At 35.1% G+C, this 112,936-nt stretch overlaps 2 protein-coding genes and 1 long non-coding RNA gene across 3 annotated transcripts; 1 reads left to right on the plus strand and 2 right to left on the minus strand.

The window, feature by feature from the left end:
• Positions 1-13,754: 13,754 nt before the first annotated feature.
• Positions 13,755-20,689, minus strand: VCPKMT (valosin containing protein lysine methyltransferase). Its single transcript, XM_006193260.3, has 6 exons — positions 19,747-20,689; positions 19,540-19,650; positions 19,296-19,368; positions 18,010-18,129; positions 17,025-17,129; positions 13,755-14,879 (listed from the first exon to the last, which is right to left on the minus strand). The coding sequence occupies exons 1-6, from the start codon at positions 20,130-20,132 to the stop codon at positions 14,865-14,867; spliced, it is 810 nt and encodes a 269-aa protein (XP_006193322.2). The 5' UTR covers positions 20,133-20,689; the 3' UTR covers positions 13,755-14,864.
• Positions 20,690-20,846: 157 nt separating this feature from the next.
• Positions 20,847-108,489, minus strand: SOS2 (SOS Ras/Rho guanine nucleotide exchange factor 2). Its single transcript, XM_032481979.1, has 23 exons — positions 107,803-108,489; positions 85,865-85,990; positions 79,775-79,906; positions 78,718-78,882; positions 70,824-71,027; positions 67,887-68,030; positions 65,154-65,264; positions 61,740-61,838; positions 53,082-53,209; positions 51,904-52,559; positions 51,423-51,504; positions 49,859-49,981; positions 45,952-46,055; positions 44,140-44,362; positions 40,700-40,819; positions 40,209-40,371; positions 36,543-36,660; positions 35,418-35,590; positions 32,978-33,094; positions 31,481-31,742; positions 30,913-30,954; positions 23,252-23,361; positions 20,847-22,361 (listed from the first exon to the last, which is right to left on the minus strand). Exons 1-23 carry the CDS (start codon positions 107,887-107,889, stop codon positions 21,852-21,854), a joined length of 3,999 nt encoding a protein of 1,332 aa, XP_032337870.1. The 5' UTR covers positions 107,890-108,489; the 3' UTR covers positions 20,847-21,851.
• LOC116664270 lies at positions 51,252-73,479 on the plus strand. The gene is made up of 3 exons (XR_004320695.1): positions 51,252-51,263; positions 55,132-55,134; positions 72,452-73,479. It is a non-coding gene; the product is annotated as an uncharacterized LOC116664270 (long non-coding RNA).
• Positions 108,490-112,936: the final 4,447 nt, after the last annotated feature.

Raw genomic sequence — 112,936 nt, forward strand, 5'->3', positions numbered from 1 at the left:
CTTACTGACCTTAGCAAGCTAGCCTCATAATAATAATAATCTGAACACTGCCACAAAGCTGTTGCCTTACGGTTTCTGTTTTATAGTTTTAACCCTTAAGAGGCTGATTTTTGCCCCTGCACTTTAGACTGGTCTCCAAGCTGTGTCCTTTCCTCGATACTCAAGATGGCGATCCTTTAGTTTATGAAGTATTTAGCTTTTCACTTTTTTACCATCTCTCCATAAATACAGAGTGTTTAAAAATCTATTTTTGAAGCCATCGGTAAATAAAATTGATTTCACCTCTATTTCTTAAGTCATTACCGCAATAAAATAGATTTTTTAAAAAATAAGCAATGCTTAAGCAAACCTTAAACAAGTAGTATAATTAAAGAGGAGATTATAAACACATTTTCCCCCTGGTTCATTAAGTTGCATGCAAGCTTACAGTTAATATATAATTAAAATATTACAACCATATCAAAAGAAATGGCAAAAAAAAAAAAAAAGTTCACCCACAACGCTACCAGCCTGATACAAGTGAATACACTGAAAATGAAACTAAGTTCATTGTTTCACTAGAGCATTTTTCCTCTGAAGGAGACAGGATGGGAGAGTAGGGCTCAAAGACTCAACCTTATCCAGGACATCTGGGGAGTAGAAGTTTGGGTAAGTGCCACACATAGGCTCTCTCAGGATATCCTTAATTCTTCTGGGCAAAGACACTGTGCAGGTTAATTTTATGTGTCAACTTGGCTGGGCCACGGTGCCCAGATATTTGGCCAAACATTATTCTGGATGTTTCTGTGAGGGGTTTGGGGTTGAGATTTAAGTTGGTGGATTTTCAGTAAAAACGGATTCCCCTCCCTAGTATGGATGGGCTTCACCAATCAGTTGAAGGTCTAAATAGAACAAAAAATTTGAGGGCCCCAACTGAGTCCTTTTCTCAGCCTTGATTTCTTCATTTAAAAAACTGAAAGCAGTTTGCAAACATTGCTGTATAATGTCTGGTGTTATATTTACTCATCATATTTCCTAAATTCATAGTAGTGGCTAACACTTGAGGACTTTGTATGTGCCAGGTTCTGTCACATATATTATTTCATTTACTCCATCCAACAATCCCATGTGGTGAATAGCAATATCGATCACATTTTACAAATGAAGAAACCGAGGTATAGAGAAGGTAAGCCTTAGGTCACACAGGTGGGACACAGCAGAGCTGGGACTTATACCTAGATCTATCACAACTAGACAATGTTCTCCCTAATGATTCTCTCTGTGACCTTGAGGAGTTATTGAACCACTTTAAGTTCTGATGTTCTCGTATGTACCATGGGATACCTATCTATCTCCCAATCCTGCTGTGCAGGGAATCACGTTTGGGGAGGCATCCAGCACAGTGCCTGGCGTGCACTCAGCGTGCAACGAGAATTTCCACTACGGACCCCCAGGTCCTGCACTGCCAGCCTCTTTGCACAGAGGACAGTTTGATCACACCCACACACAGGGGAAGCAGCCAGAGTTGCTAGAGGTCAATGACCCATCTGCTACATTTATCAAAATCTTGTTTTAAGAAATGTTCTTCCTGAAAAGTCGATGAATTTGAACACATTTTTTTATGTTAAGACTTTTAATATGTTACAGGAATACCTTCTGCTTGACTGTATTTATGAGAAGTCTAATCTACTCTAACTCAAGCCTTCTGGAAAACTGAAGATTCCTTAAAATGGTAATGAAATACACCTACAAGATTACTGTTAGCTTGCTAGGGCTGCCATAACAAAGTTGCATAGACTGGATGGCCTAAACAATAGCTTTGTTTTCTCACATCCTGAGGCTAGAAGTCCAAGATCAACGTGTTGACAGGTTTGGTTTCCTGAGCCTACCTCCTTGGCTTGCAGACGGCCGCCTTCTCTGTGTCTTCATATCATCTTCCCCCTGCCTGTGTCCAGACCTCCTCTTCTTCTAAGGGCACCAGTCATATTATGAGTTAGGGCCCATCCTAAAGACCTCATTTTAACTTAATTACCTCTTTAAAGACCCTTTCTCCAAATACAGTCACATTCTGAGGTACTAGGGGTCAGAACGTCAACATGAGAATTTTAGGGGCACACAATTCAGCCCATAAAAAATACGTATTTATTAACTGTGTTCACATTAAAAATAGATTCCAATTTATTGGACATCTTCATAATCATTGACTCTGCATGAAGAATATATTTATATTCACTGACTATATTTTAGAAAAATATATGCATGAATATATTCATATAGAGAGACTCCTTGAAATAAGCTTCCAGTAAAGTGGTTATTTTGGTAAATTTGACAAGTTGGCCATATGGGAAATGATACTTTGTTGAATCCTCTGAGAATTCACTATTGGGCATATAGATTAAGAGCTGATGTAAAGCCTGTGTGAACCAAAATTTAATGGGATTAAGACTATCAAACTGTTAGCTGAGACAGAAAAGCACCCAATGCCATGATCACCTACTGAAACAAGAGCAGCAGTTGGTTGACAGGGGGCCAGCAAGGGACATGCTGCAGGAGGAAAGCGTGGGGGGACTTCCGAACCTGGGGAGGATCAGTGCTCCTCTGTGGGTGGGCAGAACAAAGGTTGTTGTCACCACCACCACCACCCACGTCTGACAGATGAACAAACACACTCAGACGAGGGACCCACGCGAGCACTCGCTGCTCGTCAACAGCAGAGATAGGAGTTTGGCCTTCACCCTCTGGCTTCCATCCAGCCCAGGATGCCTCCACCGAACAGTGCTAAAGCAAATCTTTAATCAGGAGAGGGACAGGGTGACCTGAGGGGGGCCAGTGTCCTAATCACAGTCAACACTTGTCATTGATTGTTTGGAAAGATGGTAGCAGAACACTGTGGGAACTCACAGGTGAGTCCAGAGTTGTGGGAACTCTCCTGTGTTTGGAGAAGTGTTTCTGGGGAGATTCGCAAGCTGGAGCCACTCCATCCTCATCCCTACCAGACGAGGCTGAGGAGGCTAAAGTACTGGGCTTTCTCTTTACAGAAGCCCATTCTCCTTGCTAGGGTCCCCGTGGAAGGACAGCAAACAATGTTATTCTTTTTGCTACAGAATAACGATGACATTTTTCAAGGTATCTGGCAAGTTATACCTGTACTCCAGAGTCACTGGTAAGAAAAATAAAGCTGTGGCATTCCTCTAGACTTTTATCAGTTAATTATGAACCTACTCTCAGCCTTTACCCTTTCTTACACACACATACCCCATCATACTCTCTGCTCACATTTCATGGGTCTGGGTACAGATCTTTATCTAAAGTAAAGCTCTGAATTGCTAAGTGGCAATATTAGCTACTAGCTTGGGTCTTACGTTAGCCCTGATCACATTAAGCATGATAAAGGAAGGTAAAATTTACACTAAATTTGACAGTCCCAAGCCCATCTGTATGCAACCTAACATTTAATCTGGTTTCCTATTGGTTGGTAATTTAATTCTCCTACAGCTGCAGCCAATCATCTGTCAATCATCAAAGCTGCCTTCAAAATTAATCCAGATCTCTATTGTGGGAACAGTAAGTGAATGGTTGACTTATGTCTTCCATAAATTAGCCCTTGTGAGAGTCAGAGATCATTCTGGAAACCCTCTCTAGCCCAGCTCTGCCCTGTCCATCTCTTGAGCTTGGCCAGGCCCTTCCAGACCTGTTCCTAAGCTACTCTTCCTGTGGGCACCCCCACAGGGTGAAGGCGGGGCAAGTATGTTTCTTACACTGGCCTCTTCACTTTCTGCCACCACACAGAGGCTGCCCAGGTGTCAGACTCTCCTGAAAGTCACATATCTAAAGGGAATTACAATAAAAGAGGTAAAAAATAAAAACTCTGCACTAAATGTAGGCTTTCCCTTTAACCCAAGGAAAGCAACAAGTAAATTTTTAACCTAGTCCTGCTCTCCGGATCTCAGACCTGTCCTAATACATGCTGTAACTCTCCCTCTACTTTTCAGGCAGCCCCCTAACCACAGGGGTTAGTCCTGCCCCAGAATCTACCTGCTCTCCTAAGCAATTCATTTTTCTCAACAATTCATTTTCTCAACTCTAAATAATAACCCCATGATGGGGACAGAGAGCAGGAGGCTTGAATATTTTCCGGGTGCAAAGGTGGTGAGTTTGCTCTTTTGTAACACTGCTAAACCACTCCCATGGTGGTTTTTTATTTCTTCACTTGCTTTCTGAGTAGTTTTACATTTACTTCTGTAGTTTGATATAAGATTTCCACAGTATGATCAGCAACCGATACTATTCTAGGAAGCTTGTAAATCAACTGCCAAGATGACTTGGCTGGTTTTCTGGACAAAATAGAGTTAAAAAGCAGATTACTTCTTGGGAAAAGTAATGGTTGAGAAGAATAATAAGATAGGAGTAGGGTTTGAAAGACACAAAAATTTGAAGGCTCTGTCAGTTAGGACTTGCTCCACTGCAGGGAAGAAAGACCCAAACCCAAACCAGCAGAACATAGTTAACTAGGTTATACAACTGGGAGCCCCGGGGGTGCAGCTGGCTTCAGGTATGGCTGCTTTCAGAGGCTCAAACACGTTTTCTTTCTTTGCATCTAGATTCTGTTTTCGTCTGTGTTGATTTTTATTTTGGGGTTTTTATTTTATTCTTAGCATAAGCTACCCCAGGAAAGAGGAAGTACCTCTTTTCCAGGAGGGCTCTGTGGGTTTAGCATGGGTCATGAGACACCCACCTCTGAACAGTGCCTGGGGATGTGAGGCGATTCGGCTGGGCTTGGTCATGGGGCAGGCAGAGGGGTCAGTGTGGCGAGTTCTCGGACAGAAATCTGGTCTTTATCAGTGGGCTGGGAGAAGGTCTGATGGAGGACGTAAGTCATAGCTACAGTTATCCACTATGTGAAAAGATCATGAGCAAAGACAGAAGCAGTGAAGCACATTGTATGTATCCAGAAAAGTCCATTTTGGTCAAAGAGCAAGAATGAAGTAAAAGGAGATACCCTGAAGAGGTTACTGAATACCAGCGTTTCTACTTAACCTGGTGGGCTCTGGCGAGGTTTTTCAGCAGGACATTGAACAGTTTGGAACTCCAGGTCAGGAGAATGCTCTGCCACCATTGTTTGCACAGATGTGCATGGAGAGATACTGGAAGTGGGACACATTACAGGAGCCTAAATTAGAGGGAACGAGGCCTGGCCTGAGGCGACGGCAGTAAAAGCAGGAAGGGGGGAAAGGCTGGACTTAGTGCTGGTTGGGTGAGCAGAGAAGTTATCAGGCAGGCAACTGAAGAGGCAAGGCCAGAGCTTACGGTAGAGGTCAGAGCCAGAGGGCCAGAGAGGAAGCTACAATCAGCTTGTGGATGGAATCAGGAGACCTGCAAGATTTGTGGAGAGGACAGAGGTGAGCCGTCAAAGGACTGAATTCTGCAGCGCTGGGAGGCAGGCAACAGAGAAGGAAAAGGAACTAAGCATGATGACTGACAAGGAGCAGCCAGACCCTGGGCGGAGGGGAGAAAGTTGAACCTACTTAAGTCAAACAGGAGGGGTGTTCCATCCCCAGAGGAAGTGAATTAGACTCCCATGTTCAGCGTCGCTGTTCCCAGTGTTGGGCCGGTATTCCTCCCAAGTGGACTCACAATCAAACTGAGTCCAATGAGCAGCCACTGATTTAAGGCTTTCTGAGCCCCTGTTATTTCCATTCTGGTGTAACCTGTATTCATTTGAGGACAGAGTTTCTTATCATTAGTAACAACATATTCTTTTTTTGGTCTTCTCTAAGTCTTCCGGAATAAGGAGCCAATTTTAAAATAACTGTCCAAGAGCTGCTGAACCACGGACAACTAAACTGTTGACTGGCAGGTGGCATCACTGTGTTGATCTAAGGACAAATGTACAAAATTTGAATTTGGCACATGAAAGGCAGGTTGGAGGTCTCAGTGTACAAAGTACACAAATGGGAGTTATACAACCAGCAACATATGTGAGAACTGCTTGTCCCTGAAGCCAAGGGAGAAGATATTTTCAAGATTTTTTTCATTAGTTCCTTTTTTCCAGTTATTCCTTGAATTTCCCAGGGTCTTATCTTGAATGTTTTTTTCAATCTATACATTCACGGTGATCTGTAAGACCTCATCTTTCGCTCTCCTCTCTCTCCTCTGTCCTCAAACCTATATATTTAGCTACCTGTTAAATTATATCTAACCAGGGCTACAGTGTGTGGTGGTTCAGGCTGTGTACTGAGAAGAGCAACACTGAAAGGTAACACCATCTACACTGTAGATATTATTGTTGTGAAATTAAAGCAAAAAATTAACTGTTGATTCCAAAGTTGTACAATTTGTATACACAAGTTTCTGACAAATGGCAGTAAATTCTAGAATTCTAATAGTATATTACATTGCTTTTCCAACAGAAAGTATTTTAAAGAAAAGGGACCCACATAGCACAAGGGTACTATGTGGATGGGGCAGACCTTGACTCCAGGATGCTCCATGAACACCTACATGACTATTTCTTGTTTAGTCTAGGTCCACAATGGATCTTGAATCCATCCTTTCCTCTCCATTCTCACTGCTACTGCATGAGTTCACCCCACCCCCATCTCTGCCAATACCTCTTGCCTGGACCATTGTTAACGCTTCCTTCCTGATCTCTTTGCTTCATGCTTCATACCGCACCCCCACGCCCCAGATTGCTGTCAGAATGATCTTTCTAAAATGATTTGACCAAGTGATTTCCCAGTCTAATAGCCTCTCATTGCCTATAGAACCCAATTTGACTGGTGGATACAGCATCCAAGACTCTCCACGTCCCTCTCCTGCCCTCCTGCGTACCAACCACTTGCTACAACCACCCTATGTTTCAACAACACTGAAACCACCACATTTGAGGCAGCTGCAGGTGTTTGTTTAGAATACCCGGCAAGTTGTCCAACAGATTCCAGTTCATCCTTCAAATATCAATTGTATGGTCCTCTTGTGAAATATTCCCTGATCAACCCCAGCAGAGTTAACCATATCTCCTTTATACTGCCACTGTGGCTAATTTATACCTTTATTATTTTACTTCTCCCAGAGTGGCAATTATTTTTGCATGTCTATCATATTATGGGTGAGTGAGCAGCTTAAGCATATGGATTGCATATTATTGATTTATCTGCCCCTCACACCTAACAGAGTACCAACGTGTATCCAGGACACCTATCACAGTATCTGTTAGCTGACTGAATTACGAGTGAATAAATGTGCCAAATGTTTTAGACAAGTCAGGGAGGGTGGATTTGATGAGAAGGGAAGAGAATTTAAATGTACTGAGGCTCTTTTACACTGGGTATTGTTCTAGACACTTTACACGTGGGACTTCAACTTCAGGTTAAATGTGGAAGAACTTCGGCAGTGACAAGCTCTGTTTTTACTTGCTGCCCCCTTTATCGGATTCCGAGGAGTCTTCAGGAAATTCCCTGCCAAGTTCTGCTCCTGCCCTCTGCAGCCTCTGCTGGTCTGCTGCACTAGGACCTTCGTGGCTTCAAAGGGGGCTCTGTCCCTGGTTTTTCACTGTTGTTTCGTTTTGGTATTACATTCTGCTGGGAAGTACCAAATCAGTAGTGCCTTATAGCTGACTAATACAGGACATCCAGTAAGAGCAACCTTGGAGTCTTCTCCGCTGTGACTCCTTACTCCCCTCCTGTGATGAAGGCGGACTCTAAAATGGTGAAGAAGTCGGGGTGGGGGCAAAAGTACATGAAAGGCATGCTGCTACACTTGGAATCCCTCCTTTCCGACAATCGAGGCTTTTGCTTTTTCTGGACCACATTGTGTGTTGTTCACTTGGGATGACTTTTTTTTCGCATCTCTAGTGTGTAGTTTACCAGTCTGAATACCCAGAGTGAAAAAGCTGAGGCTTATGCTGGGGAGATGACTTCTTCCCTACGCTTGTCTACATATATTGTCTAGTTTAACCATCACCACAGTGCTATCCAGGAGACAGCATTCTCATTTTACAGAGAGGGACATTAACTTTCAGAAAATATAACTTGCCCAAGGACATACAGCTAGATTAGGTATTGTCAAGGGAGCCATTTTCTCCTTCAGAGAAAAACAGAATGTTCAAGCTTGGGTGCATAAAGGGAAGGCAAGTGGATTTAGAACAGATCTGGGGCTGTCTTCCAGAGCTAATTTGGAATTTCGTTCCTAAGAGCCACACTATGCCTCTACTGTTCTCTCTTCCTTGGAATCTCAGGTTGACAACCAGACACTCATTTCAGACAGAAAGTAACAGACTGAATGTGGGTGTCAGAGATACCCTTGAGAGTGAAGAGAGTTCTGAACGACAGAATCCTTGCGACAAGATTTTGAAAGAAGATAGCCACTTTAAAAGTACACTGTACTTACATTCATAAAGGTCACTGAAATCTGAAGGCATTCTCTGGTTAAACATTTACTATTCGTGGGAGTGTGAAACTAGTTTTTCCTGTTTTTAAGTTTCAAGAAACCAGGCCCACGTTCAACGTGAGTTACACGCCAAGAGATAGCTCTTTACACTCGTTTGGAATGTAAACAGAAAGCTGCTCATCTAAGTTTTGGATAAAACATGCTATTTATATTTGGTGCACGCTAATACACAGTGGTACTGTACATGCAGTACAAGCAGTTTCAGGACACATTCCTAAAAGAACAAGGTCAGATGCTGACTAGATACATGGGTTTGTTTGCACTGAATACACGTAACTCTGGCAATGATTTATCAAGGCATTGATGAGCCAACACATGGACCTGGAACTCAGACTGTTAATACCTGGACTTCAGGAGATTAACAACTTAGAATAAAAGCTCACCTTTAAAAAATTACTCAAGAGTATTTAAAAGCACTGACCTATCGAGAGTTTAACAGACTGCCAGTGGTCTATCATTAGAGCCCATGACTTAAAATAACTAAATGCACTCAACATTTAACTCTGTAGGAACTGAATCTAGAACAGCTCTTTTTCAAAGGCCTTAATTTTGTTTTGCAAAGAAGAAATATCACTGTTTTCTGCCCTGTGAACATCAAAAAGTGTGAACTTTTTCTTTATCAAAGTAAGTTAGTGAATTATAGGTAAGTAATAAACTTTTCTAAAAAGTAAGACCAGCTATTTAGTGTTCATGACAATCTTTTCCATCAGCTGTAAAAGGCCTTGAAGGTTTAATATGATGCAGTTAAGCACCTATTTTACACTGGTTGATGGAGAAGCAGATACAATTCCTGGCTCTGACTCTCCTTCTTGTCTGTTTTCAGACACAGCCTGGGGGATGAGCGAGGCTAAGCTCCCGCTTCCCACCATACACACTGATCACATGGTAAAAGATCGCTTACCTAGGAGGCAACTGCTACACAAGTATTTTACAGTCACCTTGCTCTTTTAGGATTAATACATGAAAACTCTGGAAATAGTTATGCAGATGTATCAAGCCCCAGACTTCAGAAAAATGACCAGCTGCCATACTTTACCTGCTCCTTAACTGGTCTCAGTTTAGCAGAGATAAGAAGCACAGAAAAAAGAACTGGCCAAAGGTCCAGAGTGGTGGAATCACGGAGCTGCAGCCAGCAAGACCAGGATCCCCTATTTGCAAATGAGAGTTTCCTCTGTTTCTGTTGACCTCTGAATGCTCATGGCATTTGCTTTAGAACCATAAAAGTGAACAGCAAACAAAAGTTTTCCTTCCATCATATTTTCTTCTTCTTTCTAAAATTGCTTACTTGTTCAACTAACAGTACTGTGTCACAGTGCTCTCAGCTTTCTCTCACTCCAGGTGCCATTCCCACCACGATGGGGCAGTGATGTTCACATGGGCCCTAAACTTTCAAAAAGATGCCCAGATTTCGCACTACAACAGATAAAAAATCAACGTGCATTATACACATTTTCCCAGTACCCACATGTAAACTAATTCCATCCCTACTACACTACAATCACATTTACTGAAGGCTGTGTGCCAGGTACCTAAGTATACTGCTTATGGTAAATTGATTTAATCTCCATGGCAAACTATGAGACAAATTATTATGATCTTCACCTCACATGTGAAGAAACTGAGGCACACAGAGTCACATAGCTAAGCAAATGGCAGAATTGGGATTTAAATCCAGAGAATCTGGTCTCAAAGCCTGCAATCTGATACAGTTTTCAGAATGCTGACAAAAACATTATTATAGAGATAATTTACTCTAACATATTTAAAAAACTATTATTTGAAAACTATCTTGTTATTCATAATAAATTACATAAAATGTATCTCACAATTGATTGACTCACTGGATCTTTACTAGAACTTCAACTACACGTAAGAACCTAAAACAATGTCCCAAGTGACTCCAAATTACCTAACAGTTTTAACCTAACTGGCGAAAATGGTTTCAGAATTTATGCTTTCCTACCCAAAATCATTTAAAGTGAAAACTTTGTTTTTCCATTACTTGATTAATTTTCAGTAAAATTTTGTTGCCACAAACTTTCTGTGTTTGAATTAGCCTGAAGTTCTCTATGGTATGAAAACTCAGTACTCTACTTTTAAAATGTTTATTATCAAGGAATAAGACTCTTTGAAATCCTGGTGTTCCTTAAGGAAAAGTTAAAACTGAAAGTAAAAAAGGTGGCCTAAGCTTACAGAATTGTGATATAGCCGGACAGAACTTCAGTCTTTTGATGTGAAAGCTATTTACTACTCTAATGAGGAAGATATACTGGTTTGAAAAGCTAATTAAATTAATTAGAAGTTTCAGGTACTTGAGGTGTAAGATCATGCATTATATAAAAGGTACTCTCAAGGTGAATTTAATTTTCAGAAATTGACTTGAATGAAAATTTAGCCTTTGAAGTGTCTCTTACAGAAGATATAAATAACAAAGAAATGGTTTACAAATTGCATGTTATGTAGCTTTATGAATGACATTCAGAAATTCAAAAAGCGTATCAGAATGCAATAAACAGAAAGATAAATACAGTTTTATAGGGGAAAAAAAATCCAGTTTCACTTACAATACTGTTATGGTCTGAATGTTTGCACCTCTTCTGCACTAATCCCCAACTCGTATGTTGAAACCTATTCCCTCAGTGTGACGGTATTGGAGCTGGGGCATCTGGGAGATGAGTAGCTCATGAGGGTGAAGCTCTCATAAATGGGATTAGTGCCCTATAAAAGAGACCCCAGGGAAATGTCTTGTCCCTTCCACCACGTGAGATGACAATAACCTAAGTTGCCTGTGAGGAAGCGGGTGCCTTGATCCTGGACGGCCCCTCCTCCCAGAACTGTTATTTATAAGCTGCCTGGTCTGTGGCATTTTGTCAGAGCAGCCCCAGTGAACTAAGACAACCACATTGTACTCTGAAAGCGACTCGTGATAGGTAGGTTTGTTCTTTAAAATCGAATTTAGTTCACCTCAAGGGTGATTCCATTTCAAAATATTCTATTTTAACAACTTCCTGCCTCTATACTGTTTAATTACAAAGTCAAGCAATGCCATCTACAGGAGACCTTTAGAATAACAGTCATATTTCTATGACCACACTCTTTAAATGAATACAGTATCTGTAGTCTGAGTTAATATTGTATTTGGCATCATTTAACAAGGAAGCTTTCCAGGAAAGGGGTAAGGAAAAGTTAAAAAGGTACGCTGTGTAAAAAAAAACCCCACTAACAATCATCCTAGATTATTAAGACTTCTCAAAATAATTTAAAATAATGTAACTTCACTCCCGAACTCACCAAACATGATCCGTGGACTTTGGTTATGAACTGTAGCAGGTTAAGATTTAAAGCTGTGTAACCTTAGAGACCTTGAAAATTACAACTAATATACAGAGGAGACTCAAGTCATTAGCGGCTACACCAGTAACAGTTTCTTTTCCCAGCTCTTGAATTCCACTTTCCTCTTCAGTAGCATCACCCTTACTTTCTTGGCCAGAATCTCTAAATTTTCAGATATTTAGTTTCTAAAGCCCTGCTTATTTTAAAACCCCCTATTTCATAGAAAATTCCATATTAGATTCAAAGCTCTTTCCCTCCCTTTACAGTACAGACCCACTCTAATAACAGATAGTTTGCTTTTATATTTCTTCCCCTTTCTTTGCTCTCTTCTTTGGAAGTAGATGCTAGAAGATATTTCCTTTTTGCAATAGTTCTCAATTTAGGCTGAACGTTAAAACTATCTGGAGCACTTTAACAAAAATATCATGCCTCTTATTTAATTGGACTGAGATGGGGCCTAAACATGGTTTTTGTTTGCTTTTAATTCTCCACGTTAGATTTAATTCTCCAAGTTTGAGGAATACTGCCTTACTGGAGGTGGGGGATGGCTCTCCAGTTGGCTATCACTGCATTGTGATAAGTGGCCTATGGGTTTCATTGTGCACAGCGGCAACCCCCACTCCCCTGGAGGACCAGAGGCTTATTCCTGAGTAGTTTCTCCTGGCAATGGCGTCCCCTGGGATTTGAGAGCTGTGTAGCTGGGCTGACCCCCAGCTAGTGGCACCACACCTCACTCATCTGCTGCACCTGTCTGTTTTTAACCTCCCCATGTTGCTGCAGGAGTCCTGTAGCCTCCAACTCACATATCAAATTCATCTTTAATACCTCTCTACTACCATTCCCATGCTCTGGAGTTAAACAACGGATGTGTTCATCTACTGGGTAAGCACAAATCCAATCAAGTGGAAAAAATGCTGGTCTCCCCTCCTTGGAGGCATCCTGGATCTTGAATTATTCCCTCAGGCCTCCCTCCTGTGGTTTGTGAGTATAGAGGCATCTTGTTTCCTCCTCAAGAGAGAGCCGAAAGGACTAAATCCCCTTCCCCAACACTACACCTCTCCGAAAGACCTCTCCTAGGCCTCCCCAGCTGTCTGTGGGATGGTGAAGGTGATAGGGTGGTGTCATATGATCTGGCACCCCTTAGTAAGCCCTACAGTGCTCACTGGTTCTAATCACCATAGCTCTCTGATCTTAGAATGTGGGGATTGGTATCTTTTAACCACGACTTTGGCCTTATTCCAGAATAAGAAAAAAATCCCACTTGACTTTGTTACAAATCAGTCAGTACAACAGGTCCGTTCCCCAGGAACAGATGGCGAAGGATGTATGCAAGTGACTTATTAAGGAGGAGATAAGTCAAGTAAGAAAGTGAGAACAGGACAGGAAAGGGGAGGAAGCACACACAAGCAAGGGTGTGATTCTGGCAAAGTTGCATAGAGCCTGACCCCAGGCCCACCCCTCCAGGAAGTTTTGGAGTATAAGGTGCGCCTGTCCGGGGTAAAGGAGCTAGGTTTTCATTACAGGAATGTCAAGGGGCACTTCAGGCTGAAGACCCTTAGGTACTGTATTTTCGAAGTACAGTGAAAAGGGGAGGAGGGTGAAAGGGATCTGAGGAATCTGGATGGACTACCATAGCTGGTCAACATCAAACTAATTTCTACAAGTTCTATGTTATGAAATAAGCTAGAAAGTGGTCCTTTGTTCTAAGACTTCACTAATAATACCTGGTATTATCTGTAACTAACAAAGTATCATACAGTTAGGTTACACTAACTACTTAGTGCGCTGAGTAATAAAATGCTAAGGACAGTATGAATAAAGTAATTTTGAAACAAACAGAACAAACTTTAAAGACTGAAGTAAGCCTGACGGGAAGAACTGTTCTCTTGATGTTAATCTTTAATTTCTCTAAATACAGCTGCTTTTGCTCTTTCTGGAAAGCAGTCACCTGTTTTAAATTCTCCAAAGCTATTTCTGAAACATTCACAAAGTCACAGGATCTCAAAAACAATGTTTATTTTAACACATAAAATGTGCCACCTAGCACCAATGCCTGTAAGTACCAGAATTTTATCTGGTTACTATTATGCTTTGGAACCAGTGTGACTGAAGTCCTTGACAGATCAGTCTGTGAACAGATGATTATCATGAGAACATAAAACAGAGAATACAGAGAACCAAAATCACTTAGTAAATGTATACACAACTACATTTGTAGTTGTTTAAAAACCTTTCTCTGCTTCCTATAAACTAGGGATTTTAGCCACATTTTCGTGGAAGACAGACATGAGGAAACGTGCATAAGCCACATAAGTGCATGAGCCTGAAGCTGGGCTTTTTATTCTCACTCCATTCCCAAATAAAAATTTTTGTAAAGATATCTTTCCTTCCCTCCCAATCTTCTGATTCCTAGCTTTCATCCTTACCAAATGACTACAGTATAATTTACTACCTAATTCATGTAGACATGTATGGTGGAGAAAAAGAATAGAACTTTGGCCAACATAAGTACACAAAAAATTTTTTCATTTTTGTAAGTAAAAAACACTTAAGTATTAAAACTATCTTAAAAACAATGAGATGGAAGATATATATGATAAAGACCAGTGCACAATTATATTAAAATGAAAATCTTCCTTTAAATTTATCTTGAAGACAAACTAAAATTTACTGGTTTGAATTTAAACATTAGTTAATAGTAAGAGATCTCTCTCTTTAGAAAATGGATTAATTTATCTCTAGTTTCCTGAAAATATGCCAAGTCAACCATGCTACTTCACTGTTTATTTTTGGCAGACTTTAGGCTAACTTCAGTACCTATTCTTATTTGAGGAGTGACTGATAACACAATGTTTCTTTTAAGCGTAAGTTGATTCTGAACTAGAAGTAAACTAAGTCAGATTTCAGGCCCGTTGGCAGGGATGCAGGCAGTCAGTCATTTTTCATATTGCAGGTAGCCCATGGTGATTGTCTATATATCAGACCCCTAAGGACATGCTGGAAAAATCTGTGAACACAATCTTCCCATGCTGTATTCACATGCTCCATTCACATTGTTAGCTTACCCACATTGTTAGAGGCTTGGGTAAGATGACTTAAAGATCTCACGATGGAAATTTCTATAAGAAAAAAATGGAAACTTTAAAAGATTGAGTCCTTAACACAAATTAAATATTTACTGGGTACTTAATGCTAAGTCAGATGCCTGGTAATGGCTAAATGCAATTCAAATGAACAACCATGCATAATATTTAGAGGTGGTTCTTTGTTGATGCCTAAAGTACAAACAACCAAAGGAAAAACAAAAACAAAAAACAGATGCATCGGGCATCAAAATTAAAAACCTCAGTGCTTCAAATGACATACTATCAAGAAAACATAAGGACAACCCACAGAATGGGAGAAAGTATTTGGAAGTCATGTACCTGGTACATGGGTCTGGTATCAAAACACATAAAGAATGTTTACAACTCAACAGTGCAAAGACAAACAACACAATTTAAAAATAGGCAAAGGATTTCTGTAAAGATGTACAAATGGCCAATAAATATATGAAAAGATACTCAAAGTCATTAGGGAAGTAAAAACTATAATGAGATTACCACTTTGTATCTACTAAGATGACTACAATAAAAAAGATGGACAACAACTATCAATAAAAAAGATGAGGCTATGGAGAAACTGGAATCCTTAGACATTGCTGGTGGGAATGGAAAATGGTAATAGCAGCTTTGGAATACAGTTTGGCAATTCTTCAAAAAGTTAAATTATGAGTGAGCAATTCTACTCTAGGTATACATACACTCAAGAAATTTGAAAACATGCGTCATACAAAAATTTTTACATGAATATTCATAGGAACATTATTCATTAGAGCCAAAAAGTTGAAATAACAGAAATGCCCATTAACTGATGAATGGATGGATAAGATGTGGTATATCCATACAAAAGAATATTACTCAACTATAAAAAGAAGTGACTTGCTGATGCGTGCTATAACATGGAAGTATCTCGGAAACACTGCTGAATGAAAGAAGCCAGACATAGGAAGCCACACAGTGTGTGATTCCATTTGAATGAAATGTAGAGAACCAGAAAATCCAGAGATATAAATTGGTGGTTACCAGGGGTTAGGGGAGGTAGGAATAGGAAGTAACTGCTAACAGGTATGTGGTTTCTTTTTGGATGATGATAATGTTTAAAATTAAAAAGTGGTAATAGTGGTCCAATTCTGTGAATATACTAAAAACCATTGAATTGTAAACTTTAATCTATGTAAATTATATCTAGTTAAAAAAATGATTCTTTGCAGAAAAAAGTCTTTATATTTAGGAAATACAAAATCTTCATGCCTCAAAAAAATTTCTACTTTTAAAACCATACAACAGCTTCAGCTAAAACTGGATCTCTTAAGGCATAAAACATTTTTAAGTTCTCTTTTTATCTCCAGCACCATGCCACATAATAGCTGATCTGAATTACTAATCCCCACTGCTCTTCTTTCCTTTTGTCCCAATACCTAGTCTTGATTCCAAAAATCACACATTATTTGCTTTTGGCTAGAATTCACATGATCAGAAAACTTCATCAAAAACAAATTCAATCAAAGGCAAGATACTAGAGGCAGGTGGAACTTATTAAATTTAGCATCCTCATTTCATAAAATTAATCTTGCTCTTGTCTTACACAAGTCACATACGGAAGGTGCTGGGGTAGAAAAATGGATGAGATACAATTCTTCCTTTCTACAGATCAAACTCTCAGCATTGGAGAGGCAATGTGCATAAAATGTAATTGTAACAGGTAAAAGAAGCAACAAAAAAGGGGAATATATATAAATTCTATCTAACTGAGTACATTCTTCTTTATTGGATAGATCTCCCTTCTTACAGTTTACTTTGACTATTAAAAAAATTTGAATGGTTGGAGGAAGTTCACATAGGTCAGAACTGGCATTTTAAGATCTCTAAGGGATAACAGAGACTTATAAATAGTGAAGTTATTGTCTGAGGTGATGCCCAGTTATAGAGCCAAATAACTTATAGCTGGAAAGAACCTTGGTAAGAGGCCTGCCTTATTTTAGAGGAAGAACCCGAGGCCAGGTAAGTTAGGCAATCTTAACAGTAAGAGTTAGTGCCTGAGTCGTGAATCATCGTAGCTGTTTCCCCGCATGAAAATTAACATCTATGCTACACATAAGCTCAGAGACAGCGTCCAGATAATGTTACTTCAGCAAGAGGATGAAGAACTGAAAATGTAATTACCGATTTTTTCTTTCTGATGTATAAAATGTGAATATCTTCGCTTCGATATTCTTCATCATGTTTTTCCAAAGGAATTTTTTCAAAGTCAAAGTCTAGTTGAAGGAGCTATAAATTTAAAAGAGATATACTTCAAATTCAATTAATACGAACTATCCTGTGGTGACAGAAAATCAGAATGGTAGTTACCTTTAGAGTACTGACTAGGAAGGAGCACGTGAAAAATTGAGGTAAGCATTTATGTGCTTTTTACATATGTGCATTTTACATATTCTTCATATTCAAGAAAAACATGAAAATAAAAAACTCACCATATACCTGAGGCAGTCATGAATAGTCACTTTACCCAAAGTAACCCTTTCAGAAGGTGAAACTGCAAGGTTATAAAGATGTGTCCTTAAGAGGAGTCACTTGTGATGGATTTTTGCCTATAACAAGGGTTTGGTGACCAATGGAGGAAGATGGGTAAAAGATACTTGGGACTCTATCTGTGAATTCTGCAACTTCCTGTGGGCCTTCAATTCTTTCAAAAGAAAAAAAAAAAGAAAAAAAAACTCAAAAAAGGTAGGGTATCTTGGTCAAAGCTATCATAAAAATATAGTGGAAAACACTGAAATAAAAATGTACCACACATCATTCTCCAAAAAATAACATAAACATCATTAATATGTCCCAGAAAGCCAGTATCATGTTTAAAAAAGAAACACTGAAAACTTTCTCAGGAAAGACAAGGGTGTCATATTACTATTTTACATTGTTTTACAGATACTAGAACAACAAATTAGAAAAAAAAATAAAGGATCAGAAAAGATTAAAAATGGGGAGGGGGACAATTATTAGAATAGTGTGCTGTGAAGGATCCTCTCCTTGGGTGCATATAAGCAGAATGTTTTCCCCACTCAAAATTACCATAATACACCTGAACACAAAATCACACATAGCCTCCCTGAAGGGTAATCACTACAAAGAGACCTAGTAGAGTACTCACCTCAAAATATCTTTTCTCAATTTCTGGATTTTTCCCCATTGTTCGTTGTTCATAACAACATATAATACAAGTCTCAGATCCACTGAGATCTTTCAGGGTTTTCAACAGTGGCTCCAAAGACTGTTCAAAAAGGAATATAATTTTTGTTTACAACTTATAAAAATTTGTATCGATAAAAAAATTTATATGGGAGCAGGGGAGGAAGAGTGGATAATTATAACTCTCCTACAACTTATCCATCTTTGAAAACAATCCAACAAAGTACAATAGTTAAAGCTCTGTAACTGATGATTGGTAAACTTTTCTGTTTAGAATTTTTTTTTAATTAAAGTATAGTTGGTTTACAATGTTGTGTTAATTTCAGGTGTATAGCACAGTGATTCAGTTTATATGTATATTTTTTCATATTCTTTTTCATTATAGGCCCTTACAAGGTATTGAATATAGTTCCCTGTGCTCTACAGTGGGACCTTGCTATTTATCTATTTTATATACAGTAGCTAGTATCTGCAAATCCCCAACTCCCAATTTATTCTCTTTTATGGCTGAGTAGTATTCCATTGTCTGTATATATCACAACTTCTTTATCCAACTGATGACTGGTAAACTATTCTTAACTAACCATTGTATTGATTTCAGTTTCCAGAGAAAGGATTCAAGTGACTGCATTCTGGAGTTCCCATGGGTAAACAAATGGAATTGACTGCACTCTTAAAATTTTATTTGATTTAACTTGGGATTTAAACAACCAACAATCTACCTACAAAAGCAAGTCTAACTCTAATCTGAACAAATGATGGTTCAATGCTCACTATTTAAAAAATGAGTGATGCCCACAACACTATATAAACTGATACTTAAAAAAAATCATTCTATAAATATAGTAAATCTTGCCACAATGAATCCTTTATGATGCAACTTAATTATTAATGTCATGTTTAACATGTTAACTAAGACTAGCTAAGCAAAAAACAAACAAAAGACACACAAAAAACCCTTAAGTTTTTCATAGGAGATCCAAATGGCAAAATCCTTCAAAAATTTTACAGAAGCCTCTAGTAAAACGCACTTGGCACTTTTCTCAAAGTGCTTCAATGGCCTCTATGTTAATCATGAGGGTATATATGTAGTCCTTGGTGACCTTTACTTTCTCTTTACTGTGTCATCTACTATAGAACAAACATCCTGTATTAAGAGATGTTAAAATGCGAGGAAATGCATACTTTAGAATCCACGAAATACAGTACATCTTCTAAAGGAAGAGACTTCACTCATTAAATACTCACCTCTTCATAGTATATGCAGTCAGCCATCAGTATGTAGTCTGGCGGAGAAGGAAAGTCTTCTATTTCTTCCCCCCTTAAAAATGTCAACCAAATATTTTAACTGTTGCTTTAATAATTTAAAATGTTCTTGTTTAATAAACAAGACCCAGAAAGTCCCCTTTGTATTAATCATGCTTTTAGTGAAACATAGTTTAAAGCAAACTACAAATCGTTCTCTTAAAACAAGCTGAAAGGCCATACAAACCATTTCAGTACCTTGGCTTGAATAGAACCAGTGACAAGATGCTTGTTCATATTAATATTCATCTTCAGCAAGTCTTGCAGTTCTTCAAGATCAGTAACTACGACATTTGCCCTATAAAATAATGTCGATAGAAGTGTAGGCACAAGGGTGGGAAGCAAGTAATCGGGTTTCCCGAACAAAGTGGCGTCCCTTCCCTCCAGCTCTTACCCTAGGGTAGCAGCCATGAGCCCCACGGCCCCGGTGCCGGAGCCCAGCTCTAGCACCGACCGCCGGGTCAGTGCGTGGGCCCCATCGCCGGAAAACCAGGGCGTTTCCAGGTATTTAGAAAGCACAATGGCAGCGTCCCACACAACGCAACCCACACCGCCAGAGCCATACTGCTGCAGTCGTAACACCGTGCCATCTCGCTTCTCCAAAACTCTCACAAAGTTCCGCAATGTGTCCTCCCCAGAGGACTCCAGAGTAGCCGCCATCGCTGCCCAGCAACAAGATGTGGCGCACACAGTGACGTCATATTCGAGCGCACCACACCGCGGCCCCGCCTTGCAAGGGGTCAGACGCCTCCTGGTGGCCAGGCTGGAGCCAGAGCGCATGCGCGAAAGCACAAAGCCCGGAAAGCAGCGTGGCTTTCCCTTGGCGCGGAATCACGTCGTTCTCCCCTTAATTACAAGTCTAGCTTAAAGAACAGGCACTTTAAACCACTTTCCCAGACAAAGCTAGTATCTTTAAAAAAAAAAAAAAAAAAAGGCAATCAATGTTTTCACTTGGTTGGAGAGTGATTTACACAGTAGTTACTTGCCTTAAATCCAGGCAGTTTCCAAGATCCCATCAAGGATGGTTTATAATCCTGTTTATGAAGAGTTTCCTAACATGCTCCTAATTTTTCATCTGAATGTATGAAAATAGTTGCAGGAAGCTTGTCGATTGCGTTTAACAATGAAGACAAAGTTACCCCTCTAAAGTATACATCACTTAAATTCTTTGGGACTATGAAATTTAAATTGCACAAAATATTGAAAGTAATGTGTGTATACATTATTTCTACAGTACTCAACAATCTTACCTCCTTGTTCCTTATAGTGAAAACACATATTTAAAAAGTCTTCTAAAAATTAAGACTGGGGTGATTTATTAATCTTGTTAGGAACTCTGATACAAAGCACAGTAGAAGGCCAGAGACCAGTAATAACGTGGCTTTTGGCTAATTTACAATTGCTGCTACTGCTCTAGGAGCAAAACACGCTTTTTCATCACTTTGAAGGAAGGAGTCCAAATGGCAAATAAAAGTTTTACTCACTTCTCTGATTAAAAAGTTTAATAAAGCTTTAATTATTTGCTGGTTTAAATATTACCAATCTAAAAAAATACTTTAAAAATTCTTAGTTAACATGAGATTTATAGAGAAAGTTACTAGGTTTTGAAGACAATGCAGTTGGTTCCTATGCCATAAGAAACTTACCCTCCAAATTTATGAATTAGTAAAGTAGCAGACTATTATAGGCCTTGAGTCACATAAATTTATATAGGTTATTAGCATTATCTTTAAATATACAATATAAACAAAACTGTACATATATGTCATATTAACTTTGTTTTCAAAACAATAGGCAACTCGTTAGCTAAAGACACCATAGTCTGCAAAAACCTAAAGGCACATCTGTATAAGATATATGCCCTTTTTTCCTCTATGATTGGGTTAGGTAGTCTGTTTACATTTTGACAAAATAATAAACACAGTGCATTCTATTATTTTCATTCTATTTTTCATTTTTATCTCCAGCAGCAAATTCTGGCTTTTAAGACATGGCATTAAAGAGTTTAAGTACAGTGGGTGTTATTCACGATTTTCCTAAATGTAAAAACTAGACATAAAAACTAGAAGATGGTCAAAGAGGCTTTAAAATCAGTATCACCACACACCCCCTATATGTGTGTAAATTCACTGCCTTAAAAAGTCATCTATTATTCAAATTTGAAAAATTCCACAGATGCACTATCACCTTTCAGTGCAATCAATGTCACTTGAAACCATATTTTAGCAGAGTCTACAGTGCAAATATAAATTCTTTATACTGGCCTTTTGGCAGCACTGAGGATCCAAGAGAAGGCAATGCTACTGATCACCTGAGGATAATGGTAAAGGACTTCTGTATTTTTATTTTTCCAATTTTTATAAGCTTATTTGATCAGTAGCATTTTTGTAAGAGCATTATTTTTAAAAAGTACTAAAATACTATGCCTTTTTTGAATAAATTAAAAAAAACAACTTTACAAATACCATTCCAGTGTCAATGACTACATATGGCTAAAGGTCATTGAGGAGTTTCTGCATTTTCTAGCAAAGGCAGTCTATACAACGGGGGGTGCGAGAGCTCCCGTTTGTAAGTCTTTGGTGGCAGTTTTGGTAGGTGAGGGCTTGAATTCTGCCTTGGTGGAACAGGGGGAGCCTGAGGATGAGCAAGATTATTTTGACTAGAACTGAGCACGTAGCATCGACGTGGTACCCTTGGAGAGGGTGTGCTAGGAGGAGTGTTTGGAGAGTTTGGACACGTACTAACATCTCTGAACCAGTCTGGATCTCTGTGAAGATGTCCCAGTGGAGGTGGCTGAAGAGTAAATGGACAGTTTATAAAGTGTTCTGGAGGCCGAAGGGGAACCGGTGGAGGGGTATCAGGAAGAGGATCTCTCGGCGGCGGTGGAGGTGGACTATGCAGAGGCCCGTCCAATGCACCAGTAGGAGCAGGAACTCTGGGTTTTACCTTTGGAGGAGGAGGTTGTCTTGGTGGAATAGCAGGGGGGTCATCATCAGATTTCGTATTTCCCTCAAAAAAAACAAAAACAAAAACAAAAACTAAATCATACCTCTGTTCTCCTGAAAAAAATCTGTAAGAAAAAGTTTTCAAAAGACTGAAAAATTCTCATGTGTTAAAACTTAAACCCAAAGGCCCAAAATAGGTTAATCTGGTTTAATGATCAGATTTATGAGTAAATTACTCCCAGTTTCACTCAGGGCTCAGTTTAATGTTTTTATATATGAGATGTTTCAATTGAAATCTTAGAACATAAAGACTCAGATTATCTTGCTTTGTATATACAGTTTATAAATTTATGCATTTTAAATATAATAATGAGCAAGTGAGTGAAAAGAATATATAGCTTTATAGACATAAAAGGACATGATGTCAAGAGGACTTAATATCCAGCTTCTTCTTTTTGTCCATTTACTTCTACTATCCTCGGTGAGGCTGAGAGCAGCAGTTCTCAAGGCAAGACCCAGGGATCAACACCATCAGCGCTAGCAGGGAACTTGTTAGACATGCAAATTCTTCGGCCCCACCCCAGACCTACTCAATCAGAAACTCTAGCCATCTGGTTTTAACAAGCCTTCCAGGTGCTTCTGATTCAGTCTAAAGTTTGAGAAGCACCTGCTGAAAGTCTGGAGAATGCTTAGAACACTAAAGTTCTTTCCATCTCTACCAGAAATAAAATGTACTACTTCTGAGTATCTGTGAATCTGCTCAGCTTCTTTTTTAGAAAAAGCATTATGAGGATTAAACAATTATTTAAAGTGTTTCCCAAATAAAACAAACCAAATGTTTAAAACCATAAATGGTGAGCCAAATTATAATTCAGACTCTTTATAAAAGAAAGCATTATTTTGAAGATTCGCAACTTTGAGTAAGTTGAAGCAAACCTAAGTTCTGTTGACTACCTTGGAATTTGAAGCATCGTGATCAAACTTTTTTCGAGGCGGAAGTGGAGGAGGAATCAGTGGCTCTTCACTTAGTTTATGTAAACTACCACACGAACTGAAGAAAGACTCTGGGGGTTAAAAAAGATTAGTTTAAACCACAACTCACAGTGCAATCATAAGACAAAAATTTATTTCAATCTGTGATCACCTTTGCTATGGGATCTGTCAGACTGTACTGTAGCTGGCTGTTGGTTTAGCTATCCTCTCCATTAAGGCGTATGCTTTTTGAGGGCAGGGTGTATTTATTTTCACATCCACAGCACCTAACAACAGTGGTAGTGCCTGGCACATGTTAGATGTTACTGCTAAATGAGGATATACTATTTAATGAAGATTAAGAATGAGATTCTGCTCCCTGAAAAGCCTTTTTAAAATCTAAAACAGATAAAACAAATATATTTGTTTGTATAAACTACAGTAAATTCCAGAGAGTGATCATCCATAAATAGAAACCAGGCATTTTTAAAGTGGCTATTATTGGATACATTTCTACACAGGTAATTATCCCCATATAGGAGATCACAGGGTAGGGCTGTATCACAGAACCCTTTTCTTTGCAAGTCTCTCATTGATAATCAACACGCTATATAACCACAGTAAAGGAAATTTACAAAATAATAAAGTATTAGAGGAAAAATTATCCCTAAACATGCCAACCAGACATAGAATAAGAACTATTTTCATTTCTTTTGGTTAAAAAAATACCTGTAACTATGGACCAACTCCCCATTTGATATCTCTTTCCACACTCAACTATTCTAAAGGCTGACCATGTCATGCTTGTCATTACACTGAGACTGGGTTATAGGAGCTAGTTGGGAAAGAAGTTGGTGAGTTTAATTTCAAACACACTGTGCGTAAACTGCTTATGGGACATCCAGTAAAGATGTCACTCATTACTCCATGTCAAAAATTGCTGTTCTTATGAAAAGGAATGTATGTATGACTGAAACATTATGCTGTACACCAGAAATTGATGCAACATTGTAAACTGACTACACTTCACTTTAAAAAAAGAAAAGAAAAAAACTGCTGTCCTGACTATATGACTCTGCAGTCACCTCAACGGGTCTTGTTGGCTCAAAGTGCCAATAGCAGAAACAAAAAGTATGCCTATGGGGTGTTGGCAGGTGGTGTGAGGAGGTTAGATGGATTACTATCTGCTGTGAATATGTTCCTTTTGCTTATGCAGCAAACTCTGCCTTGTCTTTGAGAGAACTCCCCTTGGTGATGGTGAATCCATCCCATATGGTTTAGCCAGCCAATTCCACCCAAGGCACCCTAATTCCAGTAAAGGAGTAGACAAGGGACTCATTCTCTCACTTTCTCTTAACATGATCAGATTTTTATTTACCTCTCTTTCAGGCATGTTAGCCATGGGCTTCAGTGAAAGCCCTTAACTTCAGTGACATACCCCTTAGCTCCTAAGATGGGGCCTGATTAGACCATTCCCTCAGCCAGAGTAATTGGTTTAGCTGTTGGCACAGGACTTAATTCAACTACTGAAATTTGAAAGGAAGTTTGCTAGAGGCTACCGAAAAGGAAGTTCCTTGCTCTTTTGGAAAAGCAATCTATCTTTCTCTGTACCTCTCTCTCTTCCTCATTTGACTGAACAAAGAAGCACACAACCTTTATTGCTCCTGCCACCACTCTTATGGTCTTGAGGGGAAACAGTCTTAGATAAAGCTGATAATCTGGACAAAACAATGAGTCAAAATGAAACCTGGTCTTTAATAACATCATTGAGCCACTAAATCAACTAGTCTTAAAGCAGCCTTCCTCCAGACTTCAATCATGTGAATCAGATGTTTTCTTATTGTTTAAGGGAGACATAGTTGAGTCTTCTCTTCCTTACAGAAACACATAACACTCATGGAAGCAGAAAATATCTTAATGATAGTGGGACAGCTGTGAAAGATTCTGTATCTGAGTCAGGCCACTTAACCACTATGTATGTTTCTCCACATCAGGCACTCAATAACCCTTGTTGAAGTGTGAACTTCAATTTTATTTTCTATTAAGAGTATTTCTCCACAAGATTATACAGTTTTTGTGAGCATTTTAAATAACTTCAGTATTCCAAAGTAGGATTATTTACTGAATGATTTCTGTAATGTTAGTTAAGTTACTTCCAATTTTTTACCATTCATTCATCCATCCATTCAACAAACGTTTACTGGGTATCTGCTATAGTGCCAGACACTCTTCTAGGCACTAGTGATGTAACAGTGAACAAGAGGCAAAAATTCATGTCCTTATGGAACTTATATTCTAGGTTGATAAGAGAGAATAAACATGATAATTAAGTAAAAGTACAATGGATGATTTAAAAGAAGAAATGTTAGGTAGGGAAAAGGGAGTAATTGTAAACAGGGTGATTGGGGAAGGCTTCACTCAGGTAACACTGAGCAAAAGCCTGAAGGAGGCGAGGGAGCTTGCCAGTAGGCTAGACAGATGAAGAACACTCTAAGCAGAGGGAACAGCAAGAGCAAAAGTTCTGATGTGGGCATGTGTCTATTTCGTTCAGGAGGCAGAGTAGCTGGAGCAGAGTGAGAGATGGGAGAGATAGTAGATGATGAAGTCGGACAGATCAAAGGAGGCCAAATTGCTTAGGACCTAATGGGTCCTTCTGGAAGGAGCTTTGGCTTTTACTCTGAGATGGAAAGCCACTGGCTTTAAGTATAGGTGAGACAAGTCTAACTTACATTCTAAAAAGGCCAAGCTGCCATACAGAAAACAGACTAAAGTGTGGACGGTGGGAAGTTAGTATGCTACTATAATAAAGCAGGTAAGTGATTATGGTTGCCTAGACCAGGGTGGCAGCAGTAGAGATGGCAAGAAATGGTTAGATTCTGGATATATTTTGAAGGTAAATAAGACTTATTGATGGATCACATTTGGGGGTATCAGAAAAAGAAAGAAGCAAACAAAAACTCTAATATTTTTGTCTTAAGCAATTAAATAGATGCAGTTGTAACTGAGAAGAGGAGACAATGGGAAGAACAGCTCCAGAGGGGATGATATCCAAATAGAGATGAACATGTCACTGAATATATGAGAGTCTAAAGGTCAAGAGAGAGGTTCTGGGTAGAGAAAAAAATTGGGACAATTATCATCATATAGATGATATGACTGAATGAAACATTAAATGGGTGAGAAGAAAAAAGTTTCAGTTTAGGCCCTTCCAATGTTAATAGATCGGGAAAATGAAGAGAAACCAGCAAGAGAGACTAAAAATAAAGTAAAAAAAACTAAGGGAGTGGGATGAACAACGTGATCTTCATGTGTGTGACTTCCTCACAAAATTTTTTTGGTATCTGGTATTAATGAAAGCAGAGACTATGCCACTGAATCCTTAGTACCTATTAGCAGAGTAGCTGAACAAAGTACTCAATTTTCTGTTGAATGAATAAGACCAAAGGGTGTGAACATTTTTTTGATATGTTGTTTACAAATTTCTTTCCAAAAGGGTCGTACTGATATACCAATTTACAAGGGGTAAGTAATGTTTGAGAGTACCTTTCAGCATAGGCTTGGCTTATACTTTGATGTGAACTATCTATTCATATCCAGGGTTAATGGAGTCTTACTGTTTTTCTCACTGTGAGCATTTTTCATACTTATTATAAAATATTTATTTCTTTCAGGATTTTAAGATATTCAGAATTTTATGCAGTTTTCCCAATATTCTCTATTAAAATTCAAAACAAAATTTTCTTTATCATATGGAAAACGTACTTTACTACCATCCAAAATAGTGTCTAGAATTCCTGGTTCTAAATTGGCATAGTGTTTGGGTTGAATTGTGTCTCCCCCCCCAAAGTATGTTGAAGTCCTAACTCAGGTATCTAAAAATGTGACCTTATTTGGAAATAGTCTTTATAGATATGTAATCAAGTTAGGATGAAAGTGAGCCCTAATTCTGTATGCCTGGTGTCTTTATAAAAACAGGAGAAGAAACAACAAGATACAAGGAGAAGATGACCATGTGACAACAGATGCAGAGATTAAAGTGATAGATCTACAAACTAAAGGATGCTAAGGACTGCCAGCAAATGCCAGAAGTCATTAGAGGCAAGGAAAGATTCTCCCTTATGGGTTTCAAGGGGAACATGGCTCTGCCAACACCCTGATTTTTGGACTTCTAGCCTCCAGAACTGGACTTTAAGCCACTCAGTTTGTGGTACTTGTCACGGCAGCACTAGAAACTAATATACATGGTAAAAACATTTCCACTGCTGAAAAACAAGGAAAATAACAAACATATACAAACTTTTATGAAGCCAGGGAACATCTGAATGCTGAAGCTTCAGTGCCTGAAGGTGGACTACAATGTATATGAAGATGACAAATGCAGGAAGATGAAACCCAAATGTCTATTGTCAGCGGTACTGACAAACAGCAGCAAATTTGCCCCCACAGAACCAAAAGAGGGATCAGGAATTAAAGGCACTTGGTACAATGGAAGGCATTGGCATATAAACAGAAAACTTCATTAAGTCTGTATAAGGGACAGTTAGAACCCCAAACCTCTAATTCTCCACTTAGTGAGGCCAGGCAACCACCACTGTAGGAGATTGTGGGTTTTATTCTCTGGAGAATCTAAACTTCAGACCAGTCTGTGCTGAAAACAGATTTTCATACTAAACGCAGAGAACTCCCAGGCAGAAGATTCAAAGATCTTTCTAAGGAGAAACTAAACATTCCCAGAGAAAAGGCCTCAAAGATTCTGACATTTGGGGATTTCCTAAGTAAAGGAATTCTCATCAGTCTATCACTCTACAGTGAGACCCAGAAATCAACAAGTTCCGTCCATGGATATAGCACTTCCCATTAGTTTATACTGCTTCACTCTAAAATATGAACAGAAAGCTAAGAATAGCAGACAAAAAAGGAAACCCTCCAATATGAGAGACCACAGACCACAACTAATAGAAGAAACTCAGAAAACAAACAACACTAGAAACAAAATTTTTTCAGAAATCGGAAAACGAAACCAGAATAGGATATAAAAATGGCATGATCAGAGGGAATTAGAAAGAATTCTTGGAAATTCAAAATCATGATAGATGGAAAAAAAATAGAAAAGATGGAAGATACAGTGAGGAAATCTTGCAGAAAACAGAGTAAGAAAACAAAGAGATGGAAAATCGCAGACAGAAGACAAGAAAATCCGAGGATCAATCTAGGATGCACATTACGGAGAACCAGCTACAAAAAGGGAATCAGAGAACATGGGAGGGAAGAATTATTAACAAAGCAATACAAGGAACATTTTCTAGAAATCAAAGACATGAATCTCTAAATTTAAAGAGCTCATTAAAAAGACAGCAAAATATAAAGGAAAAAAAGACCCACATCAAATTAGATCACTGTGAATGTATAGATCATTAGGAATAAAGAGAAGACCCTAAAAGTTTCATGAATATATTGTGGCAGAGACCACTAATCGTCCCCCACTGCACCTTACGCTTTCTTCCTTTTAGTAACAGGATCCCACGAATTTCAGCAAGACAAAAGCTTGCCTAGTTAGAGACAACGCTTCTTAGCCTTCTTTATAGCTAAGTCCATGTGACTAAGTTGTAGCCAATGGGATAAGAGCAAGAGTGATGTGTGCAACTCCCAGATGATGCTTTTATAACAAAGCTCCTTGCCCACAATGTTCCTGCTGGCAGAGAATGGTTAATAACTGAATCATTTGCTCAAGACTCAGAGCTGGAAGCCACATTTTGAGAATCCTGGATTGCTGTGCTAGCTTAAAAACCTTATAAAGCAGAGAGGTCTACTTGCTTTCACTATTGTGAGAAATAAACTTCCATTTCACTTAAAGCACTATATTTTTGGGTCCCTTTGCTATAGCAAGCAAACTCTAGTTTTCAAAAAAAAAAAAAGATTAAGAATGTAGGGTCACGGACAGAGGGATTTTTATCTATTTTGTTCAACAGTGCCATTTCTCTCACACCAACAATAGTGCCTGCACATAACAGGCATTTAAAACTTATGCATGAATAATTTATAAGCGAATGATATTAGACTTTAAAACAGCAAGTAAGAAAGCAAGAAGACAGTGGGAAAATGTCTTCAAGATTCTGAGTGAAAATGATTTAAAACTTTATACCCAGCCAAACTATTAACAATTAAACATATAAATACATTTTCAGAAATGTAAGAACTTAAAAACCTGTATCCTAAGTATCTTTTCTCAGGTATCTACTGGAGGATGCTACCAAAATAAGGGAGTATATCAAGAAAGAAGACAAGAAATCCAAAAAACAAGGATCCAACACGAGAGGAAAAGGGAATTTCTAGGATGACAACAAAGAAAGTTCTAGGATTTCAGCTGGGTCAGAGGCTGAGGTAGTAACCAGTCCCAACTGGAGCAGGAGGAAAAAGAGCATAAGGAAGTTTCCAAGTTAAAAAGAAAGAAAAAAAAAATCCTGGTAACCTCCCTGAATGGTCTGACTTTATGAAAAACTGTGCTGTAGAAGGGTGTGGGAAGACTTTGCAATAGATGTTTAAAAAACTAACAAACAAACATCCTAAGCATTAATAAGGCTGCTATTAACTTTAGGAAACACAGCTGTACAAGAAAGGAAGCATAATCATAATATATGCTCCTTGACTTAGCAGTGGATAATATTTTCCCTAAATGTGGTAAATATATTAGGTAAAGGGTGAAATCCTCATCTTCCATAATAGGAAATCAGTAAACACTGTCTAAAATGAATGATTCAAGGGAAAGAAAAATATAAAAGCATCATTTTAAAATGTGGAAGTGTCACTGGAGAACAAGATAACAGGTGGGGAGACATAGGGTAGAAAACTGCTACTAATTTCATTTTAAGTGTTTTACCACTATTTATCTTTTAAAACTCTACGCATATATCACCTTGATAAAAATTTAAAAATTAAAATGAAGTATAGAATTAAACATTTAAAAGAATAAACCTACTTTTCTCATAAGACAGGGACTCTCTTGCTATGATCTAAACAATATACATTTTACTATGATAGGAGCAGACATCCTCCAGATTGGGAAAATTATTCCTGAAGCTGCTGTGTCCCTTTGGGTTGTTTTGTTTTAAACAAATGACCATAGAAGCAAAGGTGACAGTATTTATATCATATTATGAAATAATTAAAAATGGAAGAATAGTGTTTTCTTAAGATGATGCTTTAATTTAAAAAGCTCATGAGAAGAAAAAGTGATCAAGGACTAGCCTGAACCTGATAAACACTAAGTATTATTCCTGTGGGAAAATAAATTGGAAGGGGTGGGCAACTGATATGAAATCACTGCTCATTCTGTGCCAAGCAATGCGCTAGGTGCTCTACAAAGTTACCTCATTTGATCCATAACAAGTTGGAGCTACTAAGTAATTTATTCAACCTTATACACCCCCTAGAACATAGGTAAGATTGTAAAATGATGAAGACTATAGTAAAGTTTAAATAGTACCCAGCTGTAAGCAAATAATTCAGTTTATTTATAAGAACTTCATTCATTTCTTAAATTTTTTAAATGTTGTTAAAATCCAAAATATTCAAATTCAAATTCAATCAACTCAATTATTATCTGTGTAGTCATTTCATTAGAATCAACTCAAATTCTTACTTACTTGAATGTGGCAAGAGAACTGGAGCAAAGATGCTATTGCTTCCTATTGGAATGAGAAAAATTAATTTGAAAAAGAAGGTAATATGTATGTTTTATTTTAAAAATAAGTTTGCATAAAGTAACATATGCAGTAACACAGAGTCCAGAATTTTATCATCATTTTTTGCCATGTTAGTTTTTAAAGAATGAACTTGGAATTCTTTGTACATGGAATGTTTTTCCTTTCTTAGCATAAGCAGTTCCCTATCAGTCCCTTAAAAATTTCCTTCACAGAACTTATCTGCTTTGTTTTCTTTTTCATTGTCTATTGCTCCCTTTAGAGTAGTAGTGGGGCCTGAAAGGTTCTAAATAAATCTTCATTGAATGAAAAAGTTAGAAAATAATATGCATAAACAAGGCACAAATAATGCTCTACTCTCCTTTGTTAATCACTATTTTCACACTTAGAAGTCACTTTTCACACTAACATAGTTTGCGAAGGATTCTTTCCAGTTTCCTAATTAATATGAAAAGAATTATCTGAAATGCAAGATTCCTTCTTTACCAAATAGTCTACATCAGATACATACCACAGGAGCTGTTGAGATCCACATCTAAAAACACACTAAGGTCTGAAGAAGCAGATACTGGTGGAGTAGACGGTGTATTGGGGGAGGTTGGTGCTGACACTGTTGATTCCAGCTCTGTTTCAGCAATCCGACTAAAGCTTATTTTGCATGGTTCTCTTTCTAATGGTGTTGGATGACCTCGTAAAGTACCTGAGGTAGAGCCATGTCGGCCTGTATTAGGCCTTATTCCAGGAGATTTTAAAGAGAAAGTCGATTTTCTAGGCTAGGAAAAGCAAACATAATTACCATTACTAACTTGCATGACTTTATTTTTTATGACTTAGCACGGCCTTATTAATTCTTAGCATACAGTTAAGAGAGTATAATAAATCTCAATCTGCAAAGACAGATCTTTGAATCTGTAACATTCTAGTAGAACACTTTGGGATTTGATTGGCTAAATTTTAAGATGGGCTTGAATATAAGGGAATCTCTTTTCATATTGCAGAAATTCCTGAAAATCTGTATGAAAACAACTTTTTGCTCCCAAAACTCTTGAACCTAAACTTCTTCTAATCATCGATATCAATATTACAGATATTTACTGTGCAACATATTATGCTAGTGCTTTAGGAAAAAAAGACTTTTTTTTCTCTTCTTAATAATAAATGACCAAACTCAATGATATTTTAAAGTCTTTGGAAAAAACTGCTATCAGTGTCTCCCACCCTCAACCTCTACTTCCTTTTAAAAAATTCTCAGTGGTAACCTAAAGAAAAAAAACATGAACTCAGATTCAGATAACTTCAGTTAAAACCTCAACTGTGCCCGTATCTAACGCAGCCTTGAAAAAGTTATCTATCCCTTTTGAGTCTCAGTTTTTGTTTGTAAAATGAGAATAAGGTCAATGTCATACAATTATTGTGGACATGAGATAACATGAAACTACCTGCCCTAAGTTGGTGTATTATAAATGTTTTTACTTCCTCACGCCTTGTTTCACACTTTTAGCTACATAGACTTGGTCTTTCACTACTTCTGCTGTCACTACAAACCCCAGAAATAACAAGAAACTATAGTAGTAAGTTTTACTGGGAAAGGTGGGCTCCAGTGGCAACCATGAACAATGGTGCTCTTGTGGCAGGAGTCATGGTCAAGCCAGAAGAACCATAATATATCTGCTTACTCCTTCCCAGGTCTTTTAGTTTCCTGTTCCATCAGCTGCCTGTCATTTAGGTTCTTACTTTCTCATAGTTTTTCCCCTTATACTGGTAAGGATCAAAAATGGACAGATAAATAAGTGGTACTAAGATAAAGGATAAACCAGATTTTATCAAAATGTTGACATCTTCCCCCATAGTATATTTAATTTTAGAAATAGTATATAATACTGCAAAAAAAAAACCCACTTAAAAACAGCTATTTGAGTAAATTACAATTTTAATGGAAATAGTTTGTTGAACATTAAAGACAACACTATTTTAAGAAACAATTTTTCCACAACTATAGTGGACTTACAAATCGAGGTGGCTGTTTGCAGTTTCGGGGTTCAATTTCTAGGGACTTGTTGAACAAATAATCTGTAAACTCTTTTTCAGAAGCACTTCCCATTGGATTAAGGTTTTCAAAGAACCTCTGAAATTAAACAAAAATCCGTAAGTATATATTTTTGATTTCATTAAAATGTTTACTTCATCAGTTTAACACAAAAAAATTATCAACATGTTAACGGATCCTAATGGTTGAAAAGCAATCAAGGATGGCTGATTCCAATCTCTCTACTTTCTGATTAAACTGTGTAATTTCTATGGAAGTATATTCTAGTCCTAAAATTCTATTCAGAAGATGAACAAGTCTCATTTATTACCATCTTAATGGCTAAGTATCCCTTTGTTAACATTCCTACTCATTTTAACAACAAAATGATAATCACTAATAAGCTATCAGAAGTGTTTAGAACAGAATTACAGTTATAATCCACAATGAAAATGATAAGAATAAAGTAGCCTCAAGCAAAGTAACTGTTTTTATTAAAATTTTTTTTCGAAGCTTAAATTTAAGTTTTTAAGTAGAAAATTTAGATGATTTAAGAAAGTACAGGAATAAAAATAGTAATCTCTCTAACCAGAGATCTCACTGTTAACTGGAGATATCCTTCTGGAAATCCTTCCAATGTTTTAACTATGTGATTGAATATATCATGTATACATAAACTGCATTTTCTCCCACAAAATTGGGATCATAACATGGCTATTTTCAGCCTTTAAACAATATTCAATTAATTTTTTTCTGCATCATTTATTTAAAATACAAATTGTAACTCTATAGTATTTCATCAGATAGCTGTTTCAGAATTTATTTCACCCATCTTCTTATAGGTAGTTACCCACATAGGTGCTTTCTGACTCTGCTATTATAGTAATTATTATTATCAACTCCTTGTGCATAAATTTTTCTGTGCATTTCTGATGATTTCCTTCGAAAATTTCCTTAGAACTTAGCTTTATTTAATTTTGAAGTGGTTTAGGAACATATATAAAAGTAAGTTCTATTATTTTAGCTTTAGCAAAATGAGCTTTAAAATTTCTAGCATAAAATTCTTCCATTTTTTAGGCATTCTGTCAACCTCAAGAAAATTATATTACTCCTTTAACAGTGTTGAAACAATTTGTTCTTACATTCAGGTTAGTTAAATTAAATCCTATGAACCAAGAGTAATTTAAAAACTTTAATAAAGTTATTTGGTTTTCTCATCATGTGCTGTATTTAATACTATTTAGCTTGGTTAACTATGATTTGAAAGTGAATAGCTACTTTACCTACGTTTTAAACTTACTTTGATTCAATCATAAAGAAAGCATTCTCTGCCCCCTCACCTCCAAAAGAATGCTTTAAATGATAGTGGGAAGTCTAGACCAGATCACAGAAACCTACTGGGAGTTACTGAGATATGAATGCCAAAAAGTACTACTTCAATTATACCCAGCTACTACGTAACATTATTTCCGTGGGGAAATATACCGTGAATTCTCATCTGGGCTTCAAGAACATTTCTTTAGCCCCATGAAGCAGCACATCATCACAAAGGGTTGGCTAAACGGTGAGGGAAGGGGATGAAATATTTTCTTTAGAGCAGGTATCTATCTATATTTTCATAATGGGGTACTTTGGGTCATTCTTTCTTAGATCTTTAGGGTACTTCGTTTTGATCTGGGAACAAAGATCAGTTACCATCTTACAATTAGGAGGATGGAAGTGATAGTGGCCGTTTTCACCCAATATGTCCCAACCTGTAGGCTACATCTAAAAGTGCAGCACAAGTTTTAATGTGAAAGGTGAACTTACTCTGATAGTTATCATATGCTCTGAATTTCAAATAAGTATTACAATAAAATTCACTTACCATAAACATAATACCAGAATTTACTCCAATTTAGAAGATATTCAACATCTTATAGTATCACAGAATCAATATTATGGATTATTGCTCAAAACAGAACATCAAGTGACGGAATGTTAAAAAAAGTAATTTTTCACTATGCATATACATACATCACCCTCCCAACCTCTTCCCCTATTTAAACCCAATGTTCTTATAAGGGCTTAATTACTTAATGTTATATTGGTGCATGTAAAACATCTAAAATGTCTATCAATCAATGATAGTACTAGAAGTAGATTTTCTTTTTACTGCATAGACATCAGAAAGTTTCTTTAATTTTGTCACTCATTTTTTGAAAGTGTTACTTACACTAGTTGCACAAAGAAGCAATAATGTCAAGAGAAAGTGCCTAATAATATTAATAACTGTAGACTGTTCAGAATATCTATTAGTCACGACTTCCAGATTATATTATTCTCATAGCAAAATAAATAGCAAAATGTGTGATTATATTTCTTAGAGAGGGCAGAGGATTTAACATGTTTTCTTTCAAAGATAAGCAACAAAAATATTTACCCTCATTTCTGGTTCTATCCGTAAACAGTAAGGTTGATTCTGATATTGCTGAATTTCTCCAGTAATTTCAGCTACTTTCCTCCTCTTACTGAAATTGATTAAATCTTTCCCTTTCTTTTTTAAAAAATCATTATTCCCTTCTTCGGTCTTCAGAATATTTGTTAAATATATTCCTAGTAAAAAAAGTATTTGAAGAAAAGTTTTAATGAACCATTTGGGAAAACAATTGATCTACTAAACCTGAAAGATATCCCATAATCCAGCAACTCTACAACTAAAATCTCTGATATACTTAATAAATTAGTTCCACATTAAGATTTTTTTTACATGGAAACAATTTAAAGTTGAAGGGAAAATTAGGATTTATAAAGGGCTTAATTAGCTATTTCTTAGACTGATAGCTTAAAATAAAAGAGAAGATACATTCATAAAATCTAATTTGTAAGTGTTAAGTCTATTCTAACCATTTAAATACTTGCTTATAAATATTTAATGCCAATGATCTTAAATGATTACTGATCAATACATTAATTTTAAGACAATTCTGGTTAATAAGACTATAGATTTATAAACTAATTCTGCCTCCCCAAAGCCTACAATTTAGATAGAAAAAGCTATTTTTCACTTTTGGACAGTAAGAAAGTTCCCCTTTCGTGCATAACTACTGACTCATTTAAGTCAGTGCTCTCAACAGGGTGCAATTTTGTCCCCCAGGGGATAGATATCTGGGAATGTCTGGAGACATTTTTGGTGCATGTTATGGTTTGAATGTCTGAATGTTCAAAATTCATGTGTTGAAACCCTAATGCCCAATGTGATAGTATGAGGAGATGAGGACATTGAGAGGTGCTTGTCGTGAAGGTGGAACCTTCATGAATGAGATTATTGTTCTTATAGAAGAGACTCCACAGAGCTCCTTACAACTCTATGAAGTAATTACCATAATCTTCATTTTACAGATAAAAGTTTACATACAGAGTTAAAGTTTTATTCATCAGTATAGACAAATAATAAAAGTAGATGTGTTCAGATATAAAATCATGACAATCTGCTTCTAAAGGCTGGTCTCTTTTGGCTACGTAAGATACTCTCCCTCAAAATATAAATCCAGATTTAGTAACTTACCAAAAAAAGGCACACAAGGTGGATTTATTGACTTAAGTTTCACTAGATATTTTTTAAAGTGATCTTGACTTAATTCCACAGCTTCATCCAAAATTTTCCTTTTTCTTTCTTGCAATGCCTTTAAAATATATAAATTGAGTGCAATTTGGTTTTTTTACAATATTTTATAGATGCACAGCTTTCAATTTGATAAATTTTGCAAATATTTGAAAATCAATTTTTAAAATTAAAAGGTGAGTAATATTCCTAGCTACACTTGCTAGCAATGATTTCTTATCTACAAGTATAAAACTTTAAAACTTAGTTTTTTCTATTATAAATTAGAGGATTAAACAGTAAAAAATTATTTCTCAAAATCTTATTAGTTATAATCTTGATTAGTCGGAGTTTCATGTTATAGCATAGGAGAAAACTTCAAATATTTTTCCACTGAAAGGTCTTTAGGGGCTAAAGGTAATCAGGTTTTGGCAGGAGGAGAAGGCTATGGGAGGGAGACAAGAACTGAACAAAAATTTAGTAAACCAACTAAGCTATCACTTACTTTATATTTCATTATTATATTTTCTTATTAAAAATGAATTACTTTATTTTAACCTGATAGGTACACACACACATACACACACACACACACACACACACACAAATTGACAGCAAACATTATACTTGATGGAGAACCATTCCACTCATTTCCTTTAACTTAAGGAAAAAGCAAAGTGACTACACTGTAACTTATATTTAGTATTACACAGAAGTCCTAACTAGCATGGACAAGGGAAATAAAGTCTAGGGACTGAAATGAAAAACTGTCAGTATTCACAGAGGAAATGATTGTGAAGAAACCTAACAAATCTACATATAGAGCATTAATGACAGAATTAACAATTTTGCTGGATATAAAACCAATAGGCAAAAGTCAATTGCATTTCTAGATATCATAAATAAAGAAAACAAGATTAAAAAAAATTCTAATATAAATCTAACAAAAGAGATGTGAAACCATCGTCAAGAAGACTGTAAAATTTTATTGACTGAATAAATTAATGGAGAGATATGTCATGTTCATAGTGGAGAAGACTCATTATTGTAAAAAATCTGTTTTTCACTAATTGATTTATAGAGCTAGTACAGTTTTTATCAAAATCCCAACTTTAAAAATAATTAAACTTACACTGATTCTAAAATTTATACAGAAGAACAATAGGTCAAGAGTAAGTCACTCTTGAAAAAGAATGGTGGGGACTTGCCCTACTACATCAAGGACTAGTATAAAATTATGGTAACTTAAACATACGGCACTAGCACAGAAGTAATCAAATATATCAAAGGAACAGGACAGAGGGGCCAGAAACAGGTCCACACACTTAAGGACACTCAATTTATGACACAGCTGGCACTATAGATCAATGGGGAAAGAATGGACTTTCAATAAACATGTGGGATCAACTGGCTAGCCAAATGGAACAAAAAAATGAAATTAGACTCCAACCTCACCCCATATTCAAAACTCATTTTCAGCTAGATTAACGATTTAATGAGAAAGACAAAACAGTAAGATAACAAAGGAGGACCTGTTACACAAGGCAACAAAAAGCACACGTTACAAAGGAAAAAATAAGTAAATGTGACATTAAGAATTTTCGTTCATCAAAAGCATAAAAAATGGTGAAAAAAGAGGCTTCAATCTGGAAAAACATATTTACAACACACAAAACTGACAAAGAATTAAGATCCAGAATATGAGAGAACTCACACAAATTCATGAGAAAAATTCAATAAAAAAAAGTTAAAAATTTTCCACAAGAAGAAATACAAAGAGCCAATAAACATCTTCAAAGAAGTTCTATCTCATTAGAAATCAGGGAATTATAAACCCAAACCAAAAGACTGTAAAAAATTAAAAGAACCAACAATATCAAGTGTTGGTGAGAATGCAGAACAACCAAAACTCATGTTTCTGGTGGGAGTATAAACTGATTACAATTACTTGGGAAAACAATTTGGCATTATCTAGACTATCATCCAGTAATTCTAACTCTAGTATATAATTTAAGGGAAATTTGTGCATGTATGCACCAGGATATATGCAAAAAATGTTCATGGCAATACTACTGATAATAAGCCCAAACTGATAACAATGCAAATGGCCACTAACAAACAAACAAATAAATTTTGATAAAGTTATTGCTATAATATGATACAGCAATGGAAAAGAATGAACTATAGCTACAAGAAACAACATGAATGAGTTTTAGGAATATAATGTTGAGTGAAAAAAGTCTTGGAAGAATTATATTCATACAAAATTAAGAAATGCAAAATGAAACAATATACTGTTTAGAGATACAAATAGTAAAAAAAATAGAAAAAAGCAAGAAAATGATAAGCATGAAATTCAGCATAGCAGATGGCTCTGAAGGGGCAAAGAAGGAGATGGAATTGGGAAGTGTTCTTAAATTGGATGCCCAGTATATAGGTGTCCTTCCTATTTCTATTTTTTGTACCATGTACGTATTTTTATAAATACTGTTCTGTACTCAACATTGTAAGAAACTAAAGCTTAACTTCTCAAAATGAATATATTACTTCAAAGTTTTCAAAATGAGAATTGAAATTATTAGCCTAACAGCTAGATAAATATTTGGCAATCTTTTGACTATTAATATGCTTAATATGTAATAAGCTTATACAAATCAATAAAATGCAAACACTCAAAATAGAAAAATATATGAAAGTTTAACCCTCCACTCTCCTCTAATCATAATCCACTGTAAGAACCAGTGTTAACAGAAGAGTATATATCCTTTCAAACTCTTCTCAATGCTTATGCAACTCCACTTACATGTTTCAAGTTTGTTCTGTTATATCAAAATAAAATATATTCATCATTCTAAAGATTTTTTTAATGATTTTTCCCGATCACAACTATTCTTCCAAGACAACACATGCAGATCCTATTCACTTTTCTGTAGCTAACCAATATTCTACACCATAGGTGTAGGATAACATATTCAATCATTCTTCTATTGATGGACATACAGGCTGCTTCTAGTTTTCTGTTACTATAATCAATGTTGCAGAAACTAGATCTCTGTACCTTAACTTTATAGGCCAGTGCTTTTATTTCTGGGTCCAAGAGTATGTGTACTTTAATTTTAACATATATTGCCATATTACTTTCCAGTAAGACTGTAAAAGTTACAAAAGCAATATATTTGTATGGCTGAGTCTTTAATATTTCAACAGTTTCTGTATCTTCTGAATTTTCAATAATAAACACCAAACATACAATATTTTATAATTTTAAAAAACATATTTAAGTTTTAGAAAGGGTTCTCTCCATGTTATTCTTTGACTATATACTAAAAGTGATTAAATTAATTTGTATAACTTCATTTATTTGAAACTATCAGTGAATGTACCATTGAAAAAAGTCCATTTGGAACTTATTTAGGTAAGCATATTAAACAGTCACAAATCCCATATTCTTTGATGAATTCTAGGCTTACCAGTATATATTCATGTATTTTCTAATATCATGATATTACTGTGTTTAAAGAGTAAGATGGATTTATAAAGGATTTACTCAAAAAGATCAGAAGGAATCTCTTCCACATTAATTTTATCTTCCCCAGCTCAAAGGATAAAATATTTAAGTCTAAAACTTACCTCAAAGGTATGATCTAGTCTGTAGACTGACACTGAATTTACCGCACTGACGATTTCCAATACACCATTGAAATTATTCAAATCTTGAAAAACTTGAAGAATTTCTATAATTCTACTTAGGACTGCCACTCGTTCCTCAAAATTTTCTGCTTCCACAATACATCTAACAGGAAAAAAAAAAAAAAAATCCAAGACTTGGAAAGCAGTTCCTTTGCTTCACATAAAAAAGAAAAATATTTTCAGCCAAAATTTTAGCTTATGCATGACTTAATATTTTAGAAGTACAATATAGATATTAAGAAGCAGGGGAAGGTATAGCTCAGTGGTAGAGTGTGTGTCTAGCATGCCCAAGGTCCTGGGTTCAATCCCCAGTACCTCAATTAAAGATAAATAAGTAAAAACCTAATTACCTCTCTCACCAACAAACTAAAATAAATAATTTAAAATATGAAAAAAAAGTAGTTATAAGAAAAAGTTAAGTAAGAACTTACTTTTCAAACCAGAGGGTGAGATTTGTGGTGTGGCGAATCATTTTTAATAAATTTGGAGAATTTATTTCTTTATCTTCTTTGGTCCATACACTCCCCACAAGTTCAGAAGGCTGGACTTTCCTGTGGAATTAAAAATCAATGCAACTTAACCTACAAAGTATTAGTATCAAAATTATTTAAAGGTCTCCTAAAACTTAATAATAAAAAGACTATTAATCCAAAAAAAATAAATGGACAAACATACAAGCATATAATTTACAAAGGAACAGAACTGAATAGGCATAAACATGAAAAAATACTTTATCTCTTACCCAGGGAAAAGAACATTAAACCACAATAAAATCCCATTTTATACCTATTAGACTAACAAAAGCATAATAATACCAAATGGGTATAAATGTGAAAAAAAAAAGGGAACTCTCCAACACTGATGTGCAAGTAAAAATTGATACAACCACTTTTAAAATAATTTGGCAAAGTATCGTAATACTGAAGACACACAAACTAGATCACCTCTATGCCTAAGTATATATTCTAGATACAGTAAGTTATAAGAAAACATTTATAAGAATGTTCAGTAAAGCACTGTTTGCAAGAGAGAAAAATCCCAAACAACCTAAAGGCTGAACATCAAGAAATTGGATAAATTATGGAATATTCATACAATGAAATACCACACAGCAATAGCAAACCAGAGCTATATTCATCAACTTGAACAAATGCCAGAAACAATTTAAGTAAAACACAAGTTGCAGAATGATATGTAAATATAAACAGCTTTAAAAGTACAAAATAATGCTACATATTGTTTATGAATGTGTGTATGTGTATAAATTATAAAGATATACATATGAATAGTAAATACCAAATACAAGATAGTGGTTATTCTTTGGGAGAAAGAAGAGGGAATAGGAGTGGAAATAATTACACAAAGGGTTTCAATTTTATTTGTAATGCTTTTTTTGTTCATGAACCCTCATTGTGTTATTTTCTACATTTTATGAATACCTGAAATACTTAATAAAAAATGGATGAGGAGATTAAATCACTGTACACAGTAATTCAGAATTACATAATTATAAAAAATTGACCAATGGCATTGCCATCAACGTCCTACAGACATGGCTATTAATAATAATTAAAAAGTTCAGTAGATTTAAGTACAAATGGGTACTTGGAACAGTTTTAGAAAGGTTTTCTTAAATGGTTCTTTTATTTCACCAGAAATTTCGTATACAAACAATCTTAATGTTTTATGTTTGGTACCCTTCTTCCTTAATACACATATCGCTTAACAAAGGTATTTCTATATTCCGAAAGTAGGTCCACAAAGAGCTAAGTGCTTTTATCCCCCTGATGTCCATTCATGTAACACTATGAGGAAAAACTCGATTTAGTACTATTTGCTTTGTTATCTCAAATAATGAGTCCCTTCATTCCTACCTATCACAAATTTCACAGTACAGAAGCAACTTGGGTGTCCATCAATAGATGAATAGATAAAGAATATATACATACACAACAGAATATTACTCAGCCATAAAAAAGAATGAAATTCTGCCATTTGCAACAACATGAATGAACCTCCAGGGTATTATGCTAAGTGAAGTGAAATAAGTCATACAGATAAAGACAAATACTGCACGTAATCACTTACATATGGAATCTAAAAAATAAAACAAACAAATGTATACAGCAAAACAGAAACAGACCCACAGTTATAGAGAACAAACTAGTGGTTACCAGTGGGGAGAGAGAAGGGGGTAGGGACACAGTTGTAGGGGATTAAGAGGTATAAAGTACTACATACAAAATAAATCTACAAAGATCTACAATAATCTACACAGATATATTGTACAGCACAGTGAACATAGCCAGCATTTTATAACTGTGAATAAAATATCTATAAAAATATTGAATTACTTTAATGTACACCAGAAACTAATATTGTATATTAACTATTCTTCGATTAAAACAACTGTTCTTTCTTTTGAAAAAAAATCCCACAATATAAACAAAAACCACCTGAACTCCAAATTATTTAAAATATAACATGACACCCTGAATCAGATGCTGACAACCCCTAATGTGTGAACCCCTAAATTCTGAATGGCACAGCCAGGGCAAACTAGAAATCCAATACTAAAAGTGGTAAAGTTTTATTCTCCATTAGCTTTAAACTTTATATATTCTTGCTTTTCCCTGTGAAGTCTCAGTGGGCGGTGGAGGGGGGGAGAAGCTGCTAATCGGGAAAAATTCTTAAGGGTATTTGTATTTTAAAAGGGACTCCTCAATACAGAAAAGTTTTTGATGGAATGATAGTGGTAGGGGTTTATTTTTTGACCGGGGTTAGGGATTACCTGCAAAGCCTGTACTTTCTCTCTCTCTCTTTTTTTTTTTTTTCCAAGGCCTCTACTTTTCACAGGAGCCTGAGTTGTAAATGAAAGAAGAAAGCTCAAATTAGGAGGGAGGAGAGGACAGAGAGGGGCTAATGCACTGGGAAAGGACAGTGGTTAAAAAGTCACAGAGGAGGAAGTTGATAAAGCAAGCTGAAAGGAGACACGACTGTGGTTAGGAAGGAATGAGATGTGTGAGTTATTAATTTTGGAATAAGTAGATTTGGAGTGATAACAAGATTCAGAATATGACCATGGAGATGTGTGATTTGAGTAGTGAATGACACTGGAATTGATGAAACCATGAAACTAAAAGGTTAGGTTGGGTGATCTGTGTGGATACAGGGTGATGGCAGGAGTTGCTTTATATATAAAGATAAATGATGGATATGGATACAAATAAATAGCCAAGCATGTTTCTAGTGATCCTTATAAACAAAAGAAAATGCTTTGTCATCACACTACTTCAAAAATATATTTCTCTTTAAAGTGAATATTGACTTCTAATAGCTGAAGTATTTGAGGCTCCATAAAAGAAGCTGAAGAAATCTTTATTTCTCTAAGAATTGCTATTCATTTGCCTTGCAAGCCTAACCCAGTCAAGCCCCAAATTAAAATTGTGATTACATAGCATTTGAAAAAAAAAGAAAGCTTACTTTACTCAATATTCTACTTTCTTAGCTGCCCAGAGCCTACTATTCATACTGTCTTACTGAACCAACTCAAACTAAAGAAATCTCATACAATACTAGGAATAGGAGTCGAGTGACTGCCTTCAAAGTGGCTGCTATTCTACTGCATTAGTCTTCTCTTGCCAGCCCTCTTGTGAAGGATTGCTAGTACCTAATTTAGGTCTAAAGAGCAGTAAGACTTCCAGCTGCAGAACAGGCTGCAGTTAAGAACTGTGCTATGAGCTTTCTTCCCAGTGCACAAGAATAGATGAGGTATTTTTAAACACTGATGAAAATTTTTCAAAATGTTCCAAAAATAGACAGGTATTCAAGGTTTTAAAAACAGAGCAGCAAATTAACATTAACTGTCTACCTGTAGAGATCAGATTCCAAAAGTGTCAGTTGACGTGCAATTTCTATTGGATGAAGTGTCATGAGATCAAATGTTTCAAACTGTCCTGGTCTACTGATATGCCATTCAATTGGTGGAGGTGGACTTTCAAATGTAATATTATGGCTTATTCCGTTTGCCTGAGCTTGTTTCTTCCTCTTGATGATCTTAGCAATTGACTCTACCCATTTCTTCATAGCTTTCCCTAGAAAAAGAACACAAACAAAAATGCCTTTTACTTGACAGAGATAACTGCAAATCGTTGTATAATCTTTAAATTTCATCTACTTTCAACAATTATCAACTCATGGCCACTTTTTGTTTCATCTAACCTCCCTCCATACTACCTGTTATTTCCAAGCAAATCTGAGATACCGTATCATTTCACTCATATTTAAGTATGTATCTAAAAGTTAAAGACTTTGGAAAATCACCATAATATCAATATCATATATAAAAATGACAATAACTTCTTACTATCATCAAATACCTACTTAGTATACAAATTTCCCTGACTCATGTATTTTTTTACATTTTTTGTTTTTAATGGGATCTGGACAGAATCTACAAATTGCATTGAGTCAGTATGTCTCAAGTCTCCTTTACTCTACAGTTTCCCCTTTATCTCTCATTTTTGCTTGCAATTTATTTGTTGAAATTAAATCACTTGTGGTGTTTCCCAAATATGAATTTTGCCAATACTGTCCCTGCAGTGTCATTTGCTATGTTTCTCTGTCCCTGTATTTTCTCTAAGTCAGCACATAGAGATTTGATCTGGTCCGGACAAACTTTGGGCATGAATATTTGCAAGAATATTTCCAACAGAAGGAATATAACGTCTCTCTTTTTGTTATGTAAACTGGAGCTGGAAATGGTAATATTCCATTTCTATCATTCTTCACGAATTAGTTGCAATACTCCTATAAAAACTTTCCTTTGTCAACTATTTAGTTACCTTGTAAAGGAAAGGCCTGTAAACAAAATAATTTACTTGCTTTATTCTAATATGTGTGTGTATTTTAGAAGCTTCTTGGATTATATATAATCTAATGTCCTCATTAAGAATATTATTTAAAAATTAACTTAGCTTTATAAATAATTTTAAAGCACACATGGTAAAAATGTGTTCTAAACATTTCAGAATTGAAACAAAGGAATCACATTATTTTAAGTAAAATTCTCCTTAAAGAATAAGTAGGAGATAAAATAAGCTATCCATAATTATGGTACTCTTAATTAGTGCCTTGTACTATCAGAGAAAACATGAATTTTCTTATTTGACAACATACATTTGATGACACATTCATTTGTTTAATGTTCAGTGCCTAGTTCCATTTCATGGGCTGTGTTCTAAAACGTCATGTAGTAAACTCTTACCTTTCAGGTGCCAAAAATATACCAGAAACTTTCCAGGGAAGTAAATATTATTTAAGAAGCTATTAACCATTCAAAACTAAATAATATTAAGGAGGATAAGAAAAGTGATAAAATTACAAAAATATTTAATTAGTTAAAGGAATGGCACCATGAGATAAAATTAAAAGGCTTAAATTTATTAAAGAGGACTTCTGATTTCTTAAAAAAAAAGATTTCCATAAAAACTTGAAAAGGCAAGGTTCTAAGACTTCAGTTGGTTCTAAATGTATGTGAGCTCCTTAAAGTCTATAAAAATTATTCCAAATGTTATTTCTGCTTTGTAAAAATGAAGTCTAGTTTAGCTTCTTAAAAGTCATCCAGATTTAAAAAAGAACTCATGTGCAACAGAAGACTCAATCAAACCTTTAAATAATATACCTCTTACACTTGAAATGAAGGACTCTAGTCTTTCAAGCAACTCCAAATCTCTTTCAAAGTCATAAAAATGGTGTTCAACCCAGTGCCGAAACACATTTAAGATCCTGACAAAATGGAAAGAAACACATTAGAGTGAAACTCAAGCATTTAGTTATACTTCTTTCAATTCTCTAATGCCATGGTGATACATTTCTATACAAGGCCCAATATAACACTCAGTAGTCTCTAATTTGAATTTAATTAATACCTTAAGTGTTTTAATAATATGAATACTGTAGGTCTCCAAATTGTTTATTATTTATAACTTATTCTTTCAAAAAAATTTGTAAACATAAAAATCATGGCTTCTGCACTTACCCATTTATGCTCAAGAAAAGTACTTTTTCTTTATTCATATGTAGAAAATTCATACTCTATACAGTACAAAAGCTACTTTAAAGTTCTCAAATTGTAAGACAATTTTTTAAAAGATCTAAAATTTGATATATTTTCCACAAAAAATGGAAAACCAACTAAGATTTAGTGTATTTGGTTCAAATTCAAGTGCTATCATCAAACTTCTGTGTAATTTACAGGAAAGTCCACATTCTTTTATTTCAAAAGATAAAAATATTTCTGACAGAGAGCTGTTTTGTTTTGCAGTACCTCCAAAGTAGTTACTTATAACCTTAGCAATCTATACAAATATTGATTGAGCAAATAGAGATTTAAGCAATCTACACAAATATAACATTTCATTCTCCACCAAAGAGACTTATAGATAGCATAAATTAATTACATTAGCATTTTTTCCTTCATTATTTCAACAAATGACTATTTCTAGGTTAGAAACTCCTCCTGCCCCACCCCACTGTCAGACAATAGTTTTTCTCCCAGACTAAGAAAATACTTTAAATTCCCAGTGCTATATGTAATAAAACAACCTTAAGTGCCCAGTCAGCTCAGCAACTTAGAGATTATTTCAAGAGATCACAAAATTGTTAGCTTCTAGGCTAATACTAGTTTTCAAATAACTCTGCTTCCATTTTCTCTACTTCCTAGTTTCTACAAAATCAATGTAATTTTAAAATTATTATCATGTAAAAGGAAAAAAATCTCATAACTAGATTTCAGCAAAATCTTCTGTTCATCAAAAGACATTATTAAGAAAAGTAATAGTCAAGTCACAGACTGGGAGAAAATATGTGCATTTATCTGACAAATGACTGGCATCCAATCCTACTCAATATAACACTGTAACACAGTAATAAAAAAGACAGACAACTCAATAAAAAATAGGCAGATTTTAACAGATTCTTGACAAAATAAGTATGGATAGCTAATAAGAGACAATAAAAAGCTCTCAACATCATTAGTCATCAGATAAATACAAATTAAAACCATAAAGAGATACCACTATATCCCATCTATTTGGCTAAGACATAAGATTGACATCACTAAATGTTGGTAAGGATAAGAACAACTGGAACTCTCTCACACATTGTTGGTGAGTGTGTAATATATTATAATTACTTTGGGAAAAGATTTGGCAGTTTCTTATAAAATTAAACATACCTCTACTCTATGACCCTGCCATCCCACTCTGAGTTATTTACCCAAGATACACAAAAAAACACATTCATGAAAGACTTAATAAAGTTCACAGCAGCTTTACTGATAATAATTAAAAACTGAAAAGAACCCAGGTGTCCTTGACTGGGAAAGTGAATAAACAATCTGTGCTATATTCATATAATAGAATACCACCTCAGCAATAAAACAGAACTACTGATATAAGCAACACATGCTCAAGAGCATGCTGAGTGAAAGAAACGAGACACAAAAGAGTATATAATATATGAACCCATTTAGATGAAATTCTAAAACAGGTAAAACTAATCTATGTAGGAAGATGAATGCTGTATTGGGCAATGAGAACGAAAACTGATTAATTAGAATGGGCATGAGGCAACTTTCTGGGGTAATGGTAACATTTTATATCTTGAAAGGAGTTTGGATTATAGAGATGTATTTGTTAAAATTCAATCAAAGTACACTTAAGATGTGTGTTTCACTGTATACACATTTTAGAACGAACAACGAACAAATACCAAACTGTTAAAGATACACAAACTGCAAGTATTTAAAGAACTGTACTTTGAAATACATCCCCCAGATTAGATGGTTAATGGACCAACAGAAGAATGATAAATCAATAGATCTGTAATAAAATAAGAATAGCAAAATGTTAACAGCAGATCTATGTGGTAGATTTATGGGTGTTCACTGTAAAATTCTTTAAACTTTGCTTTCTTAAAAATTTTGTAATACAATGTTGGAAAAAGTTACTATCATTATAAAAATTACTATCATTGCTGTAAGTGCTTAATGCTTAGAGGACAAGTTTAATACCTTGGCTTGGAGTCCAAGGACACTGTCACTCCACCCATTCCATATACAGTTAATTTCATCTACTACTACTTGTAATACAATGACTTCATTCCTCGAGTCAATTTCCGTATCTATTTCCTCTGCACACTATTCTCATTTCTGCCTCCTTGCCTTTGTTCATACTACTTCCCATGACCCTGAATGCCAACAATCACCTTTTTGCCTTCTAAATTCTATGCATCCTTTGAGGACAATTTCAGATTTTTACCTCTTCCAAAATGCTTTCCCTAATTACTCTAACCTAATCTTAGCTATTCCTAAAATTTTACAGGGGTGTATTTTCCTAAGCCACTTGGACACTTACATACATGACTGAGAGCCTAAGATTATATTCTGCCCTTGTATTATAGCAATCTCATAAATGTGTGTTTCATATCAAGGAGCCTAATTTGAGTGTGGGTTAGTACAAGTGCATCATAGCTAGTGAAAAAAAAAAAGGTAGTAACTTCTCTATTGCTCATGGGTAAATACTCTCATGTCCTGATACAAAGAGTGACATATTATAAGTTTTGGCTGAGAGACACTGCTGGGAGCACTATCATTCCTCTAAAACTGCATTTATTTGTGGCAATTATCCTGGAAAATAATTATTATACTTACTGCAAAAATTACAATTTATTGGTCAGCATTAAACAAGGAACCTTAACATTTACAAAGAAAAAATACTTCGATCACATACAATTAATAAGGTATCTCAGGTTTCCCATGGAAAAGGGTAGATCATACTTTGGTTTTCACTACAAATAAGCTAATCAAAGGAGCTTCTAATTTTCAATGCTCAGTGGTAAAACAAACAAACATTGGCTTAAGAAGTCAGATATGGGTTTGAATCCTGTCACTCCCTTTATATGACTTATCTCAAATTAGTTTATCCTGTTAAGTTTCAATTTTCTCTTGTACAAAGTACAAACAGTAATTGCATAGTGAGGAAGAGATAAAAAAGACAAAGCACTTAGGCACACAGAAGAACCTAACAACTGGCAGACGCCATTATCAAATACATTTTTAGAAATTACTGAAATGACTTAGAGTAACAAATGTCTGTATATCTTATGGGAGAAGAATGGGAAAAGAACTAGATATAATATTTCATAAACATTATGAACTGTAAAAAAAATAAGCCCAAGATTACTAGATGATGGTAACGGGACACAAAGGAAAAAGGGGGGAGGGAGGTTGACAGTAGGCAAACTCGTAGGAAATTTTATAATTTTTACTTAATAGGTATCTTGGTCTGTAAGTATAACATATCACATGCTAGAGATATCTGAGGCAAATAACACAGTATATTTTAATATTTAAATTTCTTCAGGGAATTAAGAGTAGCTTCACATAGAAAGAATTTTGGAAGTTTAATGTAACTGCTATGAAACTGACAACAATACTCACGTCTGAATTAAGAGGTAAGAACATCTGTGCTAACTATATACAGAAAATTGAACGGCACATAAAAAAACATATAATATTTGGGCCAAACCTAAGTTGTACTGGTTGGACGTATTCCTTGCGAAACCTTTTAAGGTCTGCACTGATTGGCTGCTCGCCTTTCTCTACTGCCAATTTATCTGCTTCTGTAGGTTCTGGCTCTGGAATTTCAAATCTAACAAAAGCAAAATGAGAGAAATTTGTTGTTGTTTATACAGAAATGAGAAAAATTTCAAATACAGCAGGAAAAATATTTTAACTAAGCAACATTCTTTTCTATCATCTATGTGAAAAGCACAATTACTGACACTGGGATACTGAATCCCTTAAAGTATTACATACTACAAAAAAATTGCCCTTTGACTACACAGTATTAAGGCTTTATATTTTTATTTTACCAAAAAATAGTTTAATAACTAGCACTGACCAACACAGTAAAGGTCAGTGGAAAAGATTAAGAAAAGAATCTATAAAGGTATAACCTCTTCAAAGAACAAAACAGAGAGAGCTTATCTAATAATCTGTCCTTAATATTTATTTTATTAAAATGAAAGTAAATATAAATTTCCTTAAATAAGTGAATATAAATTGAAAGAGAGGACCCAAACTGAATTTTAAATAGTGTTCAAAAAATATAACTAAATGGATAAGATGAAAACATCAAAGTTAAAAAAAAAACAAAACACAAAAACCCTTCCCCAATCATAGGAAATACAGCTAAAATGTAAGTCTAACACATGCTTTCCTTATTTTGGACATGGAAAGGCAACTAAGTAAATCTTAATAGAACATTACACTGACTCAGTCTGGTATACTTAGTTTTATAGAGCAACATAATGATAGAGGATAGAGGTCAAGACAAAGTTCTGGTAGTAAGTTCTAAAATGTAAAATGAAAATTATTTGGAAGTCCCAATACTATATTTTAAACTATAAAGCATTTAAAGTTACCACTAATATGCTCAGTAAAAAAGACAAATTCAACCCAAAACGTAACTTTTATAAATTAATCATAATAAAGGAAATATTCATTTTTTTAGGTCTAAAATGATACAGTGTTTATGCTTTTAATTAGAATACTTATCTTTCAGAAATATAAATGGAAATATTTACAGATGAAATATGTTGTCAAATTTACTTCAAAATTATCCTGGGGTTAGGGTGTTCAAGTTGGTAGGGAAACAGATGAAACATGATAATTATTAGAGCTGGATGACTGATAAATGGGTTTGTTACATTCTTCTACTTATTCTTGTATAGGTTTTGAAATTTTCTACAATAAAGAGTCTGTTTTAAGAGTAAAAGGTCTCTTAAGGAAGTACTATTTTATTGCAAAGAAAAAAATTTCATTAAACTTCATAGTTTGTTTATCCTCTAAAACTGGATCTTTCTGATTATCTCTATAAATATTGCTAAGATCTGAAAAGACCTCTGCTATAAACAGGGATTTCATTAAGTGTGCTGTTTGAAGAGAATAAGAATACTGCAAATTTAATACCAAATAAATGATGTTCAAAAACTACTTGAATACATACTAGGTACCTCACACTTTGCAAGGTACAAAACAATTAACTTTTTACAAAATGTAAATATAAGTGAAATAAATATTTTTCTTACCGTTCAATTAGTAAGCTTAGCAATTCCTGTGGTTTACAAAATGAACGATATGTAGTAAGAAAAGTACGAACAAAATTGGGATCTGAAAAGGTAGAGCATAAAACACATTGCATATTCAATTTATTCAGCTTAATTAATTCAAAGTAGCATATTTTGGAGGTCATCCTTCCTTTTTCTTTTTATTCTGGCTCCTCTCACTGTTGCTCTTCCTGCCAATCATGGTATTTCTTGATAAATGAGGATTATTTTCAAATTCAAGATTCACGAATATAAAATTATGAATAATTAATAATTAATAAAGTTAACAGTATTATATTTTAGAGACACTTAGTTATTTATTCCTTTTGATTCTGCAGTATTCTTTTTATATTTTAGAGGCGATCCATTTTTTTTTTTTACCAGGCCTCAAGTGTTTCTGAACATTCTTGGAAAAGTTTTAGATCCTCAGCTCTATATAACCAATTATATGAGTTTCACATACCTGCATACATATGGTATGTTAACCTTTCAATTAATTTCACCACAGTTCCTCCTTTAATAATGGGGATTCCACTTCTACTTTGCACGTTGTCTTCAAAAACAATGTTTTCCTCAGAGTCTTTTACCACAAAACGATACACTTCTGGACTTGGTAATCTCAGTGGTTGTTCATTTTCTTCCTTCAATAATACTGAATCTAGCATTCGATCAAGGGTACTACGATAATGGAGAGAAATAAGTGCTGCCATCCAATTATTTTTCTCTTCAGCAGACTTAGCAGCAAATATTATGCTGTTTTCATCCTTGGATACTAATTCAAAGGCGTGTTTGCACTCACAAGTATCTTCTTTATCACATATTTGTATTTTCCTCATGACAAATTTTTCTTTTAATCTGTATTCTGCACTACTGTATCCTGGAAGTCGTGACTGGCTATGATTGGGTTTGCAGCTAATCATCAAGCCATCAAAGAGAAAAATATGCCGTTCATGTTTAGCACCAATTCTTGTCAATGGGCCTTCCATAATAAATTCGTTACAACACTGTCCAATATCTTTGCCTTCCCATCCATCTATGTTTTTCTGAATTTCATTCATTTTTTTAATAGCCAGGTGCTTGCTTCTTAATTGACGATTATAAAAAGGGCAAACGGGATCCCTAAAAAAACAAAATAAAACAAAACAAAAAACAAACAAAAAAATCCCAAGATAAATATAGCTTATTCAATGGCTAAGCGACCTTAATTGCTTTAAGTATAAACTACCTCAAATCAAGACAAAAAGAACCAAACACTAGATTTTTACACACAGCATTTACTTTCTTCTACTAACTTTGCCACTAAAGGATACATACCTTAATTTCATTATTATGAAAGAGAAGTAGCAGAGGCTCTATATTTCATTCCTATTGCCGTAAGAATTAAAATTTTTTAAAAATCCTAAATTTCTTACATAAATGATATAAATTATTAAATATACCATTTTAAATTTTATTAAATATACCTTAACAATATGACAATGCCAATTTAAAAAGACAAAAAGACCAAAAGAAAAATGTAAAACAAAAGTATAACTTTCAAGAATGCAACTGTCACTACAAATAACATTTCTTTAGAAAACCAGGCGTCAAATGTAAGTGAAGTATTCAGAAGGATTCATATTTTCAACAGTTTGGAATTACCCAGGTCGGCGTCTAGGTGAATACTGCTTGTAAATTCGGTCCATACTACCTTGGAGATTCATTAGAGCAGTAATAGCTTGGTTCAAACATTCTCTGTCTTCGTGCTCTTCACTACATGCTTTCAATTGCTAAGAAAAACCAAAAGGAAAGATTAAACCCGCATTGTTCAATTCTTTCCCTTTCTCATAATTAGAGCAAGCAGCAACAAACATTATAAACCCTAAACAAATTTTAAATATACTTAACAAAATAACCATAATTTTATATAATTATGTATACCTCTTGATCCTTCCAATCAATCCTCTTTCTACATATGTAAATACAATACAGATCAAAAGTATTATAACTATAGCAATCAGAAGAAAAAGCAGCCATGATAACCATCTGGACATTTTCCAGATATATAAAAATACTTTAAAATATGCAAAACATGAAGCTTACAAGTTACTTTTATTTGTCAGTTAACTATGAATAAAGAAAATAAGATAAACATATATATTATCTCATATTCTCTAATGATAAAATTCTTAGTTTTAGAGATTGCTGAAAGCTTTCATATCTTTGCAATACAAAAAAATGAAGTATGCTAACTTTAGCACTTCCATCTATCATTAACTTTTCTACAAACAGCATCACACAAAGGAGTCAACTGATATTTTTTACAACATAAAATTTAACTATTCTAGTAAATATCAAGAAACCATGAAAGTTAATATCTTATCTCACTAATCCTTAGAAATAAGATTTATAATTACAAACTGTATCATTAATCCTAACAACTCTGGCTTTATTTCATTCATCCAAAAGTTCCTCTTCTATCTCACTCTCAAAATGGAAGAAAATTTACCTTACAATAAATAATTTAGATTGGATGATGCTCCAATTTTTTAATTTGCTTGACAGAAGAATTAAAAGTGGATCACTATATAGAGATTATGTAGATACAAATACACATTTATGTGAAAATATGAAAAAAATTACAATTACTTCTTTCAGAAAATTTTTTTAAAATTTAAGTCTATTTCATGGTCTTAAACCAGCTTACTAGAACTTTTGTTACAAATTTTCCTTACATTCCAAGGAGAATCTGAAAAGCATTCAGCAATGGTTCCCCTTCATCAGCAGAAAACTGAAAATGGATATTGTTTAACTTTCATTTGTATGTCTAGAAATTATTCTCTGGAGCACAGAGCCATCTGATATTTTTCAAGGTATATGTAGAAGTCTTGTATCAAAGATTTGCAATATAAATAATTTAAGTGACTACTGTCAGAAGTAAAATCCTCATCTCTAGATTAAGAAATAAAAAATTGAAAGGATGAAGGAATAAGAGACAAAATACCACAGGAAGTCTGAAAAATGAACAGCACTTGATCATTCTAGCTTCTAAAGGTGAAAATTACTACCAAATCACTTATTTTACTGTTTTAAAAGATTTCTTACAAAAAGATTCTTTTCTGTGGGGGAAAGGTATATATAGCTCAGTGATAGAGTGCGTGCTTAGCATGCACAAGGTCCTGGGTTCAATCCCCATTATCTCCATTAAAAAAAAAATTAAAATAAGTAAACCTAATTATCTCCCCCCCCAAAACAAAACCAAAAAGATTCTTTTCAGCTCTACTCTATGGGTATTGATGACATAAAAATACTTAATTAGAGGTTTTTTTAATTCTTATTGCTTTTGTTGATCCAGATTTCCAAAGTATCACTAATAATGACATTCTACCAAAATGAAAATGGCTTTTCAATTTAGGTGTATAAAGATACTAAATTTCTATTGTCCACTAGGTCTCAAGGCTGCTCAAACTCTTCTATATAAATGGCCATGTAATTTCTAAAGATCCATGAATTACAGCCTGCCAAGGAGAAATAAAACTTCAGGATATTTAAAGCATAGCTTTCTGGTGATATGAGTATACAAAACAATGGCTTTGTTTGGCATAAACATACTCCAAAAATTTGCTAAACATTTCTTGAATTTTCAGCAGTAAGACTCAACAAACATCAGATTAATGAATATCCAAGCTAATTCTCTATAGATATTTGAAAGAATGTATTCTAAACATACAGTGACATAGAAATTACACATTGAACTACCTGCAGATAAATCATGCTCTTTCACATCCCTGTGGCTTTCTACATACCTGCCTCTGCCCCTCCGTATCCACCTGGTGAAGTTAGCCTCAATGATACAGTTCAAATGCCTCCTCCTTAGCTGTTTCCTTTTTCTCCCACTTAATTTTTTTCTTTTGAAATAATATCAAATGTATAGAAGAGTTGTAAAAGCAACAAATAACTCCTGTATACACTGAGTCACTAATTTTTAACATTCTGCCACATAGGCTCCATCATTCTGTGTGACTGTATGTGCACCATTTTTCCCCTGAACTATCTGGTTTGTCATACAGTCCTTTCAGTTCCTTGCTGAGGAAGGCGAACCATTGCTAAATGGTTCTGAGATTGTTTTTGAAATATCTGGAAAACTCAAATATATCACAAGTTATTCTCAAATTGTAACTTCCATGATGTTTCAGCAGTGTGTCTTAGAACAAAGACATTCTTTTACAGTATAGTGATTAACTTCAGGAAATTTAACATTGGTAAAGTTCTGTAATCCAATTTACAGTGCATACCCAATTTAATGTCCCAATCTTGTCCTTTAGGGTCATTTTCCCCACAGTTTAGGATCCAGTTAATAGGGTACTTAGCTGTCGTGTTTCTACTGTCTCTTTTAATCCATAATAGTTCCTCAGCACTTGTCTTTTATGGTTTCTTCAAATAAATGACACCCACACATCAGTACAGTAGAATAAACTCCTTTGTACCCAACACTCATATAAACTTTTTTCTAACTTCCGTAGAAGTTAAGTTACTCCTGCCTCAGTAAACCCACAGTACTATTTCTATTAGGCACTTATTACATTATAATTATTTGCCTGGTGTTCACGTTCATCTTCTTTACTAAACCATGAACTCCTTAAAGCTTGGGGAGATGTTTTATTCATTTTTAGTATAGTACCCACACATTGTAGCTACCCAATAAGGTAATTAGAATGAGTGTTGTACAAATACTTATAATTTTGTTAAGTGTTTAGACAAATAACAACAATAAGCATTAATTAAGTTGTTATTCTATGCATGCTCTTTTATGCATTAGCTTATTTAATGTTTGTTACAACTCTGTAAGACAGGTACTATTATTACACCCATGTTACAAATGAAGAAACTGAGGCACCCAAGATGAGTGGCAAAGTCTACATTCAGACCCAGGAACTCTGACTTCAGGGTCCATGCTTTTTGCCACACTACTACACTACCTCCCTACAATGACACCAAACACAATTATGCAAAATACTGGACTATGCCAAAATCTGGTGACCACAAGTTAAAGGGGATTCCCTCTATGTTAAAAACAAACTAGATAATTACACAGTTTAAGAAATAAAGTGAAATAAGTGTGCTTTGGAAAAGAGGTCAAAGAGAATAAATGCCCTTGCAATAAATGCTTAAACTAAGTAACAGAATGGAAGTCATCTTTCATTTATAGGTAGTATCTTATGAACTTCACTGAAGAGTGTATTCCTTTGCTTACCTGATAATCATCATTCTCCTTAGTTGTCTTTAAGTGTATCCTGACCAAGATTTTATACTTCATGTAAGCTTTTTCTTAACTCTATGAGACTTCACTGAAATACTTACCATGCTTCTCTTGAATTTCTATAAAATGCTGTATCTACTATAGATATGTGTACCTAAAGCAAGGGAAATTATAATAAAATTATGAATTTGTCTCTAATTCATTATGCTGGGAGTTCAGTCTAGATGTGAAATAACATGTGATCAATTTTTTTTTGGTAATAAATTTCTCAAAAGATTTTCATAAAAACAGAATTTTACTTATTTGGTGGGAAATTCAACTCATTAAAACTTATCACCTTTCTGGGGGGAGGGTATAGCTCAATGGTAGAGTGCATGCCTAGCATGCACGAGGTCCCAGGTTCCACCCCAGTACCTCCACTAAAAACAATTAATTAATTAAAAAAAACTAATTGTTTTCCTCCCCCCAAAAAAATTTAAAAAAAAATTTTAAATACACACACAAAAAACTATCGTTTTTCTTCATGTGCTTTTAAAAAGTGCATTATCTTTCTTCATATGTCCTTAAGTGATATGTCAGTATTGAAAGAGTAAATATTAGGTAGTAAAATATTCCTCAGTATTTTTCAAGAATCAGAACACTTCTTTCAATAGACATTATGCCAAGTTCTTGATGTCATGAATACACTTACACATATACATACACACAGGAACACAAAGACACGACAAAGTAAATGTTACATAATGTTAACAGTTAGTGAACCTAGGAAGCTTACTATATACTATTCTTGCAAATTTTTCTATGTGTTTCAAAGTAAAAAGTTAAAAAGTATTATCTGAAGAAACTCGATTGTCTCACTGAAATACTGGCCTATCTTTCCCAATGAACCTCATTAAAGTTATTTTAGTAAGTCTTTCTGTTAAGTTTTAAATTAAACTAAGATGGATTAGGTTCTCTTGAGAGGAGTTTTATTCTTTCCATTCTAAATTTCCAGGGAATGACCAGAGTTAGTAAAAGAACATTACTTAGCTTTGAATAAATCAATTCTGAAGTGAGAGTAGTATGTTCTTAGTAACAGAAGAATAAACACAGATTTTTTTTCTTAGAATATAAGAAATATACAGTTAGTTATAAATCAGGGAATGAACTTTTTTTCTTCTTGCATAAGGATTGAAATATATGTTAAGAAAAAAATTAAAATTTATCTGAGAAAAATACAGAAAATGAAAGTAGTTTGTGATCAACCCCAGAGGGACTTAAATTAGAAAAGGACAAAAAACAGGAAACATATTACCTATAAAATGGACTTTAAAATATTACTACAAATAATAATCTAACAATTTATTATAATTTCAGGCAAACTGTATATGATATTGTATAATTTCTTCTCATTATGCAGCTATTTTTCTATCTTGCTTATCGTAAATTCTGATGCTGTGACATAAAATTCAAATAATATTTAAATACTATGTCCACAAATAAATCTCCCTTGGTATATAACTGAGGCAGATACTTAGAATTAAAACTGACTTAAAACTGCTCTAGGACTATGTTTTCTATTCCCAAAGGAACATGATAGATTTAAGTCCAACTTTCTTTCTTATGGTTCTGATTCTAAAGTATGTGTAACATGAAATGAAATTTCATTTGGACAAGTACTTTAGCCCAAACAGTATCAGAAAAAGACAGTCTAAAAAATGGAAGAGAATATCTGCGAATGATATATCTGATAAGGTATTAACATTCAGGGTATACAAAGAACTCTTTTAACACAACTACAAAAATACAAACAACCCAATTAACAATGGGCAAAGGACTTGAATAGACATTTCTCCAAAGAAGGTATACAAAAGGCCAATAAGCACATGAAAAGATGCTCACTATCACTAATCACTAGGGAAATGCAAATCAAAACCACAATCAGATACCACCTCATATCCATCATGATGGCTACTGTCAAAAAACAAAAATACAGAAAATAACAAGTGTTAGCAAGGATGTGGAGAAATTGTAACCTATGTGTGCTGCTGGTGGGAATGTAAAATAGTATAAACCTGCTATGGAATACCATACAGTGCTTCCTCAAAAAATTAAAAATAGAATTACCCTATGATCCAACAATTCCACTTCTGGGTATATATTCAAGAAAACTGAAGCAGAGTCGAGGACATCTGTTCACCAATATTCATAGCAGCATTATTTACAATAGCCAAAAAGTAAAAGCAAACCAAGTGTCCAATGACACTGGCTGTGTAACAATACACATAACACTACTGAACTATACACTTAAAATGGTTAAGATGGTAAATTTCATGTTATGTATGTTTTACCACAATTAAAAATAAATTAATAAAATGTTATTAAAAACCAACAGTATCACAGTTAAAACAGATGTAAAAATAAAAAGTAGTTTCTAATCTGATCATGTGATAATCTACCTAGTTTGTATCTAGAAATAGTCCTTATTTGCGTTTTTCAAACTGCATGTCATAATCCTTTAGTGGTTCACAATCATTTTTTTAAAAGAAAAGAGAATAGAATATAACAGAATACATTGCATGAAACGCTAAGTAGCATTTCAAGAAATTTTTTATTTTGTGTGTGCGTGTACACAGCATCATTATGATGTTAAATGTATTTCTTACTATGGATTTTTCCCACTCTGTAATATACAGACTGATTCCCACAGAACAATAATGCTATAAATAAGTGGGCCACTTTCTAGAATACCTGGGCCCTTGTGATCCCACTGATTGAGTCAAAGACTTACCAAGAATCAGCAGCATATGTATCCACATATGTACGACAGTTGTGCTTATGTTGTAACTACATAATTTAATTACATATTATATAATTTAAAGAAACATATAAAAAAGACATTTATAATGAAAACTCAAATTGAATAATTTTAAAGGCAAGTCTTTTAAAAAAGGTATAGGGAAGATAATAGTAAAAGATTTGGAAAAACTATAAAAACAAAATTTCTGTACTCAGATTACTTTACAAGCATTTTCAAGTTTATGTACCATCTAAAAGAAGCAGAAAATAGAAATCAGAGAAGATAATTTTTGTGACTTAAGCAAGATTCATACTCAAAGAAAAGGTTTTATCCTAAGTCAACAGATGAGCATATAAGCATATAAACGTACAATGCTCATACAGGAGTTCTGTGTGTGTTTATTAAAATAAAATGTATGTAATATTTCTCTTTATGATTCTTTGTTTTATTTTTAATTAACTAACTACTAGTCCCAACCACTATGACCAAGAGTACTTGGAGTCCAGTGATTAACTGGTAGCAAAAGTAGCTGTGCCTCAGGATGAGTCATGTCATCACAGTCAACATCTTGATTTTAGATTCAGACCACAGGGATTCTTAAAAACTAGACCTCAGGGATTTAAAAAAAAAAAAAACAATCACTTGGGAAAAGAAGTAACTTCAATTATAGAGTCAAACCAGCATTTTTAAATGTTGGCAAACATTAGAAAGCAACTACAAGACTAACGACAGAACTTCCAATTAGACACGAACATTATCTAAAAAATTTTAGGAATCCAAATATACATCTGGGGCTGCCAATGAATTATTCATATGAATTCTACAATCCTTTTTATGAGTTCTTTATGGATCCATTAGTCTCCATGGAGATATACAAAATCAACCTGCTCATCTATTTGTGCACAAAAGCTGGTGAGATCCAGCATCACACCTTATGGGTAATAAGACTCCATAAAAAAAGAATTCTTGAGGCAGGTATTCATTAGAAATCATCAAATGAATTCCTTGCCTAGATGCCCACAGAGTTATTCTGGCTTTTATTTTAATTATTACTTATGAGTTAGATGGAAAAAATCTGAACAGGTTGTCTAAATCAACAACTTGGTATAGATAGTGTCTATATATAATATAGACACCATATGACAGAAATTTAAAAATATGAAAATATGTGTAAGAGAGACATCACATACATTCTGGTAGGACTGTAAAGTGTATAACCCACTTTGGAAAACTGATTGACATTACCTATTAAATTTGAGAATACGCACACCCTATGACCAAGCAACTCCATCCCTGAGTATATACTCTAGAGGAACAAAATGCATCCATATGTGTACCAAAAGATTTAAAAAAGGATGCCCGTAGTAAGTGTTATCCATAACACGAAAAAACTGTTATTCATCAACCAGAAAAGGATAAATCATGGTTTATTCAAAGAATGGAAGAAAATTAAACTAGAAGAACATACAACATCAATGAATCTTAAATACAACTGAGAGACAATATAAGAAATAAAATAATATATATGTTGACCCAACTGATAAATAAAGTTCACAGCTACATATATTTTTAGTGATATGCACATAGGTAGTTAAACTGTCAATAAAAACAAAAAAGGAATTGCCATTAAAGTCAGGGTCGTGGTTTACCTCTGGTGTGTTTCCACATTACATTTATTTATTATAAAACATGTTTATGTTTTCCCACTTTTCTTTAAGTATATAATATATTATAATAAAGTTTATACTATATATTAGAACCTTTAGGAATTCAATATATTTTTATGTATACTGGTCTTTGAAAAGAGTTCAAGTTTTACCATAATTTTTTTTTAATATATTGCTTGGGTCTTAGCTATTACACTGCATGGGAAAAAAATGTCAACTTTAAAACTGCTTTCCTTGACAAGTTATACAATAAGATGGAAACTTAGAACAGTATTATGCATAAAAGTTATTAATTACATATATAAAATAAGAGTTAAATCACTGTTGCTGTGTCTCCAAAAATTAATTTTAAAAAAGTAAACTCTTATGACACTATTACTTTGAGAATCTGTATTATCAAATGATAGATGAAGATACATTTTTTTTATCTACCACTTGGAAATGGTATGAAGATAAGAAATACAGGCATTTCTCTATGGTCCGTGGGAAGACAGCAGACATTTGTGATACTTTATTTTATGAATAAAAAGTATTAAAAATAGTATCATATAAAAAATAACTTTTAAGCCTCTTAAGTGCAAATACTTTCTTGGCTCGGGAAGCTTTCATCTTACCTTTAATAATTCAAAATAGTGCCAACAATGATACACTGGCACCAGCATAAGGCGTGGAAGGACATAACGAACTGCCTCTTTAAAACCATCAGCAATGGACTGTAAAGCAAAAAGACAACAGTGTATTTCTGACATCAAGGCTATATATAAAACCACAGTGCCTAACAGAAACAGCTTTTAAGAATACAAGATACAAATGTATCGAAACTATCATGGAAAGCATGCTCTATAATGAAATTAAAGTGCTGTAAATCAAATTTTTTCCTCCTTTAAGTTATTAGATAAACATACACATTTCATCTTTTATGGCTAAAATAACTTTAACAATAGTCTTTTCAGCTTTCCCTCAAAAGTTTTGGCTTCCACATACCCTAAAGGAGTGCTGAAAAGCTAAGGACCCTCTCACATATTTTAATATCACTTTTATTCAAAATGTTTAAAGTAATTAAAAGAATGTGTTTTGGGGGATATTGTACATTGTATATGTGATTTAAATATATTTCATCCAACGATGATCAAACAAATTTCAGATTTAGCTCATTTAAGTTATGAAAAAGGTCTGTCACAACTTAATTGACAAAGCCAATCTTCACGTCAAAATAAATAGCCAGATCAGACTTAATTTTTGCAGCAAGTCTGACTTCACTCTTAAATTCAAATACACATGTAAATGTCTAGTTGTAAGTACAGGAAGCATGTGGAAAAACCTATAACTGCTTCTAACATAATACATTCAGGTTTGAGAACTTAATAAGCTTTATCACAATGAATGATGAATTATTTTTTTAAAAAAGGTAATATTCACCATTGTTACAACCGTCTCACTTAATTCTTAGATAGACATAGATACGACATTTCAGCTACCAAGAGTTTTAAATACAATTACCCCACCCCCTTCATTTGGAATTCTTTTTGCTTTGCACTCAATAAACTCTCCTTCAGGAGCAATGTAACTTTTTTTTCCCTAGCTGGTGCCCTGGAGGTTTTTATATTTTGGATCAATGCATAATGGAAATTCAATATGACAAGAAGTAATGTGTAACAAAAATTAGGAGAGAATGCAAAAACACAAACAAGGTTAGACTAGAAACTAATTCCCTTAAAACTATCTATACCTTTATATCACCTGGAAAACCTTAGTGTAGAGCTAGAGTTAAGTATATCCCAGTTTTGGAAACTAATAGTCTGCAAAATAAATGATTTTCTAAAATTTATAAGGGATTTAAAAGTCACTCATGTTGATTTTAAATGTCATTAAGGCTGACTTATTTAAACTGGCATTTCTCATCAGGTAAATACAGATCTGAGATGCTGCTTTTAAAATATATTCACACAGGTAAACACTCCCATAATTCTCACATACTGTTAACTGAAGTAAATTATAATTCGTTCAACAGACTTGTTACCAGGTTAAACACAGTCAATTATTTTCCTAAAGATTAATTTCTCTTATCATTTAATTAGGATAGTGATACAGATCACTCTGGATATACATATAGATATAGATTTCTTTTTTAGTTTTGAAGTTTATTTTCTTAAAAACAACCTTATTGTGGTGCAATTTCTGCACAGTAAACTAAACATCTTTCATATGTACAATCTGATGAATTCTGATAGATATATACACCTATGAAACCACTGCCACAATCAAGATACCTAACATTCTCTGGGTGTATTTTTACGTATTTTATACACAGTGCTTTAACTGAAATGTAGATGACACTTTAAAATTAGTCTACAAAAACCGTTTGTATTGTTAATTAGCACTGAAATGGCTACTAAAGTGCATTCTAAAATATTAATACAATGTGTATTAATGGTGTAAGGAGTCCTCCAAAAACAACACAAGCTAATGTTTGAGTGTCTGATATTTGCCAAATGTGCCTAGTGTATTCCCATTTAATTTTCATAACCATAAGAGGTATACATTATCATCATTTTACAAATGAGCAAACTGAGTCTCAGAGATTAAGTGACTTGCTCAAGGTAAGATAACTATTAATTGACCCAAATTCAGAAGTTCTGACTAAAGGTCATATTCTTAAAGCATGCCTACATTTTCTAAAGAAGTTTTGTTTCATTTTTTAAAAATAAAGCATTACATCCTCATCTTACAAATGAAGAATGTTTTTTAAGTTGATACATTACAAGTGAGTTTGGCCTGAAAAGGGGTTTTATCTAACTCTTTCAATTTCACTAAATATGTGGAACATCAGCTTAAATAACTGGGTCTTAGACATTCAAACCCCATATAAGAATTCCTAATAAAATAAGAATGAAAAAAGAAATGTTGTGAGTGCTTTTAATGATTATGCAAAAATTTTATCGGCCAACTGTCCATTTAACTAATGTATACTTCATAGTTTATATGAATATGTAAGATTTTAACTTTAAAAAATTATTCCTTCACTGCAGTAAATGCTGAGAATTAGATGTAATTTTTATTCCAGGTGGAAAAGTTTTTGAGTAGAGTAGAAGTAGAAGATAATAATGGGAATTTGCAGTGAAGGAGGCAGAGAGAAGATGGTGAGTTCAGTTTTGAAGAACATTTATATTTGAAGCCCCTGTGGGATATCTAAGTGAACTAGTTCAAAAGGCAGCTAGTTATATGAAACTGTATACACACATACATCCAGTGCTCATAGGAGTCAAATGGACAAGAGGGGTAATAACAGATACTAGACATAAATATGAAATCAAAATATCCACAGGATTTGGTGGTTAAGTTCATTGTCAAGAGCAGTTTTTAGTGTTATATCTGATTGGAACACAGATGGCAGCATTTTGATGGAGAATGAAGACAACTGGCTACAAATGGAAAAAACAACAGGGGAAGGAGCTAGAGTGACAAAGGTTTGTTTGTTTATTGCGTGTTTTAGGGCAATAAAGATTTGACTGTATTCGTATGTTAAGGGAGAAGAGCCAGTCCAAATGCAGGAAGTTTCCACAGCAATAAGTAATCAACAATCATCAATGCCAATGTAACCTTCATGAAGTGTTGAGAGAGCAAAAATATAATCTTATCTTTTTCCACGTACTCTCCTTTTATCTAACTGCATTACTGAACCAATTAGCTCCATTAATATAACTACCTTCTTATTTAAGTCATAGGCCTAATAGAGAAATCAGTATGAATATGCATGAGGATACTCTCCACTCTTTATGATTTCAATTCTATCTTTTATATGGAATAAGATCCTGAAATAGATCAGATTTAGAATGTGCCAGATTTTTCTAGTCAATCAGTATTTGTGATGGTACTCTATAAAAGATTTCTACATTAAAGACAAACTGAAACTCAAGACAGAAAACAGAAGACAACCAGAATAGGCTTATAATTAGATTTTGAAGGACTGGAGAAATTTCTTTAGCTGCTTTATTTAAAAAAAAAAAAAAAATCCAATTCAAGTTTACCTGAAAGTGTAGAGCCACTGCAGGTCTGGCCATCAACTTACTGAAATGTTCATTAAATTTTGGTGAAAGAATATCCTGAGATAATGTTTCATAAGGATCAAATGCTTGCTCCTATTTTTTTAAAAAGGAAAATGTGTTAGGTTTAAAAGAACTTTTTTTTCTACTAATATGGCACAGATTACTTAATGGCAAATTTTTATTCAAGTCCTCTATCAGGTTTCAGAACTTTTTTTAATTTCAGGAACAAATAATAACTATGGCTGTAACTTGGAAATTAAAATATATATATAATAAGTAATGATCTTGAGCAAAAGACAAGAAGCTACTGGTCTTAAAATAGGTCACTGACTTTGTGGTCGCAAGTATCAAACTTCTAAAATGCTTATGCACATTTATCCCAGGAAAGGTGTATTTATTAGCAAAAGAAGATGGGGATTTGAAATTTCAGTTATGTTTACTTAGGCTGAAAGGAGTTTACACTTACAGTACTTTCAAAAGAAGCAAAAAGTGATACTACTGCTGTTTTATCCAATCTAAACTTTTTCAAAATTAGAAGAAAAAAAAAAGCAAAGACTAATATACAGTAAAATAAAACAGAAACTGTCCATATTTTGTCCAATGTTTATATTTAAATAAATTTCTATTATTTTATAATAATCAACACCCCCAATGATTAGTTAGAACTAAAAGATTTATTTCACTTTTGTATTTTAAAAATACAGTATGTTTTTCAAAAAATAACAAGTATTGGTGAAGATGCAGAGAAACTGGAGCACTTTGTCCACTGCCAGTGAATGTAAAATGGTGCACCCCCTGTGGAAAACAGTTTGGCAGTTCCTCAAAAAGCTAAACAAAGAATTACCATATGACCCAGCAATTCTACTCCTAGGTATATACCCAAAAGAACAGAAAACAGTGACGCAAACAGGTACTTATATGCCAATGCTTACTGCAGCATTATTTACAATAGCTAAAAGGTAGAAAAACAGGTGTCCATCAACAAATAAATGCATAAATAAAGTGTGGAACAGATATACAATGGAACACTATTCAGCCATAGAAAGGGATGAAGTTCTGATACATGCTATGACATGGATGAACCTTGAAAACATTGTGCTAAGTGAAAGAAGTAGAAAGAAAAGAATATTGTAATGATTCAAATATCTAGAATCAGCAAATTCACAGAAACAGAAAGTAGATTAGAGGTTATCAGGGTTAGGGGAGAGGGAAGAATAGGGAGTTATTGCTTAATGAGTACAGAGTTTCTGTTTGCAGGGATGAAAAAGTTATGGAAACAGTGGTTATGGTTGCATAACATTGTGAATTTAATTAATTTCATTAAATTGTAAACTTAAAATGGGTAAAATGACAAATTTTTAAATATTTTTTACCACAAAAAAAAATTAGAAAATTCATTATGTTTTTAAACCATGATATCTTTAAGAGTACAGCAAGCAACCAGACTACAAACTAATATGCTAAGATAACACAATTTAAAAACTTTCTAATAAGAGCAAGCCTAAATATCTTAAGCATCAGTAACTGAATATTTCTACACTATCAGTTCCACTGTCTACAAAATGATGTAATAAAAGTGATCTATATTTTCAGAAAAATTAGGAAGAGATTATAAAATTAGGAAATCTAAAGAAAGCACTTTTAACACCTGTTTTCTAAAAGAAATAAAAATGGCCAATGAGTATGAAAGGATTTTCAATATCATTAGTTGAAAAAAAAAATAGCAAAAAATTAAAGCAAAATTAAAGAATAGTGAAATGCTGTTTTTTTCCCACTAAACTAGCAAAAATTAATGGGATAATACAAAGAGTTAGTGAAGATGTGGGAAAAAAGAGGGCCTGCATATACTGAAACTTATTTGGAAGTAAATTTGGCAAAATGTTTCAAAGTTCTAAAACTGTACATAGTCTCCTGGACCACAATTCCACTTCCAGGACTATGTCCTAAAATAATTATTAGGCTATGAAGGCACTGTATAAATGTTTGTTGAAGTGCTGTTTATAATAACAAAAAGAACTGAAACAACCTACATGCTTAATAATAGTAGATAATTAAAATTTATTAAGGTGTCTCCATATAACATGGAGCTTTTAGACTTTAAAAACTGTGTGAAGTATATTTATTAAATGCTCATGATTTTGAGTGAAAAAAAAATTAGTTATAAAATAGTAAGATCCTACTTTTGTAAATATCCATAGGTTTCTATGTATGCATAGACAAATATTTGTAAGGATAATTAAATCTTCTAAGGATAACTAATCTCTAAGTATTGTAAAAATGGAGTGATTATTTTTCTGAATATTTTTCAATGAGCTACATTACTCTTATAATCATTTGAGAGACAAAATATGGCTTTTACTTTGGGAAAAAAACATATGTAAATTTCCTTTTCCACTTCTGGAAATTAAGACTTAAATACACAAAAGCTAAATACCTATGATCAATAAAATTTATTTTCTTTCACCTTAAATGCATTTGCCATTAAAAAAAAGACCCTAAATATTACTATTCCATCAACTTTTACTATAAATATTATCATAAATACACTATTAAAGTGTCTCTGTAAATACCGACAATATAATTTTAGTTTGCTACTGGTTAAATCTTAAATACTTTTCTTACAAAATCCAGCAGTGTCTTTTAACTTTCACAAAGCATATCTTACTAAATGTCTTAATTTAGGACTTCAATGAGAAAACAGTTTTGTAAACTCACTTCTGCCAAATCTTCAAAACAACTGCCAGCTAAGGGATGAGGGCTGCTTTCATCAGTCATTTCAACTGTATCTTCAATCAAACCTAAAAGTTTCACGGTCAGTTCATGTATATCTAAAATGTTACTGAAAATCTTTTCAATATCCTAAAAAAAAAAAAAAACAAAGAAAAAGAAGGTTAATACATGTCAGGTTCAGAATTTCATTTAAAAATTAATATGAGATAAACAAGTCTCTTCCATATAGCACAGGGAACTATATTCAATATCTTGTAGTAACCTATAATGAAAAAGAATATGAAAATGAACATATGTATATGTATGGCTGAAACATGCTGTACACAGAAATTGACACAACATTATAAACTGACTATACTACAATTAAAAAAAACTGAAAAAAAAAAGAAAAGAAATGTAATCAATTTTGAAACACTCAAAATTGAGATATACATGCTGGGGAAAAATAATGAAGATAAAAATTACTAAGTATAAGTAATAGAAGTGTTAAGGGTGTATTTTTTACTCAATCACATACTCGTATTTCAAGACAAAATATATTCTAAATTATAACAAAAGTCAACTATGAATAAGAAGGGAAAGAAAAAATTTCTTGGATTACACACAGAAAATTTACTGGAAAATATAGATTCTAGATAGTTTTGTTCAGTAACTCTAAAATCTCAAATTGTGGTCACTTACTGTTTCAGGCACTACTGTTAAGTCCCTGATGTGTAATTTTATAACAGCCTTATTAGATAGATACCATTATCATCCTCTTTTATTAATAAGGAGACAGAGACACAGAGCAGTTAAGTAATTTGCCCAGGGTCACACAGCTGGTATACTAATACCTATTTCATAAAGTCCTTAAGATTAAATGAGATGATTTCTACAAAATGCTCCTGGCATATATAGGCCCTCCACAAATGTGAGCTTTCTGAATATACAGGCGTAAGGCCCAAAGGAGTAAATTAAGATCAAAAGTCATTCATTCTTTTATCAAATATTTAGTGAGTTCTGTGCTCTGATCTCAGATGGTCTTTATTTCAAAAGTTTACAGTTTCATCTATGCTGAAAAAATATAGTAGATACAGAGATAGAGAAGAGGGGTTTTCTCTTTCTCTTGAATCTTCAGTATTATAATGAAATTTTTCTATCAAATCAGCACAAATTTAGTGAAGAGACCCATAAAAATTAATTCCTTAGAAATGAAAATTGATGGGATACAGAGGATAATATTAGCTACCAGCAGTTATTATTAGCCTACAGCATTTGTTAGGTTTTATTCTTCATACCACTATAGACAAAAACCAATTACACTGTGGTACAAAAGAACCAAAATTCACGTTCAACTTAACTTACTATGTCATAATTAACTTATCATGTCATAATAATTTTGTGTCAATTTCCTCACCAGTAAGGTAGAAATGATAATACCTGTTCTATCTATCTCAGAGAATTGTTAGGGTCAACATAAAGTAAGATAGTACTTTGACAAACGTAAAATGTTGACTACTTAAGGCAGTGTGTCCAGTAGAAGTTATATCAAATGTTAAACTAAACATGCATTTAAAAAAAAAGGATAAAATCAATTAAAACATCTTAAATTATCACTGACACTCATTCTTTTGAAACAGAATGAAAAAGCTAAATCAGTTCCTAATCTAAGCACTCAGTCAAACTGTGTCTGAGCATCACTCCTATTCCCTCATGGGGGAAGAAGTCAGGAGGTAAAAGGTTGAGTATTTAAACTGAAAGACAGATATCTAAGGAAAAACAGATCATGTGAGAAAGAAAGGAAAGAAAACAAAGTTAAAAATAATTTCTTAAAAAAGCTTTCAATTCCTTAAAGCTGACTTTAGCAACTACAGAGATTAAGAAAAAGATGGACAAGTCTCCCTGGTTCCCCATCATACTTACCCTACTGCCACCCTGTCTTCCAACAGAGACGTTCTGCCTTTGTTTACGTGACATGCTGCATAAACGTTTATTCTTAAAAAGTTCCACTGTTAAAACTTTAAACTACTGCCTTAAAGTACTTACCAAAAGACAGGAGAAAGCATAAGTCTTTCTTTTCTAGACCATACATTTCTTTCACCATCTTCAAATAAATGACTGTAAATCTCAAATACTATACAGCAAAAAAGATTTTATTCCAGTGTAATCCCCCTGATTTTTGTGTCTATTTTCATTGTCACCACACTTATTATATTAGTATAACAATTCACATATTAAAAAACCCATAATATCCCAAATTTTCACAGCAGCATTATTTACAAGCACTTAAGTGTCCATCATCAGATGAATGGATTAAGAAAATGTAAGATATATATAGATATACCTCTATCTATCTATCTATCTATCTATCTATCTATCTATCTATCTCCACTCAGCCATAAAAAAGAACAAAATTTTGCCATGCACAACAACATGGATGGACATGGAGGGTATTATGCTAAGTGAAGTAAGTCAGCAGAAAGACAAATACTGTATGTGGAATCTGAAAAATAAAACAATCTAATGAATATAACAAAAAGGAAACAGACTCACAGATACAGAAAACAAACTAGTGGTTACCAGTGGGGAGATGGAAGAGGGGAGGGGGGCAAGGTAGGGGTAGGGGATTAAGGGGCATGAACTATTATGCATAAGATAAATAAGCTACAAGGATACATACTGTACAACACCGGGAATATAACCAATATTTTATAATAACTACAAATGGAGCATAACCTTTAAAAACTGTGAATCACTATGTTGTACTGTCTATCAACTATATCTCAATTTTAAAAGATGAAAAAATAAAACCTCCCACAATATATAAAAGAATGTTTTTGTTTTATATACACATAAAGTATATAAGTAATATTACTATTTATGATTCTGAGCTACTATCTGACTTTTGGGGATAGACAATTTCAAGACCAAAAAAGTACTTACAGAAGGTTTAAACAGCTTTCGGTCAGAAATAAAAGCTTCTCGAAACACTTTTATGATCATATTTAGTTCCCGTAGATACTGTCTTTCTTCTGCAATTTCAGTTCTGACAAGGTCATAGTAATTTAATTCACCTGAAGAACTAGGTTCATCTTCACAGAGAGAAACCAAGCCTATGTCATCCTGATCAAACATGTCCATCAAAACCTAAGAAATATAAACCAATAATGGATAAACTTATTTTTCTTACTGTCATAAAACCCATCTCAAAGTACTCAGAATTAAAACATTATTAAGTAATGAGAGTTGTGTGTATTACAGACTAACTTTATAAGAGAAAATTCAAAATAAGAGAAATATGAAAAATTGAAGAGGGATAATGTTCACATAATGTTCATATAAAACTGGGTATGGAAAAATAAATCTTTATGAAAATAAGATATATCTAACAGTGAAATTACATATATACATATATATATACACATCCACGTGTGTACGTGTGTATAAATATATATGTGCGTAATACATATACACATACACACAAACACCTTATATAATAGCAAAAAGAGCATACCTTTGGAGAATAATCTGAGCCAAAACCCCAGTTCAACCACTTACCTGTTACTACAGACAAGTTATTTGTTCTTTTAAAAGTCAGATCCCTTATATGTAAATGTAATTGATGAAAGAATTCAGCAAGGTTAACGGACATGAAATGCATATATTATATCTGGTAAATAGTAGGCATTCAAAAATGGTAGCTCTTTGTCCTACTGTAAGGATGGTTATATGCACTTGGGTAGAGTTCAAAGGAGAAAAATAAAATGATACACAAAATATATTAACAGTGTGATGGTATTCTGATGTGTATTTACATCAATAACTGCTATTAAGTTCATTTGTTAAAATCAAGTATCCCACAGATGCTTAAATTCCTAGTGACAATTTCCCCTTTCAGAAAATAGTAAAGATTGGTACTATGAATTTAAGTCAACCAACAGGCAAGAACTAGCTGTAATCAAAAGCAACTGGAAAAAAGTGACCATATTTCTTAGAATTAAACATAGTTTAAAAAGAAAAGAAAAATTGGACCTACTTAATTATATATTCAAGACTGACTAAAAACTACCTTCTTAGAGTTCACGAGAGAAAAAAAAGGCATAATCCCAAAAAGGAAGCTCCAAAAAGCAAAACAACTTCAAGAGGATGAGAGGAAATTCTGACAATACAATATGAGATATTCATTTATTCATGCATTCATTCTGAAAAACATCTATTGATCACCAGAAATTGTGCCAGATGTTGGTAAGATACAGCAACGAACAAAATAAATGTGGACCTTGCTCTCCTGATCCTCTTGAATCTAACAAAAATACTTCTTACAACCGGCAGTTCTCTCCATTTCACTCTACCCTTCAAATCAGACTATTAAGCAATCACCATCTCTTACAAGGATATGCAAGTCTTGCAATACGATCTCCCTGTGAATGGTTTCTCAACCCCATTTCCAAAATTATGTTCCTAAAACCAAATCTGTGTCATACGCTACATAAATATGATGCTGGATTTCACCGCTTTCGGTATAAAATTCTAATTTTGTGAGGATAAAGGCCATTCAGATCTAACCCCAGCCCACTTCCCTAGCCTCATCTCTTGTGATACTCTAAAATCTCTCTCCTCACTGTCCCCACCATGCTACTCATCCTCCTACCACTGAATATCATTACCTCCGATTCTCAGCCATTTTAGACCTTTGAAGAAACCACTGGGGATGTATGGGGATTACCTAATGAAATCTGATTTTAAGCAGACATGCAATAGAATAAAAGGCATCACAGATTATTCTTCCCCACCAGAGAGATTTTTAAAGTAGTTTGTACTTACTATCTCTTGATTTCTTACGTCTCAAACCCACTACTCTATTGAAATTGCTCTCCTAATAACCTCCTAGGATTTTCTTGTTTTCTCTAGTTATTGACACAGCTGACCAGACTTCTTAAACTTTCTCCTTCCTTGGCTTCTCAAATACCATTCTGTCAGTGGGGCCTCCTTCTCTACTACCCACTGCAGGTTTCTATTTTTGGAACTGTTTTGGTCACACAACACCAAAAATCCTGAATGTAAATGCTACAGGGGTGAGGCAGACAACATCCTGGTAATACATAAGAAGTGGTGGGGAGGCGGATAGGGTATAGCTCAGTGGTAGAGTGCATGTCTAACATGCACAAAGTCCTGGGTTCAATCCCCAGTATCTCCATTAAAAATAAAATAAACCTAATCCTCACCCCCTTGCCAAAAAAGAAGTGGTGGGAGTGTGGCAAACTAGAAGGTACATGCATGCACCTAAAGAGGAAGGGCACTGCTCAATGCCAGCTATTCTGTCAGGCATTTTGATTTTCCTTTTTCAAGAAGTCTGGAATCTAGATTTTTATGTAGAATTTTCATATATGTAAATATAAATAGATCACAAATAATTCAAAATTTTAAGAAATAAACCTGCAGCCCTATTCACTAGCAGGCCACCAGACTGAAACATCTACTATACTTTCTCCTAAGCAAGCTCATCTTCTTAGATCGCTTTCAATCACTGCTAGATAATGACTCGCTAAATGTTTATCTCAGCATTTCCGGACGCTAGACAAGTGTTATGAAAGGCTTGCGAGACATCTCCCTGTCTGACAAACTATACATGTACAAGCCACTTTAACATCACTAATAACAGCATCATCTACTTGGCCTTCAAAACTGGATAACTTGTCATTACCCTAGACGTAACACTTCTTCAACTTCCCTATCAAATCAGTCCCCAAATCCTGTTAACTCCAACTCAGAAATAGCTCTTAAATCTGACAGTTACTTCTATCCTCCTGTCTACAATGTCTTTTACTTCCTTTTCCTTCCAACTCTCACATTTATTCATCTGATAAGTCCTAGCCATTTTTATCACTTAGCTCAAATATAATTTTCTTTGTATAGCTTTTTCCAACTCTCCCTGAACTCCTCTAACAGAATCTTTTCCACTGCTTTCAGTCCTCCATTAGCAATCCTCTCTCTTTTCTATATAAGCACTTAACTTATATTGACATTTCTAAGGATAAGAGCCATAGTTTTATCTTAAAATTCACAGCATGTGATACACAGTAAATGCACAAAAGATACTTGCTTAAAGAGCATACACGCATTGTATATGTTTATAAACTGTTAGGCCTGCAATGAAGTCTAAAGCTCACAGCTGACAGTTAAGAATTAGAATAAAAAAATAAATATAAGAAAAAAAAGAATTAGAATAAATGTTAGGACAATAAAAGCATTATTTTGGTCATGTTCATAACAAGAATAATAAAGGAGAACAAGTTCTTGGAATAAATGGAGTAATATTACAACAAAAGAAAAAATATGGAAGAACTCAAATCCTATTGTATCTGGTCCCAGAGGAATAAACTTCTTCAGAGCAGCTCTGTGCTCTCTTATTCTCTCTTGCCTTTCTTAAACATCAGTTTACCTCTTAAGCATGTATGTTCTATTTTTCCAGTCTGAATATTATTTTCCTTAATAGTGACAAGGATATTAGGGATTGAGCTCTACAGTTCCTTCCTGTGATCATCTAACTATTCTCAGCAATCTTAGATGTTCCAGAACACATCATATAGTCAAATGCTGTTCTTATTTTTAAACACAGAAAAAAAAAAAGGTTGATTCTCAAGTTCCCTGTCTGGCAAATTATATGACTTTGGGAAATTATACAGATTCCTAGAAATCATCTATTCAAATAGTTTATTAAACAGATGATTTGTGAGCTCTTGAAATAGTGATCACAGGAAATCAGTTTAGATTTACTAAGATCGTACCATGTCATACTAATCTCATTACTCCATTCACATGACTAGTCCCACAGATAGTCATCTGGCTCTTAGCTAAGCATATGACAGTCTTCTTATGACAAACCTGGAATCACGGTAGAAAAGGATAGGCAAACAATAGCCCATAGGCCACAGTGAGCCCACTGCCTTTTTTAAAAATACAGTTTTACTAGAACACAGCTGACAGTCATTGGTTTACAGCTGCCTTCCAGCTGCAAAAGCAAAGATGAGTAGTTCTACAAAAGACTGTATAGACACAAAGCCTAAAATATTTATCCTCTGGTCCTTCACAGATAAAGTTTGTTGACTCCTGAATTAGACAAGGAGGTAAAATAGTAGCTGACTAAAAGGCCATAATGAAAAAAAATGGTAATTTATTAACCTAGAAAGGTATCTCTAATAACATAGGTGGGAAAACTCATCTCTTAAACTTGTTCAATATTTTTAATAAATAATACCAACTAAAACAAAGTTTCTCAGATTTGCATATATTACAAAAACCTGATAGAATATCTAAAATGCTGAATGACAAAACTAGATTTTTATAATATCTTGATATTCTGCAGCATAGTCTCAACAACTGTATGAAGTTTCCAGAGATAAATCTGAAGTCAAACTTACAGGAAAAAAAATCAACAGTACAAGTTGTAAGAAATGAAAGATATGTTAAGACATCTGCAAACTCAACAAGCCAACAGAGGGAAATTTGCGGCCAAAAAATGCTGAATTTACGAAATTCTGAAATGCTGAAATTATGAAAGAATAGCATATAGTATAAAGGAGGTGGGCATTTCACTGTAATTCTGTGTTGGTCAGACCAAATCTAGACTGTTGTCTTTAGTTTTAGATGTTATAGTCTAAGAGCAATGCAATAATGAGATCTGAAAATCATGTCACAAGATTATTTTTTAAAGTCTTAAAAGGTGAAAATTTAATGCATGGAAAAATGCTTTAAATAACAGAATGACTTATTCTGAAAAACAGTTTAGTCTTACTTAATGTAGTCAAGAAGAGAGAATTAGAATTAGTGAATGAAAGTTAATAGAAAAATAAATTTTAACTCTGTATGAGGAAGACATTTCACCTTAATTGAATTTTATAAAAATGAAGAGTTTTATGAGAAATAAGCTCCCCAGTACCCAAATGGAGCATATGTGATCACTTGTCAGTTTGTTGCGAGGATTCAGTCTCTTGTAGTTCTGAGCCTGTGTAATTGTTTAGAATTTAACTGCTTTTGCCTTTTTAAAAAGAGTCATAGAAAAGGTGACTGACTCAGATGTGCAATACAGTCTCTTCTTCCCATAGTCCCTCAATAACCCTGTCCAAGCCCACCGTCTGGGGGCAAGGAGGGGAGGGGAGGAATGGGGTGACTGAGGTAGGAATCCCTGCACCAGGGTGTAGGGAAAAGCTGTAGTGGCCCACCTCAGGGTGCCAGTTCCCGAGTGGAGGAAGGAGGATATCTACAGAGGGGGTCACAGTGGCACAGGATGTTAGAGATCAATTGAGGTAAAGAGACCATCCATATGGTACGGCAGCCCGATGCAGGGTGCTGGAGCCCTAATGGGTGAGGAGGGCATTTGCATGGGAAGGTAGTCCCATAGCAGCAGTGGCCCAACATGGGACTGTCAAAGCTTGAGAGGGGTGAGGAGAATGTATACAAAGAGGGAGGAGGGTTTCTAATCCGAAACTAGGTTAAGAAGGGTACCTACACCAGTGAGGGGAGAGAGATCTGCTGGGAGACTAGTCACATATAGAAAGATTGATCAGATAAGTAAATATATTAAGCAAAACAGGAGCCAGGTTTTTCACTGTCAGATAAGGAAGTTACAAATGTGAAAAAGAGGAGGCTAAAATGAATCCTTTGGTATTCAATCTGGATTGAAGAGATCTGTGAATTCATAAAAAGAAACACAAGTGTGTATGTATATACATAATGTGTATACACACACACACCCCCTAATTCTGGCCTCTAAGAGACCAGAGGAGTGACACTCCAATAGCAATGAGCTCATCTAGCACCAAGATCTTAGTTTCTAAATACCATTCTCCACTAAAGGAACCAGGATTTCTCAGAAAACAGCAACTCCTAGGCTTGAGCAGCAGGTAAAGAACAAGCTGAACCTGGGACACCTTGTGTCAAAGAAGTGTTCAAAGAATGACAGGGATAGAGAAGCCAAACTGAAGGAGCTCCTGTTGGTCAAATCTGGGACAATTTGAATATCAAAATAAATAATGAAGTAACAAGTTATGCCCCATTGAATAAAACAAGAATCAATGAGTCCATATTGAAATAAACAAATTCGTAAATTTAAAGTGTAATGCAGAATGAGATATTTACATAGCCTTAAAATATTTCACAAAATATTTATTAATTACAAAAGGGAAAAGAGTCCTTCAAAGTATAGAAGCCTATTAGACAAACCCTTAATCAAATGATCATAGTGAACATCACCAGTAATGGGACATATCAAAATTGTGTGTCATGTCAGAAAATGCAGTGAGAACTTCTGATATTCCTGCCACAGATCCACAGCCTGAATCTTATCAAGAGAAAACATCAGAAAAAAACCAAAGTAAGGGCCACTTTAAACAGTAACTAGTATAATCCTTGAAAACATCAAGGTCATAAAAGTTAAGGGAAGAATGAAGAACTGTTCCAGACTGAACAAGGAGGAAAAAGATACAACTAAACACAACACATGATTCTGAACTGTATCATTTTGCTATAAAGGACATTACTGGGACAACCGGAAAAACTTGAATGGGGTCTGAGGATTACATAATATAATGTATCAAGATTCATTTCCTGGATTTTGTTGTCAGACTGCAATTACATAGAATGTTTCGTTTGTAGGACACACTAAACTATGTTGGCAACCCACTCAAGCAGTTTTATTGCACTTGCAACTTTTCTAAAATTTGAGATAGAAACAAAGTTTAAAAATGTAATCATAATTTCAGAAGTCAAAATAAAAATAACAAGGAATTTCTACTATGAAATTTAAGTGAAAAATCATTTTTGAGACTATGGCATAGTACTATGGCTCTCAATTGTAACTGCACATGAGAATCACCTGAGACATTTTCAAAAATTTTGAGGCTTAGAGGCCCAACCCAGGCCAAGTAAATCAGAATCTCTGGGGGTTAGATGCAGGCATCAGTATTCTTTAAAAGCTTTTTGGTAATTCTGACGTGCAAAGGAGAAAACCACTGGCATGTGCCAGGTCCTGGGGTCATCAACCCTCAGAGGTCTAGCTTAGGCACCTTCTCTATGAAGTGTTCCTGGTCTCCCCTATGCCAGAGTTAATCACTTTTCCACTACACCTTTGATTTATTTGTGTAATAGTTTTAATTATATTGTGCTGTGATTATTTGTTTATAATACTTTCATTTCCTACTAAAATAAATTCCTTCTAACACAGGGATTGCTGATTTGTTCACTGTTGTATCTTCAATATTCAGGACAGTGACTGGCACATAACAGGTACTCAAAATGTTGATTTAAAAATAAGAAAAAAAGGAGGGCAAGTAGAAAGGGAAGAAAAGGAGAGAGGAAAATAAAGACTCAATTTCTTTCCAGAATAACTTACAACAAGGAAGAAAGAAGGAAAAAAAAATTATCAAAAGGAAGTAACTTTGGCATTGCAAAGTCTTTTTCTATCTGTGTCCCACTGAACTATCCTCTGAAACCAAAGTATGTTTTTCAGAATTACTTCCTATATTTAAAAGTATCTGATTACTCTGTATTTATTATCTTTCTAAAAATATAAAACTCAAACTACTTTTCCTAAACTGGCTTGAAGCTTTGGATGTTTTTTCTGTAAGTAAAAAATTCTTGATGGAAAAAAAGATTCTCATCCTATCACATGCTGAAAAAACCTGAAAATATCACTGTTAGTTTGTAAAGCCTGCATTTTTCTGTCTTCCAATACTGGGAATTACAAAAATCACTAATATAATCATGTACTACAAAAAACAAAGGCAGAAGAGACAGTCACTATCTTTCAAGTTAAGGTGAAATACCTTTTAACACTTACCTTATCTGCACACATTGACACTTCAATGTCCTGTTGGGATATTTCATAATGTCGGATATTAAAAACATAATTACCAGCCAATTTTAAAATATCAGCTGAGATATACTCTAGTACAGCCACAATATATAGGGACACGTGGTAGTCCACTTTGTACCCTAAAACTTCCTGTGGGAAAAAATAAACAATTTAATTCTAAAAGAAAGCAACACTGTCAAGTAGCAGTTAAGCACTCAAAAATTTTATTTAACATTCTTGCTTATCAAGAAATTTCTATAAACCAAATGTCTATACTCACAGGTACCACAGGATATAGAATGAGCTGGTGGCCCAGTATCAGGTTTATGTTTTGTTTTAAGAGATATCTAATCTAACAGCTCTGCCTTTGGCATCAAACAAGAAGAGACTGTTAGAATCTAACACAGAAATCTTGGGCTGGACTTCACTGAAAACCTCTTGACCCATTTGACAAGTATCTGGTAACTTCAAGGATCCTGCTTTAATTAATATCCCCCAAATTACAATGGTTTCTACTGAGGGGAGGACGTGTGTATGTGTTGGGAGTAGGGGGTCTTGAAATTGCTATCAAGGGATACTCAAATTCATGTACAACAATTATTTTCTACAGACTAAATAATATCCCTTAGCCTCCTTTTACAATGCATATTAAATACAAATTAATGTAAAAGTTGTTCTGAACACACAGTAGCTTTTTCATTATATGTTTTCTTAATCAACAAAAAGTTAAAAGTCAGTCAGGGGGAGCAGTCATCAGAAGATGCCACAAAGATGCATTATTTCTTATCATTAACTTTTAATATTACTTGAAAAGTAATCTTATCAAAGTATATTTATTTTTGTTTTGGACACATATTAAGAAGCATATATATGTGTGTGTGTACAAGTCTCTACACTCAAGTGCACATAGACAATAACACAGATCATGATATGTAAACATACCGATACTACATAAAGTATTATTTGTTATAAAGAACTTCCCCAATGGTTGTTTTGGTTTGTTTGCTCGTTTTTTTTTTGTTTGTTTGTTTGTTTGTTTTACCTTCAATGAAGGATGGATTTTGTCCACAGGCAGTAAGAGAGGATTCCTTCGTTTTCGTTTCTCTATGGCAGACTGTGCATCAGCAATAGCCCATTTATCAATTGGATGAGGGAAGGTTTTTTGAACTCGTTCCTGTTCAGATCACAGCAGAACTACTGTTAACAGAAGTGCTTATAAAGAGAAAATTCATATAAAATTAAACTGTATCACCATCCTTAACAACAGCAATAACATGTTCTGATTCCTATAATAAGTGAATTTTTTGTTTAAAAAAAAGATCAACATGACTATCAAGATTTTTCCACATAATTCCCATGAGTAAAGAAAAAGGTGGGGAGGAAAGTATACTTCAGTGGTAGAGTGCATGCTTAGCATGCACAAGGTCCTGGGTTCAATCCTCAGTACCTCCATCAAAAGTAAATAAGTAAATCTAATTACCTCCCCCCACAAAAAGATCAAAAATAAAAAAAAGAAGAAGAAGAAAAAGATGAAGTTTAAACAGATGGCTTTAAGTGTAAGCATAACTAAGACAAAATTGTAAAAAGGCTAAAAAGTAACAATATTAGGAGAGATTAAAGCAAGCATGAAATACTCTATCAGTGATTTTAAGGTAAGGTTGCTAGGGTTAAAACTGTTTACCTAGCAGAAGTTGTTAATTTGTGATTAATAATTATTATGCAGTCACCCTCCTTTTGTTAATCTCAGAGCTTCAAATATAGAGAAGAACTTTAAAAAGAAGAATATCATGTACCTCTTAGAGATTGAGTGCGTGTGTGGCAGAGCTCAGAATGCCTTAAGGAAATAAATTTTTTGGCAAAAAACAACCCAAGCAATTTATGTTACTATTATGGCTCAGCTAATTTTAAATGTAACCAGTAACTGGTACAAATGAGAAGTAATGATAACTGAATCAAACTCCAATTTGGCAGGATTTCCCATTTTTAAAATTATATTCTCAGCTTCTAGCATATTTAGCTTCTGAAAAATACACTTTTATTATCTTTATTTATGTCCATCTCTTACAGCAGAGAACAGGGAAACAAGTTTTAATTCCCAGAGTCCCTGAAAAATCTTTGTAAAATACAATTTTGTATTTTTTTCAGGTTTTTTTGGGAGGGATTAGGTTTATTTAAAAAAAAATTTTTTTAATGGAGGTACTGGAGATTGAATCTAGGACTTCATGCATGCTAAGCATGCACTCTACTGCTGAGCTATACCCACGCCCCTGAAAATCTTTTTTAACATTTTTTTATTGAGTAATAGTTATTTTACAATGTTGTATCAAATTCTAGCATAGAGCACAATTTTTCAGTCATACATGAACATACATATATTCATTGTCACTTTTTTTTTTTGCTATGAGCTACCACAAGATCTTGTATATTTTTCCCTGTGCTATACAGTATAATCTTGTTTATCTATTCTGCATTTTAAAATCCCAGTCTGTCCGTTCCCACCCCCTCACCCCCTTGGCAACCACAAGTTTGTATTCTATGTCTATGAGTCTGTTTCTGTTTTGTATTTATGGGTTTTTTTTGTTTTTTGTTTTTTGTTTTTTAGATTCCTCATAAAAGCGATCTCATATGGTATTTTTCTTTCTCCTTCTGGCTTACTTCACTTAGAATGACATTCTCCAGGAACATCCATGTTGCTGCAAATGGCGTTATGTTGTCAGTTTTTGTGGCTGAATAGTATTCCATCGTATAAATATACCACATCTTCTTTATTCAGTCATCTGTTGATGGACATCTAGGCTGCTTCTGTATCTTGGCTATTACAAATAGTGCTGCTATGAGCACTGGGGTGCAGGTGTCATGTTGAAGTAGGGTTCCTTCTGGATACATGCCCAGGAGCAGGATTCTTGGGTCATATGGTAAGTCTATTCCTAGTCTTTTGAGGAATCTCCACACCATTTTCCACAGTGGCTTTCCTTGCTTCCCTCTCCCACTCTTAATGATTTAGATGTCTTCTTTTATAATTTTGTGTTTATTCTTTTTGTAATTCATGGCAGTTATCTCCTTTCCAGTTATGAGTTTCTCATTTTTGTAGCATCCTGCTTCTTTTCTATTTAGAGTAGACCTGTCAATATTTCTTTTAGCATGGGTTTAGTGTTGCCAAACTCTTTTAGGTTTTGCTTGTCTGTGAAGTTCTTTATCTCTCCTTCTATTCTAAAGGATAGCGTTGCTGGATAGAGTATCCCAGGCTGCATCTTTTGTTCATTCAGGACTTTGAATATATCTTGCCACTCCCTTCTGGCCTGTAGTGTTTGTGTAGAGAAATCAGCTGAGAGCCTTATAACTCTCTTGTTCCCTTGTAACTCACTCTTTGTTTTTCTCTTGCTGCCTTTAGGATCATTCGTTTATCCTTGACTCTGGCCATCTTGTTTATGATATGTCTTGGTGTGGGTCTGTTTGGTTTCTTCCTGTTTGGGACCCTCTGAGCCTCCTGTACTTGGATATCTGATTCCTTCTTCAGATTTGGGAAGTTTTCAGTCATGATTTCTTCAAATACCTTTTCAATCCCCTTTGTTCTATCTTCCCCTTCTGGAACCCCTATTACGCGTAGGTTGGCACACTTTATATTATCCCATAGGTCCCTTATATTGTTTTCATTTGTTTTTCTCTCAGCTATTCTGATTGGGTGCTTTCTGTTGTCCCGTCTTCTAGGTCACTTATTCGTTCCTCTGCATTATCTAGCCTGCTTTGTACAGCCTTTAGGTCAGCTCTCATCTCAGCAAATGAGTTTACTAATTCTACTTGGTTCTTCTTTATAGCTTCTATTTCATTTTTGACATATTTTATATCTCTAAACACTGTTTCTTTTAGTTCCTTCAGTACTTTGATCACTCCTTTTTTGAAATCTTGATCTAGTAGGCCATCAATGTCTATTTCCTTGATTGTGCTTTCAGGGGATTTCTCTTGATCTTTTAATTGAGAGTGGTTCCTCTGCTTCTTCATATTGCTCATATCTCTCTGGCACTGCAACTTAAGGAGTATCAGTTAACTAGTTCTCCTAGAGGCAGTGTGCTCTTTATGATTTTATCGAGAGGTTTTTGTGTCTTCACCCTGTTTCATGAACTCAGCTTGCTGTTTCCGGAGGCCCTCTGTTGGCACCCTTGTCTGCGCTGCTCCCAGTGGCTGTCGGCTAGCAGATCGCGCCCCCTCCTAACACTGGGTCAGGAGCTGAGCTTACCCAGTGGGTGGGCGGGTTACCCCTCCTCCCGATGCAGCAGTCAGATGCTGCGCTCGGGAGGGAGGCAGGTGGGTGGATCACGCCCCCTCCCAGCACCGTGGTCAGGTGCTGCAATCCTCCCAGGAAGGCAGGTGGCTGCCCGCCCTCTCCCAACGCCAGCCACTCCGCTGCTCTGTGCAGCTGCCAGCTCCGCCTCAGGTCGGAGCTCCAAAGGTGGGCTCATGGAAGACTGCGGAACGGCCCCGTCCCTGCTCTGTGCCAAATCTCAGCTCCTTGTTTGTCTTGGTGGTGCAAGTCCTCTGAGGTGCCAGGGCAGAAAGATCCTACCTGCCTCGGGCTGTAAACAAGTCTCAGTCCTGCCCAGAAGGTTGCGGAGCCCCCAGATGCGGATTCAGGTCTCAGCCCCGCCCCTGCCTGGGCGCTGCGCACTGGAGGAGATGGTGGCTGTGGCTGCGCTCAGCCTCTCTTCTTGCGAGATGCACCAGTAATGGCGGTGCAGGTCTGAGGAGACAAAGGCTACGGCGCCCCTCCCCCCAGGGCACACCAGCCATGTTGCTTTGCTTTTTTTGCAATTTATGGGGGACCGAGGTTGTTCTGCTCCAAATCCCCTTCCAGCCACGGCACGCAGCACCCTGCAGTCCCCCAGGGCTGCCTCAGTGCAGCCACCCCAGTCCTCCGCCTGGCTCGGGCAGCCTGTCCCGGCCCCAGCTGCCAGCTCACATCTCAGGCTGGGTGTTGCAGGGACCCTTTGTGCTCATTTAACTCAGTTCTGTCGGTCAAGGGGTGCTCAGGGCAGATCTGAGCCTCGGAGGCTCCCCCTCCGTCCCGCTTTCCTCTACGTTGGAGGGGAGAGACCCAGCAAATGAGCGCCAGTCCTCCTTTGCCGCTCCCTCCCCATGCAATCGGTCCCACACTGTTTTGCTTTCTCTTCTTTCTTTCTTTTCTCCTACCAGATTTTTGGCGTCTTTGTCTTTCGAAGAGGGCGATGTTCTGTCGGAGTTCGACAGGTGCTCTGGTTGGCTGAGTAGGTCCATAGATGTGAGTTTTGGGGTATTTGTGGGAGAGGGTGAGCTACAAGTGTCCTTCTACTCCGCCATCTTGCTTCTCCTCTCCCCCCTGAAAATCTTAATAGATTCGTTACTCCAAATTAAGATTTTCCTTTATACTGGAAGTTGTTGCCTTGTTATAGAAACAAGCTTCAAAAGAAAGGTGATGTAAACAGTATAATGTCAAAGCAACTTTTGAAAGCTATGCTGACAGATAATTCTAAAAATCTGTAAGTACGCCCATGTAGCTGAGCCAAAACAAATTATTTCAGCACTAAATTATACATGATCTTTTAGGTGTATAGATATGCATATATTTAATCAATGAGTAAACATCCTTATTTTACACTAGTCCTTTATTGAGGTAATATTTATATGCAGTAAAATGCACAGATCTAAAGCGTACAATTGAATGAGTTTTGAAAAATGCTTACACCTTGTGTAACCAACACTGCAATCAAGATACAGAAAATTTCTTATCATCTTAATCTCATCCCTCATAGGTAGCCACCACCCTGATTTCTATCACCATAACTTTTAGCTACTTCTGAATTTCATATAAATGGTATCATACAATATATACTCTCTGGGGTACGGTTTTTCTTCTTTCCCTCTGCATGGTATCTGTGAATTGTGGCTATGTTATTGCATATATCAGTAGTTTGTTCCTCCATTTTATTACTGAGTAGTATTCCATTTTACGAATCTACAACAATTTGTTTACCCATTTTCTTGTAGATGGAAATTTATTTCCAATTTTGCCTATTATGAGTAAAACGCTTGGACATTGATGTGTAAGTCTCTTTGTGAAGATGTATTTTCATTTCTCTAGAGTTAAATACCTAGGAGTAAAACTGGATAGATACATATTTAACTTTATAAGAAACTGCAAAACAATCTTTCAAAGTGGTTAGCCATTTTATACTCCCACTAGCATTGTATAAGAGCTCTAACTCCTCTGGGAGGAGAAGGATATAGCTCAAGTGGCAGAGCGCATGCTTAGCATACACAAGGTCCTGGGTTCAACTCCAAATACCGCCTCTAAAATTAAATAAGCAAATCCTCCCCCGACTCCCACCAAAATAGAACTCCTCTTTTTCGCCTCTAAATCTTATTAACATTCCATGTTATCAGTCTTTAATTTTATCCCTTTTAGTGGGATACTATTACAATGAAATAGTATCTAATTATAGCTTTAATTTCTATTTCTCTGATGAATTATGAGCTTGAGTACCTTTTCTTATGCTTATTGGCTATAAGTACATCTTCTTTTATAAAGAGTCTATTCAGGACTTTTGTCCATTTGGGTGAGCAGGGTGTCTTTTTATTATTGATTTGTAGCAGTTTTTAACATATTCTGGACATAAGTCCTTTGTAAGGAATATATATTGATAACATTTTCTCCTAGTCTGTGACTTACACCTTTTTTACTTTTGCATCAATTTTATTCTTTGATACTTAGTGGTGTTTTGAGTCCTCTGTAAAAAAAATATTTGTTTAATCACAGCTGATAAAGATATTCTGCTGCATTTTCTTCCAGAAACTTAACAGTTTCAGCTTTTATATTTAAGACTATGATACACTGTGAATTTAATTTTTGTGTGAAATAGGTTTCAAGGGTTTTTTCCACCATAAATTTATCCAGTTACTTTAGCACTTTTTCTGCTGAAAAATTTTCCTTTCCCCATTGAATTGCCTTGACATCTTTGACAAAAACGAACTCACCATATATCTCCCATATGATTTCAATGGTTTTAGTTTACATGCTTATTGTGAATGACACATATTTAAATATAAAAATTAATTTATACAGTGGTTCAATGACTTTTTGAAATAACAAAATAATTTTTACCTCCACATCTTGAACAGTCCTTGGTTGGGCCATGCATAATTTATTAAGCAGCTGAAAAATCAGCTCTTCAATATAATAGAGAGACTCTTCATTAGCTGAGAGATTGGGATGTACTTGCTCCTGAACCTTTAAAGAAAAAAAGTTTTCAATTAAAGTACAGACAAAATGCTATTAATTAAAAAAAAAGTCAGAGAATCCTAATTTATAATTAATAGCATTTTCCAGAATGGTTACTCAGATGCAGGCATAAAACACACACACACACAAAGAAAACGAATGTATTTGTTGGTCTCTGTAAACTTTTTTTAATTCAAAGCAGTGGTTCTTAATCTTTTTTAGACACTATGAAAATCAATTGAAAGCCACTGGCCTCTCTCTTTCTTACCATCAAAAGAGCATATACACGTAATATATTCTACACGGTTTCAAAGGAAGCATGGATACCCTGAAGTTACCTAATAAATCTAATACAAGCCTATGAATACTAGGTCATGAACCTCAGCAGTAGAAGTATCTCTGAATAACCAGACGATTTTGCTTTTATAGAGGTTCTCTATGAAGTAGGTGCTAGTCAGATTTCTTTCACAATTGTATAATCTCCTTTCTGTTGCCACGTAGCTGTGCTGAGCCTCCTCTGTTGTTAAATTTTTAAAATTAGAACCTAGTAATCTATCCTAAAAATAATCCAGTTAAACTGAATATGAGAAAGAATAAGATAAAAAAAAAAAAGTACCTAGCATTAGAGTAGATGTCATGTAAATATTTGTTCAAAGAATTATGAAGAGAAGTAATTACTGTTCTAACTTTTTATGCTATGGTATTAGAAGGATATCAGTGCCACTAACATAAAAAGTAATAAAAAATTTAAATAGTCTCATAGTTATTTTGGAAAACTGATGCAGTAATTCAAAATCTTCCCACAAAGAAAATACCATAAATTTGACCACTTCATCTAAATTCTCAATATCTAGCATAAAATTGTTTATTACAGTCTCTTGCATCTTCTAAGTTCATAGAATCTTTAACGAAGTCCTTTCTTTTTATTCTTAATATCAGTTATTTGTGAGTTCATTCTTTTCTTATAAGTCTTTCAAGGGTTTATCAACTTTATTAATCTTTTCAAAAACCAACTTTTGGCTTTGCTGATCCTCTCTATTTCATGTTTGTTTTATATTTCATTTATATCTTTCATCTTCAGTTTTTCTTCTGCTTTTTATTCTTTTTTCTAACTTCTTGAGATGGATACTTAGCCCATTATTTTCTTTTGTAACATGTATATTTTGTCTAGAACTACTTTTGTTAAAAAACCCCACAGATTCTGATCTGAATATTTTTGCAGTCATCCATTTCAAAATAGCTTGTAATTTCCATATGGTTTCTTCTTCAACTTTTAGAATTTAGTAGTATACTTCTTTATTTCTAGACATACAGAGTTTTACTCTGTTATCGTTTTTACTGATTTCTAGAATAACCACATTATGGTCAGAAAACATACTTTCTATGATTTCAATTTTTTGAAATTTGTTAAGACTTGCTTTTATAGCTCATTTTATGGGCCTAGATGGCTTCACTGACACACTCATCAAACATTTAAGGAAGAAATGCAACAATCTTAAGCAAACGTTCTCAAAAATAGTAGAAGAATAATAAATAGACTTTCCAACTTATTTTGAGGCTAGCCTTGATAGAAAAACTCAAAAACAAACATGAAAATTGTAGCTTATTTTCACACATGAACCTAGAAACAATAGCTAAATAAAACATTAGCTAACTTAATTCTGTAATATATTAAAAAAAATTATACAACATGACCAAGTTGGGTTTATCCTAGGAATGTAAAGTTGGCTTAATATTGGAAAATCAAGCAAAGTAATTCACTGTTAACAGATTAAAAGAGAAAAATAATATGATTATCTCAATGGATGTAGAAAAATTATCTAAAAGTTGAATATTCACTCATAATAAAATCTTCTAATAATTTCCTTAATTTGGTAAAGGATATCTAAAAAAATCTACAATAAACAGCATAGTTAATGGTGAAACACTGAAAGCTTTCCTTTTGAGATTAGGAAAAAGGTAAAAGTACTGTTCTAATATCTATTCCACGTGATACTGGAGGTCCTGGCTAATGAAGTACAGCAAAAAAAGGAAATAAAATTTTAAGAATTAGAAAGGAAGAAACAAATTTACAGATGATTTGATTGCCCAGTGTGATCGTTAATTTGATGTGTAAACTTCTGGACCACCGGGTACCCAGATATTTGGTTACATATTATTTATGAATGTGTCTCAGGATGAGAATAACATTTAAATTGGTAGACTAAGTACAGCAGATTGCCCTCCCAAATGTGGGTGGATCTCATGCAATCCACTGAAGGCCTGAATAGAATAAAAGGCTGAGTAAGAAAGAATTCTCTCTCTCTGCCTGACAGTCTTTGAGACAAGTCCTTGGTCTTCTCCTGCTTTTGGACTACAACTTGGACTAAAATTATACCATCAGCTCTCCTGGGTTTCCAGCTTACTGATGGCCCATCTGGACTTCTCTGCCTCTGTAAGAGAGAGGGAGAGGGAGGGGGGGAGAGAGAGGGAGAGGGAGGGGGGGAGAGAGAGAGAGAGAGAGAGAGAGGGAGAGAGTGTGTGTGTGTGTGTGTGTGTGTGTATTTCTGATCTCTATCGATCTCAAACTAATACACTTATGAAGGAAAATAAAAATACTATACACATAAATTATTTAAATTTATAAAAAATAAAATGTTATTTCTATGTAACAGTAACAAAGTTTAGACAGTAAAATTTTAAAATAATATCACTTACAGTAGAATAAAAATTATACCATCTATCTTGGAATAAATCTTACAGAAGAAGTACAATCTTACAAAAGAAGTACTCCTAGGGAGAAAACCAGACTCTAAGAAAAATTAAAGATCTTAAATAAATAAAATAAAATACCATGTTCATGAATTACCAGACTTAATACTGTAAATATATCAATTCTCTTCAAATTGATGCACAGAGTTAATAAATTCCCAGTCAAAACCATATAGTTTGGTTAAAGTTGAAAAGAAAATTTCAAAACTTATAGGGAAATACAAAAGGCTAAGAAATCAGTCATATACTCTTAAAGAAATATAAGTACTTGCTCCAATTATTACTGGAATTTATTACAAGGCTACAGTAATTAAGAATGTGACACTGCTATAATGATAGACAAACAGATGAACGAAACAGAAAAGAGAGTACAGAAACAAGCCCACAAATATACAGACCCTTGATTTACAACAAAGGTGGCACTATGGTGGGGGGGTGGTTATTGAGGGAAGGTGGGGCAAGTGGATGAAGAGTGAACAACTGGACACCCATACAGAGAAGAATGAAATCAGCTCCTATTCACACTTGATAGAAAAACCAATTCTAGTTCAGTTTTAGACCCATTAAATAAATAAACCTACTCAAGTTCTGATAACACAAAATAAAGATAATGATCTTCATCACCTCAGGACAGGAAAGGATTTCCTAAAAAGGACACGAAAATTATTACCCATAAAAGAAAGGACTGATAAACTTAACTGCATTAAAATTTAGAACTTAAGTTCATGAAAAGACACCTTTAAGGAAGTGAAAAGGCAAATTACAGAGTTGAAGAATATCTATGTAACACATTTTTAAAAAGGGCTCAACTGGGACATTGTGCTGCACACCAGAGATTGACACATTGTAATTGACTGCACGTCAATTAAAAAGGGGGCGGGGCTTACATTCAGGATATATAAAGAACTCCTAAAAATTCAAAAATTCAATAGAAAAAAAAAAAGATAAAAATCCCAATAGAAAAAAAATGGGCAAAAAGAACTTAAGCAAGCACTTCACAAAAGAAATTCAAATGGCCAATAAATATGAAAAGGTGCTCAAGCTCTTTAGCAATCAGAGAAATGCAAATTAGACCACAATGAAAACTAGTACCCACTTACCAACTAGGAAAACTAAAGTCTGATAATACCAACTGATGGTGATTATGTGGAAAAATGGGAACTTTCACACACTGCCACTGGAGTGTAAAATGGCTTAATCACTTCAGAAAACTTTGCCATCACCTACTAAAGTTCAAGATATGCATACCCTATGATCCAATTTCACTGCTCAATATATTTATAACCGTTGGTGCCCTATAGCCCAATACAGTAGACACTAGCCACATGTGGCTACTGAGCACCTGAAATGTAGCTCCACTGAACTGAGATGGGCTGTAAGAGTAAACTACGTATCAGACGTCAAAGATCCAGTATAAAAAAGAGTTAAATATCTCAGTAATTTTTATGTTGGTTATATGCTGAAATGATTAGATTTATTGGGTTAAATAAAATGTTGTTTAAATCAGTTTCATCTGTGTCTTCTTATATTTTTAACATGGCTATGAGAAAACTTTAAATTACATATGTGGCTAATAATTATATTTCAATTGGATGGCGCTGCTCTAGAGAAATAAGCACAAACCTTTACCAGAAAACATGTACGAGAAAGCTCATAAATAACATTATTGGTAATACCTCCAAACTAGGAAGAAACTCGAGTATCAATCTAGAGTACAAGAGATAAATTGTGGCATATTTATACAATGGAATATATATACAGCAAAAAAGAAAACATGAGTAAGGATAGCTCCATAAAATGTGGGAAAATCTTTAAAATAATGTTGGCAGAAAGAAGCCAGATAAAAAGAATAGATACAACGAGATTCCTTCTGGAGAGTTCTACTGAGAAAAATGCTAACAATGTGCTGTTTTCTAACATGGTGATGATTAAATAGGAGTTCCTTAAATTGTATTTTTATGTTTTATGCATTTTCTGATTGTGTATTACACTTGACTGTAGAAAAGATTTTTAAAAGTTAGAGAATCATCAAGCAAACAGAAAATCAAGGGGTGAAATTATCAATAAATTAAGTCAAAAGGGCCCTCCTAGTCCCCAGCTTAATGAATGTGATTAAAATGTCAGAACACTGGAGACAGAAAATATCCTACTAGCTTAGGGTGGAGGGAGGAAGCAAGTCATACACAAAGCATAAGACAAACTAGCTCCAGATTCAATAGTAACACTAGAAGCTGGAAGGCAATAGTTGCCCTGGTAAAATGAAAACATGCTCAGACATAACAAGGCCAAAAATTGTATCCCCCATGTACCCTTTCTCATTAAGCTTCTATAATTTGCACCACACTAAAATGAGAGTACAAAAGAAGAAAGAGAAAAATATGGTATATAAGAAACAAAGGAACTAACACAGAAGCAAAGCCCAGGATGAAGTGAAGGAAAATTCTAAGAGTTGTACAATAGGTATAAAGGTCACCAGTCCAGGCGGAAGCAGATCAGAAGGCTCTGGGAGAAACTATCTCAAAAGATAAAATTAACAGAGTATCTAAAAGGAGGATATTTAGACAACTGGTAGAGAGTTTGATCTTAAATTAATAAATACACAGAAAACTACACAAACAAGAAAACAAGACAATTACTAACTCCAGTAAAAGTAAAAGGTTATTAGGTAGGAAAGAAAAAGTAGTTTAACTATAAATAACACTTACAGTCGTAACAATATAAACTTTGAATACTGATTCAACCAAAATTAAGATATAACTGTGAGATAGGAGGGAAGGCAGGAAGTATGTATGTGTGGTAAGGTACGTATGGTTGGAGAGGGAACATATGTGTATATGTTTATAAAGAATATTAAATCAAAACAAAAAAATTAAATCCTTTCCTTCCATAGCAGGAAATCAACAGATAATGCCCCAAACAGAAAAGTCAGTAAGTAGCAATATAAGCACTTTTTTTCTTTAGAGATACAGAATACTGAAACAAATCACTTTGAAAAATTTAAGGGATCATCTCTAGGAAACAAAAAATTTTGTGACTAGTGAGGAGGTTCTGCTGTTTTTCATAACAAGCCCTATAGAGCTAATTATCTTTTTATTTCCATGAATAATTTTGATAAAACACAAACTAATTTATAAAGAAACACAATTTGAAGTGTGGAAGTGGGAAAGAGGAAGGACACATGAAACTAGAGACTAGAAAAGATTTTAAGTAAGGCAGTTAGAAATTCATATAGGAATAATATCCAAAAAACCTGGCTTTATTTTTTTTTTTGAAATTCAAAATAGATTTGGGAGAAATAAATGTTTCCTCTTACATTCTGCACTTTATGACAAGAGGACACTTAATTACATCTTACCATGTATTTCTACTAGAGCAACAGAACAAAGACTTTTTTAAAAATGTGAAATAAACATTTATATTTTAAATTTAGCAGTGGAGTTCTTAAGACTGTTTCTTATGGAGTTTGTAAGGCTGCCTCCATAAAAGTCAAGGGGCCTACTCAGTAAAAATGACTGTGCATGAGAATTAAGATAATGTCTAACTGGGATGGATTTTTTTTCTGTGATTATGATTTTAGCAAATAACCTGCAAAGAAGCTTTAACATTGAGGATCTGAGTTTCTTATGCCAAACTTCTTAAAGTACTTGCAAATATGGAAAGCCATGAAAACAATGTTAAAATCCCACCTATAAATACTAATAAGACATAAAGATGGCAATGAAAGATAACCATACTTTGCGCTTTCACAGTATTTACTATCTCAGCATCCTAAGAGGTAGTCAACATAAAATTACCACATCAGAACAAACTCACCTTTCATATTTTTCTGAAAGAGTAGTCAGAAAAAGAGCAATTAAAATAATTTTCAGTCTTTAACAGTAGATTAACAAGTCAAACCTGTATTTTAGTTACAACGTATTTTCAAATTGCCAGAAGGTATTTCCTTACATATACGCTGTAAATAGAAGTTATAATACTATAAATTCATGCACAGACACATATAAAAACATTAAAATTTATTTTTTTAATTGACAAACACTAGATTTGACAAATTTTAGAAATGTTATCTTCTAAAGTACATTTTTTTAGCTCCCCATACTCACAATCAAATTAAAAATCTTGCCAATACATTTGTTCAATCAACTAACAATTTGAGTTTCTGGTATGATGTAGAAATAAATCCCTTTGGCTATACAGTCTTACTGTGTATTTACTTATGTTAAATTCTTAATTCCATTGCCAATACTTCTGCAAGGATGCAAGTGCCTCAAACACCAACTAAGAATGTTGGAAGTTTTGTTTGTTATGAAAGAGTTAAAATTCAATTTAAAAGGAAAAGAAACAAATTTCATCCTAAAGAGAAACACTAACAACTACAAAATACGGCTGACAAATTTTTAAAAACCTAAATAAATGAAAAGATAAACTTTATGGGTTGAAAAGGCTCAGTACTGTTAAGATGTCAATACCCCTCAAACAACCTAAAATTCAACACAATCCAAATCAAAATTCCAGTAGGTCCAGTAGGGGGTTTTTTTTGGTAGAAATTGATAGGCTAATTTTAAAATTCCTATGGAAATGCAAAGGTCCAAAACAACTCTGAAAAAGGATGAAGTAGGAAGGCTGAAACTACCTCATTTTAAGATTTTTTTATAAAGCTACAATAATCAAAATAGTGTGGTATTGATGTAAAGATAGGCAAAAAGATCAGTGGAACAATACAGAATTGAGAAATAAAACCACACTACATATAGACAAATGATTTTGATAAAGGTGCAAAGGCCTTCAGCAAAGGAGAAAGGCTAACTTTTTCAATAAATGATGGGAGAACCACCAGACAACCATATGCAATAAAACAAACATAACATATATAAAATTATCTCATCATATATAAAATAAACTCAAACAGATCACAGATTTAAATGTAAAACCTAGAACTACAGAACTTCAGGAAGAAAAAATAGAAGAAAAATTTTGTAACCCTGGGTTAACCAACTATTTCTTAGATAGGACACTAAAGGCACAGTCTGTAAAAAATCAAATGGATAAACTAGACTTCATAAAAATTTTAAACTTTTACTCTTCAAACAATAATATTAGGAGTTAACTGAATATAATTGGCAAAAAAAAAGACAATGAATTAATAACATTTTATAGTAATAAAACAGTATTTTGGTCTTTTTTTTTAAAACTGAGATTTTCTCCATGTGCTTTAATTATAGTTTAATCTCTTTAATTTTGAGCTAAATTAATGTACATTGAACCCGCTAAACTGAAGCCATCATTCTCAATTAAACAAACTACTACAACAATACTTGAACTAAATTTTAAAATAAAAACTAGCATTTTTTTTCTTGGTAAATAAATTACAACTTTATCATTAATTACTGCCTAAAAGTGTATTAACATATTAGCTTATACTTTTTAAGGTAAAGTTGCTATGGTATTTAATGTATACATGGAAAGTGAGAAGAAATGAAGAAGTGGCAGATTAGATAGGCTAGTTTTGAAAAATGATGTTGTTATATATGGGTTCTAGTACATCTCACCATAAAAATTCTGGAGATTAGATAGTTGTAATCTGGTTAATTTGGAATGATGAATATTTTGGACTAACAGTGACAACATAAATACATTTTAGGTCTAGTATACATGCGGCATATGGATTCATGGGAAGAATGAAAACCTAAAACCTAAACTACATAGTTTATCATCCTTAAACCATTCTATAGTATTCAAAGGTTCCATTATTGATAGGATTAATAGTTATTTACATTATTCAAAGATAAGTCTCCATTATTGACAGTACTAAATACAATTACTGTGAACACTGATGGGTCCAAACATTTTATTGGGTGTGGAATGTTAACCCAGAACTTGTTTTGATTCTTGGATGTATACAATAATGCCAACTAACTTTATTTACTTTCTTGTTTAAATGTGGAGTTTGTTGTTTTTAAAAATTATTTTCTTTAAAAAATCCCATTAAAGATTTACTGCTGTTAAAAAAGAGGTAATATTAAGAGAATAAAAAGACAAGCTACATACTGAAAGAAAATCTTTGTAGAGCATACATCTGATAATTGATCTATATTCAGACATATAAAGAAATTTCAAAACTCAACAGTAAGAAAACAACTCAACAAAAAAGGGCAAGCAATCTGAACAGTTCACCAAAGACATATGGATGGCAAAAAAGAACACCAGAGATGCTCAACATCATTAATCATCAGTGAAATGGAGATTAAAAACAACAAGATACCAGCACACACCCATTAGAATGGTTAAAATAAATTAAATACCAAGTATTGGTAGGAGGAACTGGAATTCTCCTATGCTGCTGGTGGGAATGTAAAACTGTACAACAGTTTGAACAGAAAACAGTTTGATAGTTACTTAAAAAGTTAAATATACACTTATTATCTGATCCAGTCACTCTTTGATTATTTCCTAAGAAAAAAGGAAATATATGGCCACATAAAGACTTGTACACAAATGTTTACAGCAGCTTTATGTGTAATACCCAAGATGTGAAAACCAAATGTACATCACCAGGTGAATGGTTTAAAAAAAACAGAAGTATATCCACACAATAGAATGCTACTAAGCAATAAAAAGAAATGAACTATTGATGCATGCAACAACATGCATGGATCTCAAATTAATTATGCTGAGTGAAAGAAGCCAGGCAAAAATAGAATACATACTGTGGGATTCCAATGCCAAAAAAACTCTAGAAAAAGCAATCTACAGTGACCTAAAAAGCAGATCAGTGACTGCTTGTGGATGAGAGGTCCGGGGGGGATGGGAGGGAGAATTATAGAGGGTAAAGAGGAAATTTATGGGGCTCAAGGATATACTTACTATCTTTATTATGAATGTTTTACTGAAATATACAGACATAAAAACTTATCAAACTGTACACTTTAAATATGTGCAGTTTACTGTATGTTAATTAAATTTCCAGTTAAGTTATTTAAAATAATATAAAAATATAATAATCTGAGGAGCATTCTTCTGATCAGGGTGTATAATGAAGAATTAAAATCACAGTTGTACATGATAAACTCATTAAGGTTAGGAACTATTTCTTGTGTTTTTGGTTTCTTCCTATTTCCCCACCCCTTTATTCCTTTATTCCACACAGGTAATCAAGCACCGTGCCTTGCATAAAGAAAGCGCTCAGTAAACAGTTACTAAATAAATTTATGATAGCAAACAGATTTCTCGGACTTGCTGAAATCTGGAGACTGGGAAAAACTAAGAACTCCATAAAATGTGTTTTTATTTCATTGGATATGTACCTGGAGACTCAGCTATCCCATATAACATAAATGAGCGGCTTCCTACTCTACATTCCTCTATTCCCACTGTCTATTAATACTCACTTTTCTCACTTAGATTTAGTGTTCTTGATTAGGTGCTTTGTTAACAGGTTTTCAAGGCAGGTTTATTTAAAATACAGGTAGGTACAGGCCAGGAATTTCATTCTATTTAGCTTAGTATTAGATAAGGGCTTACCATAAAATAATCAAGAAGTAGGAAAGACCACCAGCTGAAACCGAAAGTTTGTCAGTAAAATTTTCCTTGATTGGAATGAAATGGCATATAACTTGTAAAGTCCTTCCAATAAAGCCAGACCATTAGCCTGTAAAGCCAAGAAAGTACAGGCTAGACCAATGGTTCCAACTTGTTCCAGTGGCAGTAGTCACAGTGCTCTTAGAAGAATGTGAAATATTAAGATACTTATACTTTATCATAGTAAGAAAGAATAATGTTAATAAAAATGACTATAAAACTTAAAACTATAAGCATGTTTGTAAGTAAAAACAGAAAGTCATAAGCTTTTCTCCCTGTTAAACCTCTGTATCTCTTCATTTATTTTACAATCTTGCACTACTCATTAGCAAGTAAACTGCAGCTGGCACCACAGACTTAAAAATAACAGGAGAAAAATAAATAAAATTGACAAAATTCATACCAGGTATTTTTCCTGGGACCTGAGAAAAAGATCACTTTTACTAAATATGTTTTATTCAGTCAAAATTTAACTCCCTGGGCCAAATACCTATGCTCTTCAGCATACTACCAAAACTACAATATGCACTCTTTAAGAAGATCTGCCTGCAAGGTGCCTGCACTCAAGGAGTAAATAAAGCAGGTTTTCCTTTCCCACCTCTCCTTCACAACTGCCCCTCTCCCACTTTAATGAAGAAAGGCAGATCTCCTACTTATCCTGAATCTCATTATGGTGTGTTGCCCTGAAGTGCAATAAAAATAAATAAATAAATTTTAGGACACAAGTCAAAGAGACAATGCTAAATATTTTTCATTTAAGTACCTTTTTGCCTCCATCCCCTAGCCTGCTGTCAAAAAATATATCATAATGAGAGGAGAAGCTCATGAAAACAAAGAAAAGAAAGCATCTTTAAGAAATACTAAATAAAGGCAACATTACTTTATTTCATTCAGGAGAAAAACCCCAAAGCAAGTTTTCACACCTTATCTTTCTATCTTACAATTAGAATTCAGAAATGAGATGGTTGGCATGTGACATGTAGTAACACATTCTCCTGAACTGAAAAATTAAGTCAGACTTTGAAAGAAGATAAATATGATAAGCTACTTGGCTTGACAACTAAAACTGATCTTACCAATTAGGTTATGTGGGGTTATTTTCCATAAAATGAATGAGTGTGGTAGGCAGAACTAAGGTGGCTGGCTCCTAAGATTCCCACCCCTGGTATACATGCCCTGTGTACTCCTTGAATATCAGCAGGACCTGTGAATACAATGAGTTATCACTCGTGTGATCAGATTACTATGTAGGACAAAGGTGACTAAGGTCCATAATCAGTTGACTTTGAATTAATCAAAAGGGAGCTTATCCTGGGTTGGCCTGACCTAAATCAGGTGAGTCCTTTAAAAGAGGGTATAGACGTGCGAGAAAAGTAACAGCAGCAGATACACTCCTGCTGGCCTTGAAGAAGAAAACTGACACATTATAGGGAGGTCACGTGGCAAGGAGTGGCAGCAGCCTCTGGGAACTGAGGGCCTCAGACAGGCAACTGAAAAGAAATGAATTCTGCCAATAACCACATAAGCTTGGACAGGACCCCGAGCCTCAGGTGAGACTGCAGCCCAAGCCAAAACCTTGATTTCAGCTGAGGACACCCAAAGCAGAGACTAGGCTAGGCTGTGTCTGGACTTCTAACTTACAGAAATTTTGAAATAATAAATGTGTGTTATATTAAGTCACCAAATTTGTTATGCAGCAACAGAAAATTAATACAATGAGCTAGATGTGTACCTCCCAGGACTCGATGAAAATGTATTTAAAGAATGTGATAAGGTAAAGTACATTTTCTCAATAAACATTGTCATGGCTAAGGTACACTGAATACTGTTTTTATTTTTCCAATCTTTCTTGGTTACACTGGACTACAAAAGTACTTCTAAGTAAAAAAGTGAAAAAGTAACAGTAATAATAATTAGTCATTTGACAAGTCCTGGAAAAGCTAGAAAATAAAAAAGTGAATAACTCTAAAGACCAGGTAATAAATCATTTTACAAGTCAGGTGCTTTCCAACTTTCTGCTTTAAACAAAACTGAAGGAGAACTTAACAGTTCCTGGCTGATAGAGCTTTAAAAATAATTTTTTGATAAATCACAATATAACATTCGGCATACAGTTTCAAAGAAGTTTATAAAATGAGTCTGCTTTAAAATTTTCTTCTACTTATATTAACAAGCATTCTCAAGACTTAATCTACGGAAATGGAAAGTAGAAGTAGAACTGATGCTAAACCCTGATACCCTACAGTAAGCACCTGTCTCATTTTAGCAATAAGTAATATTCACCTATAAAACATGAACTAATTTAAATATAATGCAAACAGGTACACAGATGTCGGACTAATGTGTTTTCAATAAAGCTTTATGATTATTAATTATTTTTCAGAGCTCATGACATTTACGTCCTTTTGATCAATTATGTACTACTAGTAACTCAAGCCAAAAGGAAAGTTTTAAAGCTTTATGAGCATTGGGGAAATTTTCAAAAATTCAGTATACAGACATTTTGTTGTTGCAAAGAAGTATAATTACAAAGGAGTATCAATTAAAGACTTTGAAACATAAAAATGTTATATTAGAATATAATTATGTGAGGGAAGAAGAATGAAAAGTTCACAGAGATTAAAAAATTGATGTAAAATTTCCAACCATTAAAAAAGCACTTTGTAATGTATATTTGAAAAGGCTGAATGGTGTATATCAAATTGTTATGGTACCTAGATTTCACTGGGTACATTTAAAAAACTGGTGGGATTGTTTTATTTTAAAACATCACCAGTATTTAGAACACATATAAAATTATATCATCTGAGACTATTTGAACCCAAAGATGAAAACGTTCAGGTGTCAACATAAAAATGTGCAAATTTTTCAAAATTCTTTTAGGATACGTAGCAAAAAGAAAATTAGAAAACTCCTTTGAGGAGAAAGACCAAGACTCAGGGCTGATTAGTTGAGAGCTTGATGTGAGAGGGAAGGGACAGGTTTCTGGCTTGAGAACTGAGTACTATATCATTTATACTGGAGATGGAGGTTTATGGAAGATGGTAATAAGCTTGGATTGGGTCATGCTGTGAATATTCACATAGAAATACCCAGGAAGCATGGATTAGAAGAATCACTATTGTTAAAATGGTCATACTGCCCAAGGCAATCTACAGATTTAACGCAATCCCTATCAAATTACCCAGGACATATTTCACAGAACTAGAACAAATCATAATAAAATTTATATGGAACCACAAAAGACCTAGAATTGCCAAAGCATTACTGAAGAAAAAAGAAAGAGGCTGGAGGAATAACTCTCCCAGACTTCAGACAATACTATAGAGCTATAATAATCAAAACCGTATGGTATTGGTACAAAAACAGACATATGGACCAATGGAACAGAATAGAGAACCCAGGAATGAATCCACAAACTCCTGGTCAACTAATCTTCGACAAAGGAGGCAAGAATATACAATGGTATATTTATACAATGGAATACTACTCAGCCATAAAAACTGACAACATAACGCCATTTGCAGCAACATGGCTGTCCCTGGAGAATGTCATTCTAAGTGAAGTAAGCCAGAAAGAGAAAGAAAAATACCATATGAGATTGCTCATATGTGGAATCTAAAAAAAAAACAAACAAAGCATAAATACAAAACAGAAATAGACTCACAGACACAGAATACAAACTTGGTGGTTGCCAAGGGGGCAGAGGGTGGGAAGGGATAGACTGGGATTTCAAAATTGTAGAACAGATAAACAAGATTATACTGTATAGCACAGGGAAATATACACAAGATCTTTTGGTAGCTCACAGAGAAAAAAATGTGACAATGGATATATGTATGTTCATGTATAACTGAAAAATTGTGCTCTACGCTGGAATTTGACACAACATTGTAAAATGGTTATAAATCAATAAAAAAAGTTTAAAAAAAGAATATACAATGGAATAAAGACAGTCTCTTCAGCAAATGGTGCTGGGAAAACGAGACAGCAGCATTTAAATCGATGAAGCTAGAATACTTCCTTACACCATACACAAAAATAAACTCAAAATGGATCAAAGACTTAAACATAAAACAAGCCACAATAAACCTCCTAGAAGAAAATATAGGCAAAAAATCACCTCACATACATCTCAAAAATGTTCTCCTAGGGCAGTCTACCCAAGCAATAGAAATAAAAGCAAGAATAAACAAATGGGACCTAATTAAACTTACAAGCTTCTGCACAGCAAAGGAAACCATAAGTAAAACAAAACGACAACCTACGGAATGGGAGAACATTTTTGCAAATGAAACCGACAAAGGCTTGATCTCCAGAATACATAAGCAGCTCATATGACTTAATAAGAAAAAAGCAAACAACCCAATCCAAAAATGGGCAGAAGACCTAAACAAGCAATTCTCCGAGGAAGAAATACCAATGATCAATAGGCACATGAAAAAATGCTCAATATCACTAATCATCAGAGAAATGCAAATCAAAACTACAATGAGGTGTTACCTCACACCAGTCAGAATGGCCATCATTCAAAAGTCCAAATGACAAATGCTGGAGAGGCTGTGGAGAAAAGGGAACCCTTCTACACCGCAGGTGGGAATGCAGTTTGGTGCAGCCACTGTGGGAAACAGTATGGAGATTCCTCAAAAGACTAGGAAGAGACTTACCATATGACCCAGGAATCCCACTCCTGAGTATATATCCAGATGGAACCCTACTTCAAAAAGACACCGGCACCCCAATGTTCATAGCAGCACTATTTACAATAGCCAAGACATGGAAACAGCCTAAATGTCCATCAGCAGATGACTGGATAAAGAAGATGTGGTATATTTATACAATGGAATACTATTCAGCCATAAAAATGACAACATAATGCCATTTGCAGCAACATGGCTGTCCCTGGAGAATGTCATTCTAAGTGAAGTAAGCCAGAAAGAGAAAGAAAAATACCATATAAGATCGCTCATATGTGGAATCTAAAAAAAAAAAAAAAAAAGAACATAAATACAAAACAGAAACAGACTCATAGACATCGAATACAAACTTGTGGTTGCCAAGGGGGTGGGGAATGGGAAGGGACAGACTGGGAGTTCAAAATTTGTAGATACTGACAGGCATATGTAGAATAGATAAACAAGTTTATACGCTATAGCACAGGGAAATATATACAAGATCTTGTGGTAGCTCACAGCAAAAAAAAAAAAAAGTGACAATGAATGTATGTATGTTCATGTATAACTGAAAAACTGTGCTCTACACTGGAATTTGACACAACGTTGTAAAATTACTATAACTCAATAAAAGAAAAAGTTAAAAAAAAAAAAGAATTGTCCAGGAAGCAGGAGCTGCAGCAGTTTTAGATAGGCTGCAAGAGAAGGCCTCTGGAAAGAAGACAATGTTCTTCTGAAGACTTAAAGGAAGTAAAAGGGCCATTCATGTTTTCATCTGTAGGAAGGTTGTTCTAGGTAGAAGGAACACCAAGTATAAAAGCCCTGAGACTAGAACATGTCTACGTATTGTAGGTACCAGGAAGCCAGTGTGGGGCAGGAGTAGAGCAAAAACCAGACAGTAGTAAATGAGGTTAGTGAGGTAAAGGAGGAAAGAGGGCAACACCGGACTGTAGAGGGCCTAGCAGGCTACTGGGAGGACTTTGACTTTTATTCTGAGAAGCACTGAACAGGTTTTGAACAAAGGAATGACATGATCCCACTTATCCCTACTGTGTTAAGAAAAGACTGAATGGGGCAAGGGTAGAAGAGAAGAGACCAGTTTAAGAGGCTACTTTAATACTCCAAGAGATTGGTGGTGCTGACTTGTTCCTAGGTGGCAGAAGTGGAAGAGTAAGAAATGGTGACTGAATATTGCTATAGTGTGACGTAGAGCTTAGAAGAGTTGCTGACAGATTAGATATGGGTTATAAAAGACAGGATTCAAGTAACTCAATATTTTGAGCAATTAGTATGATGGAATTACCATGTACTGATACAGGCAATACTACAAAAGGAGCTAGTTTTCAGGGGAAGAGAAGGAGCTCAGAATTAGTTGAGATGCCTAACACACATCTTTGTGGAAGTGTCAAGAAAGAAATTGGATATTCCAGCTCAGGAGAGGTCTGAGCCAGGAATAAAAACTGTAAACCATCAGATACAGATGGTATGTGAAGCAATGAGGCTGGGTGCGATTTCCAAGAATGGACTGTAAATAGCAACAGAAGTCCACAGACTAAGCTTTGAGGAGGTCAGGATGATGTAGGAGAGCAACAAAGGAGAAGATGGAGAAGGAATAGTCAGAGATGGAGAAAACCAGCAGAATTTGGTGTCCTGGAAGGCAAATGAGTAAAGGATTTCAAGAAGGAGGAAGGGATCAACTATCAAACGCTGTTAATGGGTCAATTAAAAAAGAATTACAAAGTGTAATGTAAGAGGTAGTATCTGACTTTACAAAGTGCTTTAATGAAGAAAACTGGGATAATGAAAACTTCACTTGGAGGAGACACCACCAGTGTTCACATCTAGATCTTGATGTTGTACTCTGTTGCTTCATCCCTCTACATTAAAATGTGAAGTGTTACAACAGTTTCTACATTTCAAAAGCTTTCTACTTACTATAATATGTTCTTATGTAAAAAAAGGAAAGAATTTTAGGTTGTTAATTTTTAACGTGACTACATGAGATAATGCTAAATCCATTAGTTCCATTAAAATTCCTTCCTGATTCAAATACTCAGGCTAACAGAGAATATAATCAAACTGCTGCTCCCTTGAAGAAAGTCCATGGTTAGTATAAAAGATATATACTTGATTTATGTCAAGAGGTAACACAGGTAACACTTTGGATACTCAGCATAAAACACTTTAATGGAGTATTATTGCTCCAAATATTCCCTCCCAAAATTAAACTGAAAATAGAAGACTACTAAATCATGGCTGACAGGAAGCTAAATGCAGCAAGCTAAAATGCATTCCTAATGCTCATCCAGTTCTGGCTAACCCCCTCGGGTCAGTTTGGGCCATTATTAGTTTGGAATCATTCCAAATGACTCCCTGGAGTTCTACTGCTATATTCAGTGGCTTAAGGAAATCCAGAACAGGCCTCATGTCACAAAAATCATAGTTTCTCCCATTCCTTTCAGTTGGAGTGATCCTTCAAAAAAGCAATTTTGATCAAGTTAATTTAATTACTTTGTTATATAAATAACCCTACAGGACTTCCTATTCTCAGGTACAGACCTTAACATGGTCTACACTACAGCCTCCCAACTAACTCATCTTTTTTCACTTGGTCTTGGTTCTTTTAAATCTAGTCATGTTTCTACCTTTCCCTAGGCCTCAAATCTTTTCTCCTCCTCTCCTTGTTTTGTTAATTCCTATTGATCTTTCAGATAATTGTTTACTTCTTTACTGTCTCTCCTAGACCTCTCTGCCAAACCACTTAGAATGGAAGCTGTATGAGAACAGGGGCCTTGCTACAACCTCAGTATCAAGAATAGTGCCTGGCACTCATTAAATATTTAAATATGTCCTCCAGAACTCAGCACGGATGTTACTTCCTTAAAGAAGCCTTCTTTGACCTTCTTATGTCAGTGATACCAATTTCATTTTCCCAAAGGACCCCATAGTTTTCTTCTGGGCCCCAGGCAAGATTTAGTGCAATCTTCTAAAACAGTTCCAAGAGATATTAGTACAAAGACATAAACATTAGAATCTTTCAGATTTCACAAAAGCATTTCTGAATCAAAACCCTCCACTCTCTTTTTCCCTGCCACAGATGGCTATTAATTAACTCATTCTTCCACATCTATTGAATTTTAACAGATATCTAAAAGCAAAGTGTAATGGCTGAGGTAGGAAGTCGATATTTAACCTAAATCAAATTAGACTCAGGAACAAGGTAACTCTACCAATTCTTTCTAGCTCTGACATTTATAACTACAGATAAGAGAACAGACATTTTCTTTTCCATGGCTAGCCTGGTGAAGAACACCTTACAGAAAAGATATCTACAAGGGAAGTATCAGGGACTAAAAGTCCTGCTAAAATGATATTAAGGCATGTTTCCCATATGTAGAATGCTTACACTGACTTTTCTAAGCATAAAATCAAATAGCACATGCACAAATGACCACAGGCATTTCAAAGACACAGGTAAAAAGCTGCACTGACAAATATATTTCACGCTCTTTTTCCCTTCAAGTAATATGATAGCTTCAATGTTCTTGGGGAGTAGTGGTAAAGGCATTTACGTTTCTGGTTCTTTTAGGTAAGATACATAATTCAGCAATAATGTTAACAATGCATGTATTATCCATTATTACTGTCATTTCGCTATACTTTACCCTTTGTAGTTCTGTATGCATTTAAACGCCCCACGTGAATTTGTTTTTAAAGTTAAAGAACAAAAGCACAACAAAACAAAAAGTTAAAGAACAACACATTTATATTTCCAATATTATTTTTCCATAAATCTATTTCTCAATGTTCATGTTTCTACATAGTGAAATGAGTATTTAATGCTGGTTGAAAAAAATCCCCTGCATTTTCAAAGTCAACAACAATAACTTGGTCACATATATGCAGTTTTTGGTATTCAGAAAAATTAGCCAAAACTTGAAGTAAGCAAAAGAGATAACCAGGTGTTCTTCAGTGCAGTGCTATGCTCGGAGAACCTTTGATTACTTTCTATTGACTGGGCTAACCTACAAGATTAACTTAAGAGATCTTTGGTACAGATGCAAAATCTAATCAGCAGAAAAAGATAACCCAAAACTTACTGCTTATGTTCCCATAGGGTCCTATATCTAACCTAACAATCTTATCTTAATATTATTTTATTAAATTGCATATAAATATCTACCTCCTCCAATTTTCATATTAAGTGGCTTTAATGTCTTATGAGTTCCCTCATTAAGTAATAAGTTGAATCAAAATTATTGACACATATTTATTCATATTTGCATTAAAGTCATGATTTTACCTTTCTGAAAATTGTATTTTAACAGTTTTGGAGGGTCCACCAAGATGCCCAAATGAACTAATAACCTAACAGAGCTAATTAAACAACTTTGCTCTTTTCAAACACACACACAGATTTCCTACAGAACTCTGAGCTCAGAATTGCTATCTCATATAAACCAAAACCTCAAAGTTTAGAATTTTCAGTTTCGGTGGTAAACGCCTTTAGAGCAAGATCTCTGCTTTCGTTAATGTTTGTATTCTTAGGATCCAGCATCCTAACAAGTAACTGTGTTCAATAAATGATAAATGAAACTAGCATATACACGTTCGATGGCAATGTCAACTGGAGGAGAAAAATCCTAGTAGTCCAATAGCATTGCTGCTTCAACTATCAATCCTAGTAGTCTTTGTAACAATTTGGTCAGCTGGAAGAAGGAAGACAAGTTCTAGATGCCTTGAATGTGAAGACAAAGCCTCCCCATAAATGGCAGGAATTCTCACTGTACAAAGACATGGGTGGCAGGTACATATCAGAATTTTGAAAAGATGAGAAAGAGTGAACCTTGAGCTCCTAAAGAGCTACAACTCTTAGCAAGCACTACAATCAACATTTGCAATTCCACAAATACCACAAAACTTGACATAATCTGAATTACTAACATCAAAAATTTCCCAAAAATATTTTTTAAAAAGTCTTCCACAGGAATATACCTCAATTCTAGAATAACAGTAAATTAATAAATGTAACAGAAATTGCTTTTTTAATTCACCTCAAAAGGCTAGGTTTTCTTAGCTGTATTTATTCCATAAGCAAAGGATGTACAAGAACTGTGAAGTAAGACAATACAGATCTATAAGGCACCTGAGTTCCAAGAAAACAAGCACAACATATAAATGCAAATAGACTCAAAGCAATTAACTAGGATTGGATGCTAGCCCTGGCTTTTTTTCCAGCCTAATCTGAAGATATAAATCTGTATCTGTGCATGAAGGATTATTAGGGTCAAAACTACCTACTGAGTAAGTTATGCAACACATACTCAAATACTATTTGCTACCATAAAGAACTAGTAGGTAGAGACCTGCATCACATTGCCAACATACAGCCCTACCTGGTAACTGCACTCTCTTGTTTCTACGTGGTTGAAGGTTCAGTCACTATCTAAGCATTCCCCCCTTTGCTTTTAACTCAGGCCAGTGTTCATTATCACCACTCAGCACACTTTCCATTTCTTTCCCTCTCCTTATAATAGAATCAGATTGCTCATGGAAGGAAGGTCAATTTAATACTTTAACACCTAGTATACCTGTGAAATGATAACTGTCTAGCTGCTCCCAGCCACCTTCCCCAATTTTTTATTTTTACAGATATTACTTGATGTTTGGCCCGAGGGAGGCAATACCTCCTTGTAAGAATTTTGAAAATAATGGAAAATCTGAAACTCTAAATGCATGAGGAAAATGTTTTTATCTTTAAAATACACTACCTCCTTTCACTTACAAAATTTAATGTATAAAGATTAATTTTCCAAGTGCAGTCTTAAACTGATGTTTATTTTTTCTTTATTATTTTAAAATTTATTCTTGGTTATTTTGCACAAAAAACACAAGGGATTAAGTTTGCATCAATGGTAAGGAAAACCCATGTTTAGCAGGCTTGATATCTTCTCCTGCACCCATTTACAGTCTTTAAACTTGTCTTGAACTTACAAAAGATTTTATTATAAAAATGATAGTATGATTATTAGCTATCTTCAGACGAAAACTGACACCATCTACAGGAGAGATGCACCATAGCCATGCACTCAAACTTAAAAAATTGATTTTTGTGAGCTGCACCTTTTTTGTCCCCTTAAAATTATTCTAAGTTATAAATTTCGCTCAGTTAAGAAACTGACCATATTTTATAGGGGAAATCTCGTAAACAGGTGGGACGCCTTGTGCAGGAAGGGAGGAGGCACTTTAAATTTACTTCAAGAATTGTAAACACAGACTTATGGCTCAATGACATTTCACACTCGTGAAACACATTCATCTTATAAAAAAAAAAAACTTACTCTTAAATGAGTGGACACCCTTCACAAGCAAACTGCCTAAGGGAACACCCCCAAAGAACTTGATTAAAAGTAATTACCCGGCCTGGAAATGTGCTTTTGTTTTAGAAACTGTCTAAATACAAACGGGACTTTCTCTTGCCCGAATCCAGCCTGAGGACAACAAATTGGTCAACGGCGGAAGCTGCCTGACGAAATGACTGCAAAATGAAATCCACTTTTATGATCATAACAAAACCTTCCTTCCGGGGCCAGGCGAAAACTTGGGAAAACGTCCTTTTGGACGCAACAGGCAATCACGAGCCTCCGCCGCCGGCTGGGGAGAAAGCGCTCGGCGCGGGCCCTCAGGCCCCGAGCGCAGGGAGGGCACGCAGCTCCCCGTTAGTACGTCTCAGGGGCTGCGGCCCGCACCCCGCCCGCCGCCCGCCTCGGCCCCGGCACCTCCCTCGGGCCCCGCGGCCGCCCGGGCACCAGCACTGACCTTTCGCAGGGCCGAGACCAACAGTCCCCGCCATTTCGGACTGTTCTCTTCGCTGAAGAACTCGTAAGGCTGCGGCGCCTGCTGCATGGCCCCGGCAGCAGCGCCTCCGCATCGGGGGCGGCCCGTGGGCCGAAACGGGCCGGGCCGGTGGCCTGACAAGCAGGGCGCGGGCCGCCTCGCCTCGCCTCGCCTCGCCGGCCGCCGCCGCCTCCCGCCCGGGCCGCCGCTACGGCCGAGGCGGCTCGGAGGCGGCGCCGGCGGGCGGGCGGGGGCTTCGGGGGCGGCTTCCTCGGCCGGGCGGCCGCGCCTCGCGCAGCGTCCGCAGAGGAAGCGCGGCGGCCCGTGAGACCGGGCGGCCCCCGGCTGCGACCGAAGCGGCGGCCTCTTTTCCCAGCGGCCTTGGCCCGCTTCTCGGGCGGCTCCTCCTCCTTTGTCTGGGTTCGCAGCCGGGCGGGGGTACAGCTGGCCTCGCCCCCGCCCCGACTCCCGCTACGGCCGCGGCGGGCGGAGGGCGGCGGCAGCGGCTTGTCCCCTCATCGCCTCACCTCCGCCCTCCCAACCGACAACGGCGCCTGGCCCGGCCTTTCCGAGTCACCTCCAGAGGGCCCTGGGGACCGACCGGGCGTGCGCGTCGGGCAAACAAGCCACACTCCGGCACGCACAGTGCTGGCCACCGCCGCCGCCCCTTCAGCAACCGCGCACAGCGCCCCAGGGCCGCCGCCAAGCGCTGGGTCCCAGCAGCAGCGGCTCGGCCCGCCCCCTCCGCACGGCGCTCATTATCCCGGCTAGCTGGAGCAGCCCCGCATGGAGCATGCGCGCCGCGGAGCGGGCTGAGGCGCCGGCCGGGCGCGGGGGCCTCGAGGCGGGAGTACGCGTCTCCTGGGAACCCGCTGGGAGCCTGTTCCATTTAGACTCCCCAACTTACTGACTGTGTTGTACACACACTGTTCCTCCTCTCAGCCTTCCCATGACAATCCCGACGTAATGCTACTCCTCGAGCGCCTCGAGCCCCAGGACTCCTGTCGTGGAAGCAGAATAGGAATTTGAAGAGAAAGGGGCTCTCCGCCTGGACGCGATTTTTAACCTATTTGTGTTCTTCATGGCAGTTCCGTATATAGGAGATAGTAACTATTTCATAGGGTAGTGGTGTGGGGACTGAAGGAGATGAGGCGGGAAAAGCCCTTAGCACACAGTAGGGCCAAAACCGGCAGATGACAACATTAATCAAGCAGGTCCTTCACTTGCACGAGATCCTATGTGTTCATAAAAATCATATCGTTTTGTAAAACTTCCCCAGGACAATTTTGCATTGTTTTCTTAATCTTGTTCTCCAACTTGTGTAGGTGTCAGGTCCCCCCACAGAACTTGGATCCGCCCTTGGGACTCAGCCAAACTCATTAGCAACCCAAAAATGATAGTCAGACCTTAAGCTTTCCTGAGTTGAAGACTCTGGAAACTTATCATTAGCATAACTTTCATCCCACTAAAGATGTTCAGCACATACATGAATTATAATAGATTGTCCCTAGCCCCAGCCATGAGAAAGGGAAAGGAGGAACGGTGCAAAAAAAAAAAAAAAAAGAGTGTGTGTGTGTGTGTATGCCACACTTCAGTTCCTGGATCATTAGCAGGTAGCAGAGCAATCATCCTCCCTAAAATAGGCACCATTTTGTCATTTTGGCAAAAATCAGAATGGCAGAGTTGGAAAACAGATCATATTTCTAATTCAAGTAACCACTAAATCAAGAATCTTTTCTAATAGATAAGCAACAATGATATACTGTACAGCACAGAGAAATTCAGCCATTGCTTTGTAAAAACTTTAAATGGAGTATAATATATACAAATTATTGAACCGTTGTTGTATACTTGAAACTAACAATGTAAATCAGCTATACTTCAATTTTAAAAAACTTCCAATTAATGGCCACATCCACATTCCCATGTACTTGGGATAAAAGGTAGGATAGTGAAATGCTTGCATTTCTCCAATTAATCTTTCAATCGGTGAGGGCAAAGACTTTGGCTTGTACAGAGTGTCTTTACTTGTCTCTCCTCTTCCTGAACTCCAGCTATGTAAACTGCTAGGCTGTCAAACTATTAGACTGTGATTGTATTTTCTTACAGAAGAGTAAAGTTGTTAGCGGGAAGTTTCATACTTGGCCAAGGATATTGGAACCTTCTCTGGGCCAAATCTGGCCTGAAGACACATCTTGTTTAGCCAGAGCTTAATTTAAATTTTTTAAACTGTTGTTAATATATTAAAATCAAGACATTTCATGTAAAAAACTAGATGTCCAGCTTCTCTTGACAAAGATCTGGCAACACTGGCCCCCGCTGCTTCCTGCAAGGGAATAATCAGCAGGTAGTGGGGTAGTGGCTGCTTCTTTAGAATAGTATGCCATCCTGTTCCCAGTTGGCTATACTTCCCACCTGGCACTCTTCACCCTTTTATGTAACCTGCCTAGTCTCTACAGGCATCTGAATTGTGATCTCTGGGCGAGACAAAACAGAAATGTGATCCACGTGCATGTGGAAGATAATCCAAGAATAACACCAGTAAACAGTATCCCAACCAGACAAATGGGCCATCTAGATAAAAATGTCAGATCCATATCCTATACTCTATGCTAAGATAAATTCCAGCTGTGTCAAATATTTAAATGTAAAAAATAAAACCATAAAATAATCTGCTTATAATTTCAGAGTACAAAGACCTTTCTACTATGATATAAAATGCAGATTGATAAATTCTATTTTTAAAAATGTATGGCCAAAAATAGACTTATCATATGATCCAGCAATCCCACTTTTGGGCATATATCTAGAGGGAACCTTAATTCAAAAAGATACACACACTCCAGTGTTCATAGGAGCACTATTTACAATAGCCAAGACATGGAATCAACCTAAATGTCCATCGACAGATGACCGGATAAAGAAGGTGTAGTATATTTATACAATGGAATACTGCTTAGCCATAAAAAATAATAAAATAATGACATTTGCAGCAACATGGATGGACCTGGAGATTGTCATTCTAAATGAAGTAAGCCAGAGAAAGAAAAATACCATATGATGTCACTTATATGTGGAATCTAAAAAAAAAAAGGCAAAGAACTTATTTACAAAACAGAAACAAACTCACAGACATAGAAAACAAATTATAGTTACGGGGAGGGGGGAACGGGATGGGAAGGGATAAATTGGGAATTTGAGATTTGAAGATACTAATATATATAAAATAGATAAACAACTGTATAGCACATACTGTATAGCACAGATAAATATATTCAATACCTTGTAGTAACTTATGGTGAAAAAATATGAAAACGAATATATGTATGTTCATATATGACTGAAGCATTATGCTGTATACCAGAAATTGACACAACATTGTAAACTGACTGTACGTCAATTAAAAAAAAACATATATATATATATATAATGTATGGCCAAAAAAAACACCACAAGTTAAGCCAAAAGGCAAATGACAAACAGGAAAAAAATATTTGCAACTTATTTCCTACAGAGTTAATTTATTTAATATCTAAAGGAGTTTCTACAAATTAATAAGACTAAAACTTAATAAGAAAAAAAGGGGGGGTTGATATAGCTCAGTGGTAGAGCACATGCTTAGCATGCATGAGGTCCTGGGTTCAATCCCTAGTACCTCCATTAAAAAAATAATAAATAAATAAATGTGTTTAAAAAAGAAAAAAAGGATTAAGGATATGAAAAGACAGTTCACAGAAAAGGGAAAAGGAAATAATAAATGTCTCAAACATATTAAAGATGCTCAGCTTCACTCATATTACAAAAAATGCAAATTTAAATCATCCTGTTATCATTTTTCACATTAGGATAGCACAGATCAGAAAGTTTGCTTATATACTATATTGGTAAGAGTATGGGGAAACAGGTACACTGATATATTATTGGTGAGATTGGTAAATTGGTTCAGTCTCTGTCATGGGCAACTTGACAATATCAAAATTGCAAAGGCACATGCCCTTTGACTTAGTAAATTCTAAGAACGTCCTGTAGGTATACTTGTTCGTGTGTGAAGTGACTTCATACAAGATTATTCATTGCGGTACTGTTACAGCAAAAACAACAAAAAACCCCAAGAAATAAACAATGTAAATAATCATCAGTGGGAATAAGGGAATGGTTCAACAAATAAATCCAGAGAATGGAAGCTATAAAGTCATTTAAAAAGAACCAGGCTACTGCGTTCAAGCCACTTTAACATTCTCCAAGATGTACCGCAAAATGAAAAGAGCAGGATGTATAATACAGTATGCAGAGTATGCTACCACTTGTGTAAAAAAAACTGGAGGCAGTATTTTATTACATATAAATATAATGTTTCTGCAAGGCTGCACAAGATACTGACAATTTTTGTTGCCGCAGGGATGAGAACTGGGTGGTTAGAGAGAGGGAGACTTTTCACTGTGCACTTTTTCATGACTTTGACATTTCAACATATGAATGTTGTACGTATTCAAAACATTAATTAAAAGCCATTTTTAAATGAAAAATTCTAACCTCATTATAAATACTTGCTTCAAGTGTTAAAAAATAGAAGTATTAAACACACTGATACGGTAAGAGGGAGGGCCTATGGATATATGACAAAAACTCAATCATAAATGAGTTAAAATTAATATGCTATCATATTAATAATTTGACAGTAATTTTACTTGTCTTTTTAGAATTTAGAATGACTTTAGAGAGATAATTTGAATGACCCAAGCACATCTCAAGTTTTAAAAGGCAGTAAAAATTTTACCACTAGTATTTTCCCACTGAAAAACATTTTGAAGAACTTAACATTTCTCCCATTTACTCTTCCCTACTTCCTCAATTTATTTAAAGCTACAAGTGCTGCCAGTCAGTAGCAAACCAAAGTAATGCCACAGGAAACAACAAATGTCGCTGTCACCCACTTTCATGGTTCGTTGCTGTAGCTAACTCTGGTCCTCTTACAGTCCACCTGCCGGAAAGAAGCTGGAGCAGGCATTCAGCCAGATCATTTGCCCTATAACCCTTAAAGGAGGCTCATGAGAAGCCTAACCCCCTGTAAGAGATAGCGTATCAAAGATGTCTTCCCAAGAGGAACTATAATTTT

The sequence above is a fragment of the Camelus ferus genome, chromosome 6, assembly GCF_009834535.1.
Source record: "Camelus ferus isolate YT-003-E chromosome 6, BCGSAC_Cfer_1.0, whole genome shotgun sequence".
Taxonomy (NCBI): Eukaryota; Metazoa; Chordata; class Mammalia; order Artiodactyla; family Camelidae; genus Camelus; species Camelus ferus.

Bases quoted from the DNA above. Each gene is read 5' to 3' on its own strand.
- VCPKMT (XM_006193260.3), bottom strand. From the start codon at position 20,132: ATGCGCTCTGGCTCCAGCCTGGCCACCAGGAGGCGTCTGACCCCTTGC. The intron at 19,651-19,746 runs GTAAGAGCTGGA...ATTATTTTATAG, and splicing joins CTCATGGCTGCTACCCTAGG to GGCAAATGTCGTAGTTACTG. The intron at 18,130-19,295 runs GTGAGTATTTAA...CTTTTTGAACAG, and splicing joins ACTGCATATACTATGAAGAG to TCTTTGGAGCCACTGTTGAA.
- SOS2 (XM_032481979.1), bottom strand. From the start codon at position 107,889: ATGCAGCAGGCGCCGCAGCCTTACGAGTTCTTCAGCGAAGAGAACAGT. The intron at 49,982-51,422 runs GTAAGAAAAATA...TGCTTTTGTTAG, and splicing joins CTAAGCTTACTAATTGAACG to ATTTGAAATTCCAGAGCCAG. The intron at 35,591-36,542 runs GTAAGTTACTAA...TTTTTTTACTAG, and splicing joins ACCTTGTGTGCCTTTTTTTG to GAATATATTTAACAAATATT.